The following is a 144179-nucleotide window of genomic DNA, read 5'->3' on the forward strand; positions in this document are numbered from 1 at the left end:
TGGGAGGATGTGTGGATCCAGAATTGGCCTCCACAGTCACTTATGGACTCACTGTTAAGACCGTGTTTCTGGAAGATAATCTTACTCGGCTATGAGTGATCGCCAAAGAAGAAGACCCCATACACCCCTTGTATTATGATGAGATTACTACATAATCTTAGAAGGGGTGTGGCTGTGAGGGGGATCCTGCACTTCTGAATTTGCCGCCACACTCCTGCTCCCATCATCCTTAGCAAACTTAGCCAATGGTCAGGGATGACGGGAGCTGTAACCTGACAACTTGTTGGGGATCCATCATTGAAGAATATTGCTGTATGCCATGCTCTTCTTCCATCTACATCCCTGACGCCCATCTCCCTCCATTTCCAGTATTGCCTTTCCTGCTTCCTATTTTAGATTAGAAGACCCTTGGGGAAGAGACCATTCTTATACTTTGTAAAACGCCATGCACATCTGGTGTGATATGAATGAATAATAATAAGGTGGCAGAAGTCAGGAAAAGATACTTTGATCTGAGGAACAGAAAGCCTCCTCTGATCCAAAACAACGTATTGGGGAGAGAGAGAGAGAGAGAGAGAGAGAGAGAGAGAGAGAAGGGCTGCAATGGTGCAGCTTTTTAAAGGAAGGGGGAAGGACAGCCTGAATGAAAGGAATGGAGGGATGCACGGCCAACACAGCGAAAGCCAAGCACAAATTGGTGCAGTTCCTGTTTATTTCGATGGCAACTGCAGCAGAGTGCAGCAGAAAAGATTTTAAATGAGTATGAAAGAGAATGGTAATGAGAGAGGGTGGGGAAAATTGACGGGGTTAGGTTAGGACAGTGACTATGAGACATCAGAGAGAGACACGCAGGAGTAAAAGGCATAATTAAATGATTGGGGAAAAGAGGGGGGGTTGAAAAGCTGAAAACCCTGTAATAACGATGTTTTTCACACAGCTCTTCCAGCTCTTTTCTGTGAATAGCTGGAAATGTTCCAGTTGTTATGAGGAGGGATATTACATATCTGCTGCAATCACAAAGAGCCTGTTAAGATAAGTGTTGGCTGATACAAGCAGTAGCTTTTTTTCCAGGGTCTACCAGCTGGGATAACACTCCCATTGTTTGCTTGATCCTTTGCCTTCTTATGTTCCTAAAAGGGGACAAATCCCACAGTAGCTCTTTCTCCTTCGCAGTGGTTCCCTCATGCTCCCTCCCAGGTCCTTCTAGGGATAGGCTGTCTGCAAGGTTTTTTTTCCCTCCAAAGCCTTCGGAGTTGTGCGTACAGCAGCTTCATTGAGCAGCAGAACAGGATTTGAAAGAGTAGAAACCATTCAGTTTGGCGAGGAGAGCATCTTTTTGCAGGTATTCCTTGCAAAAAGAGACACCTCAGAACTACGTGAACATTTATGAAGCAACCAGAGACCCAGTGTGATGTGGCGGGGAAAGTATTGGACTATGACCTCTGAGACCAAGGTTTGAGTCTCCACTCAGCCATGAAACTTACTAGTGACCTTGGTCTAGTCACTGTTTCTTAGCCTAACCTACACCACAAGGTTGTTGTGAGGACAAAATGGGAAGGAAGAGAACCTTGTAAACCTCCTTGAGCTCCTTGGAGAGAGAAAAAGGTGGGATATATATATATGTAATAAATAAATTAAAATAAACAATTATGAAGCAAGATTATGGTACGTTAGAAACAGAGGCTTCATCTTACGAAAGCCATGATCAGTATTTGTCCAAATTACTGCTCAAACACTTTATCCTCATCAGCACCAAAAATACTGAAGAGTTTTCTGGCACCTTGAAGAATAAGAAATTTGTCATGGCACAAATCTCTGTGGACTCATGTCCACTTCCAACTTCAATTAGTATGGAAAAGTAAAGTAGATTATATTATTATCCCCAACAGATATTAATCCTGGATATTATGGATTTTGGTAAGACAAATTCTTGGTTTTTTAATGACATGGCAACCTCTAGTATTACCAGTTGCCGCCACATTTTTTTTGGGGGGGGGCACATGAGGTCACTTCTGCTGCCCATATGGCACCTCTTCCTGCCACCTTGATGCTGCAGATGATTGGGGGGGGGCGGATTTTGTTCAGTTCACATTTAACAGTGAGTAAAGCTAAAGGGACCCCTGACCATTAGGTCCAGTCGTGGCCGACTCTGGGGTTGCGGCGCTCATCTCGCTTTATTGGCCAAGGGAGCCGGCATACAGCTTCTGGGTCATGTGGCCAGCATGACTAAGTCACTTCTGGCGAACCAGAGCAGCTCACGGAAACACTGTTTACCTTCCCACTGGAGCGGCACCTATTTATCTACTTGCACTTTGATGCGCTTTCGAACTGCTAGGTTGGCAGGAGCAGGGACTGAGCAACGGGAGCTCACCCTGTCGTAGGGATTCGAACCGCCAACCTTCTGATCAGCAAGTCCTAGGCTCTGTGGTTTAACGCACAGCACCACCTGCGTCCCCTTTAACAGTGAACCTACCTCCTAATTCATACTTCCCAAAACCATAAAGGAGCTGAAGCACAGTCTTCCTTCAAAAACTGCACTTCTTCCAGTTTTGAAATGCAGTTCTCCAGCTAGGTAATGTGTACAAAACAGCATGTACTTGTGTAAAGTGTGCGTTTAAAACTGCATATGTGAGTGAAAAATAATTGAACAGAAATGCATTGAATTGACAGTGCGGTGGGGAATATGCTTTGCAAAAATGTGTATATTGGGCAAAATTGCATACAAAATGTGTCATTAGGAGAGATTTGCACAAAAAATGCTGATGGATTTTTATGAGGACATTAGATTGGTGTGGAAATGTAGATAACTGAATTTAAGACTGGAAATAGGAGATACTGACAAGTCCACCCATTCCTAATCACAGGTCAGCGTATACAGAAGGGAAACCTAAAAAACCTCTGACTTGAGAGGTAATGATGGATCTGTAATGGCTGCTTTAGTTGAGATTGCTGCATTGCGTTGGGGTCCCTTCCAACTCCACAGATCTATGATTCTATCCTATGATGGCAGGGTCCCCGAACCATGCATGGTGTCTGTGCTCAGACAGAGCCAGGATCTATTCGGTTTGTGGCTTTGGAAACAAACTCTGCAATGCTGATTTTAATCCAGTCACCTCCAGGCAGCATATGCAGAGGACAGAGCTGGAGAAATATGGTCACAGTTGTCAAAATCAGTAAAGTAAACAACTCTGATGCCACGTTCTGCGCAAGCTGCAAGTGGCAGGAAAGCACTGCTGGAAGCTCACTGAAGAAGGGATTACAAGACGTAACAGTGATACTTGGCACCGGGGCTTTGAAGAAGCTTCTGATTATAAATATACAATTTGCAGAAAGGGACACACATTGCTCCTGCTTCCTACAGGGCCCTTGCAATATATCTGCAGAGGACCTCTTGTCAGGTCCAGGGCCATGTTTGGTTGGGACAGGGGGGAAAGGTCAGGGGGGGCACTACTCTGATGCTGCAGCCACACATTAGAGCGGCCTACCTAGGGCGGCTCCCATTGCCCACCCCTCCTGGCCTGCCTTCTGCTGCAGCACTCAGACCTTTTTATAAAGAATGGCCCCTTGGCCCTCAAAGGCTGGATATTATTATTGTAATTTACAGTCAAACCTCGGTTGTAGAAACGTTCGACAACCGAAAACTGAAAGCGGAAGCCTCAATACAACAGGGAAACTCAAAACGGAAGCTCGTTTTGCTTCTGAAAATTGTTACAGTTACTTCTGGGTTTTTGGCATTCGGGAGCTGAAAGGTTCCAAAACAGAAGAGGCATTTGGAAACCGAGGTCTGACTGTATTAAATTTCTATACTGCCCTTCATCTGAGTTTCACAGGGTGGTTTACAATACAAAAACACAAAAGTACATAACAAACAAACAAGCAAACAAATAAAATCCCGCCCCCTGCCTCCCGCCCATCATACAGTTTCAAAATCCATAGATTGTTTAATTAGCCCAAGGCCTGGGAAAATAGGAATGTTTTTTGCCAGGCGCTTGAAGAGATGTAACGAAGACACCAGGCAAGGCAAGCTTCCCCAGGAAGAGCATTTCACAAATGGGGAGCCACTGCAGAAAAGGCCACCCTCCGGGCCTTTTGTGGAGGAGGCACGTGAATAAGGGCCTCAGTGGATGATCGCTTGCCTGCCACAACAATTGGCAATCCTTACCATTTTCAATAAATGATTTTTTTTAATTGTGTTTTATCATGCCTCTTACTGCAGTTTTTAAAAATTGATGGTTGTGGTTGTTTTGTTTTGTTTTTAACCTGCTTTGATCTATTCGAGGAAAGGCTAGGTAAAAACATTTTAAATAAATAAATACATTTGGTCTCCTTCCAGCCACTTTTCTCCCAGTGAAGGTTGTTGCCAGCTGTCTTGTTCTCTGCCCTAAGACCTTGGTGGTTGATATTCCCACTTCCCCTTCATGTTTTGACCTCAGCATACGATCTATCTTGAGTAGGGGTAAGTCAAAAGGGAGACCTCTCTGACTGTCATTTTTGAAATGACCCTTGAAGGAGTAACGCAGTATGTTACGAATTGAGGAGAAATGTGTGTTCTTATGTATTTTACAACTGCATAGCATTCTTTCTCTTGTGCATTAGATCTAATTTTAGATTCATCGAAAATGCTTTATTTATGCATTAGATATTATTTAGCCTCCTTTGTCAGCTGCATTTCAAAGGCTTTGAATGAAGCAATGCAAAAGAACATGGAGGAAGGAGGATTACATAAGCAGACAAGTGGCTTAAGGACTCCGATTTATATGCTTTTGAAAACATAGAACAGGGGTGGCCAACACATAGTTAGGAGCTACATCGATCCCAACAAAGCAGTCTTTTTCTGGTAATTCAAGACCCATTTGACTTTGGTAGTGGAAGCAAAAATAAAAATAAATAAAGCAGACATAACACTGGGGTGGGGGAAGCACCCTGAAGGGTTCAAAAAACCCTCCTCTCCCATCGTCAGGCAACAAATCAGCTGAGGAGGGGAGGGTGTGTGTGTGTGTTGTGTGTGCATGCAGGAGTGTGTAGACAAATATGGGGTAGCCACACCCACTTTTGGCATGCGGCCACCAGAACATTGGCTATACATGAATTCTGAGACAGTGAGAAGGGGGACCATCAGAACCTGCTGAAGATAAAGGTAAAAAGGTAAAGGACCCCTGGACAGTTAAGTCCAGTCAAAGGCGACTATGGGGTTGCGGCACTCATCTTGCTTTTAGGCCGAGGGAGCTGGCGTTTGTCCACAGACAGCTTTCCAGGTCATGTGGCCAGCATGACTAAACCACTACTGGTGCAGAGAGGACTGTAATGAGTGCCAGAGCACACAGAAACGCCGTTTACCTTCCCGCCACAGTGGTACCTATTTATCTACTTGCACTGACATGCTTTTGAACTGCTAGGTTGGCAGGAGCTGGGACAGCAATGGGAGCTCACCCTGTCACGGGGATTTGAACTGCCGACCTTCCGAACAGCAAGCCCAAGAGGCTCAGTGGTTTAGACCACAGTGCCACCCGCGTCCCTAGAACCTGCTGAAGAGCCTGCTGGATCAGGCCCATAGCTCATCCTGTCCAGCATAGCTGTTTGCACAATGGACAACTGCACCCAAAGAGGGGAGTGTCAGTTCCAGACTATGACCTCACTTGTGAGCAAAGAGCGAAATGAAAGTGATAGGAGGAAGCTTGAGCCATGTTGCATATATTGACGGGAATCCCCCAAAGGTTGCCTAATTACAAGGGCTGACTCATGTAAATAGACATTTCCCCGCAGTGAATGACATCATGATTGTGTTCCCTTAATAAAAATCCCAGTCACAGCATCACATCCAGCACAAGCGATGCCTCTAATGCAGCCATTATTTGTCCTCTGCAAGTGATGGCCTCCCTCCAGCAAGCATAGTCTGCCCCAGTTTAAAAGAAAGTGCCCACTTTTGCACTTCCTCAGAAATCTAAGCTCAGCCTCTGCCAGGGACAGGAGACACCTCTTGAACATGACCTGAGGGGCTAAGGAATGCAGGTGACTCTGCTGCAGTGGGAGACAGTGGCTGTACTTGTGCCAATTCATTACCTGAGTCTGTTGTTCTTAATAACCCACCCCCAGACAGCAATAATATCCCCTTTCCCAGACAACAGTGAAAGACCCTTTGGCCCCCACCCTGCGTTCAGCTTTCACCTGTGGCTCTTAGAAGCTGTCAGCATGTGACAGCAGTCACACCCCGGGAACGGCTTCAACTAGCCAGCTAAACCAGGTGAGGGCAGCCCAATGGGCCCCAAGCCCTCAGTGAGTTAGGGACTTCCGCTGCATGTGAAGACAGGCTCTGGCAGATTGAGCCGATAGTGGTTCCAATGGTCAAGAAGGTGGTTTCTGCACATGCTGTAGAAGGAAGTGAGGGGCAGGTGTGGCTAGTCAGTCTGGGAAGGTAGCCCCTCTAGGAAAAGGAAAACTCATATTGAATATTTACAGACAAATTGTAAACAGATAAAAACATTGGCAGAATTACAGTGGTACCTCGGGTTAAGAACTTAATTCGTTCTGGAGGTCCGTTCTTAACCTGAAACTGTTCTTAACCTGAAGCACCACTAATGGGGCCTCCCGCTGCTTTTGCTGCCGCGCCACCACCACACGATTTCTGTTCTCATCCTGAAGCAAAGTTCTTAACCTGAGGTAATATTGCTGGGTTAGCGGACTCTGTAACCTGAAGCATATGTAACCCGAGGTACCACTGTATTGTACTAAACTGCAGTTTCATAAGAGTATGCAGTGGAACATTCTGGCGGCCTGTCCTTTAGGCAAAATGGGTCGCTGGTAGAAGCGCTGTTGTGCGCATGTGCAGACGGCGGCAGCTGCTTCTGTGCATGCGCAAATCGCAGCAAACCCGGTATTTACTTCTGGGTTTGCCGCAGTTGTGACTTGGGTCAGACCCAAGTAGAAGCGGTCGTAAGTAGAGGATTCTATTGTATATTTAAAGAAGATGAATAAATGAGTAAATTAAGTTAATTTGGATATGCAGAAGATATTAAAAATAAATTTAAGGGACTGTAGAAAGAGGGGGAAGGAAGTCAAGTTTTCAAATGTCAAAATGATAGTAAAATTAGTGAAATAAACTTGAAAAGTATACATATTTTTTTTATAAAAAAACACATGACATCAGCAACAACAAAAAAAGGAAAAGGAAAACCTCTGTTGCCTTGCGGGATAGTTTCAGGAGAAGAAAAGTTAAGGTGTAAACTCTACACAAATCCGGAGTGGAGGCCCTAAGATGGCACCTTGTATGCCTTGCACCTTGTCCGCCTCCTGGCAACTCCTGCAGCCAAGCTGGTACCAGATGGATTGCTCTGCTTTCCTTTCGACCACATCAGTCTTGTAATCTGGGCAGCCCAGGATCTCCACTCACACTGCCCAGGCTTGCACCTCGGAGAGGGCACTTCAGTGCTGCTAACACCGTGGCTTGACTTCACCTCCAGAGGCGCACTCCATTGCCTCATGGACAGACAGATGCCAACATGTTGCTGGCTATGCCACCCCACCTCTATCACTGCCTCCTGGTCCCTAAAGGCAATGGCAGCAAGGTCCTTTCCATCCATATTTCTGTGCTGTGCTGGCTGTAGTTTGGCCTAGTGAACCGCCACTGCTACTGACTGCCACTGGTCTTAACAGGAGCTAAGTGGTGCCAGTAGTGTGAGAGACTCTCTTCAAACCTCTTTTCTAATAAGCAATTCAAATAGCAAATCATTAATAATAATAATGCCAGTTCTGCTGGAATGATTCATTTTGTAGATGTTGATGGGACAGACTCACTCACATTTATCCATGACATAAGTTGATTTTTGTTACATTAATCATGGGAAGATAACATCCGGCCTGTACTTTGTTCCACAGTTTGGCAGAGGAAGAAAATGAGGAAGACATAAGGAACGGAAAGGGAAGTTTTGAAATGTTAACCTAATATATATGGCAAAGAAAGCAGATGAGCACATGAAACTCACCAAACAGTCTGGATGTGTTTGCTCAAATACTTTCGAAAAAACAAGCCACTAATTAATTGCATCTGTCAGACAAAACTAATGGTTATTTATTAATATTTATAAACTGACACAAGAATGCTGGGAGACACACGAAAATTTCAAGCAAGAACAAACTGCATATTAATTCCCATGAATTGTGTTTCCCCTCCTGAAAATCTATTTCACAGCAAAAGGCACACAATCTTTAGCAACTCACTGCTAAAAAACTATCCATTGGCAGAGTGGAGGTACAGCTTCTTGTTGTTTCTTAAATAGTGGGTGAAATCTAACCTCTCAAAGCTGTTTGAATCTAAAAAGGAAGTTCTTTTTTTGACCAAACAAAGTAGGAGGAACCCAGAACCCTTTTTTAGAATCAGATCAGGCTTCCAAAGGCACTTGTTAAGTCAGCCAAATTTAACAACAGAGTTAGAGGAGCGACTAAATTAAAATCAATAGTGCTTATAGCTTATGATGGGAAGATGCTATAGCTCAGTGGCAGCATGCACGCCTTGCATGCAGAAGGAAGCTGGCTCAGGCTTCCTTCCTGTCTCCAGTTATTAAACCAATCAGGTAACTGCTTGATGGCGAAGACCCCTGCCTGGGTCCCCACAGAGCTGCTGCCAATCAGACCAGACTGAAATGAAACGCCATGGTGCATCTGCAGCAGCACAACCAGACGCCTTCGTCTACCCCAGCTTCAACAAAACATGTCTCTCCTGCAGGCGCTGCAACTGTCCAACAGCTTGACTTCACCCCAAAAAGCACACTCCCCCATTGTCTCCCAAGGCAGACGGATGTCAGCCACCCTTTCTCCTTGAAGCTCAGGATGGCATACGCAATTCTGCTCCAATTTATGCACACAACAATTCTGTGAGATAGAACAGATGTGCGTAACAGGCCCAAGGTCACCCACTGAGCTACATGGCTATCAGGAAATTTGACTTTCATCCAGTTCCACACACTAATCGCTACACCATTGTTTGGATAAGAAAACGTACCTTGTATGCACTTGGTTTCACATGACTGGTACACCAAGTTTGTTTATGTACAGTCTGCATGTAAAGCACTTTGTCATATTCCCACAGGAAGCTGCCTAACCCCAGGCCAGGCCACTAGTTCAGTACTATGTTTGCCAGATGTAGGGGAATCTTTGCCCCTCCAGATGCTGCTGAACAACAACTCTCATCAGCCCCAGTCAGAATGGTCAGTGGTTGGGGATGATGGGAGCTGGCCTTCAGCAACATCTGGAGGGTCAAAGGTTCCCCACACCAGGCCTGACTGTCAGTGGCTCTCCATGGTTTGCAGACAGTGGCTCTCTGTCTGCCCTCCCTGGAGCTGTGGGCAATTGAAACTGGAAGCTTCTACACGAAAGGCAGATGTTCTATTACTCATCCATGGTTCTTTCCCAATAATCATCTCAGTGTGTGGATGTCTGTATGAATACTCCCCAAATGCTCTGTCTCCCAAGCCCTTTATTGTGCAACATGGTGATCATACACGTTCCATCACCACATGCTGCCATTTGTCCTGGGGGAATTTTCAGCATGTGGTTACAGTTCTAGGTGCTCATTCATTTGCAAAAGCCAACCTGAACTAAGTTCAGTATGCAACAGCAGGACACATGGTTGCCTGCCAAGGACTGACGTGGCTGTGTGTTGGGATGGGTTGTGACTTCCCCCCAGCAGCCAGAATGTGCTGGTGTCAAAAGAGGCCCTCTGTCATGAGAACTGCTTCGTAAAGCTCTTAGTCAGACCACACTTGGAATACTGTGTCCATTTCTGGGCACCACAATTTATGAAGGATGTTGACAAGCTGGAACGTGTGCAGAGGAGGGCAACCAAGATGATCAAGGGCCTGGAAACCAAGCCTTATGAGGAGCGCTTGAAGGAGCTGGGTATGCTTAGCCTGTAAAAGAGAAGACTGAGAAGAGATATGATAGCCATCTTCAAATATCTCATGGGCTGTCACACGGAGGAGGGAGCAGGCTTGTTTTCTCCTGCTCTGGAGGGTAGGACTCGAGCCACAGGCTTCAAGTTGCAAGAAAGGAGATTCTGACTAAACATTCGAAAAATCTTTCTGACAGTAAGAGCTGTTCGGCAGTGAAACAGACTCCCACAAGAGGTGGTGGACTCCCCTTCCGTGGAGGTTTTTAAACAGAGGTTGGATGATCATCTGTCATGGATGCTTTAGCTGAGATTCCTGCATTGCAGGGGGTTGGACTAGATGATTCTCAAGGTCCCTTCCAACTCTAAGATTCGATGATTCAAGGTCTAGTAACTCTTTAAAAGGCATTTACTTGTTTTGCCCACATGTGAGCGGGTTTGATTATTTCAGTGAACATTTAGAATACACGTACATCCCTTTGAAGCCCACTTTGGAATACGAATCAGTACATGCAAGCCTTTGAAACCAACACGGCCATGCACACACGTGACATCCATGTTTGCATGCACACCAGAGTTATGCCGGTGCTTCCTCATCCAGCAAGAAATTGGTATTATGAAGCCTTAGGAAGCCTTAAACATGTTGACCTTCATAGCTGGATCAGGGGCACCGATGCTGTAGGCGTGGATGAAGCAAAGTCAAATGGGTAATGGCGTCCCAAATACCACTCCTCAGATTAGGCCTTTAAAACTTGGATGTTTTCAACTTTGCAATCACAGGAGTCATACCTTGATTGTGGAGGACATGGCCCACTGCGGTCTTATTCTTCTGTTTCAGTGACTGTGTTTTAACCCAGACCAAGGGTTCTCAAAACTCATCATGAATTGAACAGCACCAAGTGGAGAGAGGTTGTGGGGGGTAAGGGGAGAGTGGAAGCAAGTTACTAAGGCAACCTAAAAACAACTCAGCAGGCAGCACTTGTGCACATAAGCAGAAATGTGAGAGAGACAAGGAATCATAAGGAATTTTCATAATTAATCTGCATTTGTCCAAACAAACATGACTAAGAATGCACATGACTCCAGGAAACACACTGCTCTGCCTTTATGTGCAAAAATAATAATAATATACAGCTTTTGAAAACTACAAAAACCATGCAGTTAATTTTATGCTCCAGTCAGGTCTAATTATAATTTATCACTATCACCAGTGGAAGGAAGCACAAAATAAAAAAGGAGACGGCGCAGCCTCCATAGCATGCTCTAAAAACAGCCTGAGAAAAGAAAGGAGGAAGGAAACAACTTGACCTGTAGTGACCTTCCCCAACCTGGTGCCCTGCAGATTTTTTGGACGATGACTCCCCTTAGCTCCAGCCAGCACACTTGGGATGGCTGGCCCACAGTACACTTGAAAGACCTCGAGAGAAGAAGAAGCTTGCAGAAAGGAAGACGTTGACCCACTAGCACTTCATCCAGCCATCAACACAAGTGAGAAGCCACCCAGGTAGCCTGGAATTGATGACATTGTCCAAGGTCAAGAAAGGTCAATATTGGGGTCTGCTGCCCCTATGAATCCTGCCACCTGTGGCGATCAATGCAGCTTGCCTCATGGGTGGGTCTGAGGAAAATATGGCAGGCAGTTTTTCTGGAAAGCTTTGAAAGTGGTTCGGGCTCCTCCTGTCTAAATCCACCAGTCAATCTACCCATTGGTAGCCCACCTACTACCTCAAAGTCATGTACAATAAAAAACATCCAAATGCATAATCATTTGCTGCTGCTCTGGTTTTTAAATCTGTAGCAAACAAAACAAAATCCTGTGCTGGTTTCCAGATGTTTTCGACTATGGCTCCCATTACACCTGACCATTGACTATGCTGGGCCAGACTGGTGGAAGCTGTGGCCCAGGAACATCTGGGGGAACCTGGTATAACCACACCTGCACATTGTACTGTGGTGTACATGCTGTGTCCTCTTGTACAGAAAATAACAGCTGCCCCTCTACTTTGCTATCTTACCTGCAATTTAGTATGCTGTATATTAAGTTTTAAAACAACAAGAACAAAAAACATAGAAGTTAGAGCCTAGAATAATAGGATCTAATATTTGCTGGTAAGGGAGCTCTATATTTTAGGTTTCCACACTTCTTTGGTGGGTATGTCAGATGACAGAAATGGCCCCTGGTTGCATTTTGTGATGTACCACATTATGAGGGGCTACTTCCATCTGTCCCCCATGTTGGAAATTATGCGTCTGGATTTTGGTGTGGGAGGAAGTGAGCAGAATGCTGTAGGAACCAGTGACCAGTGGAGCTTGTGGTTGTGGGCAACATACCAGCTCTCTCAACGGTTTGTTTCGTGGCAGTTCTGTGCCAATGTTCTGTTTTGGCACCATAGAAACTGTTGCCTTTTGCATACGGCATTTCCCCCTCGGAAGCTCATAAATTCTCATGAGTCTCCTCAATTCCTTAAGCTCGTAAATTCTCTTGGCTACCCAAGAAGGAACTCCTTGTTTCTTCTCTCTCACCTGTGAGCTCTTTCAAATCAGGGACAGTGTTATTTGAGTGTTTGGCAAACTTGATTTGAGTATATCCTGGGCTCCAGAAATAATAGCAGGTTGCTTTGATTTCCTGACAATGCGCTCATTGGCTGAGACATGCTGCTTGCGCAGAGGGGTGCATGCTGCCTCTTGCTCGCTCCAGCTGAGCACCTCTCTGTTTGCTAAAAGAGAGCGAGGTGGAGACAAAAACCACCGTCTCGTTTCATATTATGTGTGTGTTGGCATGGCAGAAGGGGGTGTTGTTGTTTCTTGTTGCGTGGGTCTGTGCAGATAACCTCGTCCAAAAAAAGAGAGAAAGAAAAAGTTGCAGGATGCCAAGGTCTCCGGAGAACACTGACTTGCTAAGGGCGGTATATACTGAGACACGGATCCATACAGTCACTTACAAGTACATGCATGACTAGAGACTGTTGTGTGGAGAAGAAACCAGCTGGGAGTGATTTCTGTAGGTGTAGTTGCCAACACTCATCAACAGAAAAACAAAGAGGTTTTAATCAGGAAATCTTCCCATAGCTGTACCTAGGCATGCACGAATTCTCTCACAACACACTCTTGACAGGCCCGACCCCTCCATCTGTCTCCTACTGGCGCTGTATCCATAGCATCAGAATGCCTCATAATCTTTAACAGAGTTATCCACTCAACATCACTCTATAAAGCTGGAAACTTCTATTTGCCTGGTTTATAAATGATGAAGAGTAAGTGGCGCAGAGGCACGGAGGCCATAATTGTGGCAGAGATAAGGGGCCGCATTTGAACATGGATAGGCCCCCATAGTAAGGGCTCCTTAAACACCTCCGCAAACTAACTCGATTTTATACCGTCAGCAGCACACAGTTTCTGTATAGATATAGCTGCACCACTCCTCACGCCTGCCCCACAACGCACACAGCTAAGATTCTCACAAGCAAGTGGGTCAGGACAGGAGTAGAACGACAGGCACTGGCAAGGCGGGCAAGAGCAGCATCCATAATTTAGGCACTTCTGGAGATGTTGCTGAGGGAAGAAATAAGCGAGGAACACTAAAATGCAGCTGCCTCCTTCAGCTAGGCATTAGCGAAGCAGGAAAGCTGGTAGCCGATGAGACCAGCAGGACACCAGTCGCTCAGACCTTTCTTGGGTGGAATCGTGTCCAATTAAAATCATCTCAGTGCATTGTGATCCGCTCAAGCTCTGCTCCTGACCTCCCAGACTCTTGCAACCATGCCAGCTGATAACAAATTACTTTGGTTCACTAGAATCTTAGGGCAGAAACAGAAGCATGCCTTTTAGACGAACACACACAGACTGCCAAGCACTGCAGGGGGAGGGATTGCTAAGAATAAAAGCCATGTACAAGAGGGACCCAGGAAGGCACTCAAATAGAAAAGACAGGCTTGCGGAGAGAAATGACAGGTCGGCAGGTTGGGGTCGTCCAATGAAGCTGGTTTGCAGCAGTTGCAGGACAGACAACGATAAAACATTTCCTCATACAATGCAGGGTTGGGAAACCTTTGGCACTTACAGCACCCCTGATGTTGCTGAACTACAGCTCCCATCCTCCCTGACTGTTGACTCTGCTGGATGGGACAGGTTGAAATTGTAGCCTGAGAACATCTGTAGGACCACAGATTCCCCATCCCTGACAGAATTGGCTTAATCCAATGTAATTCTGTACAGGAAGATGTGGCAATGTCCCCTATCTAAAGTGATTGGACTGTTCCACGGAGGAAGAGGGTAATCACTGGCTATTAGTCAAGATGGCTGCATGAAACTTCCATGTTCAGAGGCAGTCCATCAATGGATATCAGCTACTGGGAAGCAGCAGTGGAAGAAGGCCGTTGCCTTCATGCTATGCTTGTAGCCTTCTCAGGGGGTCATTTGCTTGGTCACTGCAGGAAGCAAGATGGTAGACTTGACTGATATTTGGCCTGAGCCAAGTAGGCCATCCATGGTGAAAATTGAAGACATTCTCCCATGCCTGAAATATTTTTTAAAAAAACAAACAGAATTGGTTTTGGAATTCACCTTATGAGGCTGCTGAAGTGTAGGTGGGTTCCCACAAGGCAAGACACAGAGAAAATAGCAAGAACCTTTATTGAACTAACAGAACTGGACAACAGGGGCAAAGCAACTGCTTATATACATTTCTGAAGGCCTGGGCCAATCCCACTCCCAGTGTGATTGGTTGTCTAAACTTCCAAGCTGCAAATCATGACTCAGAGTTTAAGGGCCAATGGCAGAGGCCCTAATCCTGAAATGTTCTGTGATTGGATATCATGTATTGAATCAGAACACAGGGGCTCAGAATCCTTAGTCCTGACTCAAGCTCAGGCAAACACAGACCACTGAATGCATAACAGCTGTGATCCTTTACTCTCTTTTCTGGAAATTTAGTCTCATTGACCTCAGTAGGATTTATTGTGGGGAATAGGATTGCTGTGAAGCTGCTATCTACCACTCCTCTCTTGTCATGGGAATCTACCTGCATGACTCAATCTTTTCCAGGTTTTCTTTTTAAGCCACAGGAGTTAGGTCCAGCTCGCTCATATCCTAATGCAATTCAGTTGGACCTGTTGCCAACTGTCAGTTGCTAGAATCTGTGAAATATCTGTCCAGCTGAAGGCTTGCCCTCAAGGATCTTTTGTGATATGAAGGCATTAAACAAGGTGAATCTTGATATCTTGACCATACTCTTGTCCACCTTTGCCCTACGGCCTTCACCAAGAAGCAGACAGTTCTACACAAGAGAAATTCCTATCACATAAGAAATATTTCAAAGGGGAAAACTATAAAATACGGTCTCATCCTTTACCATTGTGAAGCTATGGGCAGGTTGTTCTCTTCTTCAACAACAACAACCAAATCAATTACTGTACATGCCTAGCTCTGGGACTGCTTGATAAAATAGTGTTACACACCACCTGTAATCCTGGCAGCCTCCCCCTTTCTCACCTGATACCAAACATCTCACCTGGATACTGACTCTACTATTGCTTGTCTTTGTTCTTGAATGATACCTCTCTAAGCCCAGCTCCTCAGGAGGCTGGCTTGACTTCAAAGCCCACAATTTAATAACTTCAGAAATTATGGCAAGAACCTTGCACACAGGAATTTTAGGGGGTCCTTGCACCACAGAAAATCCACAACATTAATAACTACTGTTGTTGTTGTTGTTGTTGTTGTTGTATAAAGGGGATGATAATAAGAGTAACAACAGAAGTCAAGAATAAAATATAAATTGCCAGATATAAAATTATATTATGAATCCTCTTGCATCCTCTTGCATTTGCTGGATCCGGGATTGGATATTATAAAAAATAATAATACAGATTTACTAGATTTAGAAGGACATGCATGATAATAGATTTGGCTGGCATGTATCTATGGTATCAGAAAGCAAAAGTACATAAAAGCTTCCAGAATCATATAATAAGGAATGCAATTTTCAAAGTGTGGGGAAAATATAAGGATATGTTAGAACAAAAAAACACCATGGTGGTTTTCACCTTTGGAAGCAATATCAATGAAAAAATCAAATACAAAAACTGATTGAGCAACATATAGAGAATGTTAACAGAAACTGCTAATCAATTAAAATTGAAGGAATTTCATTTTTTTAAAATAAAATATTTATTAATTTTTTTTGAAATATAACAGTAAAAATGAAAAAGAAAAAAGAAAAATACAAAATAAAAACAGTTAAAAACATACATTTTTTTCTTTTACTTATTTTCTTTCAGCTTATTTCCCGGACCTCCTCATACCTACCTTTTTTGTATTCCACTTCAATTTATTGGTTCAGCAAATCCTTACCATTAGATTTTAACCCATTTATAACCATTTTTTCATATTCTCTTAAATCATTACAGCTGGAAACCCCTTAGTTGCTATCCAACATCATTCTATCATTCATTAATTTTACAATATTTCTGTAGATAGTCTTTAAATTTCTTCCAGTCTTCTTCCACCGACTCTTCTCCCTGGTCTCGGATTCTGCCAGTCATTTCTGCCAATTCCATATAGTCCATCACCTTCATCTGCCATTCTTCCAAAGTGGGTAGATCTTGTGTCTTCCAATACTTTGCAATAAGTATTCTTGCTGCTGTTGTGGCGTACATAAAGAGAGTTCTGTCCTTCTTTGGCACCAATTGGCCGACAATACCCAGAAGAAAGGCCTCTGGTTTCTTCAAGAAGGTATATTTAAATACCTTTTTCAATTAATTATATATCATTTCCCAGAAAGCCTTAATCCTTGGGCACGTCCACCAAAGGTGAAAGAATGTACCTTCCGTTTCTTTACATTTCCAGCATTTATTATCGGGCAAATGATAAATTTTTGCAAGCTTGACTGGGGTCATGTACCACCTGTATATCATTTTCATAATATTCTCTCTTAAGGCATTACATGCCGTAAACTTCATACCTGTGGTCCATAACTGTTCCCAGTCAGCAAACATAATATTATGTCCAACATCTTGTGCCCATTTAATCATAACAGATTTCACCGTTTCATCCTGAGTATTCCATTTCAACAGCAAGTTATACATTTTTGACAAATTCTTAGTTTTGGGTTCTAGCAGTTCTGTTTCTAGTTTTGATTTTTCCACCTGGAAGCCAATTTTCTTATCCAAATTATATGCCTCCATTATCTGATAATAATGAAACCAATCTCTCACTTTGTTTTTTAATTTCTCGAAACTCTGCAATTTCAATATGTCTCCTTCTTGTTCCAAAATTTCCCAATATTTCGGCCATTTGGCCTCCATATTGAGCTTTTTCTGCGCCTTCGCTTCCATCGGTGACAACCACCTTGGGGTTTTATTTTCAAGTAGGTCCTTATATCTTATCCAGACATTAAACAATGCTTTCCTGACAATATGGTTTTTAAATGCTTTATGTGCTTTGACCTTATCATACCATAAATATGCATGCCATCCAAATGTGTTGTTAAAACCTAAAATTGAAGGAATTTCAAGAAATAAGAGGGAAAGTAACAGATTGGCTACAATACTTCCAGTTAAAAGAGGTATTTAAAAATGATAAAAAAGATTTAATTATGAAATTTCAAACTTTCAGGGAAATTATAGAAAATGATAATAAAATAATATCAAAAATGTATAACATATTGAGGGAATGGGAAACCAAGCATGAAGAGTTTAAGTGGGCAATGGACGTGGGACAACATTATGATGGTAGACTGGGAAAGACTATGGGAAAATGATATAAAATTCACAGCATGTACCTCACTTAAAGAGAATCTTATGAAAATGATGTACTGGTAAAATTAGCAAAAATGTATAAAACAAAAGAAAATAAGTGTTGGAAATGTAAAGAAATAGAAGGCATATTTTATCATATGTGGTGGGAATGTAAGGTTATCAAAAAAATGGGAAATGATGTATAATGAATTGGAAAAAAATGTTAAAAACAACCTTTGTTTAAAAATCTGAAGCTTTTCTATTAGGAATTACAGGAACCGATTTAGCAAAAGAGTATAGAACTTTGTTTATGTACACTACAACGGCCACAAGAATATTGTTAGCCCAGCATTGGAAAGACGTCCCTGCAAAAGAAGATTGGCAAACTAAGTTAATGGAATACGCGGAAATGGCTAAATTAACTGGAAAACACTTAGAAGTCAAGATGATAACAAATATAAAAAGGAATGGGAAAGCTTTATTGCATAAAAGCAATGTAAACAAGTCAACACGCTAGCAGGGTTAAAAAAACAAAACACTTGTAATATTATGGACAATGTTTAAACTAGGAGGTAATTAGAGATAAAGATTTGTTTCTGACATGCAAAAATGAAAATAATACAAAAGAACCAGAGGAGGGAGTGGAGGGAAATCAGGGGATTCAAGGAATCCCAAAATATGGAATTGACATTCAGAATGTATTTAGAAGTTGTTTGTTTGTTTGTTTTTTGTTTTTCTTTGTTCTTTTTAAGTTCTTTTCTTCTTTTTCTGTTTTCAATGAAATGATTGTTATTGTAAAAATTAATTTAAAAAATTATTTTAAAAAGATAATAAGAGATAATAAGAGAATTTGCTGCCAAGGAGTGTGGTGGAGTCTCCTACTTTGGAGGTCTTTAAGCAGAGGCTTGACAACCATATGTCAGGAGTGCTCTGATGGTGTTTCCTGCTTGGCAGGGGGTTGGACTCGATGGCCCTTGTGGTCTCTTCCAACTCTATGATTCTATGATTCTATGATTCTAACAACAACAATTCCCTTAAAGCAGGGATAGCCTGTGGTCCTCCACTGAACAATTTGTAACATCCGATCTAACTTGGGCTGATGATGGAAGACCCAGAGGTTAGATACCCTTGTTTTAATAATAATAATAATAATAATAATAATAATAATAATAATAATAATAATAATAATAATAATAATTTATTTATACCCTGCCTATCAGGCCTTGATAACAATCTGTATTCATGGTTTGTTTATTATTGCATTTCTATCTCACCTTTTATATCCTCCATGAAGCGGAAGGTGGCATACAGGGTATGTCTCCTCCTGATTTTATCTTCACAAAAACCCTGTGAGGTAGGTTAGGCTGAGTGACAGTGCCCCCCCCCCCATCACCCAGTAAGCTTTAGGGCTGAGTGGGGATTCAAACCCTGCTCTCCCAGATCCTAGTCCAGCACTCTAACCACTACACTACACAGGGAAGCAGCTCCACCCTTTGACATTTCTAGCTTTTATTGAATTCTGAAGGCTTCCCCACCAACATGTAAAGAAAGTGATAGGTTATCTCACACACCCGGTGAAGGAGGATTCCCTGCCTGCTTGTCTGTCTGCCTGCCTGCGTTATCTCTTCTCCCTTACCTCTCTTCCTATTTTACCATCTAATTTCTTCAGGAGCTGGGAGGGAGATGTACTATGGAGCCAGGCTTATGCTTGGCTCTCCGTTTCCTATTTAAGAAGCAGCACGTGGCCTTTATTAGCCTGCCTTAGCTGCACAGAAAAGCCAGGCTTTGTCGACTTCTTCCATTTGACACATTAAAAAAACCCAGAAGTTTCCTAACAAGTGACTACTTTTACTTTTGCTGGGAACAGAAAATAAAACCACAACGTAGGAGCTAGGGCTGCAGCCTGAGGAAAAAATCAGCGTAGAAAGAGAAAGGCCTCCTTTCCTCCTAATTCTGAATCCTGCTCCAGTGTGTGGAGAAAATGAACTGCAAAAGTGAGCAGCATGGTTTTAACAGCAAAATGCCTGCCTTCTTTGGAGGTCTTTAAGCAGAGGCTTGACAACCATATGTCAGGAGTGCTCTGAGGGTGTTTCCTGCTTGGCAGGGGGTTGGACTCGATGGCCCTTGTGGTCTCTTCCAACTCTATGATTCTATGATTCTGTATGTCCTAAGGTGATTTAGAATCAGAGAACCAGAGGGTTGGGACACTCAGAATCATCTGGTCCAACCCCCTGCAGCACAGGAATTACTACTGAAGAATCACATTCCATTGTCAGACAGCTTGAACTGTCAGAAATGGGTATCGTAATATTTAGTCAGAATCTCCTTTCTTGCAAGTTGAATCCATTGGTTCAGGTCCTACTCTCTGGAGCAGCAGAAAAGAAGCTCGCTCCATCTTCCATGCGACAGCCCTTCAGATATCAAAAGTCAGCTATCCTATCACCTCTCAGCCTTCTCTTCTCCAGGCTAAACATACCAAATTCCCTCAAACATCCCTCAGAGTAATGGCTTCCAGACCCCTTTTTTCACCACCCAGGTCCCTTGAGAGCCAGTGTGGTGTAGTGGTTAAGTGCGGTGGATTCGTAATCTGGTGAACCGGGTTCGTGTCTCCGCTCCTCCACATGCAGCTGCTGGGTGACCTTGGGCCAGTCACACTTCTCTGAAGTCTCTCAGCCCCACTCACCTCACAGAGTGTTTGTTGTGGGGGAGGAAAGGAAAGGAGATTGTTAGCCGCTTTGAGACTCCTTAATGGAAGTGAAAGGCAGGATATCAAGTCCAAACTCCTCCGCCGCTTCCGCTTCTGCCTCCGCCTCCGCCTCCTCCTCCTCCTCCTTCTCCTTCTTTTCCCTGCACACCTTCCAGCTTGTCAATGTCCTTCTTAAGCTGTGATGCCCAGGCGTATCATTAAAAACAGCTAAAATAATGTGGCACATCACCCCCATCTCTGAGCAAGGGTCATGTTTCCTTTCAGACTGAGGGGCAGCGGAGACTGTGGTGACTTTATGATATATGGTTTATTTAGACATATATGAGCCTGTGATGGAGAATTTCACAGCATTAACATGCCAAATGGGCCTTGTTTTAAAAAGATATATTGATATTCCACTCACCCAAGGTTCTTCAAGGCAGCTAATACTGAAATAACATGAGCAATTAGGAAAAATAAAAAAGTAATTTTGTATGCAAATCTACATCGTTTTAACTGATTCATTCAACTGATTAATTGGCTAAGAAAGCTTTAATTGGACAGCAGCCCTACATTAATTACTTCATTAACTGGAACAAAATAGTATCATCTTAACGCTTGAGGGTCAAGCTAGACAACTTGTAAAATGGGTGGGTGCTTTTTGTGCATGTTTTGGTGGCAATAACAGGTAGTCAGGGAGAGAATTTTACTAAGTCAATGATGTGAAAGAAAAGGGTTAAATTTCTCCTCCCCAAATTTCATTGTTCCAGTCCTGATTCCTCCCCTCCCACCTCAGTGGAGACTTAAGTTTTTTAAAAAATCATTCATGTGAAATGCATTCATTTATTTCGGAAATCAGCTAGTGTGGATCTGAATCCTAATAACTATATAGCAAAATTAGCCTAAATTGAGAAGAAGTTCTAAACGTAATCTCTGAGGGCGTCAAGCCAGGCTTTTTTCTTATTAAGTGCTGTGTTTAATATTTCTCCTGTGCTCCTCCCACCCCATTCTCCATCAATTAATGAGAAAAGAAATTGCATTCAAAAATTATCAATGCAAAGAAAATTTCTGTGAAATTCTCATGGGTCAGGTTCAGGGGTTTTACTTGTGCTTACGCTACTTTTGAGGTGGTCAGGGGTATCTGTGAGTATCCTTTCTTCATTGCCGAAATCGTCTTACTGATGGTCTGCTCTCTGCAGCCTTCCCAGGTGCCTGGGCTTCAATTAAAGCCCAGGGGAAATGTCCTGAGACAACTCTTCCCATGGGGATTTATCCAGAAAACGGAGGTCAGGTAGCCAGGGAGGCTGCAGAGTGCCAGACAAATATTTACTGGGAAGAAACACCTTTGGCCAACTTGCCACAATAAGCAGCTCTCAAACTCCTCACACCCAGCAAAAGGGTAACAAAATACTAAGGAAGTTCTAAAGTGCCCTGTGAATTGAGAAAAAAAGAGTTTGGCACAGCACTTACATTTCAAACATTGTGCTGAACTGAAACAGGAAGATAGGCCAATAATGGGTTACCAAAAAGTGGAAGCATACTCATAAACCATGCAAATTATCACCGTATATTACGGGCAACCAGAGTTACTTTATTAAAAGAAGTTCTTGTTGTTGTTGGAGTTTAGAGTTACAAACAAGTCCAACTGCTAGCTTTGTCTTCCAGGCTTATCCATATGGACCAACAAAGAGAAACTCCTCCTAAACATATGGCTTGCTGTTTATCAATATTCTTAATGAGAGTGCCAAAAACCTGTAAACCCATTAATCTTGACATAACCTTTTAAATGGGGGTAGTGAACCTCTGGCCTGTGCACTACACCCAGCCTGCAAGCCTGCTGTCAGCTCCCTGGCAATTCCTCTCCCCCCCCCCCTATTTTATTGTGAATTTCACCTGACCAAGCTGTCACTGTTGAGAGAGCTCAGCAAAGCACTCTGGAAACAGGACTTTAATCTGTTCCAGTTGTGAAACAGACGGGAATGCCTTTCCTTCCTGTATGTACTCATTTTCACAACCTTAAGATATCAATGACTTCCCTTCTTCTCTTTCCACGGTTCATTTTACATATCACAAATCCCTGCATATTTTACAAAAACTATACCATTCAGTCTCCCATTATAGCATCCATCAAAACTTATTTACACTGTTGAATTCATCTTAATGCTGCCAGCATTTTCAACCATACACAATTACTTCCCGTATATTCAATAAACGTTTTCCAATCTTCTCTAAACGTATATTCTTCTTGTTCTCTTATTCTGTATGTTAAGTCTGCAAGCTGCGCATATTCTGTCAACTTAAGTTGCCGTTCTTCTTTGGTTAGGACCTTGCTCGTTTTCTATTTTGGGTCTAACAAAACATGGGCCGCAGTAGTGGCATACTTAAATAACCTTTTTTGACACCTGGGAATTTCAGTCTGAATTATCCTCAACAGAAAGGACTCTGGTTTTGGGGGGGGGAAGTACTTTTAAACATTCCCCCCCCCCAATTCATTATGGATCATTTCCCAATAATCTTTTACCCTCTTACAAGTCCACTACATATGAAAGAACGTTCCCTCCACCTCTTTGCATCTCCAGCACTTATCTGATTCATTCCTATGCATCTTAGCAAGCCTACCCAGAGTTAAATGCCATCTGTAAATCATTTTCAAGTAGTTATTCAAATAATAGCATGCTGTAAACTTCAAGTCACTTTTCTAGAGTTTCCCCCAGATGTTAAAATCTATATTGTGACCTATACCTATTGCACAGTGAGAGATGGTAGAATCTGTCAGTTTGTTCTCTGATTCTTATTTTTCCAGTCACAAATTCAGTTCTCCACAGTTCTTCAACCATTTGTGGTTGCCTTAAAAAAAATCCTTGTGAAATCTCTTCAGCATTTCAGTGTGGATTTCTCTGGATAAACAAATCTGTGTACTCAGTTTGGAGAAACTGAAGCAGTCTTTCACAATATGATGCATTTTTGTATGTTATTTTTGCTAATATGTTTATTTTTAATGCACTCTTTCCCCTAAAATGTGCATCTTGGTAAACATTCTTTGTTTGGAGAACTGCATCACAAAATGCAGAGGTGTGCGATTTCGGTCTCATTTCAGAGGGTGCAGATTTCATAGATTCAATTTTAAATGCAAACTGAATCAACAACAACAACAAATCCGTTTATTGTGAGGACCATGCCTGTACACAAACATCAACACAACATTAGTTAAAAATATTAAAATTCATTAAATACTATGCCGACAGATGCCTTCATCCCACAAAATAGAAAGAGAGGGAAAACAAGCAACGAGTTAAACAGACGGTGAAGGGATCTTTACATTGTCATCCATAAATCTTTCCCTGGCTTTTATGGCCTTCATCACAAAAACCGCTACCACATGGGTAATACGTGGGTTTGCATCAACTAACAAGAATTTTACTCTATCTTCAGGATTGGTTATAGAGTTGGGTATAATTTGCAGCAATGCGTCTCTAAAGCCCGAGTAAATGGGGCAATAGAGGAGGTAATGTGTAAGATCCTCTTTAGTTTTCATAAGGCAAGGACATAAACGATGTTCTGCTGGGGTTTTTGTGAATCTACCGGTCAGATATGCAGTTGGCAATGTTTGAAACCATGCCATAGTGAAAGCTCTCCGAAGGGTGGGACCAGTGATCTCCACCAGGTAGTTGGCACAGATTTTGACTGCTTTTACTCGGGGAAGCCAGTACGAAAACCCCGAGTTTTTTATCTTTGTGGAGTCCAAAAAGGCGTCTTTTTCAAAGATCCATTCCCGAACTTTATCAGGGCTCCACAATTTGAGAGTATTAAACTCAGGTAGATTGTATCTGGATAGGATATCTAGTATTATTTTGTAATGATACAAAGGCTTGTTTAGCCAATAAGGTGTTTGGGGCATCTGTGAGGTTGGTGAAAAAACGCAGGAATCTTAAGTGGGCCCTGGCAGACACAGAAGGTAATCCTACTTCCACTCTTAGGAGAGCTGCCGGAGTACTCTGAGGGAGGCCTAGAATTCTTCTGAGATAAAAATTTTGGAAGATTTCAAGCCGTTCTAACAGCATCTGATTCCATCCCCAGAGTTCCACTCCATATAACATCTGGGGAATCACTTTTCCAACAAATGCTTTTAGTGCCGGGATCACCAGTTGCCCTCCCCTCGAGTAAAAAAAGCTGAGCAGAGCACCGATTGTCCAAGTGTTAGAAGGGCTACAGTCTTGAAGTGGGCAAGCCAGCTAGATGTAGCTTGGAAAGTGATACCAAGATATTTAAACAAACGACACTGTTCAATTTTGTGTTCATCTAAAGACCATCTAAATGTGTGGCGAGCTCTAGTAAATACCACAATTTTGGTTTTGTCATAATTTATCTTTAGAGAGTTTTGGGAACAATAAGCTGCGAGCCCCTCCAGCATGCTGTGTAGGCCCCTTCGAGTGAGTGCCATGACCGCTGAAACTGAATCATATCTCCCTCCCTTCAAACCCGAAGGTCCTGTATATGTTGTGAATTTGTATTCTTTGTGTTGGGGTGTGTGTGTGAGCATGTGGTATGTTTATGCACTAGAGGAAATGCAAGGTTAGCTGCAGGTCTCTAATTGCCACATTCTGCCCTTTTCAAGAAGCTTAGGAGTTGGTTTACCTGTTCCTCTAGTTTAAACACCTGCTCATTGAACTGGAGACCTGCCAGCACTATATCTGGGTCCTTTGAGTAACCCTGGAAAGGAAGATTCAAAAGCACACACAGGATTATACTACTTAGATAGATAGATAAGAATCTTTATTTGCGTCAGCCATCGGCCATAGCAATAAAACAACAATACAACACACAAAGAATAAAACTAAAAAGTCAATTATATAAAATACATTTTAGGGGACAAAATAATAGTAGCAAAACATAACGATAATAATAGTAAAATCCTAGGAGAGGAATCTGGGCGACGACGCTAATGTCACTCAGGTAGCAGCTCTCAATCTCATTGCTCTCTCGACAAATTTGGCAACCTTCTCTGTTGTCGAACCGTTCTGGTCGGCCAGGAGTGAGAACAGCTTGGCTTCACAAGAGTGGCCCGGGATGGCAGACAGGAGTGGCGCGATGGTCTCGTCCCTGAGATCTTTATATAGGGAGCAAGACAAGAGGACGTGTGACACAGTCTCCACGCAGCCAGCTCCACAGGGGCAGAGCCGGTTCTCAAATGAAGTTCCTTGATATCTACCCTCAAGAACAGCCGAGGGTAACATATTTAGTCTGGCCAGTGTGAAGGCCCGTCTGAGTTTTGGAATGGTTAAGGTAGACAAATAAGGTGCCCGAAAATCAAAGTGGGAGGGAGGCAGATAAGCGTACCAAGCACTAAATTTCTTAATATAGGCCAGATTATTTTGCTGCTCAATATCCTTCATGCGCTGATCAATAATACTTTTTGCCTTGGGGAGACCCATTTTCAGGAGATGCTGTGCTTGGAGGCCACATATAAGTAGTTTTTGATGTACTACTTTGGACCACCGACTTCTATGTGCATCTCGTGCTACTAGAGGTAGTAGTCCGGATGGGTTTAAATTTAAGCGAAGCCAATAGTTAAATGTTCTTAGCCAGGTTCGGGTTTCGACGGAGAGGAGGCCAGTCTCCAGCCGTAGGGCCGCATTTGGTGCGCATGGTGGAACGGCTAGAATCTGTCTTAAGAATTTAGACTGGACCGTTTCAAGTGTGCGGCAATGATTTCCTGTCCAGATTTGGGCCCCGTAGAGTAATTGCGCCAAGGGTTTTGCTTGAAAGACCTCCAGAGCTGCTGGGATATGTCTGCCCCCTTTCGTAAAGTAAAAGCGAGACAGTATTTTGGCACTTTGAGATGCTTTTTCCCTAGCATATTTATGATGGGCCTCCCAGGCCCCTGTTGACTGGAAAACCACTCCTAGGTATTTGAAAATTTTGACCTGTTCTATTGGCTGATTGTCCATCTCCCATCTATGATGTCTGTGTCTCCTAGCGAAGACCATGACTTTGGTTTTTTGGTGATTAACCACCAATTGATCTCTCCTGCAATAGGCTGAGAATTCTCTTAGTAGCCTTTTGAGGCCTACTTTAGTTCGTGATAAGAGAACCGCGTCGTCCGCATAGAGGAGTACTGAAATTGGTTTTTCGGCCAGTTTGGGGGCATGAAACTCCGGGGATGTTAGGTTTTTGACCATGTCATTTATATATAAGTTGAATAAGGCCGGGGCTAAAATACAGCCCTGCTTGACTCCTTTGGTGGCTGGTACAGGGCCAATTAGTTGCCCATTTACTGAGGTTCTTACATATAACTTGGAGTCTTTATATAGGCTTTTTATCAAGAATAGTAATCTTTTATCAATGTTGGTAACATTGAGTTTAGCCCAAAGTTTGACTCGTGAGATCGAGTCAAAGGCCGCCTTCAGGTCAATAAATGCTGCGTATAGAGTCCCACGTGTTTTATTGGCGTATTTATCAATGAGATGTGCTAAAACGAAACAATGGTCTATTGTTGTTCTGCCCTGTCTGAAGCCGGCTTGCTCCTCTGCCAGAACTGCCTCCGTTTCCATCCAGTCAATTAGTTTGATGTGGAGGTGTTTGGCATACAATTTGCTGGGGATAGTAAGGAGGCTAATGGGTCTATAGCTCGCTGGATCTGCCATAGGACCCTTTTTGTAGATTGGGATGATTACTGCCTCTGTCCAGCAGCCAGGGATTATGCCTGTTGCATCGATGTATGTGAATATTGACGCCATTAAAGGAGCCCACCAACTGATATTGTTCTTCATGAGCTCTGCTGGAATGTGGTCTATGCCCGGGGCTTTATTGTTTTTCAGTTGGGCAATTAGGTTCCCCACCTCCTCTATGGAGACAGGAGGCCAATATGGTAAGTTCTCAGAGTAGGCACTTGGATCATTGTTCTGAGCTTTGTCGTCGAAGAAGAGGGTTTGGAAATATTTCATCCACTCCTGGGGTTCTACAGTACATGTGGGACCAATCTGCTCTTGGCCCAGGAGCCCCCTAATGGTGCGCCAGAAGGAGGTTGAATCTTTCTCATTCGAGGCCTTCACTAAGTTACACCAGGCCAATCTCTCAGCTTTTTGTTTTTTTGCCTTTAATAGCTGTTTATAGTTTCGTCTTAAATCGATGTAAGCCATAAATAGCAAGGGTGCTCCGGTGTTTCTGTAGTTCCGGTAGGTTGATCTCAGACGTTTCCTTGCTTGTCTACACTCCAAGTCAAACCATCTCTCTTGATCCTTTGCCCGCTTTGTAACAGAATTAAGTATCTCAGTTGTTAGAAAGGTCTTTAGTCTTGCTAATAACTCGTTGAACGAGTCCATGGCCTTTCCCCCGGTATTAGCTGATACAATGGCTGTGTAGATGGTCTTCACGTCTTCCGAATGGAGGAGATGAGTTAGCTCTGTATTGAGCATAGGGGTCCATTTAATTCTTCTGGGGGCCAGTGATCCCAGATTAACGATGGGGGTGTAGTAAAGGTTAGCCGTGGGTTTGTTAAACGATGGGCCATTGAGTGCTAGAATTAGTGGGAGATGGTCACTTTCGGTGTTATGTCCCACTTGAAACTTTGAGACAGAGTTATAGGCGAATCTTGATATCAGAATATAGTCTATCACACTTCCTCCCATCTTTGAAAAATGGGTATACTCCCCTGGGCGATCCTCTTCCTTACTACCGTTTATTATCATCAGCTCCCTTCTTTTTGCGACCTGGGCTAGACATAGCCCTGAGAAGTTGCATTTATTGTCTTTAGAAAGTCGTGAAACGCCTGCTTCGGTTGGACTTTCAGGGTCCTGAATCTGATTATATTGGCTATAAAGATTGTTGTCATCAATTCCCATACGGGCGTTGAAATCCCCCCCAATTATAATCGGTGTAGAAGGGTGGGAAGATTCTATGGACTCTAGGAATGCCTCTAACTCTGCCCAGTTAGCTTTCACTATAGATTTTTTTTGGCAGGGGGGCAGATAGACATTGACCACTACCAGTGCATTTCTCTTAAATTTGAGTAGGACTGCCGTGGCGAGTGAATTGCAGTTTGGGAGGGCTTTTAAGGAATGTTCAAGCTCTGTGGAGATAAGGCTAGCTAAACCTCCACTAGGCCTACCTCCCCTCACAGATGGAGTAGCAAATAGGGAGTGACAAGAGTACCCATTGAACAGAATGGGGTCGCTGTGCCAGGTCTCCTGCAAGAGGATGATATCGAATCGCTTAAGGAACATTGCAAGCTGTTGATTGTTTTTCTTTGCGCGCCATCCTGCAATGTTCCAGGACAGCAGCTTTAATTCTCTGTCCCTCCATGGTGTAGATTTGTTGGGTCCACGGTGTCCAGTGACCCCTTTACATCTAAAAAAACACTCCCATTAAGTTTGTCGATAGGCATCTGCTGCATAAGGGAATGATTATCCATAGCTCTTGGGGACTTAAGGGGGTAGTTTGGACTTGGCGGAGTTGCTAATTCATTTGGGGAGAGTTTTAGATAGTTGAACCAGGTACTCGGGGATGTGACAGTCTGTTTGGGTTTTGCCTTACCATACACCAGCGGGGGCTGCGATTGGACTTCCGAATCTACACATTTAAAGGCACCTCCTACCGTCCTCTTGTCCACTAGGCACTTGGGGGATATAGGTTGTATGTGTGAGCCTTCCGTAGTCTCAACATGGACCTCCTTTTTGGTCAGTCTGCTTCTCAGGATGTCCAGTCTGACCAAGATTTCCTTTTGGGCTGACATCTGCAGTGACCAGAACCAATTTATTAGGGCATGTTCTTCTATGGAAAGGGAGTCCTCTCTGTCGTTCAGATGAAGTTGAGTCTCAGTAGGAGCTATGTTTTCCTGCTGGTGCACTAGGCTCTGGTTTTGCTGGTTTTGTTGCATGTGCACTCTATCATTTTGTACCTCTGTTCCTGGTCTCCCTACCCCCTTGGCCGCCAGTAGGGAGGTTAGCGGGGCTCTGTTTTCAAAGATTCTTAATAAATCTATTCCTTTCTTTAAAAATAGATTTCTTGTTCTAAAGATGAAGTTGACCAGATTATGATCTGTGAAAGTGATCAAGGCACGGACTGAATGTCCATCTTGATATAGGTAGTCAATACTGTCTATGTCAGTTGCTTTAACTGCCCCAGGTAGGATGTTGTTTATAATAGCCAGCAGGTGCCTCACGCGGTCTGTCCCTGTGCGAGGACCCAGTGGTTTTGGATAGTTCGTGAATACCATCTTTTCCGGGCTTAGGACCAGGATCCATTCTTTCTTTCTGTTGCGGGCTTGGAGTTCCCGCGGGTTCCCATCTATATTGGAGATCCCCGACTTACTTCTGTTTGCAGTTGCTACAGGGGTCCTGGGTGGATTCAAGACAGGAACATCCAGCTGTAGTTTGGTTGCTTTTGTCAGGCTGGGCGAACACAGGGGGAGAACAGCCGTGGGGGGGCTTATTTCTTTGAATGTACTTGGGGAATTATTTTCACATATGGGAAGGGGTTTGGTCTTTGGCGAGTCTCCCTTGTCGAACTCTTTGGTGCCTTGAGCTTTGATTTTTTTTGTGGATATAGGAGGTGATGATAATAAGTTGAAGAGTTTCTGCCACTGTTTTTTACTGATGTGTTGGGTTTTTTTGGACGGCTTAATTTTTTTGATGTTTTTAGTTTTCTTCATCTTGGGTTCCAGTTTTCTTTTGCGTGAGTTCTTTTTGGGTGGTATGTGGATTCTAGCCTCTGAGTCCAAGGACTGATCTGTGGCTCTTTTTACTTGTTTGAAATTCTCCACAAGCGTCAGGAGTAGGCCATTTGTTACTGCTAGGAAGTTTTTTATGTTGTAGAGGTCTGTGCGTATCTGATCTATTTGATCGTGTAACTGGTCACCCCTCTCTTCTATGCTGTTGGCAATCGCTGTGGGCTGAGGGTCTTGCTGGTTCCCCCTGAGATTCTGAGGGTCTTGCTGGTTTCCCCTGAGATTCTGAGGGTCTTGCTGGTTTTCCCTGAGATTCTGGGTTAATTTTTGGTGCTCGAGGTTATTGGCGTTGGGGGAATTGGTCATCAGGGCGTTCTCAGCTAGGTCCAGTTCCTGCGCCCAGCTCATGGAATAATTTGGTCTTTCAAGCTCAGTTTGTAAGTCTTTGCGTTGTAATGACCAATCCAGCACAGTAGGGGCAATTTCTTTTGGGGTGCTCTCTTGCTGTGGATTCTTACTCCCTTCTTTATGGGGGCACACAGGATTATAATAAGCATTATTCTAGGGATCTGTGGGCAACTTGGAGCTGATTTAATCCAATTGGATGATCAAGGGCCCTTAGCTTAGTAAATATGCAATCTCCCAGTTGCTTGCTGCCTGAGGTAACTAAAACTAGAGTAACAGGCACGTTGGTATATTAGGGGGTGGTGGAACAGACAGGGTATATGTGTGAACTACAGGTTCACTGGGGACGCGGGTGGCGCTGTGGGTAAAACCTCAGCGCCTAGGACTTGCCGATCGCATGGTCAGCGGTTCGAATCCCCGCGGCAGGGTGCGCTCCCGTCATTCAGTCCCAGCGCCTGCCAACCTAGCAGTTCGAAAGCACCCCCGGGTGCAAGTAGATAAATAGGGACCGCTTACCAGCGGGAAGGTAAACGGCGTTTCCGTGTGCTGCGCTGGCTCGCCAGATGCAGCTTGTCACGCTGGCCACGTGACCCGGAAGTGTCTGTGGACAGCGCAGGCTCCTGGCCTATAGAGTGAGATGAGCGCACAACCCTAGAGTCTGTCAAGACTGGCCCGTACAGGCAGGGGTTCCTTTACCTTTACCTTACAGGTTCACTAGGTATAGGCTGGAATTATCTTCGGCTGTGTTGCCTTTCACCTCAAGATGTATTTCCACCAATCATATACATCATTACCTCATTTCATGTTTAATACACATGCACAATAAGCATTGCTAACTAAGCTTTGATTCTCACCGTGATCAGTTACATTGCCTTAGTATGCATGTTGGGAACCTGTGTTACGTGTAGCCATTTCCACCATGTATCAACTTATGTTCTAGCTTATGAGCTGTATCTTTGTGATTTAAATACAGTCATACCTCGGGTTACAGACGCTGCAGGTTGCGTTTTTTCGGGTTACAGACGCACTGGAAGCTGGAAGTACTGGAACGGGTTACTTCCAGGTTTCAGCAGTCGCTCATGTGCAGAAGCGCTAAATTGCACTTTGCGCATGCGCAGAAGCACCGAATCACAACCCACACATGCACAAACGCGGCGCTGCGGGTTGCGAATGTGCCTCCCGCACGGATCACGTTCGCAACCCGGGTGTCCATTCTCCTTTCCCTTCCTCCCTCACAACAAACACTCTGTGAGGTGAGTGAGGCTGAGAGACTTCAGAGAAATGTGACTGGCCCAAGGTCACCCAGCAGCTGCATGTGGAGGAGTGGAGACGTGAACCGGGTTCACCAGATTACGTGTCTACTCCTCTAAGGGAAATTCCCTTATTCCAAATAGGATTCCTCGCAAGAAAAGGGAAAGGTTGACAGCTATGCAACCCTATGAGGTAGGCTAAGAGGCACAGCAAGATGGCTGTGCGGGGATCTGACCCTGGAACGCCCCTGCTATCGTGCAAATAACTTCAACTGCTATCTCGCTACTGTTGTGATGTTGCAAATAAGTGCTAATGCTGCTAATTTCCTCACAGAGCTACAGCTGTTAGTTAATAGTCCCCGTCCCCGCGTTGATGAGCACATTTGTTGCACAGCTGCTTTGCTGAGTGGCAAACCCTTCGGAGAGGCACGACCAGCAACTGGTTGTGTGTACGTGCCGCCGCTCGTCGCCGAGCGTGGGTGTGCTAGGCAGCCGGGAGTGGGTGGGCTCTGAGAGCCTGCCTTGGCAGCAGGGAGATGAGTGGGTGTGCTGTTGCAGCTGCAGCTATCTGGACCCGGCAGTACACCAAGCTTTGCACAGTCATCTCATCACAGACAGACCGTGCACTGTGTGTGACTGAGTGCAAGCCCAGCGCTGCCACACACAGAGACACACAAACCCAGCTTCCTTCTACTGTCTATTCACTCATTATCTCGGGAGCTGAATTGAGACTCCTCGCCCCCCCCCCCCCAAATCCTTGTCTCCTTGGCTTCTTCTCAGCTGGGCTCCATTTCTGCTGGCTACAAATGAGCGCCTTTTGACTCCCACTGCCGAGAGGAGGCTGGCTGGGTCTAGGCATCAGCTTCCTCCCCGCCCGCTCCCCGCTTCGCAAGCTCTCCCCTTCCCATCGCATGGCCTTTTTACAGCCAGCTGGGCTGAATCGCTTTAGGGGACCCTGATCGCAGAGAGGGAGAGATCTCCGAGTGCTTCATGACTTTTCAGGCAGAAAACATAATTAATTTGGGGTCAGGGGGCAAAGAAGCCTCCATCGAGGATGGGAGCAGGGAAGCAAGAACCCCCCCACCTCCCACATGCCCTAGATCACAAACTACAGAATTATACATTTTGTTGCTTGTATACACTGAATAAGGCTGCTAGCAGGGTTTAATCTGAGCTAGTCTCAGTCCTGAAACCAGTTTCTTATTGCCAAAAATAAACCTTGGCAGTGGAATGCAAGAGAACTTTGGAGCATGTGCAGTGAGCATTTTTTCTCTCATAACACAAAAACCAAGCCCCATCCCTTAGGACCTGCAGCTTCTAGGCAGGCTGCGGTTCCTGATATCTTTTGTTTTTACAAATTAACAACTGTACTTCTATTACAGCTTTGTACAATTGGTTTTCCTTTGTTCAAATTGTATTTTCTGCAGTCTATTTATACTTATAAGGTTTTGGCTGTGATCCTAGGCATAGCTGAATGAGAGAAAGGCCCATTCAACAGATTGGAATTGTCTTCTTGAGGAAAAATGCATTGTGTTGTGCTCTTTGCCAGCTTATTTTACAAAGGTGCCAGCAGAATGCAAATGCTGAAACCATATCTCTCCACTTAACCTATATACGGGCACAGTTATCCTCTGCAGAATGGAGTGAACAATATGTCTTGCATAATTTTATTCAATTTATATCCCACCCTTCCTCCCAAAGGAGCCCAGGGCGGCAAACATTCACAATAGAACAGATTTCAAAACATTCTGAAATCAGTTTAAAACATTTCAAAAACAATAATCTCAGAGTTGCCAGGAACAGTATCTTTCAGCCATCAAGTGCATGAGTAAACAGGAATGTTTTAAAATATTCATTTATACCTCACCTTTTAGCCCCTGCCACAAAACACATCGCTCGTCCATTTCTTCCTAGCCTAGTGTCAATTCTACAGTTTAGGGGTACAACTTGCTCCTTGGAGATGGACGCACAACCCTAGAGTCGGACACGACTGGCCCGTGCGGGCAGGGGTACCTTTACCTTTAATACAAGTTGCACACCTGTTCAGACCACCTTCTAGAGCTTCATTCTATTATTTCAGTCAGTAGCTGTCAGGCAAACACCCATATTCCGATATCTATATATTCTACAAAACATTTAATAGTAATATTTCTTACCTGCCTGTCACCATGAGATCCCAGGGACCATTACAACAATCTAACAATACAATATTAAATATTACAATTAAGATAATACGGTTCGCTGTAAATTTTTTATGAACGTGCCAGAAACATTCCCTCTGTGGGGAGGGAATTCCAGTTTAGGGGTTACCATAAAGAATGCACTCTCTCCGGGCCATCAACCCCCAAACTTATGAGGGGGGTGGGTGGTAAAAGTACCAAGCCCCCCCCCCCCCGATCATTTTAACACTTGAGAGGGCCTGTAGGCTAGGAGGCAGTCTTTCAGATATTTGGGGCCTATGTCAATCAAGCCTTTAAACATTTTGAATTGGGCCTGGAAGCAAACTGGAAACCAGTACAACTGTTTTAAAACAGGGGTTATGTGAGTTCTAAATGGAAGCCTGGCCAGTGTATTTTCATAGAATCATGGAATTGGAAGTGACCACAGGGGTGATCTAGTACATGGGTAGGCAAACTAAGGCCCCGGGGCTGGATCTGGCCCAATCGCCTTCTAAATCTGGCCCGTGGACAGTCCAGGAATCAGCGTGTTTTTACATGAGTAAAATACATTTATTTAAAATGCATCTCTGGGTTATTTGCGGGGCCTGCCCGGTGTTTTTACATGAGTAGAATGTGTGCTTTTATTTAAAACGCATCTCTGGGTTATTTGTGGGGCATAGGAATTCATTCATATATTTTTTTCAAAATATAGTCCGGCCCCCCACAAGGTCTGAGGGACAGTAGACCGGCCCCTCGCTGAAAAAGTTTGCTGACCCCTGATCTAGTCCAACCCCCCTGCAATGCAGTAATCTTTTGCCCAATGTGGGCCTGAACCCATAATCCTGAGATTGCGAGTCTCATGCTCCACAGACTGAACTATCATGCGCTTTGGACCAGTTGAAGATTCCAAGCCATCTTCAAGGGCAGCCCCATGTAGGGTGCACTGCAGCAATCCAGTCTGGTTTTTAACCTCCCTTTCTATTTGAAAGATCACCAAAGCTTACAGTAGTGATGATGATGATCATGATGATAGGTTATGAAACATGATAAAACTACCAACAAACCAAACAACCAATAGAGACCAAAGCACAGTAGCAGATTGCCTAGTAAAACAGCAGCAGAAATATTGGTCTATAAATATGGCATTCCACAACTGTGGCACTGTGACTAAAAAGGCTGTCTTGGAAAATGATACACCACTGGTATTTAACTCCTAAGTTAGCAAAAATGTATAGGACAAGTTCAAATACTTGCTGGAAATGTAAAGAAAAAGAAGGTATTTTTGATCATATGTGGTGCACTTGTAAGGTAATAAAAGCCTTCTGGGAAAGGATATATAATGAAATGAAAAAGAAAGCTTAAAATAACTTTTGTTATGAAACCAGAAGCCTTTTTTTATTAGGAATTACATGAAGCGACATACCAAAGGACCAGAAGAGACTTTTTATGTACGGAACAACAGCCACATGGATGCTACTAGCCCAGAGATGGAAAGAAGACAAAAGTCCCTACCAAAGCAGATTGGCAAACTAAGCTGATGGACTATGCCAAAATGGCAAAACTGATTGGAAAAGTCAGAAAACAAGAGAACAATTTTTTTATATTAAAGAATGGGAGGGGATATAAGTTACAGTACTTAAGTGACCATTGTAAGCAGATGGAAACAAGAGCAGGATTTTGATTCACTTGTAGTGTAAAAATTATTATGGACAATATGCTTTGATAGAAATTCTGGAGTAGGGATGAATATGCAGTTGTAGATGTTTAAATTGAGACTCCATGGGGGGAAGTCCTGAGATTCAGAGAATCTCTTTATTTAGATATGTATTATTTTGTTTATTTACATGTTGTATTTGTAAAACCAATAAAAACAATTTCACAGGGGGGGGGAATTAAAAGGCTGTCTTGGACCCACCTACTATACCTTGGGGCAGGGGGGCAGGATGGGACATGGGACAAAGCTTCTGATGTCAATCTGAGTTTTGGGGAAAGTGCGTATTGGAAAAGGCAATCCTTATCATGACTGTTTCAGGCTTTAAACGCCCAAACCAATGCATGGAATGGACTCCAAAACAAACTGAATCTAATGAAGGTTGAACAATATTGGGTGTACGTCAGTGAGGATAGGGAAGCTGTGGCCCTCCAAATTTTGTATGTACTATGGGTTGCCCTCTCCCTGATCCCCAGCTGGGGCTGATGGGAGTTGGAGTACCACAATGTCCAGATGACTGCACTAGATGACTGCAATGTCTAGATGCCCTTCCTATTCCTGGTATGCAGGGAACTCCTGTTTGTATTCTGGCAGTTACATTCTGAACCGGTAGAAGTTTCTGAGCACTCTTCCGAGTGAGCCCCATGTGGAACATAATGCAGTAGTCTTTTTTAAGATGTCACCGTGACATGAATTACAGTGGCCAGCTTCGTCTTCTCAAGGAGGGGCGAGGCAGGAATACCAACTCTCCGGGAAGAGGGATTGAAAACTCTGAAAACTGTAGCTCTCTGAAGGGAATAGGGGTCTCCTGACAACTCTAACCCTTAAGCAGACTGCCGTTCCCAGGATTCATTCAGTTCCCAGGACACATGGATGTCTCCAGTGATATAAAAGTTGCGTTAAATGATGCACTTTGATGCGGATGTTGCAAGAACGAGCTGGGTATACCTGCCCTGGCATTGCCCACCCCTTGACGCACCCCGTTTTTGCCCTTTCCACCGGAATAACTTCCATTAGTTATGCTTGAAAGGGCAGCCAGAGTATTCCTGGCTGGAAGGGTTGAGGAAAAAGATAGCTTAGCAATGACTATATCGTGCAGTGTAATTAGATTTGTCTCTGTGTACTTAATTTACATTTTATGTTATGGCTGCAAAATGTCATTTGTGCGCTTTTGTAAAATACCCTGGAATTATATGGTTCCCCACCCCCACTTGTTACGAGAACGGGGCTTAAATGTTAGAACGGCCTGAAACTTGTGCCGTGCAGCAGATGACCAACAGTCTCCACGTGGCTGAGTAGCATCTAAATGAGCCCTAATTCAGCCTTGTAAATGAATGCACAGAAGTTACAAGCCTGCTTGGGGGGGGGGGCGGATAGAGGAGCAGGAGACAGCACTGCCCCTCCTTCAGCAGTCTGCCGCATGTCCAGGCTGAGCAAAGAGGATTCCCTCCTCTAGCAGCCAAATAGGTTTCTGTGGCAGAGCATAGATGGAATTTGCCCTTCGCGCACCAGTCCTCCCATCTGCCTATCTGCAGTTCCATGTTCTCCCCTTCCTACCTACCAAGGCTACTAAGTAAGTGCCTAAATGCAAGGCTGCCTTAATGGACTGAAAATGGTGTGCTTGTGTTATATGACAGTAACAATGTATCTAGGGAAAGGGACAATAAAGAACACAAATATCCCCATTATTTTGGTTCTGATGTTCCCCAGCACAACCTGGTTGTTTTCAATAGGGGGAAAAAGTATTTGTCAACGGGCGTAATAATTCCCCACATTTAACTTCAAACGTTTCAAAAGCGTTGGTTTAATTAAACTTTATTGATGATGATGGAGTCACAAGGCAGCAGGCAAAGCAAAGGTAGGCGAATTGGATGCGAGATTTAAAAGCTCTCATATTCAATCTTAATTTCCCAGGGAATGATACAGAGCGTTATTAGGATCGGGCCACTGAAGGTCCAGAAGACGGGAAAACCTTTTATCAGCATATAGGCTTCACGCAACTCCCCCCCCCCCCCAGTGTTGAAAACGCTCGGCAGTCCTTCCCGCGCAGGCAAGGCAAGAGGCAGCGCCTCGACCAAGGCGATCTCCGCAAGCTGCGCGGAACAGCGCCCGTTCCCATCTCGCCCCAGGCTGCATCCACAGAAGACGGGCGAGGCGGTATCCTTGACGGCGCCCGCCTCGCGCAAGTTTCCGTGTGACTCAGAATTCCTCCTCGGTTCCTCGCCAGTTGCTCGGCGTTGACTCCGAAGCTGGCGCGCGGCTCGGCGCGCTAGAACCGCCCAGGACTCCGCCAACCGCCGGCTGGGAGACTCGGGAGAGCGGTCGTTAGCAGCGTCGGCTCCGAGGCGGACCCACCGGACTCACCCCCACCCCAAAAATCAACCCCGTCTGGGCAGCAGGTCCCGCTCGCCCTACTCGTTTCCGAACCGAAAGGAAGAAGGAATTTGGGGAGGAGCGCGCGGCGGCGGCGAGGAGCACCGGGCTCGGCTTCGCCTCTGTGGGGCCGCGGGCGCGGAGGGCTTCCGCTCTCCCCCGCCTCCGCCTTCCCCTCCCGCGGCGGAGAGCGAAAGCAAAAGCCGCGTGTGGCCCCGCCCCGCGCGCTGCGGCTGGAGGGAGCAGCGGAAGCTCGTCAGGCTGCGGGTTGGGCGACTCCGGGTCCCCGCTCCGGCTCCTCCGGCGCCCCCGCCCGCTCCCTCCTTCGGCTCGCCAGGAAGAATCAGTGCGGCGGAGAGAGCGGCGGCGGCTTGCCCACCCCGAGGCTGGACATGTGGGCGCTGAGCGTGTGTTGGGTGCTGCTGGGCACTCTGGGCGCCGGTGAGTTGCCTTGGCTCCTTCTCTCTCACCTCCCCCCCCCTCTCCGCCCTCCCGCCAACCCTCCGCGGGGCGTTTAACCGCCCGGACGACTTTCGCCCCTCGCGTCAGAACGCGGGAGCTTCGCCCTGCGCTTTTTGCGCTTCGCAGGTGGAGCAGGTTCGGAGTAGTGGCGGCGGCGCAGTTCTCTCTCTCTCTCTCTCTCTCTCTCTCTCTCTCTCTCTCTCTCTGTCCCCCGCCCTCAGGCCCCAGGGCGGGCATGGGGTTGGGAGGGGGTGGGGGGGTCGAGGAGGGACCACCCAGGTGCGCGGCTGGCTGTTCTTGGCAGGTGGGAGCCCGCGCCGTCCTTGGCGAGGGAGCCGCTGCTGGTCCCACCAAAGTGCGCAATGACGGGCAGGGCTTCGCTTTGCGCCACGTCCCCTCCCTTCGAGCGAGCCCGCTGTTTAGGCGGGCGCTGGGGTTGATGCGCGCTGGGATTGGCTTCCCCCCTTCCCGACGCCTGACGCTTTCCATAAGCTCCGCTTCAGGATTCCTGCTGCTCGGAGCGTGCGGGGAAGCGGAGCCGACAGCAGGCTCTCGTATGTGCGTGTGTGAATGGGACTACGAGGTGGGAACTGGGGCGCTGGCAAGCCTGGCACTTGCCGTGCCTGGAACCAGGCGGGAGACGTGGAGGGAATGTCCCTTTCCCCTCTCCCCTCCCTCCGCCTGCTTGTTTCCGAGAAGCGGTGCTTGCGTGGCTGCTCTTAGGAGGGCCGGGCTCCCGCTCGTGTTTTCGCACCTCATCAACATCGGCGATGGCTGCTGCCCTTGAAAGTACCCACCTAAACTGCTGTGGCAGCGGGTAATCCGTCTCCCTCTGTGTGGCTGCTGTTCCCTAAAAACTTCGGAGGACATGTGCACAGCAGTTACACACAGCTGTCGAACTGGAACGGGGATCCCGTGTGGAGAGAGGGGGATGGAGTGGGATATGGGGGGAGAGCATTCCTTCCCCCTGGGCTGCTTCCTTCTCAACATGCAGAAGTAATCTGCAGAATAATCCATGCTGGGCCTTTGTCGCAGCCGGTTAATGGGGTGGGGTTAACCACATGCCTTGTCAAGCAGCACACAAAAGTTGCCAGCCTGCAAGAAGAAACATCTTTTTTTACTAGCTTATTGGGGGCTAGCAGAAGAGGGGCACAGAGAGCTATCTCTTTAGCACCATCCCACTGCATTTCTGTTCTGGGCGCAGAAGAGGGCCTGGCCTGCTCACTCACCAAATGGTATTCTGTGCACGGTACTTGACTGTAAAGCAGTTCCTTATTGCCTGTGGTTTCCTCCTCGTATCCTGTGGTTTCCACGCTGCTAGAGTTTGTGAGCCTGCCTCCAATCTCCTGTCCGTGAATTCCAGAGGTCACAGGCATCAGGTGAAGGAAACTCTGCTGTTGAGCCTATAGCTTTGGTGACCCTTCAGAGGACCCACATCTGTTGGTCTGCAAGCTTTCCAAGTTGCTGGGTTACGCAGGCAGTGCAAGTGCTCAAGTTACACAACATGTGCCGCTGTCAGCCACCTACAGGTTTAATAAATTATATGCATCAACCTTTCGGCTCAAGCACGTAAGCGGTCTGTAGTGTGTGAGAGAGTTAAAGTGGGAGTTTTGAAGAGGAACAGAAAAGGCTAAGCTGGGTTGCATAGAAGATGGGGACTAGGCTAGTTCGACATAAAGACCTAAAAGTTAATGATATCAAAATTGAAATCTGTAAACAACTAGTGGACCTGCTTTTCAGACAGCAGGTCGGACACCTTCAAATCATGTCAGCTTTCTGTGGGCAAAAAATTCCTACTCTGTTACAGGATGTAGCAGTGCCCACCAACTTGGATGACTTTTAAAGGATTAGGCAAATTCATGGAGGATAAGGGTTTATGTTCTGCTTTCACTGCTGGAGGTAGTATTCCTCTATATACCAGCTGCTGAGAATCATCGGTGTGAAGAGTGTTCTTGCTTTTGAGTCATGTAGGCTTCCCACTGGCATCTGGTTGGCCACTGTGACAATAGGATGTTGGACTAGATAGGCCTTCGGTCTGATCCAGCAGGCTCTCATGTTCTGACCAAGTGGTCTTGTCAAGGTTCAATACAAGAAAAGAAAATTAACAGAGCAACTTTGTCTATGCAGCTATGCCAAGAGACCCTTGCACTGGTGTATTTCCTGCATGAATTAAACTGCATCCTAATGGGTCCTGCCTGCAAGGGGGGGGGGCAGCCCTTTCATTGACTCATGTGGGGTCAATTTTAGTTGCACTTGAAGGTTTGGTGGTGTAAATTACACTAAGCTTTGTGCGTGGGACTAGGGAATTTGGATGCAGAGTAACTTTGCTAATTCATTTCTTTGCCCTGACATGTTCATTGCATACATTGGACATACCCCTTCTTTGCCCTTTTCACCAGCAACAACTTCCAGCACGGTTTTCTCTTAGCCAGTGCTAATAGTTATGTTTGGATAAATCATAAATGCTGCTTTAAGGTCAGCTCAGCCAGGAGTGGGAGGTATTCCACAACCCAACCTTGCTCAGGAAGAATGATTAGAGATTAGAAGTGCACCACCTGAGTATTTTTTGTGAGTATTCCCAATGTCTTTCTTCCAATGACCAAGGAATGGTGCTTTTAAGAGTTTTCAAATGCTGGCAGTTGAAGGGAAATCTCAAAATAATGCTTTTAATCTAGTCCAAGATTCTTACTATCTGTAAAGAAGGGGTTTAGGCTGCAGCCCTGTCTACTCAGAAGTAAATCCACTTGAGTTTGATTAGCGTTGTTGTTGTTGCTGCTGCTGTTGAGTCATTTAGTCATGTCCGACTCTTCGTGACCCCATGGACCAGAGCACTCCAGGCACTCCTGTCCTCCACTGCCTCCCACAGTTTGGTCAAACTCATGCTGGTAGCTTCAAGAACACTGTCCAACCATCTCGTCCTCTGTCGTCCCCGTCTCCTTGTGCCATCAACCTTTCCCAACATCAGGGGCTTTTCCAGGAAGTCTTCTCTTCTCATGAGGTGGCCAAAGTATTGGAGCCTCAGCTTCAGGATCTGTCCTTCCAGTGAGCACTCAGGGCTGATTTCCTTAAGAAGGGATACGTTTGATCTTCTTGCAGTCCATGGGACTCTCAAGAGTCTCCTCCAGCACCATAATTCAAAAGCATCAATTCTTTGGTGATCAGCCTTCTTTATGGTCCAGCTCTCACTTCCATACATCACTACTTTACTCCTGGGGTAAATGGGGTTAGGACTGCAGACTTACTTTCAAAACAACTCTCTTCTGGCGAATTAGAATTATTTGAAACCAGGTGAGGCCTGTGACAGTACTATAGCCTTGGGGGTCTCAATAGTTTAAAAACCATTGTAAGCCACAAGATGATGCTCAGGCCTATGAAGTGCCAATAAGTCTTTGAGTAGCTAATAAATTTACACATAGAATTGTAAATCTCTGAAGTGTAGAAGCTTTGTGAAACTATAGGACAGCAAACTTATATTGTCTGATATTGGTAAAACAGAGATGTTCCTAAGCTGAATATTTTAGAAACTCTTGCCTGTTTAGACCCCACCTTCTCTCTGATATGATTAAGATGGCTTGACAACAGTACTGGCACAAAGCAATCACAACAAATAATTGGGAGTGTGTGGGGGGATTATCCCAAACATTGGAATATCAAATAATGCAGAGGAAAAACTGATAGCTGGCTTGTTTTCCCTTTCTGTGCTGCTGTTACCTGATGTTCTTCTGAGGCAGCATTAGTGATGGAGTAATTAACAAAAGTTTCCACAATTTTGGCTAATAGTGGCACAGTACATCCAGAACTGTTCTTAAGTGGCACTCATTCTATGAGTTTGTACGGGGGTAGTCCTCAGCAGAATGTACCTTCTGAAAGTTATCAACACTAGCATGGACTTAATTCTTTCTGTTCAAATAAGTAACAGTTGTTTTTCCTTCTTGCAGGTTCTGCCCAGTTGATGTTTAAGAAGATTCACAATGTTTCCTTTGATGTCTGTAATACAACCGAAATTATCATACCGTGCATAGTTACTAATCTACAAAGGTTCAAGAGAGATGAAATGTTTTTGAATTGGAAAATAGATGGGAAAGAGTTTTTTACGTATGATGGCTATGAGAACAGGTATTTCAAAAACAATACTTTTTTGAGTGTAGATCTACTGGATATATTGAACCTAACTGCTGGTGTTGCATCAATCAAGATGTCTCTAAAGGAAGCCGTTCCTGGAAACTACACGTGTATAGTAGTAGAAAGAAACAGAGAAGGAGAGCATGTAATTGAACTTCGATATGGTACACGTAAGTTATTTGTCTTGTTTTTCTCTGTTATGTATCAAGACTGGTGCTTTTAAAGGCCCATGTATAATTTATCTGGATTCTTGGGTGAATGACAAAGTAGCCAGGGGTCCACACATTTTAGTTTAGTAGCCAGCTAGAATTGGTGCTGACAATGGAGTCTTTCCCTCCCCTGAGACTTCTGTGGCTGCTAGAGGAGGGCAGGGTGGGGTGGGGCTCTCTGTTGAGCTTTACAATGGGCAGTGTGCCCAGTGTGGCTTCTCATGCTGTGTCTTGCAGACAGAAGTCTCGTATTGCACTGAGTTTTGGTGAATGTGTTTCGGCTTGCTCAGCACAGCACAAGAAACGTTCCACCAAATCCTCTATGACTTGGGAAGAGCTTTGCTGGAGGTTGGAGAATCTGTTTCTTGGTGTTCTGCTTCCTAGAGGGCCAGGATCATTTGTAGCTGGCAAGCAAGTTTGTTGGGGTGCAAGAAGCCATGTTGGCAGGTAGGTGACAGCGGATTTATGGTAATGTTTCAGGCATGCTTGAAGGAGCTCCAAAAGGGTCTCCTCAAACTCTCGATGAATGGGCAATGGAATGGAAAATTACAGTGGTAATAAAGTACCATATTTTTCCGTCTATAAGATGCCCCCATGTATAAGATGCCCCCTATTTTGGGGGGCTCAGATTTAAGAAAATGGGGGGAGATGGCTCCATGTATAAGACACCCCCTAATTTTTGACATTATTTTTAAGGGAAAAAACCTAGTCTTATACACGGAAAAATACGGTAAGTGATTTTAATTTTATTTTTTGTCTGTGGCACAATGCCATTACAAAACATGGGATTAATGCAAGTACCTACAACCACAGATTGGTAGCAAATCTGAAGCCGTGCTAGGACAAACACCAGGGAAGCAGGCGTAAAGCAAAGCACTAATAATATATAACACTAATAATCATCAGTACAAACTGAGGTTAGGAGCAACATCAGAATACCATTGTCACTGGTCCTCTTTGCCACTTATCAGGAGGGGCAAGAATGTAGTGATGTCAGGGCTGTGCAGTCACACCAGTGGAGCTAATCCAGTGCTCCTGCTGCTATGTCAATTCAGGCCTGACCTTGCCTTCACTTTACCTCTCCCCATTCATGTAAACTAGTGATGACCCTGCCAGGAAACTGTTTCCTCTTCCCGGCCAGGGGAGCCACTCCTGCTTGCATCTTGATTTTAGACAGTTTTCTTTTATCCTTGTGAATTGCACAGTGTATTTAAAGTACCTGCACCCTTCATTTTGTTACCAAAATCCAATGCGGCTCATAAAATGCAGCTAGTCTGAAAATCACAAAACCAAACAGTGCAGCAGGTTAAGGTGGCTGCAATAAAATATCATAAACCTTTTCTCCACAAGAAGGCAACATGAACTGGGTTGCAGAGTCCCAATGTTCCCATATGAGGTTTGTAAACAGCACAGTGGATGGCTAAATAAGGAAGGGACAATATGTATCTCCATGTAAAGTTGGGCTGGATGGAGGAGAGGTTTCAACCCCTACCCCTCCCCGGTGCCATGATTAAGATGAGCATTGTCCCTCCATCATTCATTGGATGATCAGTGTGGTAAGTGGAGGAGGGGCAAGCAAGCAAGCCATAGGCAAGGTGGTAGTGCCCACTTTTGGCAATGCTTGCTTCTGGTGGTGATACATCATTCAGGCTGAAGAGGCTTAGGCTGCTGGTTTGCATTCATGGTGGCTAGAATGGTATTTTCTCCCACACCGGGCTACCCCTTCCCTATACAATATAGTAGGTGAATCTTAAGAGGTATCCAGAGCAGTGTCTGGTTCTTTTTGTTGGATGAGCTTCAGCTGGTATGTCTCAAGGATGTGGGAAAGGTGCTTGGATCAATGCAGGTGGCTACATGTGTCCTGGACCCTTCACATTGGCAGTTGTGGGATATGCTAGGTTAGCGAGAGCCAATAAAGTGAAGCTCAATCCGGGTAAGACCGAAGCACTGTTAGCGGGTGGTTCCTTTGACTGGGTAGGTGGGATTTAAGCTGTTCTAGATGAAGTTGCGGGGGACGCGGGTGGCACTGTGGGTTAAACCACAGAGCCTAGGACTTGCCGATCAGAAGGTCGGCAGTTCGAATCCCTGTGGCAGGGTGAACTCCCGTTGCTTGGTCCCTGCTTCTGCCAACCTAGCAATTTGAAAGCACATCAAAGTGCAAGTAGATAAATAGGTACTGCTCCGGCGGGAAGGTAAACGGCGTTTCCGTGCACTGCTCTGGTTCGCCAGGAGCAGCTTAGTCATGCTGGCCACATGACCCGGAAGGTGTACGCTGGCTCCCTCGGCCAATAAAGCGAGATGAGCGCTGGAACCCCAGAGTCGGCCACAACTGGACCTAATGGTCAGGGGTCTGTTTACCTTTTAGATGAAGTTGCAGTCCCTACACCACAGTAGGTGCTCAGTTTGGGGCTACTTCTGGATCCACTACCATCACTAGAGGCACAAATTGTGCAGAGTGCCTTCATCATCTTTAGTTGGTGGCCCATCTGCGACCCTGTCTGGACTGGGATCGCCTAGCTTCTGTTGTCTATGCTCTGGTAATCTCTAGGTTAGGTTACTGCAATGCATGATATGTGGGTCTTCCTTGAAGACAGTTTGGAAACAGCAGCTAGTGGAGAGCAACTGGATTGTTGACTGGAAGTAGGTTTGATTGTATAACTGTACTGGCTGCCAGTTTATTTCCAGGTTTGATTCAAAGTGCTATTTTTGTTCAGCTCAGGACCTAAACATCTTAGGCACTGGTTTGCCCCATGTAAACCTACCTGAACCCTATGTTCATCATCTGTGTATCCCTTCCAGTGGAGGTGTGGAGGGTTGCAGCATGAGATGGGGCCTTCTTGGTTGTGGCTCCCTGACTGGAATGTTGCTTTTAGAGAGATGTGCCTAGCACTATCACTATCAATTTTCTGTGCCAGGTGAAGATGTTCCTATTCACTCAGACATTTTGCTCTTAGTTGGTGCTTATCTTCTAGTTTTTAATGACAAATAAAATGAATAAAATAATCCTTACCATCTGTTTCCAGAGGCAGAATTTTAATGAATTTAGTTAGGTACCCAGTTTGAGACAAGCCATAGATATGCGGGGTGGGGGGGAATCCTCTTAAGCAGGGATGGAGGGCCTTGTTCTGTCCATTTGTTTACCTGGCAAACTGACCTAATTTTTAGCTCCTGTACAAGGTTTGGAATATACCGGTAATTATTTTTCAGATTATCCACTTCTCTGAATTGTGCAGTACAATTTTTGCCTCAAAAATGTACACAAATCCATTATAAAATGTATATTTTAGAATAAAATATGTTTAGAAATGTGTATGTTGAGATAAAAGTTGTATTTAAATGTTTTTAAATGCAAACTTTCATACAGTTTTGTGGCGTTCTAAATAGAAAAGTCATAGGTTTATGTGGAAACTGGACAGAATGGATTTTTGAATGAATGGGTGTGAAATTGTCAGAGACTGGAAGTAGATTAATCACTACTTCTTAGGAGACTATGTAACTTTGCTAAATCAACAAGGCAAACTAATAGCATCCAGTATGAAGTAGAGTGAGGCAGAATATGGACAGTCTTTCTTCCTCTGGGAAACACAACTCAAATAATGATGAAAGAGGCTTTCATAGGCTATTCTGTGAGGAACAGCCTTGCTGTACCAGGTGTGGGCAGGATGTCCTCCCAAATCAAAGTAGAACAAAGGCTTATGTTAAGTCTAATTTCATTTTTGTTGGAGTTGGAGATCAACCTGCTTAGGGATGTACTGTAGCAATGTCCCTTGACACCCTGAGTTGGGCAGCCACATTTGGACAAGAATACAATAGTCTGATGAAGAGCCTTTGTGCTGAGAGTGGAATTAGCAGAGGTAGAAATGTCAGACACCCAGGAAGCAGCCTTACAAAACACCTTCAACAGGTGCAATTGAGTCCAAACTCTTTGATACTGGAAAAGGGCCTCTCTGAGTGAGACCACATCCATCAGCCTCAGCCAGCATGGTCAGGGGTTATGAGAGCCATATTCCAACAAAATTTGGAGGCCTTCATGTTGGCTACCCCTGAAATACACAGGACTTGGCTAGTTGAATCAGTGGCCTCACTCGGTATAAGGCAGTTTGATTATGCCCTTATGCTTATTCATTTCATATAATTTATGTACTGCTTGATTTTTAAAAAAACAGCAATCTCAATGCAGTTTGCAAAACAACAGCAACAACCCAACAACAATAAAATTACCAGGAGAAGACTATTGAAAATAGCTAACTAAATCATAAATCAGATTAAAGCACACATAAACATTCTGCATGTCTGGGTAGCCTTGTATAAACAAAAATGTTTATCAGGTGCCGAAAGGAGTGCACTGGGTGCATCTGCCAGATGTGAGTAGGCAGGGAGTTCCAAATTGTGGGTACTGCCACACTAAAAGGCTGATTTCTTACAAATGCGGAGTGAGCCTTATGGGGCACCTTATCAGTGCCAGTTCTGCAGATCTAAGCAGTTGAGTGGACATAATAAATAGGGTGTGGCATTCTCGCAGATAAACTTATCCTAAGTTGTGAAGGGTGTTCTATACTACTACTAATAATGCCTTGAACTTGGCTCAAGAACAAATTGGGGACCAGTGCAGGTCTCTGAATGCAGGTGTTATATTCTGGCAGCGTCAGTCTCACTGCCATCAGCAACCATCCTGCAGCCTTCTGTGCTAACTGTAGCTTACAGGTCGAGGACAAGGGAAAGCCCCTCATCAATACAGACTGAAACATGTAGAGTGTTGGGTCCTTTCAGTGGGGGGGAAAAATGCTCAGACAACACAGAAACTAGACATATCCTAAAATAGATTTTTTTTAAAAAAGAGCCAAGGACCATACAAGATGGAATGCCATGATAGGCCATGTATTGGGAGAGAAGTTTCATCAGATTTCTTACCCACCTTTAGCCATAAGGTCCTTGGGTGCCCCTGGTGGGATACAGTGGTTTTTAACAAAAATGCTTGTTTGTTATTAAATTTCTATACTGTCCTTTATCCGAGGATTCCACAGGGCATCTTGCAATATAGAAACTCAAAAATGCAAGACATAGTGACAGATGAAACAATGACACCCACACAATTATAAAACCATTCCCACTATAAAACAAGTTAAGTTGTTCCAACTGAAACAGAGCATTATAAATCCAATAAGAGAGGTGGGTACCATAAAACAAAATACTTCAGTCATCAAAGGCCAATATAAAGCGCATGGTGAAAGTTGTTTGATGAAAATACTAGACATGCATGCCTCTGTGGAAAGCGAGTCCCACAATTTAGGGGCCACCGCAGAAAAGGCCCTCTTGGGTTGTCATTCCTCACACTTCTGAGGGTAGTGAGGTACAATGTATCTTGTCTGTATTGAGCTAATGCAGCAGCAGGAGCTTTACTCCTATGTATATGTACATCTTTCTTGTCCATGGATATTGCTGTTTTGGCTACAGGTGCAATGCAACTTGAACTGGAATTAAAATACAGGTTGATTGTTCTTTTGGCTCTTGAGTTTTAAAATGTGTTTATCATTCAGTTCTAACGGAATTAATCAGGCAGAATTATGCACATTTGTAGAACTATGGGATTTGAGATTATCGCTTGTGGTAAATGTCTTGATGAGCGTTGAAATTGATGTAGAAATGTATATTCCTTTTCCCCACCCCCCTTTGTTTAATTTTCTTTATTGTTGAAACGTTTCCACTTCCAGTTCTTGACAACAAAATTGTCCTTATTCTCAGAAGTGATTTTCCTGAATCTTAAACAAAACGTACCTTTAAAATGTAATTGTAAAAGCTGCCCAAGCTCACAAAGGAAGCGCGATGCCACCTTCTGGTTAGAAAGGAAATGGCAATGATGCACGGGGGCATTCCTGAAAGCATGCTACACCAAGAATTTCAAGTATGCTCAAGTAATGGCAACTCAGAATTCTAATACTTTTGTAATCAATTCTGGAAATTGAATTGACTCTAAAAGTCAATTTACATTTGGCCTGCAGCTTGTTTATAACTATTAGTTGAATTTTGGGATTTTGTTATTCAAGAATTCTGTGTAAGAAATGGTTAGATCAAATTATCCTACTCTGAACACACAGCGTTATTTCATTCCGAGATGGTCTGTAATTGCCTGCATTTGTATAATGTAGCTATATGAAGTGCAGAAGGATAAGCAATTTTAGCTGACTAACATGATAGCTCAATTTACCTTTAACAATTGACAGTGTTGTGTCACTGTATGTTTCGAGAGGAAACTGGAGCCACGATTCAGTTCTGACACCTATTTGGGGGCAGAGAAAGACCCTTCAGTGCTCCTTAACTGCAGAGTAACTAGCCATGAGCACTGAAGCATTTTTATACTAGTGGGGTCCTAGATGCCTGTAACAGTGACTCATACCTGGCCATTGGGCATGATGGCTGGGGCTGGTGGGAGCTGGAGTCCATCAATATCTGAATGGCCACAGGTTCCCCACCACTGCTGTAGATTCTCCTGGACTCTGTGGTTTATTTTTATTTATTATGAGTGTTTATTAAATTTGCATGCTGCCCTTCATCCGAAAATCACAGGTCGGTTTGCGACATGAAAATACAAAATGAGAACACAAAACACATAATAATAAAAACAACAACAAACCAATAACGCCCCCCCTTCCACAAACAAATCAGCCAAGAGAGACATTTCCCCTGCAGTAGCAGTGCCTCAAGTGCCATTTCTTCTGCTACTATTCCTAATGAATTCTGTACAGTGGGTTTTTTAAAGAAAACCAAATGGAAGCAGCAACACTGCTACCACCAGTAAATATTTTAGTGGGTTGCCCAGCCACTCAAAGCCTTTACAGGCTGGTTCTGGGTCCCAGGCAGCTTCTTCCCCATCTGTATTCTGAACTGCTAATTTGGATGGAATTGCTAATTCTTCTTTCAAATGTTTTTTGATGTAGCCTAGTGCAACTAAATTGCCAGCATGAACTGATAAGAATGAAGAACTGTGTTTTCAGCTGGGTCTTCTTAATTTTGAAAAAAATATGTAGCTAGATTTCTTTTAATAAAGTAAACTCAAGGTGGCTTCCAAAAAAGTTCATTAAAGACCTAAAGCACAGTAGGAGCAGTTCAATTACCAGAATGAGTTGCATTCAGTAAAAAACCCCAAGGGGAATCCAACATAAAAACAAGGAGATTTAAATTTAAAACTCATATTAAAAACTTGCCAAAATCAAAAGGTCTTGACAGCTTGCCTTGAGCTTCAGAGATAGGGAACAAACCAAGTCTTTTTAAAGAGGGAGTTCCACAAGTTGCTGGATGCTAAAGTAGAATAGGCCATGTCTCACACTCAAGCCAGTTCTACTTCTGAATGTGGTGGGATGCATTGTTTGACCTTGAATGTTGAATGCAGTGGGCAGACAGGATCGTATGGCAGGATGCCAGGGATGCCTTGGTCTCAGATCTGCAGAGGCAGATTCTTTTGGAGGTAGCTCTATGTAGCGTGTGCTACAGTAATCCAGTCTGGGCGTGGCCAAGGCATGTATGTCACTGGCTAATCTGCTTTATCCAGGAAGGGACATAAGCGATACACCCCCTGCCATAGTACTCCTAGCAATAGCTGCTACCTTAGCGTTGAGGAACAAGGCTGGGTCCACAAGCTCTCCCAGCCTTGTGACCTTATCATTCCAAGGGATGCAAGAAGACGACAAATCTCTATTCCCAGATCATGCAGATGTGTAGAACAGACTTCTCTACAGATGTGTTACAGACCTTTCCATATTCTCCACTTCATGTATTGTTGATAAAGGCCTCTGCAAGAACATTCATTTTGCGGCCCTTAATGAGCTGTAGACCTTTTGTCTGTATGATTACACTCTTTCCACCAGTTCCTTTGCATAATTTTGGATGTTTCATGTTCCCTCTTTTCCATGTTTGTTTACTCTTGCAACTTGCAAGTGCTAGTTCAGTTCTGTTGTGGCCTTTAAAGTAGATGGAATCATAGAACTGTAGAGTTGAAAGGAATCCCGAGGATCATCTAGTCCAACCCTCTGCAACGCTGGAATCTTTTGCCCAATGTGGGGTTCAAACCCATGACCCCGAGGTTAAGAGTCATGCTCTACTGACTGAGCTAGCTTAGATGTTGCTCTCTCTCTTTTTTTGTCACTGCCGGTTCTTCAGTTTAGATAGATAGATGGATGGATGGATGGATTTAGCCTTTGAATTGAGCTTAATGGCTTTGCTGTGGGACCTGGCTTGTACTAAGAATTTAATGCCACAAATAGCACTGTTCATAACTAGTGAGTAGCTGACAAGCTGCTGAAGTGTACAAGCTGAATCTGCTCCTGGGCATGATCAGTTTGTTCCATTCAAGAAGTTTGATTCTTTCCTGCTTACTTGCATGGCCAGATTTATTCCATTTGAAGGAAGCAGTCATCACAATCTGGCAATAGCAGTTGTAGAAGTTAGGTCATGTTGCGCTCCTTCAATCGTCATTGTGTTTCTGCTCAGTATTCTTGCGTTTCAAGGAATGGCCTGATCAGAAGTAATTTTTTTTTTTTAAGCAAGCATGCCAAAGGCTAAAATCCATTGCAGTGTTTTTTATCTAGGGTTTTGCTTTTCTTAGCCAAATAGCTTTACTTGGCTTTGCAGAGGAAATGTGATATTATTTTTAGATTATGAAGTTCTGTGTAAACTACCATGGTAGTATAGATTCTGTAAGTATTTGGGATGGATAAGAAGCCACTGTGGTACAACTTGTTCTGAGTCTCAATTTGTTAGTATATTGATCCAGATTTAGGCATGAATTAATTGACTTTGTGGTAGACATGAGATCAAAGAAGAATAAAAGTAACAAGTTCCTGATAACTTTTTAATAGCATCTTAAACTTTTTTCAATTTCCTTTGATAATAGCATACTTGAAGGCAATCAACAATTAAACATTCATATTTTTAATGTGTGTGCACATATTTAATAACTTTACTCAGTTGTACTAGTGGATGGCATATAAAGATTTTTGATGTAATCTATCAATAGTCTGTTCCATGTCAAGGACTTTTGGAATGTCAAAATGAAACTAGAGAATAGTTTTCTAATGTTAAGGCCTGTCCCCCTGGAAATGAGCCAATCTGTTGAGATGGAGAAGCTGTTACACTTAAGATACTGGGTGTAGGGGGGGGTGCCCAAGGGAGAACAGTAAAAATACACAATTCTATCATTTTATGAAAATGAAACTTAGAAAAATGACAGTTTGGACTGTGAGTATTTGGTTCCTCCTGTGGTCTCCAAAGTAAACCCCAGAGCTAATGTCGGGTCAGTATATTAATTAATACAGTAAGACTTGCTTGTTTTGTGTTGCTAAATCAAACTAAAATTTGTATTTTTTACTATATTTCTCTTATAGCATTTTGGTTTCCACCAGTGGAAAGTTTCTTAGTCATTGGTGCAGCCATATTGGCGGTAGCATTGTTTTTGCTACAGGTTGGCTATGTTGGTAAGTACTAAATTCTTTATTCCTTACCAATGCTGAATAGTATTTTATCGTAAAATGCTTTGCATGTGCCCAACAATGGAGTAAAAAAAAGTAGTAGTTAATGCATTATGTTAAAAAAAGTGTAAGATTTCATAGTATGAGCAGTTTAAGTAGCTTCTAACATTTTTCATTCTTGGAAAATTACCAGGAATAAAAGATTCCATTGTAATTAATTTCAAGTCTGATGCCCTTTAATATGTGAGTTCCGTTGATGGTGATCAGTACCTTTTTCTGATGATCTGCTGTAGAAAGGAAACTTGTGGTTGAACTGCTTGTTCAACATCTTAGCAGTACAGTGAACACAGAACACATTTTGCTTCTTTCTAGAAGGATTATTATTTTGTAAAAAAAGAAAGCTAGCTCCGAGTCTGGGGGTCCTACCACCTGTTGACCCAATACCCCAGTCTCAGTGGGCCTGGCTAGACTTGGAACGTTGGAATGGCTTTAGCTTGAGGAGCTGGTTTGGCAACCTTTCTGTCCCACCTCCACTCTTCATTGGGGTATTGGCTCTGTGAGCAAGAAATAGGTGACTGCTCCTCCCTTTCTTGATGTTCCTCAACTTGGCCATTTAATTTTGGGGGAGTTATTTCCTATGTCTGCCTACAAATCAGTCCTACTGTGAACAACTGGATTGAAAAATAATCTGAAAATAGGTACTTGCACAGCTCATATCCCAACTGCATCTTGCTAGGAGACTTCCTAGACTGGTGTCTCGTTCATCACTACAGGAAACAGGATGCAGTACTTGATAGGCCTTTGATCTGACCTAGCAGGGCTCCTGTTGTATTCTTAGTGCTTGAACTGTACAGCTGCGGATAACATTTCAATAAAGGCTTAAGCAGCACTAGCAAAATGCAGGGTGTAACATGGAGGTGCCGGGAGATTTGGGATCTTTCAGACATGTTGAGGGGAGTCAGGGGAACAGAAAATTCATAGCAACTATGTGCTAGACATCTAACCTCAGAACTTAGCATTTCATGTTATTGAAATATAAATATAACAGGATTAGTCCAGTGACAAATATGAGCCAGAACAGTGTTGTTGTTGTTTAATTGAATCCCAAGAGAAGTGCGGAAGCAACAGTAGATACGGTGTCGCTGATTGCATACAGCCACAAATTCTGGTTTTGTAATCCTTGCAAGTGACACTACCCAACAAAATGCCCTATGCAAGTAACGGTCAGCTAGGTGGAGATACAGAAGGCTGACAACAAACGCCCACGCGCCACTTCATGCACCACTCGCCCTAAAACAAATAGTAACACAGTGATGCCTCAGAGTGGTATCATTGCGTAAGTTCGCCTGGAGGTTTGAGGTAGAATATTCTCAACATGTGGGTGACACCCAGCTCTGTTTCTACTCCACATCTAGTTTAGGTGAAGCAGAGGAAATGCTTAAATCCAGTGCCTCACTGTGCTAGTGGGCTGGATAAGGGCCAACAAATTGAAGCTCAGTCCAGAAAAGACTGAGGTGTTCATCTTGTGGTTGACTGGGTTGCACTCTGCTGAAGGATTATGTTTGCAGTCAGTTGTTTGTCATTGATTCATCACTGTCAAGCACTAGTTGTTTGGTGCTACAGAATGCTTAGACCAGTGTTGTCTAGACAGAGATAGCCTTGCTCTGGTGATTTCCTGGTTAAACAACTGTAGTACTTGGCACTGCTTTTGAAGATACTGCTGCTAGCTTACTAACTGGGACTGGGTACCATGATCACATCATGCCCTTGCTGCTTTAGTTGCACTGACTGGGGCTGTGCTGTGCTGAAATCTGTCTTCCATTCTTCAAAAACAACCACCACCACCCCCCCCGCAAAACCAACCCCTACCACTGTGAAATAGGCTTCTAGGGTGGTTACTTTTTTGCTGCATTTCTGGGGTGATTTAGAGCTTCTTAATAATTTTGGTGGGAATAGGGATGAGTGTACCTTATTGTTGTGAGTTGCTTTTTTAGGAAGTGCAGTCACCTGGTGAGGTTGCAGAATGCAGACCACTGGGGAGACTTGTAGGATGAAAGTAAGCATGCTCACAAACCTCAGCAGCCACCGTGAAAATAAGGAAAGTGCAACAGAACTCTTGTACCATGCCTATTTCCCCCCTTTGATTTTTGAATGCAATTTATTTTCTTATTAATTGCTATAGAATGGGTTTGGTTTTTAGTTTGGATTTCTTAAAGGAGGAGATATTTTCATCACTCGACTAATCTCTACCTCCAACTAAAAGGACAAAACCAGCAATTAGATGAAAACCTTTCTTTCTGCATGGGATAATTGAAGCATGGCCTGCCTCTGCATACACCTTCCTATGCCTTGCAACCAAAGGGCTTCTGTGGGTGCCCTGCCATCAGAGGCAAGGGGGATAGCTACCAGGAACAGGGCTTTCTCAGTGGTGGCTCCCAGTTATGAAAAATTTTCACAAGAGAAGCTTCCTTGACATTGACTTCATTATCATTTGGGTACCAATCAAAGCCTTTTAATCCTTTGTGGGCTCCATTACTGTTTTTCTTCTGTTTATTGGTGTAAAATTAGAGCAACCTCTTTAGTAAGTAAATAATCAAAGTTTATCGCTCAGGGCTTGTGCAGACACACATACATGGTAGGCTAGTTACAAGATTGCCCTCACAAAATCACAGCAGTATAGATTAACGCGTGATCTCCAGAGATCGTCAATCACTTTTGCTTCCCCATGGGCTATTTTTAAAAACTGGCAGTCCTGTATGACATTGACATTTAAAAATCTGTAGCATCCAATAAAAATGGAGTGATGCTTAAAGGGGTGTTACTTCTTTCCTAGCAAGCATTCTTGCTGAATATGGCAGACTGTCTCTGATTGAACAAAGGCCTTAGAAGTAGATCTGGTTACTCCACCATTCTAGGCAGTAATTTATGCTGTACTGATTACTGTACTGAGATGTCCGAATAAACCCACACCAATGCTCCATATAGCATCTGGGGAAATAATTTACCCTTGTAGAGCTCTATTAAAGGACAAGAAGAAGCTCTTTGATATAAAGCTTCAAAGTTGCTGTAAAGAGAAGGTTACAGGATGGGGGGAGAGAGATTTAACTGAAAGAACTGAATTAAAGACGTAGATAGAGTTGCAGCTTTAATAGTTTTTTCCCCTCAGTTATTCAAACTTACTTTAGCTAAATTGTATTTTTACACTGAGTCCTATTTTAAACTGCTGTGAGATTTTTAATGAATACCCATACTAAATAATAGATTAGTATTATTCGGTGTCCAGTAAAGTAACTTTTGGCATGGGGAGACAGCCAAGGCCGATCATCATTCCCAGATGGTGGAATACATTTTCCGTGAAGTGAAAACTTACTGAACAGCCATATAATAAGGCTCTCTTTCTGTATCTGACCTGCTTGGCAGGGGGTTGGACTCGATGGCCCTTGTGGACCTTCTGTATCTGTATCTGCTTGGCAGGGGGTTGGACTCGATGGCCCTTGTGGTCTATTCCAACTCTATGATTCTATGACCTTACGAGCTCATTTTATGATGTCCATTAATATGTTTCTCTGAATGAGCCAACATTCCCCCACAGGCATTTAGTATGGAATTGCCATGCTTCATTCACTCAGTGTTACAGAGCATCCACACAGCACCATCATTCATTCATTGTCATCCTGGATTTTCCTTGGGTTCATACGGAGTACTTGAATGGAAGGAGTACTTGAAACTTCACAGATGTATTTACCTTTAATGCACTCTTCAGTCTTTTCTAAAGGGTGCAGTTTTTCCATGACAGACAGGATAACTGACCCATGCACACCTTGGCACACCATTATTATAACATTTGTGTTGAGCACCATTTTTGACGTCATTTTTAAAACCCACCTTAAAAAAAAAAGTGAAAGAGAAATATTCCTATCACCCCATACTGCTGTGGAATTATTGCAGGAGAGTGCTGCAGCACTATAGCTGTATTATAGCTAATAAATTAGCATTACAGTGGTACCTCGCAAGACGAATGCCTCGCAAGACGAAAAACGTGCAAGACGAAAGAGTTTTCCGTTTTTTGAGTCGTTCTGCAAGACGAATTTCCCTATGGGCTTGCTTCGCAAGACGAAACGTCTTGCGAGTTCTTGCGAGTTTGTTTCCTTTTTCTTCAAGCCCCTAAGCCGCTAAGCCGTTAATAGCCACTAAGCCGTAAATAGCCGCTAAGCCATAAATAGCCGCTAAGCCGCTAAAAGCCGCTAAGCCGCTAAGCTGCTAATAGCCGTGCTTCGCAAGACGAAGAGACTCGCGGAACGGATTAATTTTGTCTTGCGAGGCACCACTGTATAGCATTATGGTGCTTATAATGCTATACCTCTTTTTCATTAAAATATTTATGTATGAGTGTATGCATTCATGTATATGGGTTTGTGATCATTAAATGATCAGTTTTAAGAAATAAATGGGAGTCATATAATGGCATCCAACACAATGGTTAAACTAAATGAGTGCTGAAGTCCCCACACATAGCAACTGGGTCATGCCCACTGGTGCACAAAGAACATAGCAGGATGAACATAGGAAGAAAAGAAAAAGGCATAGTTGCAGGAACCCAAGTAACAAGAAAATAGATGTGATTACTGAAACATAAGCATGTGCAAGTGTGTGTGTGTGTGTGTGTGTGTGTGTGTATCAGATACAAAATATGAGTTATCCAATCAATGCCTGCTACATAAACAGCAGTGAAGTTGTTGTTTTGTAGTTGTTAATTCAGTTTATATACTGCTCTTTATCAAAAGATACCAGGCCAGTGCACAACATTAAGAACACATTACGGAGCAGCAATAATAAAAGTATAATAAAAAGCATAACAAAAAGTATAAAAAATGATAATAACAGCAACCTCCCCAACCCTGCTTTAACAGGCCATAGATTATTTAATGTCTAAAGGCCTGGGTAAAGAGGAATGTTTTTGCCTGTTGCCTAAAGACATGTGGTGATGGCACCAGGCAAACCTTTCTGGGGAGAGCATTCCACAGCCAGGGAGCCACTACAGAAAAGGCCCATTCTCATGTTGCCACCCTCTGGACCAATCAGGGAGGTGAGACATAGAGAAGGACCTCCAATAACAAGTACAGGGTCCAGGTCAATTTTTATGGGGAGAGGTGATCCTCAAGGCGTTGAAGTCCTGAGCCTGAGCCATGCAAGGCTTTATAGGCTTTGCAGGGCCAGGAAACTAATTAGAAGCCAGTGCAGTTGGAGCAGGGTTGGTGTTATATGTATGCTCAAACTGTCTTGTTCTGTTGAGCATTCTGCTCATTGAATTTTGCACCAGCTGAAGTTTCCGAACCTTCTTCAGAGGCATAGCTGTCAACTGTTCCCTTTTCTTGGAAGGGAAACGTTGACAGCTATGGTCAGAGGCAGCCCCATGTATATTGCATTGCAGTAATCCATCCTAGAGGTTACCAGAGCGTAGGCCACAGAAGTTAGGCTATTCAGATAGGAGTGTAGCTGGGCCACCAGCTGACAGAAGGCACTCTGTGCCACCAAGGCCACCTGGGCCTCAAAATGACAGTATTGGATCCACAAGCACCCCAAGCTACTTAAGGATAAAATGGAGTATAACCCCTTCAAGAGCAGGCAGCCTTCTACCTATCCAGTCTAGCGAACCACCCACTAACAGTGCCTCAGTCTTATCTGAATTGAACTTCAGTTTATTGGCTCTCATCCAGTCCATTATCAAGGGAAGACCAAAAAATTCAGAATTTTCTCTTGTTTTGTGCTTCTTCAGAAACCAGTTGAAGAATTATATTTGTGGATGGCAGCCATTTATCCTCTTATTCTTTCTTTCCAGACCCCCCCCCCCCCGGACATACTTTATTCCTATACATTGAGATTCTGCTACATGCATTTGAATCAATCCTAGAGGGTTGTTACTCCAAGAATGAAGAGCCCAAGTGAAGGGTTTTCAGTTCATAGGCAATGCATGGTCTGCTGCTGCTACTGCTGCTTATCTGGGGAACCCCTCCTTTTTTGCTATGCACATAGAAAAAAATGCAACTCCTAATAATGTGGAAAGTCGATTGTAATTCTTTTTGTGGCTTACAAAAGAAGAGCAATGATTGGGTAGTGCTAGTATCCATCTGTTTGTCAGTTGCCTGTCTCTTTTATTTGCAGGATTTAATAGGTAATATTTTCATTCAGTTTGCTTCTGAAAATTCCACATGCCCTTGGTACATATGTCGAAGCACTTGAGAGAACGCAAATTGTTATTTATAATACTGTGTAATTTAAAATGTCATTCATAGGCCAGTGCCTGTTGCAGTGGGCATTGTGAACATTGAGGGAGTTTGCAATGCTAGATGTGGATCTTCAAAGCTTACTAATCACTTTGGATACAGTATATATTATTAAGCTAAAAACAGTCCCATTGTGCTGGAGAGTACTTACATCTGTGTGATGTAATGTTTCTTGGGGATGCTAACCCAATGCCTGTAGGCATTATTTCATGGCACGCTGATTAAGTAAACATTCGACAGAGTAGCAAAACAGAGCATTTCCAATTTATTGCTGTGCTGCAGAGGTAAACTGTAAGACAGCTACTGCTTTAATGTATCAGAAAACATGAGTATAGTGAGAGGTGATTACTGATAGCTGTTCAGCTTTTAAATGCTGCTCTTTAGAATTCTACTTGCAATGTTTCTTTCTCTCACACACATACTTTTTAAAACACGGAAATCATGCTGTGCCTTTTTTTTTACCACGTGCAACATCTACAAAGATGATTCTGGAACAGAGAAACGTACCTGGCAGTTTGTTAACAGTGCCTAGGGCAGAAGAGAGCACAGCTGGTGTTACTGAGTGTACAATTTTTCTAACTTCTTTTCTTTGGAAGGCTCCCAAAGTGCTGTATAAACCTATGAACCATCAGTCTTTGAAGCAAACCACTTCTGTAACTTCACTAATTTAACTGGGTGTCTTAAAAAAAAAGAAAAGGAAGAAGACTGGCATGTTCTGTTGAATAGGAAGGAAGAATTTAGGATCTGATCTGTCTCACACATGAAACTAACAGCAGATGAATTGAACTCTATGCAGAGCACTTCTAATTTGAAATAGAATCTCGGAGAATACAGCAGCATGTAGACAGAGCTGTAGATTTTACTTGTGGCCAGTATTGTATGGTACAGGTGGAGTGTTTACTGCTGGGAGGAAGAGGAGTGCAGGAACGCAGCATCTCTGAAGTGGCCTCCTATTAACATGACAGAAAGTAGTAATGGGGGCAGGAAATCTTGGAGCGCATAGTTGCAGTTGTCCCTTTGATATTGCCAGTTTGAGTCGCTCAGAGTTTTACAGGTTGTGTAGATGATTGTTACTGATTTCACACAGCCGATCCTGAATCTGCTATTGTGTGAACCTTGAGTAGAGGAGTTGGAATTTTTGTTTCAGCTACAAGTGAATAATGTGTGCCAGTAGTAGAAAGGGGCAGGCAAACCATTTGAAATTAACACAGAGGCATCTAAAGCAAATGAGAATGTTCATAGCAGGACATAAATGTATGGCGGCAGCATGGAGGGGAGTAGTGTTCACATGGAGGCAGCTATTCTTTTCAACATATTCTCATAGAGCGATGGAAAGCCATCGCCCCACTTGCATGTGTGTTCAAAGCGTGTAGCAACAAAGAGACCAGGCTTTAAGGAATCCAACTATCCCTAATTGGATGCAATAACAGAAGCCAACATTTCTGTCAGGGGACTGCTATCGGAACAGGGAAGGGAGGCAGAGGGGCAGTTGGGATACAGGGAACCTCCAAAAATCTTGCAAAGCAGTTCCTCTTCCTGCGGTGGGGAAAGCCACACCTCCAGTGGAGAAGAGGGGAAGGGACCAGAGGATGCTGCTGGGAGCCCCAGCGCCACACCCCATCAGTCTGAGGGTGGGAAAGGCCACACCTCCAGGGTAAAGGAGGGGAAAGGGCTAGAGGATGCTGCTGGGAGCCTCAGCACTGCTCCTTGCCAAGCCGGCCAGGAGGGAAGCCCACCTTGCGCAGAGGTGTGAAACGCAAAGAAGGAAGGAAAAGGCTGGGGATGACTAAGCTCTTATGCTGGGGGAAGACCCGGAAACAACCACTCCCGGATTCTGCTAGCGACTGAGGCAGACATGAACTTGTGGTTCTGCACTGTAAATAGTTTTGCACCAAAATAAAACCTGTAAAAGACAGGTCAGAGTCCTGACTGCTTACTCACGAGCAACCACCATTGCCATACGACAATTTCCACAAGCCTAAAAATACATTTTACAAACTCTTAGAATTGCAGATACCATTTCCGCAATCCTCGTCTCCCGCTTCCGGTCTTGTCTCTTTAAAAGCCTTTGGTGGAATGCAACCAGTTTGCACTAGGCGCATCATTCCCATTTGGCAAATATGTGGATGCATAAGTGTACAAATAAGCACCGTAGTAAATTCTGAAGTGCAGATGCTCTTTATGACAACTCCCACAGCCCGCCTCTTATAAGACTATTTTACAAAGCTGAACTTTTTGCTGATGCAGACATTGTGGTTTCCGTAATAAGGCATTTCCCCTCCCCTCATACCCCTTTGAGCCTTTTCCTGAATTCCACCCTGATGAAGAGTTCTGGTGCACCCAAAAGCTTGCTCATTATTTTCTGGGAAATTGATTGGTCATAAAAAGGGTCTTTTTCAGAACAATGGTGGTATTTCGCCCTTAGTCATGCAAGCTAGTGTAACTTACCTTTCTTCTGATTAGCTTACTTGGTGGGTTTCTCTTTGGGAGAAGCTGATTTATTTGGCATGCAGAAGATTGGCAGATAGCACCCCAGAAGATAATCACCTCTGTTGTGAAGTAGGCGGTAGTGCCTCATCCTTGCCTGTCCCTGCTTCACTGCACCTTGTAAGTGTGGTATGGAATGAATACAGCAGCATAAACATGTTTATGTAGTTTTATTTATAATCACCGCTGTCCAAAATCACTTGCGGAAACGTTCAGCATTTATATTCTGTTGATGCTTTTTATTCCAGTAGATCATAGAATCAGATGAAATGTAAAAGCAGCATATTTGTGTTTAAGTACGTTAGTGTTTAAATTCTCATCCCCTTTTCATTTTTACTTAAAGCTGTGAAGTTTGAGATGAGTCTCCTTAAGAAGATCAGCTTTGGTCTTGTAGCACTAATAGTCATGATTATTGTTGTGCCTGGTGCTGCTCTTTTTGTCAAAGGTAAGTGTCAAAAATTAATATCATTACTACTTTCCATCCTTCAGTCTGAAGGTTCCAAGGGTGGTACATGATTAAATATCACAGAACCATAAAACAATAATACAGTGGTACCTTGGTTCTCGAACTCAATCCGTTCTGGAAGTCTGTTCGACTTCCAAAACGTCTGCAAACCAAGGCGCGGCTTCTGATTGGTCAAAAATTAAAAATTAAAATTCGGCTTTGTAATTCGGAATTTATGTGATATGATTTAATTTGATGTGATTGGCCAGTTAATAAAAATTATTATTTTTAAAAAAACACGTTTGCAAACCAAGGTGCGGCTTCTGATTGGTCCCAGAAACAATGCCAACAGCCGAAACAGACGTTCGGCTTCCAAAAAGCGTTTGCAAATCAGAACACTTACTTCTGGGTTTGCAGCATATGGGAGTTGATTTATTTGGGAGCCAAGTTGTTCAGGAACCAGGGTACCGCTGTATAGTCCAAACAGTAAAAAACAAAAATCAGAAATGGCAAGCAATCATGCATCCAGGACCTCTCAGCCTGCAACTTAGGCCTGGGGAGACAAGTATGTCTTCAGATGACATTTAGGGGACAAACAAACCTCTGTGGGGAGGGAATTCCACATCCGTAGTGTGCCACATTACTCTGCCATGATCTATGGATATCAGTGGTACCATGAGCAAGTCATGCAGATCTTAAAGCATGGGCTGACCAGTAACAAGGGAGCTGGTCCTTCAGATAGATGGTTATTAAGTAGAGCTAGAGCTTTGTCTACCAGTGGGTGCACCTCAGATTGGTTCCAGTAGCAGGCAGATAGCCAGTGCAGATTCTGGAGGACAGGTACAGGGTGAGTCCTTTAAAAGAGGCCCCGTGGATACAGAGTACACATGTTCCACGGGGCCTCTTTTAAAAGACTCATGATGCCACTTTGCAACATCTGTCAGTATCCTGGCTGCCATGCTGTATACCACCTGCAACTTCTGGACCACTTTTAAGGGCAGCACCACATGGGGCATGTTGCAGTAGTCTATTGGAGAGGTTGCCACAGCTGGTGAACCAGCCAGATCTGGACATAACCACTGAAGCTACTTGGGCATCAGTAGAGCTCCTTCAAGCTTTGCAGAAGGTTTTATATGGGAGATGAGAAACCTGTTCAAATAAAGGAAAAGGGGAAGTTATTACCTTCTGCACAGGGAAAGGAAAGGAAGCTTGTAGGCCTCAGATGCACACTTAATCTTCTTCTTCTTCTTCTTCTTCTTATTATTATTATTATTATTATTATTATTATTTAATTAATTAATTTATACCCCGCCTATCTTGCTGGGTTTCCCCAGCCACTCTGGGTGGCTTCCAACTGAATATTAAAAACACTATACAGCATCAAACATTAAAAAACTTCCCTAAACAGATGTCTTTTAAAAGTAAGATAGTTGCTTATTGCCTTGACATCTGCTGGGAGGGCGTTCCACAGGGTGGGCGCCACTACCAAGAAGGCCCTCTGCCTGGTTCCCTGTAACCTCGCAGCCAGGGAACTGCCAGAAGGCCCTCGGCGCTGGACCTCAGTGTCCGGGCTGAATAATGGCACACAATCCTACCCCTCCTCCAGATTTTGTTAATGCTAGGAAATAGTTCTCTCCAATTCACAGCTCATACCAATTCATACCAAGTAGAAGTGAGAGAGACAGTTTAACCTAATAGCACCTAGATTTGTATGCACAGGGCCAGTAACACTGGTTCATTTTCTGGTGCTCTACTTGGATCTGATTTAACTTGTTTGTTTGACTTTTATTTACTAAATTAAAGGGGGGGGGACTTACTAATTGTATGCGCTGTATAAATATTTTTTTCTAGTAGCCAAATATTTAAATCAAAGTATTCGGTTAGCTAAAAAAAGTTAATAAAGCATACTTATTGTAGTTTAAATGCTACTTTCAAACAAGCCCAAAGCTTCATTTTGTTTTATTTAACACATGACAGTTCAATAGCATGCTCTTAATAAAAGTAAAACATAAATGCATTGAAAATTGCTAACAGACTAATTTTAGCATGCCCAAAGAGCTGTGAATTGGAGAGAACAAAATCGGGGGGAGGGGCAGAATTGTGTGACAGTCTCAAACTTGAACAATCTGTGACTATACCAGATTGTGAACCGTGAGCCTAATTCTCTAAGTGATGCTTTTCTGCAACCCCTTTTAATTTCCGTGGGAGATTTCAAGGACAGGCTTTTTATTGTTTGCATGCACTCACCTTCTTCCTATTGTTAATCCTTTTCTTGTTCAGTATAAATTAGTCATGTCAGAAATAGCTAGGTGTGGTAAGATGACTGAGTACGGTGGCCTTAGTTTGTTTCTGCTTTGATTTCAGATGTGGGGGATATTTGGCCATCTAAATGTTGCTGAACTACAGCTCTCATCGTCCCCGGGCACTGGACATAACTTGCTTTGAACGATGAGAGTTATAATTTAGCAACACCTGGAGAACAAAAAGGTTCCCCACACCTGCTGTATTTCTTTTGCTGTGCAAGCACTGTGTGTAAAAGAATATGAGTTAAGTTAAGAGGCTGAGAGGGGGCATCACATGTTCCAAGAAAGGCCTGCAATCTCCATTGACAAACTTGGTAACAGTTAGAATCTTAATCTGAATGTTAGCTTTTCAAGTAAAAGAGCACCTTCTTTCTTATTTAGTAGTCTTGATATGAATACTTTTGTTATGTGAATAGCTTGGGTGGTTCTGGAGTGCTGTTTATTACATCCTGTTATGGAAACAGTTCTAGTTTCCTCTTGCAGAGGGCATTTAAGTAGGTCACCTTCATAATTTTCTGCCTCGTTTAGGATATGGTAAACACTGTTACTTTAAAGGGGTAAGACTCTTGTGATTGTATCACTTAATTTTTATTTTCCTTGAGGCTGTCCGGTACTGTTCCTTTCTCAAGAACTAGTAATAAATGGTGTATTCCAAGAATACAATGGGTAAAATAATATATATTTATTCGGGGCACAAATGTGTTGGGGTGTTCTTTTCGTCTAAACCAATAGCTTTATGGGTTGCAGGATTTAAGAGCAAGGGGTAACGTAGAGTCTAGATCAAATAACACTTGTCTTGCTTTCCCTGAATAGTAACTGTTCTTTTCTTTTTTTATTTCATTTGGCTTCTTGCAGAGGGCTTTACATTAGCATCTCAATTTGGTCTTGGCTTAGTTGTACTCCCTACTATCCTTTTGGTGCCACCTCTCTTCTTTGTGTTTCAATCAGGTGAGAATCTGTTACTTTACTAACTCATGAACTTGTTTTCATAATCCATTGTGGTGTGGGGAGAGGAAGCAGAAAGGGAAGAACCCCTTAGATTTGTAGGGTTGTAGATCTTTTTAACAATGCTAGCTCCAGCCCTGTATTGGAGAACCTCTGGGAGAAATTTTAGCATTACAGTCGTACCTCGGAATTCAAACGGAATCTGTTCCAGAAGTCCGTTTGACTTCGTTCGGAAACAAAGGTGCGGCTTCCGATTGGCTGCGGGAGCCAAAATGTTCGAGTCACAAGGTGTTCCTCAACCAAGGTACGCCTGTATTGAGGTGTAGCGTGTGTCTGCGTTGTGGCATTTCACTGCAGATGCTGGAGAGAGCGAACTTTTGTTTCCTCCTTTGCCATTCACAGAAGTGTGGTGTTACTTGAAGCCAGTAGATAAGTTGGCCTCATCTGCCAATGTTCCCTGACAGAGACAAGAAGCTAAGCTGCAAAGATTGTTTAACTTGGTAAAGATAAGTGGATGAATCCAATACTCTGATTAGCTCTGATATAAACATGTGTGCACCTAAGTGCGGAAAGTTAGCTGGATCGAGGAATGCAGCCACTTGTCTTTGGTATATCATTTCTGTTTCAATATACAGCGTTGTATGTACTGTGATGTAATAAGATACATGTAGCACACGTTTACACTGGTTTCAGTTGCATTTCAGAAGGTGTTTACTTTGTTCCATTTTTCACTTATGTATCTTTTTGGTTTTGCCATTCTTTTCTCAATAACGTATGATTATTTCCCCAGTTTTCGAGAAGCCACCGCTCTTTGCAATTATTCTGATAATTCTGAAAGCGCTTGGATATTTAATTGCTGTGGCAGGTTTGGCTACAAGTTTGCCAGGTGAGCAATGTATTTTATTTTATTAAAATTCTTTACATTTTTTGTTCCCTAGAAATTATTTACCCTTTATACTATCAAGGGGAATCAGTTTGCTAGCACACTTAACAAATATCCCACAAAGCAGCTTGTCTCCATTATGAAATGCACAAAGGGTTTGTGAAATCCACACAGGATTTTATAGAACAGGGATCTATGAGGACTTCGAACTACTATTTTATCTCTTGAACAAACAATTGCCTGAAGGTGGTGTTACCTTCTAATTAGAATGGCTATGCCATGTACTGCTGCATTTTGTAAGTAGGATCTAAAGGGTTTGCATTAAATTGTTAACTTTGTAATACTGCATATCCTAAAGATTCACTCAGAGCTACTGCTGACCTTTTTGTAATTATTTTAATTTGTGCCCACAATCTTAGTGTGTGTGTGTGTGTGTGTGTGGTGTGTTTGTGCACCCGCCTGCGCGCGCACGCACACACACACAGTTTTCACTTACTGCAGCAGAGAAAATTGTGAAGATAAATCTTTTCACATTTAGATGCATTTCTTTCTTTTTTTAAAAAAAATAATATTTATTACTTTTATAGATTGCAAAAAAAGAAAAAAGCAAGCAAGAAAGAAAAACAAAAGAAAAAACAAAGGAGAAAAACAAAAAGAATAAACAATACAATACAATATATAAACAATACAAAACACAACCTAAACTCAAAACTAAACACCTTAAACTAGGCTAAACAAACCCCACTCCCTATCCTTAACCCTGAATAGAACAAAACAAAAACAATTTAAAAACATACATTGTCTCTTTTCCATACTCTATTTTTCATTCCCTTGTTTCCTCGACCTCCTCACACCTCCCTTTTTGTGTTCCACTTCTATAAATTGTTTCAGCAAATCCTTTCCATCTTTCTCCATTTTCTGTGATATTGTAAATAACGTATTTTTTTTAACCTTATTTTCCATTAAAACTAAGATACTTATATGTACTTAACTCCTTATAACATTTCTGTTAAGCCCATAAAAAATAAGGGGAAAAAATCATTCCACCATTTTTCTATCACTCATTAGTTTTACGATAAGTCTATATATAAACTTTAAATTTTCCAATCTTCTTCCACCATCTCCTCTCCCAGGTTTCGGATTCTGCCAGTCCTTTCCATCAATTCCATAAAGTCCATCAACCTGGCGATCTTATGTCCGAGGCTCTTAACTCTTTTCTAAGTCCCTTCTGCAGATCTTCTTCATTTGCTTTAATGCTAAAGAGCAAATCTCGGGGAAACTCCAGCCTGTCCAACCTTTTCTTCCTTCTGAACAGATCAACTAAATTTCCATAGTTAAAGCTACAGTCCATGAAGTATTTCCGGGTATATTTCAAAATTCCTCCAATTCCAAAGGCCCCCAAAACTTCAATCTCCTCCAGGCCTAAGTCCATGTCCCAAAAGTCAGTTAATCCCTGCATAAAAGGCTCTTTCCAACTTTCCTTCTTTAATCCAAGCCGGGATCCATTCCTCAGAGTCTGACTTTTCCTAGATTCAATCATAGAAGGCCTCAACTTATAATCCTCAAATTGCTTCTGAAAAACCACAGATCTCACTTGTATTATTTTATGTTCAACAACAGCAGCATTCTCCTTCTCCTTCTCCTCCTTCTCCTCCACCATTTGTCCTGCCAAAATGGGTTCCTGTACCAAGTCCTGAATTATTTCTATATTAGTGTTCGCTTTTTGACTCAAGTTGATCACTTTCTGTTCCAAATTATCAACTTTGAAAGTCATGTCATCCATCTTCTTATGAAGCTGTCCCAGCGAACCGCTTATCTTGCATAAAACAGTCACAATGGCCTCTCCTGTCAACATTTTTAAATAGTCCAAGGTCGCTCTCTGGTTCTCAGACTCCTTATCTGCCACTGGAAATCCCCCAGTTATATCCTGTAACAGTTTCAAAAGCTCCCTCTAGAGGGAAACAGTCTCCACTTGTATCAGTTCTTTCAAGCGCAACTCAGGCATTAAAGATAAATTTTCAGTTACTTTTCCTCTTCTTTAAACGCAGAAGGGGACAATGGAAACAGTATCTTACTCTTATTTAGCTAGCTGTCAAATCCATTCTGTCAAAAGCACTCTCTCCAAACGTCATCTGGCAGCCCGTTCCCAGGTTCAGAGCAGTGGTAATTTAATTTCTTCACTCTCTCCTGCAGGCTCACTAGATCCAAAATTTCCCCCTCTTCTCCTGCTTCCAAGGGGGTTTTTGTATTTTAAAACCGGTGGAAATTTTATCCTTTACCAAAAGCTTTCAAAGGCTTTAACTTGTAACATCTTTGCTTCAGTCTATTTACAAAAACGGGAGGCGGACTTCCTGTTTATAACCTTCCCGTTTCAGTGCCGAATTAAAGTATTTAAGAATCCAATTTTCCGTTTTACTCACGAGTAGTTGTTTAAGGTCCAATTGTCCACAGGAAAAAATCAGCGCTCTCCGGCAACAGCAATGCGGCTTCACTCCGTGAAAGAAGCAGTCGATTCAAAGCACCGCGCCACTCACCCCACGTCGCTCCGGATCCCCAAAACAGGGTTTCCCCGTGAGTAGGGGAGGCGCAAAAGGTGCCAGCCAAATCCCACTTCCACAGGCTCCTCCCGCCTGTGGTTTTTAATGGGTCTCTGCCTCGCCGTGGCGGTTCAGACCCTGTTTTCCACGGAGCAGATTCCTCCCGATCGGAGGAAATCCGCCATTGCCAGAGGCGCCAACCCAGAAGTTTAGATCACATTTAGATGCATTTCTTTACTCTTAACAGCATTAAACATCAGCAAGATGACAGAATGTGTGAAATGACTGAGTTTCAAATATTTAAAGGTTGTCTTTCTAAGGGTGGCCAGCCAGAAATAATAATAGCATACTAGACATCTAAATTTGCGGTGCTCTTTTGGTGGGGGCGTGGAGATTGTGCTTAGATTTGAGTTTAGAAAAAGCTGCCTCTGTGAAATTACATTTATTGCAGCCTTTAAAAAAAGAAAGCAATAGAGCTGCTTTTTTGTGTGTGTGTGTCCTAAAACCTTGTTTGAATAAATTATCTTTAACTGCAGGCATCCAGTCTGCAGCCCTTGCCACTGCTCTAAAGCAATATTCAATGTTTGGCAAATAAAGCGGCAGTAGCTCTGTTCTAATGGCTCTGTATGCTCGCCTCTTATCTTTCTTATTAGATAAAGGCTAGTTCAGGGTTGCAGTGACTCCTGTGGATTGCAGATACTCATTTGAGATCACAAAATATCTGAAAGGAGTTTGATTTTGCTATGCAGTTTCTAGTCTTTTCCTTTGGCATTAGTGAGAGGTCCACCACCACACCACACCAGCACACAAAATTTGGGGTCTCTGATTAAGGAAGAGGAAATTGATTGTATGCATTCTTAAATTTCAGCAAGATTACTAAGCTTTGTGTAACTGTGTGTCAAAGTCATTGCATAGAATTTTGCAGAATATTTTTTTTTAGGCTCACGGTGACTCATTTTAACACAAGCCTATTCAACAAGTCTTCTGCAAGTGTATGAGTTGTTCTTTGGCATCCAGCATCTAAATATTTCCTCCACACTCACCATTTTGAGTTTAGAAATAATTGTGTTTGTATTGGGGGGGGGGTTCCCCCTGTCCTAGATAGAAGTAACATCTGTTCTTCAGTCTCCTGTCAATAACTTCATTGTTAGTGAATAATATTTTAATTTCACTAAACTGCATATTATCAAAGAACATGTTTGTGATCCAGGTTTTAGCATAAAACCATTGAAATTATGAGTCTTAGAGACCAATGCTTGCAGAAAATTAAAATACAGCCAAGTGTATTTGTTTGCTGTTGGTTTTTGACCCACAGTTCCTTGATATTTTTCTGCATATTCCTTATGGTGGTTGATGCATGTAAAAGATACAGCAAAACCTGACACTTTCTGACACTTTCTGACAACTAATGTGACAATGTGCACATTGCTGCAAGATGTTATGGCTGTAGATATTTTCCTAAGTGTTGTAGTTACACTGCCAGACAAACTCAGAAAATAGAAACAAAAATGCTAACCTAAATACTCCATTTTCTCTCTCTCAACAGAATGCCCACCAAAACAAACTTCTGTTGTGATTGCAGGCTTAGGAATTATTGATATTGTAGCAGCAATTGCTTTCATTTATATGGTTGTTATTGGTAAGTACTATTTACTTAGAGTATACATGAAATGCTTTATCTTAAAACCAAATGAATATTCAAACAAAGTTCTTGTTTAGTGCCATTTCGGAGAGGATTGACCAGAAGATCACAAATGCAGGTTGCCTTGTGTATGAGCAAGGGGAACCCTCACATCCAGGGGCCAAATGCAGCCTTGCCCGTGCTTCTTTCCAGCCCTGAGGACTCTCCCCAGGTCACACTGCTCACAGATCCTGTTCTGTACCCTCATTGAGGGCTCTTGACTGGCTGAGATGTGTCCTTGAGCTATGATAATGCCCCTTGCTTGCTTGCCTGGATGGAGGATGTGTATGTGGGGGCATGTAGATAGAAACCAGTGACTTCCATGTAGCTTGAATGTAGCCTCCTGTACAAAGGGAAGAGTTGCATTCTTTGTTCCACCTCTGGCTCCATCTACTTTTTGCCTTGGGTCTCGCCCACCACTGGCATACAGCCCCCAGAAGGGACAGTGGCCCTCAGACTGAGAAAGGTTCTCCGTACATGGGGTGATATCATGCAAAAAAGTTCCTTTACCACATGAGTAGATTTGGGGATGGCACGTGGGGAGATTAGAGGGAGGTGAAGTACCATTGTGAAGACAGAAATCCTTGGGCTAATGGAACTACTTTGCTGGATATTGCACCTAGCCTATCAGATAAATATTTGGGGCACTATGTAGCATTGTTTTGAGGAAGGGATGGAAGTTGACAGTGGATCTCACTGATTTGTCTCTGTTTGCAAGGGTTATATTGGGCTGTTTTTAAGTCCTGTGCCATGAGTACAATGAGCTGCCTTCCATGGAGTGGTGTGGAGCCCATAATTCTCCTTTCTTTCAGAAAAACCTTTTACGAGAAATAGAAGGTGCTGATGTTGTTCAGTAGGGGCACATATCCAGCAACTGAGTTCTATAAGGCATCTTCTGATGCATTCTAATGCAGATCAATATTTTTGGTCTGGGGGATCTATTGATAAAAGGAAAGCAATCAGCAATCAAACTTGGGGGCACATAATCAGGTCCCAGGCTTACTTGAAGTAGAACTTTATTCCTACCTTGGGCCCCTGATGTTGTTAGCCTACAACCCCCTTCATACCTGACCATTCAGCTGGGGATAATGGCAGTTGTACTCCAAAATCATTTTGGAGACTCAAGACTGAAGAAGCAGTATGCCTGCATTGTAAATGAAGGGAAGGTGAGTTTGCTGATTGGAGAGAAAATGGAGTTGGGTTGTGTAGGCAGTTGTTGACTATGTATACCTGAAAATATTTGGTCTGGATTTTCTATATGCAAGTTATGTGGATGAAGAATGTGAGGGTTGCTCTGGCACAAATGCTGCTTAATAGGTATTTGAAAAATAAACACAGTCTTGCTGAAAGGAAAGTTTGCAAGCTAGACAGTAATAATACAGCTGTGTGTATCTTGCACATAGGCCTTGAAGTCTTTGAGCTGAAATAATAGATATCACATGGTTAAAACTATCCAGAGAAGCATGTAACTTGGCCCATGGATATAACGGGGCTTTCTGATTCTTAGCCCCCACCCCATGCACAGTAGCATCTCTCTTTGAAACTATACCTTGGAGGCTGCTGTTCAGAGGAAAAGGTTAAGCCCTTTAAAGTTTTTCTAAGCTTTCCGAGTGCTTCAGAAGGAAGGAACGCTTCTGCAGTTCTTTCACAAACTTATTGAGGAGGTAAACATGAAGAGATTGGAACTGCATTCACACAATCTATTCCAAAAGTGTTTTGTGTACGTAGCTTTTTGTTCTATGTATCCATGTCCCACAGGTGCTTCTGATACAGGTGTGAAGGGAGAGGACTAGTACTGTGTAATTGTGATCTTCTCGGCTAGGTCATGATTGACCCAAAGCTGAATTATGTGCTGAATTGCACTATGACCATGATTCCATTTTTTTTCTATGTTTGTGTGTGAGAGCGCATCTTTTTTTTTAATTTTTAGTAAACTTATGTCCTGCCTTTCCACCTGAAGACTTCCAAAGGTGGCTAACAACATAACATTTTAAAAAATCAATTATCTGCTGATAGTGATAGATACAAGAGCTGAGCAGACTTCTGCTTTTTGGAACCACTTTGTGTTTTGTACTGGAACTCCAGCCTATATGTCCACCTCTAGTTAGTGTTAAAGGACCATGGTTCAATTTATGTCTAAGAAATTGTTCTCAGTGACAGAATTGATGAGGTCTCACTCCTTCAACACAAGTGCACTCCTGGTTCCTTGTTAGCTTTCTTCATTTCAGCAGCCTAATTTAGTTGCGGGAAGTTGTTGCTACTGTAAAAATAAAAATCGAGCACCAGAAACCCTTGCCAATCTAATGTCAATTGCCCATGAATCTACTAGTACATTGTGCTCTAACTTCTAACCATCACTGCTTTAAAACAGGTAAAGTGGGCAGCAGCAGGTTTGTTTTTTATTTTACTTTTAAGCCCACAGCAGCAGCCAAATAAATTAAGAAATGGCAGTTGGAATAAATAAGTCTTTAAGAAGTGGTGAAAGACCGTTAGCGGTAAAGAAACAGCCAGGGACAGGAAGGAAGGAAGGGAGAGGAGGATAGAAGAAGAGACAAATATAGTCACACATTGTAAGATAAAAGCCAAAGTGAGTCTCCCATGGCAGGTGTGTGTTCTGCATCTGTAAAAGCTGAAGGCTACTGCTGTGGAATCCATCCATGCATGGCTATGAACTCTGCTTCTTGGCTTTGGGTCGTAGAGGTGGAAAGTCCTGCATGTGTACCATTTTCATCCTGTATACTGCATTCCAATAGCAAACATGAAAAGGGAAGGAGGGACATGTGGTTTTAACCAAAGATATAAATATTGAAGAAACATTCCACACAATTTGTGCTTTGAACATGCACTCCTGGAAAGCTTGCAAGAATGCAGGTCTGGGCCAAGAAAGGAACTTTGCACGAGCAACCAGAAGAAAAGCTTTGCTTCTGTCACACTCCTACAATGTTTAAAAGATAAGCATGGGAAAAGCGAGGAGGATGAGACTGAGACACAAGTTAAGAAGTAGAAAGGAAAAGAGAACATATTAGACAATGGCCTCATTGCAGGTAATGCTAAAACCATGAATTGTCACATGCTTCCTTCTTGCCTCTCCTCCCGTGTGATTGGAAGGAGTTTGCTAGCCTTTACTTTCTGTTTCACAGCATCTTTCAACAAACATCACATACCAGTAGGAGGCGCTGGCTTAAACAAGCTGTGCTTCATGTGCAACAACTGAAAGTAAATGCTAGTAGCCATGTAGGAAAATGGCAGGAAGGGGACAGAGCATGAGTCCAAGGCTTTGGCTGAAATTCTTTCTTGGTCGTCTTATGTCCCTGCATAGTGGTGATTAGATTTGTGTGCTTTGAGTATCCAGTAAGAAATTGTGCTATATTTTTACTTGTAACCATAGGTACCAGATTCAAAGATCATCAGCCTCCAAAGGTAAGCTTAAAATTAATGCATACGGGGTTGCTGGATGACTCAGGTGATACATAATGTGATTCTGAATCTTTCACAATTGGTTTGATCAGATTGGTAGCAAGTAGAATCACGGCAATGAGAATTCTTGCCATTTTAATAGGTTATGTAGACATGTAACCCTGGCTTTGCCTCATTATTCATTCAACTCTTGATTCATTCAACATCTTTTCCCATCTCCTTCATTATACAACGACTACAGAGTGGAGACTTGAATTGCAGCTTTACCACTCATACATTGGAATCGTTAAGAATGGGAGAAGTAACCTTTTTTAAAATAATAAAAAAGCTAGAAAAATTTGAAACATTTGAAAAATAAAATCAAGGCAAGGCATTTCAGGTAACTTGTATACTACAGCTTTGAACGGTGAAATGGTAGTAGATTAAAGCCTAAAGATTAAGCTCAGGCCCCAGTTCAGCACTTCAGAGAGTAGTGCAATTTGACTCTTGATTCCTTCAGAGGCTGCTCAGTTCACCTCAGGTCCCAGTTTCCATTTGGTGAAACCAAAGCTTTCCTGGGTTCATTTTCCTGCAAGGACAGCTTTTACAGTTTTGGAGTGGTTAAAAAAGAATGAATCCAATCTCCTCTACTTTGTTGTGGTAAATTTGTTAGGGGATACTGTGTCTCTTCAAGAGATATGTGCTTCCCTAAAGGTGAAAACCTGCCAAATTTCAGAAACATAAATGCGGGGGGGGGGGTTGTGCTAGGTGCCTTTTAAAGGGATTTGCTTTCCTCCTTGTGGTTTTTGGGGAAGTTATTTTTGTATGAAAATGGCATACTTTCCTAGGAACACCTCAACAGTGTAACATGCAGAATTTCAGAATGATGGATGCTTGGGCTAGGGGAATAAGAGGAATGAGGTGTGTGGGGGGGGGGGAGCCCTGCTTCAGGCTTATGCTCTGCTCAGTTGGCCCCAGAAAGTCTCAGAATCGAAGTACAAAGCTGTGTGTGCACGCGCCAGAGGCCAGCAGCACTAGAAGAACTAACAAGAACAAGGATATTTATTTCTTCGGCATTCCAACCCCAAAACACTGCAGTTAGAGTCCACTGGTAAAGGACCATTCCCTCCAATTAAAACCCAACCTTGTCAGTCACAAAGATATTCTCCCCAGCTCCCTCCTTTCTTACTCTGATTTTTTAATTTTCTTATCAGCTTGGGGGGAGAAATATGCTGGAGGCCCATTAAACTGCTCAAGGTTATTCAGAGGGGCTCACTTGAGCTCAGCTAAGTTTCTAATCTTTCCAAATTGTTCTGATTTGGATCAGGATTTGTGAATATGCACAATGCTAATTAGCCCTCCTCCCTATTCTTTTTTTTGGGGGGGGGTGCTTCACCACTCCTGCAAGCTCCTTATCAACTGCGACACTAGTGTTGGCTACTTTCTAATATAGAAAGATCAGCCCAGAGAGGGATTGGCAGGAGGCAGCGTGGCTCTCTTACCCTTCATCCCTGCTTCCTTATATAGACGCACTGTCACTCAAATATGACTGGAAGGCAAAAAGATGCTGCGCTTGAAGTTTGTTGTTAGACTGTTTCTCATGAGCAGCGGATTGGTTGGTAAAGCTGTTTATTCACTGTGCCACTTTAGACTGCAGATGGGGCTAATATGATTGAATGCTCTTCTGTCAACAACAACAACAACAAGAGCCCTGCACAAATAAAAATTAATGAGAATCATTCTAAACTAATCTTTTCCCTGACATGTGAGTTCTTTTGGCTGATGGTTGGGGGTAGCAGGTGGGGAGGAGGAACATGGAAAAGCGTTCAGTTTGGTTAGCTGCTTGAAGTGGTACAATATATAAATGGATTTACCACCGCTTTTGCTATGTTTGACATCTAGGCCTGCTTTTTTTTTTAACTCTGGTGTATACCAATGGAACTGGGATATATATATATATATATCTCCTGAAAGCACACTTGAAAGGTAAAGTGAAACGGCAGGTGCTTCTAATATTTCTTCATCTGTCAGACCTGAGCCCTTTCTTGAAGTTTCATTTTCTCCCCCTCTGGCAGTAGGAGAAATTGATAGCCATACAGCTACTGTTAAAAGGAGGAGATCCAGTCCTTTCCCCTGCAAATTGTAAAATCCGTCTGTGCAGGACGGCCTTTGATCTATCATGTAAGCTGCCTGGGTTGCACTTCACACTGTTCTGGATATGTCAGGTTGCAAATAAGACACCTGCCCTATGCCCTAGTGCAGACCTAACATTTATGCCAATGGGTAGGAGATCAAGAATGTACCTTAAGCTTCCACACATCCTCTTTCCCTGTCCCATTAGGCCCTAACCACACTTCTTTTACAATGGGAGTTTTCAGACTGGCTGCAAGGCAATCATGTTAACCATGGTTTGTTTATTGATTTCTTTTTTAAAAAAAATGTACAGACACTCTCTCCCCGCCCCATGCGTGTCCTACTCATGCGCGGCCGCTTTTACATGGGTTGCTGTGAAATAAAGAAGTAAAATGATTGAAATGGCACGCCTTCCCTCTCTTGGAGCTGCTGCCTGCAAGCTGCTCAGGTGCTACTGCCTGGGTCACCTTCCCTTGCTTGGTACTGCTGCCTGGAAGTCACTCTCAGCTGCTCACTCGCTGCGATGGGAGGAATTGGAGGGAAGGCTGGGAGCAGCAGCCCCAAGCAAGAGAAGGCACACTGGGCAGTGGCCCCAAGCAACTACCAGGCAGCAGTTCCAGCAGTGCACGCGAGTCTCTCCCTCCCCACCCCATGTGCCCTCCCTATTAAAGTTGGGTGCTCCTCCCTTTTTGCAATTTCAGTTATGTGCACGGGGGCCCGGAACATAACACCCCACATAAGTGGTGGGATGCCTGTATACACAACCCTTTGGTTAAAATCATTTGAGGTGCATAACTCTCAATAAAAAACAGTAATAACAAACCCCATAAACAATTAAAAGGCGCTGGGAAATGCAGCTTTTAATATAGCCAGCCGAGAGAGAAACATGTATGCAGTGAGTAGTTACAATCCTGGCCTTAATTTTTCCTTGTATCCACTGCAGATAATACACTTTGACTACTTTGATTGGTCTTTTATCAACTCCTTGCCAAATTTAGTACACTTCAAATGTATTTTCCAAGTCTGACGAAGTTTTCCTGAAACCCTGGGGTTCTTTTTTTCTTCTCCATACCAGGCAAAACTTATTAGTATTTTTTTGCCAGTTAGTGGTTATTTCAGAAGATACTGGCAGTGGTATATTCAAAAAATAAAAACTGTCTTCGAGACTACTGTAATTTCTGGGGCAGACCTTTTCCTCATGCAAAATACGTTTAAACATCATGCATAAGTTTTTCATGATTAACTTTAGTTAGCTTTTCCAGACTTTGCATAAATACTTAATAGGGAAATCTCTCCATTAAATCAGATATTTTGTTAATTTTTTGTTTGTTGTCTTATCTAAGTTAAAACAACCCACCCAGTTTGTAAAATTAATTTTGTAACAGAAATCACATTAAATTCCTTAATTGGGTTCAGTAGCTTCTCGAAAGAGTTATTTGAATAATATATAAATAATGCCACAGCATCTGCTTATGAATTAATTTAAATATCCTACTATCCCATCTTAATGGTACTTACTGCCTGCTTAGACCCTGACACTTTGGCTCAAGGCTCAATAGTTAGGGGGAAATGAATTTAAAAATAGATAGGGTAAACTGAACGTACACAACTAACTGAGACAGAAGTATATGAGTTAGTATATATCTTCAATATTCCTGTAGAAAATTTCCCTTCCAGATCAGCATTTTCCAGAATCAGGTACAAATAGCTCTATTCTAAATAGTCAAAAGCTTTTCCCATATATATATATATATATATATATATATATATATATATATATATATATATATATATATATAAACCCCTCTATGGTTTTTTGACTTAGTAATCACATGAATTATATTCAAAAGATTCCTTATATTCATTTCTAATTTATGTTTTTCTTAAATAAAACTTAACTGATCTTCTGCAGTATACTTCCCAATGATTGTGTTGCCCAGATTTTAAACTCTTGTTTTAAAAGGGTGATGGGTTGGTAAGATTTGACTCCAGAAGCATCTTTATCCTTTCTTAAGGATAAAGAAGCCTATGTTTTTGGAAAGGTTTGTTCTTGCATATCTGCATTTAATGCCCCCAGAAGAAGATATGACAATGCATTTCAAGAAAATATTATGATATTTAGTACCAAAACCATCTGTTCTTGTTTTAGTATTATTTTAATTCAACAACAGCTGTATAGAGCTCAATAACTGTAACTGGCCTTTGAGGATTTTCAATATCTGTTTTTGTTAAACAGGACCGTTTAATGTTTTCTAAATAGGAACTTATTTTCTTTCAAGAGGGAGAATCTGAGGGCCACATAACATTTCCTTAATTCATATGCAGTGTCCTTTGGCTTTGTATCAGCCCTGCCCCTGTTCTTCAATTGCTGAACCATGTTATTAGATTATTTTACATACATAGATGAAAGTAATCTGTTTGGCTGGTAGCCTTCTTGAAAAAATGCCTTGAAGAGTTTTGGGTGCAATTGATTAGGCCAATTTGCTTTCTTGGGACTTCTAACTTGCCTAATTTTGTCTTAAACAAAGGCATATTCTCCTGCCCCTAATTGTTGAATTTGATTGATAAGATCCTTCAATCCCTTCCCCTTTTGTTATTAAATAGGCCACACTATGTTATCAAGAAACTCATCACTGATTTTGAGGCCTTCCAACCAGTGACTATAGTAGTCTCAGAAGAATTATTAATTCAGAAATATTTCTGCATCTTAGCAGTCACAATCTGATATTGTAGTAATAAATTCTTGACTTGCCAACAGCTATTTCCTGATTGGGTCTTATCACATGTCTGCTCTGTTGTAATGAGAGCATATCTTCATATGTGTAAGTTCATAGGTACAGATGATCAGAAGAAGTTGAGAATGGAAGGATGAGTAGATAACACAGCATTGTATAAATACTGGGAGAAGGAATGCTTAATATTCAGAAGCCTTGGAAAAAAAAAGCCTACTTTTAAGGCTGGGGTCTCATAAAACATCCTCTTTGCTCCAGTAGGCTCCAAATGGAGGATTACGTGTACACTCATAATTACACTGGGATCTACACTCCATGTATTCTTTCTCTCTTGTCCAAATCAGCTCCTCTGGGAGCTAAGGGACTAGCAATCTTGCAGTTTTGGAGAGGGGGGATGAGGCTGTGAGCCAACCTGTGGGACACATTTTCTCTCTGCTCTTGACTACATGTTGTCATTACTGGCCCTAGAGCTAACAGCCTGCCATTAACCTAATTAATGTTCTGCTGTTTCTTGTATTTGTTTTGTAGAATCATTATTTATTGTATATGTCAATTAGAGTCATTTAATTTGGGAGATCCAAGCTAGACATGAAGACATTTATATATATATATATATATATATACACATATATATTTTAAATATTTTACAGAAAGCTGTCGAAGAACCACTTAATGGTAGGTAGTAATTGAAATTTTGATTTATATTCAGGGACTTGGTTTTTGTTCCAGTCCAAAAATTAGCTTTTGGGGCTGTATAAAAAATGTATACAAGATAATGAAAAAATATTCCTGACCTTAAATTGTTGGTTTTTCATAGATCTCTTATGGGTATTAGAAAATAGTTTATGGCTCTGTAATTCTTGGTTTATCTGGACCTTTTCAAAGTTCAGATGGCTTTTTTTTTTTAGGATAAATACCACTTTGATCTTATAAATTCATTTGCCAAAAGGAATTAGTTTCTTAATGAAAGATTTGTTCCTTCTGAAAAGTAGATATGAGTTATCTTTTGCATGGGGTTCACAAGTTTCTAGGGTAGTGCTTAGCAAAACTTGGCATGTTGTTTTTTTTTTTTGTTTTTTTTTTTTTTTGCCTTTTGGTCTCTGATTTCCTCATTTGATCCAACTGGTATGGGGGGAAATCCCACTGAATGCTGATGTAGAATCAAGAGAAAGGCTGGTTGCGTATCAGACCCTCTAATTTCTTTTCCATTACATGGAACTCTTGCATGTCTTAAATTACAATATATTTTAACACTGTTTCTACTAAACTGCTGTTTACTCCTTGCTTCTCTAACTACTAACGTTTTGCTTGGTTTTGCAAAGATGCGAAAGGAGTGATGTTAGAATGATGGTAAGTTTTGCCTGTATTTATTAGCTTTGCTTTTCAGTAGGGCTATGGGATTTTTCCTTTGTTTTGATTTTTTCCCTTTTTCATGAAACAGGAGGCACACTTCAAAGCATTAGTATTTCTAGTTATTAGTTTTTCTAGTAAGACACAATCCTTGAATATTTCATCAGAAATAGTCCCTGAGGTCCATTTTTTCTAGCTATGAAATAAGGTGTGTGTGGGTGTCTCCAAATAGTGGCGGTTTATAGTCACTTTAAAGCCATTGGCAAACTTCCTTATTTCCAGCATCTTTACAGATTTTAGTTTTGCAGCTGTGGCTCCATAAATCCATTTGCTGCATCAAATGGCCCTGGTCCCTTATTAAATCAGGCAGGGGGCTTTGCAGTCCACAGATTGCCCTCCCAAAATTTCAGTCAACTGCTGAGCCCCAGAATGCAATGCAACAGAGAACAGTGATAGAAAGGAGCTTCTTTCTTCTCCAAAGCCAATAACAATATGAAGCAAATCTCCTACATCTTCCCCAGCCCTTTTGGCAAATGCGGATGACTAGGGAAGGAGTCAGCAGCGAGCACAAATATAGGCTGGTTACTGAGCCAGGGTAAAACTTGTAGATGTGCGTTTGCCTCCCTTGAGAGGCTCACAGCCTTGTAGCAAAGAATGCAGTTCACAAATAGAACATATACTAATGGTAAACATATTATCTGAGTGTGGAGCTTGTGGAGCCAAAATTACGACACCCTCACACAAGAGGGAGGTTATTAGCAGTCCCATGGTTAGAGAGAGAGAGAGAGAGAGAGAGAGAGAACCTGAAAAGGGAGAAGAGGGGAATGAGACAGAAACAGTCCAATGAGTACACAACATGCTAAATGGCTAAAGTATATTGAGTGGAGGAATTGGATTGGAACATCTTGAAAGAAGGTAGGACTGACTGGAAAACTGAATGAGAGCCTTCTACTGTGCAAGGTTTGCTGCAGATTCCACTTGGCTGTGAAAGGCCTACAAGCAAAGTTGCCAGGCACACACAGGGTCAGGGGGAAGAGTTTCCTGCAACATTGCTTAGCTGGTGGTCAGGAACCCTGACCATGAACACCCCTCCACACTGCAACATTTTGAATTGTCACTTTATTCCTGTTTTTTAAATTACTTTCCTTCCTTTATAAATAAAGGCAAAATAGTATTGGTGGTGGATGTGATCAGACAAAATGGTATTGGTAGTGGATGTGATCAGTCTGTTAGACTAATGCTTACTAAAAATACTGATTTTCCTAATTTTATTATTAATCCACAGGGAATTGAGCAGGGTGGGAAATAAGTGTTCATGTTTACATACTTCATTAATCTCTGGCTTGCTATTTAGTTCAGTGGCTTCTGTATTAATCTTGATTTCATGGGAATCAAGATTAATTAATCTAGGACTGCAACTGAACTTGCAAGTAATTAGGTTTTAGTCATTCAAGCAATTCATCAGTGAGATAATCATGAGTGTTTAATCTGTTTGTTCCAACTGTTTGTGCATCTTCTTAACACTAGATTCAATGAGAAAGTAAGTAAAATTCATTAAACCCCACTTGTACTGTGTTAAAGAGTCAATGGGGATACTTGAAGTGTAAAATAAGAGGACATTATTATTCAATTTATATCCTACCTTTTTTGCAAGGAGCTCAAGGGTTCCCCCCTCCCCGTTTTTTTCTTCACAGCAACCCTTTGATGTAGGCTAGGCTGAAATACTCAGTCTGGACTTGACAGTCCTCTTCATACTCTCTCATCAGTACTTTGTCTTTATAATCCCTTCAGTCAGAAAACAGTTCAACTACACAAAAATTATGCTCTGTCACCCCAATGTCTTGTTGATTTTTAACTAAGAATGAGCGAGTCCAAATGGAATGTCCACTGAAGATCTGCCACAGTTTGACCTTTTTGGTTCCACTATCCTGCCTTAAGAAGCTGGTCTCCAATGTCAACTGACATCATGGAAAGTCTTGCAAGGCATATAGATACCCCTTTTATTAATTGTTTTTAGCATAACTCTTTCTTGTTACGCTAACTGAGGAACACCTTTTATGCTCCAGGTCTCTTTTAGAAGTAAACTGCCAATCTTTTTGTCTCATTCAGAACTATCTACAAATCAAACCCTTTTTATAACAGAACATCATTCATTCACGTAACCTGGTCATGTCACTGTTTCTCCACATGGACATACAAACCTGCCTTGTACTGACATCTCATTTGCACATAACAGTAAGCCATGGTTAAGTAAACTACGGTTTATTAAACCGTAGTTTGACCATCCAAACCCACCACCTTAACTATTGTTTGTTTGGTATCAGCAAACCACATCCTCAAGCCATGATTTATTGTTGGCTTGTGAAACTTGGTTTGTGTTAAGGAAGGCTTGTGAGTACACCAATCCATAATTAACTCTGGTTTGTTTAGCCACCCCACCCAAGATGTTTGCCAAGCTACAAAGGAATAGCTAGAAAACACTAGATCTTTACATGACACCCTGGAGAGCCACTGGCAGTCAGAGCCAGATGGACCAAACACATCATGCTAAGCCATGATTTGTTTGGCTCTCCAGGGTGTGCTGTAAAGATCTTTTGCATCACATGACAATTTAACTGGAGATGCTAAGGGTGGAACTTGGGACCTTCTGCATTCAGTCTTACACTTCAAATACATTTGCACATCCTCGAATAGGTTTGTGGAACTGAAAATAGCTGCAAAAACCAATTGATGCTGATCTTTCATAATGTATATAATGAATGGCTATTATTCCTATCTCAAGCCACCTACCTTAAGTTCTGAAGGCACTCGCTCGATTTATCAGATTTAACTGTTTGTTTTTAAAGTGTCCCAAATTTCAGATAATAATTTTGTGGTTTATTTTTCCCTTCCCAGCAAGGTAAAGCAATCTGGCAATGGACATGGAAACAAGTGGAGAAAGACTTTTGTTGATACACCGTGGCCTTGATGATGCACTACTCAAAGAAAAAGAAAATCAGGAAATTAGTTGTTTTGCATGTGTGGAAAAGTGCTGTAATGACTTATGAGGTAACTTTATAGTCACAGGAGTTGTGGTATTGTTTAAAAGAGAAATGAGTGTATGCACGTGAGTTCATTTTTATTTCTCTCCTTTTTGGTTAGATGAGGGAAAGACTACAAAGGACTCTCTCTCTCTCTCTTTTTTTTACCCACCGTTTTGTGTCTCTTTAGTGCTGCACTGTTGAACTGCCACTTTTCATAAAGACCAGACTTCATGAAAGGACTACTTTCCAACATAACAGTGTTTGGCACATTAGCGCCTTTCTGTCCTGGGCCAATTTCTGTGATGCTATACAGCAGCTACTTCTTACATGAAGTAGCACTCCTAGCCTCAAAACTGGGGAGCAGTGTTGAAGGAAGGGAAGCAGAAGAGTTGCTCATGAGTCCGCAGTTCTCACTCTTCTTTTTTTACTTTTTAAAAAACTTTTTGTACATATAACTGTTCAGTGCTAATGTATTTGCTTGACCTTTCCCAACCTAGTTGTCCCTCAAGTGTGTTGAACTACAACTCCCCCTCAGCACAAGCCACACAGCCATGCTGGATGTCGCTGATAGGAGTCACATTCCAAAACATCTGGAGGGGTCCTGGGTTGGTGAAGGCTGATTTATATTACAAAACAAATGGTTTTTCTCCTGGTAGCCTGCAACATGGCCAGTACCAGCCCTATATTTAGAAGAGGTTAAGCTTAAGCTAGCATTGGTATGACTGAAAGTTATTGCAGGGTCACAGAAGATAAATCAATGGGACCACTTACACAAATCTTTGTACTGCATGATAAACGATGCTATTTTTTCCATCTTGCTATTACACACTGACCTGGTTCACATTACACAAAACAGTGGCCAAGTGCAATGACCTGGGTATGCAGGCTCCCAAACTAAGCAAGTTTGGCACAATGTGCAAAAACAGCCTAATTCCAATCTTACCTTTTTGACATTTTCTATGACAAATACAGAAACCATATTCAAATGAGAAAACTATCTATATTAAGCACTGCTCATACCCTATGTGGTGTGAATGTGAGTGGATACATTACAAGATGAACAGATATTGTTTGTATTATAATATTTTTGAAAAACGATCATCATTAGTCTTTTCTAAATAAGAGCCTGGTTTCCAACTCTCTCAGATGATCACAAAAGTCCCATCCACGCACTTCCTGTTAGTATTCCTGCTGTATATACTGTAATTCTTTGTGTGCTTTGGTGATCAGTATTGTAGTCAAAGTAACTTTCTCTTTTTTCCTATTCTTTAATTAAAATGCTCTTTAAAATTAAGGACCGAGTTCAGCTTTCGTGGCACAAATCCCAATTTCTACACTGCTGAATGTAGTAGTCCTTTAATGTTCATGAGGCTGAGAATCATCCCATAACACTTATGCTAATTAAATCCTATTTCTTTTCCATCTCCTGCAGTTGCCAGAAACTTATGCGCAGAAACAGGAATTGTTCTTTTTTGGTCTATAGATTGCCAGCATTCCAAATTAAGCTGCAATTTTTTTTGAAACTATGATTTCTGTGATCTCGTCTTTCAGTTATTTACATATACAGGATTTATTATTTATTTTTATTAAATTTTGTATACTGCCTACATCCATAGATCTCAGGGCAGTTCACAGTATATAATTACAATATAAAAACACACAAAATGCATAATCAAAAAGGACAGAAACAAACCAATAATCCCCTCTTCATTCAAGAGGATTTAAGGAACTGTATTCCTGTATCCATCCCACTAAAATATTCTGTGTAGACTCCATTCAAGAAATTGCATTAAAAAAACATTGTGTGCTCTTCTGCACCTTCCCATTAAGAATCTATCCACTTTAAATATACTGCAAGATTAATTGTATTGAAACATAGCGTTCTGAGCCCCTAAATTGTGGAGTCTCCCTTTTGTAAGTTCAGGTCAATTTCGTGAAATGCTCTTTCTTAAAATGTTCAGTGGGACTTTTGCTCAGTCTCCTGATAGCCCTCTGCCCTCAAATAAACTGTGTTTCACATCTACATAGCTAAAATGTTTTGTTTTAATCTAGTTAGCTAATTGTTACTACCTGAACAACCACCATCACAATGAAGGCTGAGAGCATAGACTTCTTGAGTAGCTGAAGGCCTGATGATGCTAAAGGCAAGTTCCCCACACCCGCACTCATTGCCCCATTCAGTACAGCAGTTAATGAGCAAAACATTTGCCTGAATAAAGGGGCTTATTAGAGAGCTCTGATGCACTTTGGTTCTCATTTTTTAAATGGCTGTGCTCCCTGGGAGCAGGAATATCATAGATTGCCTCTGATTTTGAATATTTGCTTTGCTTTTATTATTATTACTCTGGTAGCGTTGTTCAATGCTCATATTCCTGCATTGGTTTCCAAAATTTATTCTTAGATTTCTGGGTACTATTGTTTGATCCTCTGATAACTACCGAACTGGGTAAAAGGGCTACATTCTCATGTCTGCCCCTAACTGAGGTAGGTATTTGAAGATCGTAAATATTCATGTAAAGATGGCAGGATTAGGTGGTAAGCTTGTACATTGGCTTTAATTCTTAAGGTTTGGGATCTTGGATCTCTCTTTCTAAAAATTAAGATACTATTGTGCATGTGTTTGAGGTCCGCCATCCTGAATGCAAAACAAAATTCAATATATCCCATTAGTTGGTGATCGGTCCACGTGTTCCGTAGCATCGTAGTAAGTTGATTCATTGCTGATGCATCTCATTTCTGGAGCATGCAGAAAATGAGAATTCTGCAAATTCATTCCATGCTATATTTGAATTTGAAGTCTAATCCTGCTGTTTGCCTTGCAAGACTATATGATTTTGTTTGAAAAAGCACTAAAGACAACTTATGTAGCCCACAAACGGGTAAAGCCAAATTCTTTCCTATAAATAAATATTCCTTCGTCTTACAGAAAGACTTTGATTCTGATTATGCCCTTTTGAGAACGTCATAACATGTACAAGAGGGTCCTGTGCTTTAAATTTCATACGGCCGTCATTCAGAAGAGAAAGTTTTCCTAAACTAGTCCTTTATTTCCCCCCGATGTTTAAGAAACCAAAGTGGTTATGCCTGTTTTAATACTTGTGATTGGGGTTTTCTTTTTCTTTTTGTATAAATATAAAGCCAAATCTTTGTTGTTTGACCATTTGGAAAAATCTTCAGTCTTTTAAACATAACAGTGTGTTTTTATTTATTGAACATAGCTTTGTAAATCAACTATATAATTAAAATAAAAGTGTTTTAATTTTTTGAGGGTCTTTCTCCTTGCGTTCTCGAAGTTACTAACAATTATTTTTAGGCCTGCTAGGCTACTTTTCTTTCAAATTAACCCTGAAAAGTTTGTTGCAAATTGTTACTAATTCAGTTTTTCACAGTATGCTTAACCATGCCCCTTTTTCCCATTGAAAATATATTAACATTAAAACAGAAATGTCAGTGACACACTTTTCAGCCAGTGAGTTCAATGCTATGTTCTAAATTAGCATATTAGCACTAAATGTTGACATTTCTTTAAAACCATGCAAAGAAAAAAAAGCTGAAATAATTAAATTTCTGGGAGCTAGTGTAAATATAATGGAAATAACTTAGCAAAATGTAAAATGCTCTCTTCTATGCTGTGGAGAAATCATGGTGAGATGCATTTTAAGACATTGAAGTTGGTAATGTATATTAATCATTCAAGGCATGTTATAGCCTTATGGGGGGGGGGGAGTTGGCTAACTTTTTAATTACTTGACCTGAGAAACGTCAGCAAGACATATGAAGGAAAAATTATTTTCAGATCAGATGCTTGTCAGATTCATACTTTTTAGCAGTTACTTTTATGGCACATCCCTTCTCAGGTTAAAAATTATCCAGAAGCGCTTCCATAAAAAGCAAATATTTTATTATGCCTGGGATATCTTGGTGTTTTTGTAGGTAAGGTTTGAGGAGTTCATATAGTGACAAGAAGGTCTGTTTGGGCGGGGCATAATTTATTGGTAGGAAAATGGAGAAGGCAAAGGAGATTTCAAAGATAGAATGTCTGATGCTAACAGCTGCAGATCCATTAGCATTCCAGTTTTAAATAAAATTTAGAGTCTGATTCACCTCATGCTTCAGAATATATTGTTTGAGACTGAACAATTTATATGTTTTTCAAGGGAAAATATAAGCTATGTGAAGTGTAGGTGACCTTGTAACCGAAGCAACACAGAAAACACAGGTGAATGTTTCCTGAACTTCTCCATCCTCTTGGCATTTGTAGTACAAAAGCTTCCTTAGAATTCTAGATTTAAAAAACAACACCACAAAAATCCTTTGCTGCCAAGAGCAACAAAATAATAAAGAACATATTGATGTGTTTTATTCATAAAAGTTCAGCCCAAACTGTTTCTAACCTTCTGCTGATGTTTCCCTTTCTCCCACTCCCTCCATTTTTGTTTTAAACTTGACTGTCTTATATTGCAACTTTCTGAATTCCCACTTCACATGCTTACATTTTCTGCCTTTACTTTCCTGTCAGGCATGCAGCATTAGCTTTCCGATATTACCATAAGCATACATTGGGCTTCATTAATCCAATAAATTATTTATTTCATATATTTATATGTCATTTAATAACAGAACAGTTTCCAAGTAGTTTACACCCCCACCCCCAATTAATAATGAAACTATAAATAATTATTATTTCTCCAGCCACTCTGGGTGGCTTACAGCATATCTGAAAACATAAAACATCAAGAGTTAAAAACCTCCCAAATAAAACAGTAAAATTCCCAAAAAGCATAAACTTGACAGCACATTTTTAATACATCTTGAGAGTCAGGGAAGTGACTAACTAGCTTGACTACAAGTCACCCCTTTTTCCGAATGCTGCTGCTTTCATGCTAGACCTTGCTATGGCCATTGTTGGCTGCCATATTCAAGGCTGGGTAGGAGTTTTTCCACTTGACAAATTGGCACCAGCCACTTAGTTTTTGCCCACCTCTTAGAAGTCATCACTACTTTGTGAGGTTAGGCATTGGGTAAGCCTTAGTCTTGGCTGGAGGGGAGGTTGTAGCCTCTGCTTGCCCTCCTTGGTTAAGGGTATCCCATTAAAGGGATCTGCGAGGAGTTCCTTCTGTTTGACACCCAGATGGGAGCTAGGGCCACAGAACTCCAGCAGGGACCCCTCAGGGGGTACCCCTATTTGATGTAGCTCATAGTGTTGCGAAGGTTACCTGGATACATGTTCAAGGTTTGCTCAAAGACTACAGACATAGCAATTGGAGAAATAGTAAAATTTATTGCTGACAGCAATAGGTCCATTGGAGGTCTCTCCCAAGGACTGGAACCCTGATCATTTGTGCTCTGGGCTTATATACCTTTTTCCAGATAGCGTTAGGCATTACATATTCATAAACTGCAGCAAAATTAAACCAATAAGCTTGAACACCACCCTTCCTATATCCTCCTATGTCCATATAAAGATTACTTTTGCTTTCTATATAATTGCTCATTATTTTAGTAATTACTCATATACTGTTATCAGCAAGCAAAGCAAAAATCCTCAATGGGCAGACAAAGCCCCAAAACCGCCTCCGGTTATCAGACATTCTGTCTACTATGTGGAAAGCACCCAACTTGGACATCCTGTTTCACTGAACATTGGGTTATGATGACCGTCCCATGGCTATGATGGATGTCTTCCTTACAAACTGCAAGCACAGCTAAATGCATATATGTTTGCTGCTAACATAGCAATAAGGCTAAGAGAAAGGCACAGCACTTGGCTTTTTAGAATTAGGCACTTTTGGCACTATAAGGTAAAGTGAGGCACAACAATATATATAAGGCACAATAATATAACTATGCTTTCTTTAGGGGGCCTTGCCACAATAGCTCCTCGCCCATGATGTGGTTGACCCTTAGGCAGACTCCCAACAGACAGGCTGGAGTTAAATAAATGGCTTCACCCAACGCCTACGCCAAACCACATCTGTAACCAACAAAGTTGTACCGTATTTGAACCCCCCTAACACTATATGCTGCTGTCTGGTCTGCTTATTTCACTACACAGGGAGCAACTGGGTCTCTGGGCCTTGGCATGCAATTAATTTTGTTTTCCCAACGTTTCCTTATCTGTTAATTTCTGTATTGTATTTGACTTCTGTGCAATGCAAAAGCCGCTGCTGGGAATATAGCCAAATATGGCACAAGTTTAGTACTCATTTCCATGTTACTTGTTTCCAGGAAAAAAAAATCCTCTTGTAAATAACATGGAAATGAGCACTAAACTTGCACTATATATTTACTCAAGTGGCTTTTATGTTGTGTGAAAACTCAATACAGAAATGAACAGGGAAACTTCAGGAAAACCAAATAAGCTGCCACATGAATACAACCTCTGTGATCTTCAGCCTTGAAAGGCTCTTAGCACGTTTTTTACAATGATACGACATACACACTATACCAGGTATAGGAAGGTACAACTAAATATCCTTCTGTGAAGGGAACAGGCATTTCTTGCCTCCCTTTAACCTTTTCCTTTGCAGTCCCGTGTCCCCCAAAATCTGTTGCTGGGGTTCAAGTGCCCCTTGTGAATGGTGATGGGCAAGATACTTGATGGAAATCACTTCCCCTTCTGTAAACAGAGGGGCAGCATAGGATGCAAGCCAGGCTTCCTCAACCTCGGCCCTCCAGATGTTTTGAGACTACAATCCCATCATCCCTGACCACTGGCCCTGCTAGCTAGGGATCATGGGAGTTGTAGGCCAAAAACATCTGGAGGGCTGAGTTTGAGGAAGCCTGATCCGAGCACATATATTTAAAAGGAACAAAATACAGGCAACAATTTTAAAAATCAAACCTGCCCAGCATTGGTCAAATCAGATACTAGCTGTAGTTAGAAAAACGGAGGCAAATTATGGAGTTTCATTTTTAGAGGTATTACATAAGTGATCAAATAGACTTTTGAGTAAACAAGGAAAGTGATTTCGTTTTTTTAAAAAGCCCATTTCGATAGAGATAACTTGGGAACCATGTTTTGCAAGATGTACACTTCATTTATTCTTAATGAAAGAAATTAGAGAGTGTTCATAGTTTAAATGTCTGCCTCATCAGAACTCGCGTGTGCCTCAGCAGGTAATGTTCAAATCCAGTTGGAATTCTGCTGTTCTTCTTCATTTCCCCAAAGGGAAAAAAAAAATCTTATACTTGAAGATTATGCTAAAAGCATGAAAGCTTTCTTTCTGGAGGTGTCAGTTTCAAAACCGTAATATATTAAACTGGTATTGACTTTGTGTGTAACCACCATTCTCACATGGCCCACCCAACGTTGCTGTAAGGGATCATTGAGGTCACATCTCTTGGTACTCAATTAAGCACAATTTTATTACATGCAGTGATATATCAAAACTGTGGAAAAGCAGAGAACATTTTCATCAGTATTGTTACTAAAATAAACCAAGTTTGAATTTTGAAAGCACTGAATCTTCCATAGAAACTGCATCTGTAAGACAGCAGAACTCCCCCCCCCCCCTTTGTTGAGCATGCTGAATAGCTTTTTCATGTTTATGTGAATGCAGAAAGTTGTTAGCTGCATTTGCAGGAGAGGTTTGGCATATGTCAGTGTCGCACACTACATCAGTAACAGTAAATCAATGCTTTAGAGACCTGTAAATTCGTATGCCAATGCACAGTGTCATCCTGTGGATAATAGAGTGACCTGAGGTTGAAGTCAAAGCTTGAATGTCTAATGATGTTTTGCCATTCTCTGCTGTTCAGCAAAACGTCAGGAGGAGAAGCTGTTAACCAGAACAGTAGATACATAAACTTCCAGATCTGGCCTAAAAAGTGTACCCCATTTCTAATGGGGTGATGCCAACATCTTCCTTGTCTTCTAAAGCGCCTCTCTGGTAACAGTGCTGGTGGGAAGTTGGTTCATGAAAAAGCTGTGATGATGGCTGCAGAGTGTACCCTTATTTTAGCTGATGTGAGCAATTTATCTAGATTGATGGAGCCAGTGAGCCAAAGCTTCACTGGCTGACTACCTCCTTTCCTCTTAAATGAGAGCATCCCTAGAGTGAAGTTCAGCTCACGGGAAGTCCACATCCAACCCACATTTTCCCCTTCACTGAGTACTGAATGTGTGATATGCACAGCCTTCCACCAGAAAGATGTATTGCTGCTTTTGTCCATTTTATCTCCATACCGATTGTATATAGTGTGTATAGTCTTGTTTGTTCGGAGCTTGCCTTGTCTTCCCTGTTTCTCAAAGGGAAAGATTTGTGTAAGCCGCAGTAAGAACTCCAAGGGGGAGGGACAGAGAGACTCTGTTGTTTGGGGTGGGTGGCTGTTTCCATCATGCCCCATCCTCCTCCTAGGAGCCTTCATAAAGGAGGAGGAGCAGCAGCTAGAAGAAATGTGAGCTGGATTCTGATCTTTTGAGGTGCAGAGAATGTTGACGAAACAGCAGCCTCTGTTCGGGAAGTGATAAAAGTCCACTGACTGAGGGAAGAAAGAAAAAAAAAAGACAGGGCCTAGGGACAGAAAGAGTTGCAGCACACACCAGAGGAAACCTGAGGTTTGAGAGGGAACAAGAATGGCAAAATGTCACATGCAAATGGGCTACATGGAGTTGGCGGAAATGACTGGCAGAATCCGAGACCAGGGAGAAGAGTCGGTGGAAGAAGATTGGAAAAAAATTAAAGTTTATTTACAGAAATATTGTAAAATTAATGAATGTTAGAAGGATGCTGGAATGAAGTTATATGGCTTTAGCAGAAATGTTATAAAGAATTAAGTAAAGATAGATTGTTAATGGGTCAAAGTGGAAATTGAAGGTTAGATGGTGTTAAGATAAATTATAGAACAAAAAGTAAGAAAGATGGAAAGGATTTGCTGAAATAGTTAATTGAACTAGAATACAAAAAAGGGAGGTGTGAGGAGGTCGACGATACAAGTAAATGAAAGGTAGAGATAGAAATATTGGATGTGTTTTTTAAATGTTTTTGCTTTTCTTGTTGTTTTGCTGTATTTTTTGTTTTTCTTTTTGATGTATTGTGAACTTTTTATTGTTTCTTTTTTCTGTAACTATTAAACTTTTAATAAATATCTTTTAAAAAAAATAAAATGTCACATGCAAAAAGGTGGCTAAAGGCCCAAGAGGCTCTAGATTTGAGAGAAGAGTGAAGGAGGCTCCGAGTTGAGAAACTCACACAGACCTTACAAGATGAGCTGTGCATTGCAGGAGTGAAAAGGCAATTAAGCTCTGGAGTAGAAGTTTTGGGATGAGCAGCCAAGGGGTGGAGCCAGGGGTCTAGTACTCACATTCAGTTTGAACTAACAATCCAAATATTTGGCAGTGGCTTCCCAATTTATTATACCATTGCCATAGTAACACCTTGAATTACAGGCCTAAATTAGGTCCCCAGATGGCTTGCTACAAACGCGTAATGAAACATATTTATATTAATTTTAAACAGAGAGCAATTAGTATAAAGGGAGAGAATGGAAACTCAAAGTTGAGTGTTATTAATTTAATATTAATAGGAATAGGAATACTAGCATTGAGAGCACAGCACTATATCCATGAATGGCTTCTAATGACATGTGAAAGGGTGATCAGCACAGCAGCAGTGAAATGCCTATAAAGATGAACGATATCTCAGTGTCTTACTATATATATATATATATATGCAGGTTTTGGTGTCTTCGGGTGTCTTCCCGTGTAAGAGTTGGGGTGTCTAGGCGACGTTTCGACGAGGTCTCACTCGTCATCTTCAGGCTGGTGCTTTCGGCTTCTTGTTACTGGAACAGAGCAGGATCTCAGTGTTTGAGTTCCTATAAATACTGTTGAGGGGGTGTGGTGTATAGCCTCCAACGTTCTGGGCAGAGAGGAAGTTTCCAGGTTAGTGTGCCTTTTCTTCTTTTGTTCATTAATTACTTGAGGGATATCTTGAGTGATAATCTTGACTCAGATTATCACTCAAGAAATCACTCAAGATATCCCTCAAGTAATTAATGAACAAAAGAAGAAAAGGCACACTAACCAGGAAACTTCCTCTCTGCCCAGAACGTTGGAGGCTATACACCACACCCCCTCAACAGTATTTATAGGAACTCAAACACTGAGATCCTGCTCTGTTCCAGTAACAAGAAGCCGAAAGCACCAGCCTGAAGATGACGAGTGAGACCTCGTCGAAACGTCGCCTAGACACCCCAACTCTTACACGGGAAGACACCCGAAGACACCAAAACCTGCATTCCTGTACCCGTGAAAATCTACGAAAGCAAATATATATATATATATATATATATATATATATATAACCGGAAGCTTAAGGTTGTAGTGGTGGCAGCATATAGCCTGGGGAAGGCAGGAAAGGTCTTGGGCTGGAGTGAGAAAGGAAAGTGGGAAGGGGCAGCTGGAGGGGAAGGAAGGCAACCTGCAGGAAACAAGTTGTGTTTTAAGAAAGAACCCAATGGGTTGCCTTCCTCACAGAACTTTTCCACCTATGCCCACAGCCTAATATCTACTCAATGCTGCAAGTTGTCTCCTTGGCTGGAGTGGGGCAGGGTATCTCCAGGGTATCTCAAGGAGTGTTAGAAACCGAGATATGAAAGCTAGAAGCTAAATGGCACCTTAAGCCTAGGTTATGGGCACAATAATGGACTGTCTAGGCACACTTTTTTATAACAAGAATACAAAGCTGAAAATGAATGAACTGCAGCTAAAGTCTTATATTCTTTTTTCACATGGTCTAGTGAAGACTTCAAAAAACAAAGCCATGCTTCCCCTGGCTGCCCCCCTAATATTCTTAAGCGTGTCTCTTCTCCAGTCTTCAGAGAGTGGCTGGAAGGGGGGAGGCAGAAAAAGGTCCTCCTTTCCTTCCCCGCTGCAGTTTTATTCTGAAATCTTAGGCACAGGACTGTGCCCAGAGTTCAGAAACTGCTCACGTTAATGAAATTTCCTGTCGCAAAAGGTGTCCGGAACAATGGGAGTTTCAAACGCTGATCTCGAGAGACCAAGAAATGGCCAAAGCTCAACATAAGGTGTGAAGATGGGCAGCCCTTACTTAATACAGTGGTACCTCGGGTTACAGACACTTTAGGTTACAGACTCCGCTAACCCAGAAATAGTACCTCGGGTTAAGAACTTTGCTTCAGGATGAGAACAGAAATCGCGTGGTGGCAGCGGGAGGCCCCATTAGCTAAAGTGGTACCTCAGGTTAAGAAAGGTTTCAGGTTAAGAACGGACCTCCAGAACGAATTAAGTACCTAACCCAAGGTACCACTGTATTTGCTATTTAAACCAAAGTTTATACCTAAAGTCTTTAATTATTTCTGTCATTCAGTTGCCTTTCCTCTTATACTGCCTAATATTTTTTTGTCAAACTGGCATCCCTTATTCCTTTCTTTCCCACCCCACCCCAATATAAAATGCATAGGTTTTAATAGAAGGGGAGAATCTATAATAAATGCAAAAATACCCACAAGCAAATACATTTTTAAAATCCTATGCTTTCTGGTGGAACAGAAATAGTGATTTATTAGTGTGTATCAAAAGATCAACATTCCCTAAAATTAAATTAGGCCTGTATAATAAACACAGTGACCAGAATCCAATGAGTTGTGTGCGTGTATCCGGGGGTGGGATTTTGATCCCTGCGCTCCTGCCCTCCTATGCCCCATCCTCACTTTGAACAGATCTCTCATATTATACATTGCCTTTGAAAGTCACTTCAGTTTCAAAAGAGGCTTGTCCAGTACATGCCATAAAAAGCTGCTGAGAGAGAAACACAGGCTCAAAGCTCTTTCGGGTGCAAGGCACTAATGGTATGATTTTTAAAACCTGTAACTATTCTCTCCATTCAAAATTGATAGCCTTGAACCGTGCCACCCACAGCCTAATGAGCAGCATTAGAGGAAGGGAGCCAAGCTGCTTTCCTTAAAGCATCATGTGTTTGTCTGTGGAGGGAAGCTCTGCATTTTACAAAGTGATTAGTACCATCTATGAAGAACAAGCTCTCCTGGTGAATGCTCCACTGATCCATCTTCTTTTATAAAAATCACAAGAGATGTTGATTTCCTAGCCCCACTTGCATCAATACTAACAGTGCTGCAGAAAATACTTACCGTATTAAACTTCTCTTTATTAAATTGACTCAAATATGCTATAATTTGAGGAGGTTTAATAATTCAGGAGCCATTTATCAATATTTCAAAAGCTGTTCTCTGTAGGCAACGATGAACATGATTTGGTGACTCTGAGCCAAGCACAAATATTTGAAGAGTAAGTTCTTCAGCTGGAGAGGAGTGGAATTATTTACCACTGTATGACAAGGAACTGAATGGATGTTAACAAATAAGTGAAGGGTGAATATCAAGACTAATCCACCTGATGCTGACTGACGCACTGGGATTGGACATTCCTTGTTTTCAAATAGCATCTAATATAAAGACCTTTGTTGCATCAAGGCTCTCTGCTGTTCCTCCAACAACAGAAGTGGTTGCATTAACTTCTGCTCCGATAAATGATTTTCTTTTCAACGTTGCTTCAACAAAAATGTTAACCCTCTATTAAATGCTGGGATAGACAATTGCCTAGTGTTGCCTTCTGGTCAGGCAAAGTAATGTGTGACACGTATGTTGAAGTGTTTATTGCTCCAGCTTCTTTTCATTTTTTAATATTAGTATCTCTGGAAGAAATAAATGGCATGGGTCCCCCCCCCCCGGCTCCACAAAACCATTAAGCTGGATTAGGCTCAAGGTTTCATTACTCCTCTTTCTCTGTTTCTTGTGTGTTAAGTGTTGACATTTTACCAGCATTGCAGCTTAAAAGTTTTCATTATAAAAAAAGAAAAACAAGCTAAAAAAACCCCAAGATATAAAAGGAAGCTAAAATCGACCAGATTCCAACAAAAAGCCACAGGCTGCACAGAACTACCTGCCCAGCAGACTGTCAGCTGTTGCTCTATCTTTTAAATCCTGAGCTGAAAATCTGTATTAATAAAATAATAATTTAAAAACTTGCTAACTCTTACTGTTAATGAGGTTTGTTATTATTTTATTACTACAGTGAAGTGAAGGCCCAAGACAGGTGTTCATCATCATGTGAGCTGCGCACAGGTGGTCTGAAGCGAGCTACTGCCATTCCTGTGGAGCCTCCTTTTATTGAGACAAATATGCAAGCCAGGCAAATACATTTTGGGCTGTGACCTTTACACATATTCCGCCCTGAGATCGTGGGGTGGTACAAAGTTATTTTGGCACCTGTTCCACAGCGTCATTTTCCCCTTCCACGGTGTATGACGAAGGAGACAAAAGGTCTCAGGGACAAAAGGTTACAGACAGGGTACCGCAGACTACTGAGACCGCAAAAGGTCAGACATAGGGAACGATGTTCCAGACAGCTGTGGCTTGTCTGAGGGGGAGTTTTTCCTGCACCCCAGGGTCACGCGTGCAGGCAGACTGTGGCTGCCTGCTGGTGGAGAGTGTGCTCCCTCCGGAGCTCACTGTCCACGTTATCCCTACAATACAGAAAGTGATTGGCTAGTTGTGTGGTGCAACTATCTATCTATCTATCTATCTATCTATCTATCTATCATCTATCTATCTATCTATCTTTATATACGCATGCACATTTTTAATGTTTTCTGTCTCCTGTTATTTTACCTTCTCCAACCACACAATTTATTTCCATCTTCTTGGGGCTGTCTATGCTAAGCATGAGTGATGCCCTGAGTAATAAGCAGTGCTGTTTTTCTAGCAAATGGCAATAGCGCCCAACTGAGAGGTGCCGGAACAGTTCTGGCAAGTTCTGGCTGAAAAAATGCCCCGGTGATAAGGGCCACAAAGCGCAACTCAGTTTCAGAGCCTTTCTGTTGTTGGAGGGCCAACACCCATTGCATGGTACAGAAACGGGGCAAGTGGAGGCAGGGTGGCAGCAGGATAGAGCAGACAAAGTTTGAATGTACACCTATTATATTGGCTGCCATGTACTGGAGTGTGTGGACCAGATTCCATTCTTACTCTCAGGCAATTAGAAAACAAGATGTAGTCTGGCACTGGAAGCTACAGAAGAAGGTACATTATTCATCACCCTAGGTAGCACCTGCTGTTTCCTGGTCTAGAATATTAAGGACACACAATTGACCATGGAAGAAGTCTGCCCTTTCACAAAGCCTGTCAGTTCCCTTGCAAATAACAGAAGTTCATGCACAGCCAGCAGTTCCATGTCTGCAATGTTGTTTTGGAGTGAACAAAAAAAGAAAACGGCATCACATTATTTTGTAAACTCAACAGCAACAATAAAAGATTGGGACTGCTGGTGTTGTATTGATTGCACACAGATAGAGGCCTGAGATCTTGAATGCTAATTGTCCTTATTCAATGCTGAGTGTGCTACTTTAAAATGAACAGTTGTACTGTTCAATTACTTGCATTTGAGTGTATTTAAGCTGATTTTGGAGCAGCTAAATTACATGAACAGCACCATGAATGATAAACTGACTTGCATCACACAGCTTCATTTTACTGGTTTATAGAGGTAACTGTAGCGATTCAACTGTCAGCCCATAATAATTAGCTGTTTAGTAACTTTAGCATGGAGATGGAGAAGTGACACAATTATTGCACATTCTTGACTTTTCTTGACTCTCCATTATTATTTTTAAATGGGCAGTTCTTATTTAAATTGATGGATCATTCCTCTGAGCTTGTATCAAAATGGCAATAGAACATCAAGGATCATAAAGTTTATGTCCTTCATAGTTTACGTTGGTTTTAATTTTGATCTAAAATAAATACTTTGGTCCATGAAATAATAAGGTAATGTTCCTACTACATCACTGGTTTAATATGAATACTGAGCTGTTAGGTATCAGTAACAGCAAATTATGGTTTCCACTAGTGCACTATTATCACTGCCATGCTGAGCATTTAACAGGCCACTCACTGAACTCTTCTGAGAGTTTGCCATATCTTGTGCATCATATGCCTTCTGCCAGAAGATGATTTGCAACAACTGAGTTTGAGCTAGTTGCAGTGCTTTTTTGCAGCCTATAATACTCCTACTTCATTCCCTTTTTTCTGGTAGACTCGATCCCCTTTAGCTGATGCACAGACTAGAATCAAAGAAACACATCTATATAAGGCTTAAGAACACCGGAGGAGCTCAGCTGGATCACATCAAGAGCTCATCTGGTCCAACATCCTGTTCCTCAAAGTGGCCGACCAGAGGCTTATGGGAAATCCACAGGAAGGACATGAGGGCAAAAGCCCTCTTGTTGTTCCTAAGTATTCTGGGATAAGATGTCTCAGATCGTTAAATACCATGTCCTGTGTCTTTATTTCCCAAGGGGGGAGGGGGACTTGCCACGCAAGATGTCTCAGATCGTTGAGGGAATATATAGTCATCATGATATCCATCATTTATTTAATCGCATTCTATTTGTATGCCACCCATTTTAAAGCCTTCTGCATTCATGGACCTCATATTGTAACAGTGCTGCATGAAGGAGGTATTTATTTTGTGTCTCTGAACATCCCATCATTCCACTTAATTGGGTTCTAGTATTAAGAGTATCATTTTATACTCTTTTTATCCATCATTTTATAGACCTCTATCATTCCTCCTACTAACTTTTTTCTACACTGAAAAGCCACCCCCCCCTCTATTTATATCCCACCTTTTCTTCCACCACGGAATCCAAGGTGACGTAGATCTTGTTCCCAAGTGGTCACACATCCGTTCACTGACCAGATTGCCAGCCTCCTTAGCTTCAGAAGTGTCTGCCTTCAGACTGAGACCTTTCCTTTCCTTTCCCTAGAGAGAAGTTGCTCAAACACCCTGATCATTTTTGTTTGCCCTTTTCTGCACCTTTCCCAGCAGTACATTGTCCCTTTAAGAGCTGCAGCAACTAGCAATGTACACAGAATTGCAGTTATGGCCGCATCGTCTAATTTGATAAAGACATTAAAATCTTGGCAGCTTTCTTGGTAATCCCTTTCTTAATTATCCCCAGTATGGAATTTACCTTGTTCACAGCCTTCACACACTGGGTTGACATTTTCATTGAGCTGTCCATCATGATGCTAGCTACCTCCAACATAGATTCCATCAGCGTATACATGGCTAGGAGTTTTTGCCCCAAAGCACATCACTTTGCACTTGTGTACATTGAATCACATTTTCCATTTTATTGCCTGTTCACCCAGTTTGGAGAGATCCTTTGGAATCTCTTAGCAAACCACACCTCTCCCAAATAATTCGATGTTGCCCACAATGTTGGCCACCTTAACAGAATATAGACTTAGTTAAGAACCACAGTTTCATTTCAGACTTGGGGAACCCTGCTACTTACATTCATCCCTTGCGAGAATACATAATCAACTCTGCTTATTGTTGCTGTTTGTTTATCTATTTCAAAACTTTAGATACAGCTTCATAATGACAGTTGCTAAGCAGTTAGCTAAACAACAAATGCAATACAGTGGTACCTCAGGTTAAGTACTTAATTCATTCCGGAGGTCCGTTCTTAACCTGAAACTGTTCTTAACCTGAAGCACCACTTTAGCTAATGGGGCCTGCTGCTGCCACCGAAGCACAATTTCTGTTCTCATCCTGAAGCAAAGTTCTTAACCTGAAGCACTATTTCTGGGTTAGTGGAGTCTGTAACCTGAAGCGTATGTAACCTGAAGCATATGTAACCCAAGGTACCACTGTACTGATATATTTATCTAAGTGGAAGTTGCTGGGAACCATAGAAAGAGAGAGTGTTCATTTCAGTCCTGCTTATGGGTTATGTATATGTAAACCGAGGTACCACTGTATGTATATATAACAAACAAGGAAACAGAGCAACTACAATATAATACAAAACTACAAGGCAAGGCAACATAAAGCAAACAAAATCCACTCAAAACAAAACCATAGCAGCATATTTTGAAAGCATCTTAAGAGTCAGGGTTCTCTTCCTTCTTCAGCCTCTCTCTTGCCAGGGCTCATAATATAAAACAGTCACCCCACTAACACATACACATCACACCCAAAATCTATCTTACATCCACACAAATCATACAATGCTACCCATTCAATATCGCTCACCCCAGTCTACTTGCAACACTTCACACTCATGCACCCAATCACTCCAGCATCCTTCCACTCAACTAAAAATCTATGGCAAAAACACCAGGATCCAGCCAAACTGTTCACTGTCAAAATTGCATCAAAAACAAAACGAACTGCCACCCTTCAATCAGAAAGATGTAGGGTTCCCAACATTAATTTGGCTCTCATCCTGGTTGCTGTCTCCTACCACAAGATTCCATGGTACCATCAGACATTTAAGCAAACACAAGAAGCACTAAAGAAACACTTCAAAGAGGGAACCCTCGTTGCAATCCCAAGTTCCCTTCGCCTCAGCACTGCTGTTTTTGTAGCAGTCTAACTGGATGGCAACCGTCCACAACAGCTTCTACTCACTTCGCAACATGGTTCTGTTCCAACATGACAACACTGAGGGTCAGTGGGACTACCAGGGAGCAAAGACAACAGGTGTTCTTACCTCTCTCCCCTGCCCTTGCTCCCTTCCACCCAGTCTAGACATTTTACAGTATTAACACTAACCGTTTGTGCTATTTTGTGCTGGTGCTTCAGAGAAATATGCCAAGGGAATGCTGATGTCTTGGTTGCTTTTCCTAATTAACTAATTAATTAGAAAAGGCCTATGCCATCTTTCTGCCAATCAATCCTCAAGGCGGTTAACACCAATAATTATAGACTGTTCATTTGTACATGGACAGGAGCAGAGGTGTACAGCACACAAACATGGGTTTAAGGGTTGAGATGAGGGACCCACAGTCTGCCAAATATTGTTGGATGACAACTCCTATCAGCCCTTTGCCAACACTGCCAGAGGTAAAGGTTGATGGGAGTTGCAGTCCTGAAGCATCTATAGGGACACAAGTTCCCCAGCTCTGATACAGAGCAAGTCAGCTCCTATTTAGCAACTCTGGCAAATAAATTTCCATGCAAAGCTATACAGAGAGCAGAGGGGGAAAGACACACACATGACAAGGCAAATAAGCAGCCCCAAAATAACACAAAACAGCACTCCCACCCAAGCTGGTAGCCAAAATGGCCTGAATGAGTTTTGTGTCACTGCCCCACCCCCCACTATTACGATGATCAGTCAAATGCTGGATTTAAATCCAAACAACACAAGCCTCTCATAGAGAAGAACCTCTGGGTTCAATAAAGGTATTGTTCTGCTTCAGAAGAGATTTGCACAGCAACATAAATGCACTGTGTCCAAATATCACCCCAGCTTTCAGCGCACAGTACATCCATCCAGTTTGCAGCACAGTTAATCAGTGCTGCTATTTGTCTCCAGAGTTACAACTGAATCTTCCGTTATACTGCCCTAAATATATCTCCCTTTTGCCACTCTAAAATTAAGACAGATGCCATCTCTGCCTTTTGCTCAAGGTCTAGTTTGATTTACCACTGAGAAAACAACATTTAGTTAAAATGCTGGGTAGATTTTCAACTGGCTGGAAAAGGAGGAATTGAACAAGGTGGTTTGTTTGTTCGATATAAAGCATGATAGACGTGCAAACTCCTCACACCGCTTTGCGCTGTTTAACATGGGAATCATGAATTCCAAAAAGGGTGAAAGACTGCATTGTTCCTCGGTGAGTAGGGCACACACTTTGCCTGTATATGTCCCAGGTTTGATCTCTGGCAGGGTTGTGTGAATGACCCCCCATCTAAAACATTGGAGAGCCACTGACTGTATAGGCAACACTGACCAATGCTTTGACAATGCCCCTGGTCCTGTGAGAGCTATCCATAGACAATCCTTCCCCTCTCCTACATCAGTCAACAGGTCCTGGCTCCTGCTTTAAATTGACAACTGGTGTACTTTTTTGTAAGTAAAGAAGTGGATATTTATTAGAGCAGACTCATGGTACAAACTCAAATTAGGTTGTCCTAATGAGTTTCCCTGCCTACCTGCCAAGCAGAGGCGGCGAATGCCCAGTTACTGATGAGAATCCCTTTCTCTGCAGAAATTCTTGGTCTGAATACAGGTGTTCTGCCTAAGAGGAGCAAGCTGCCTCTTTCTTTCACTGTGCTGCCTCTCCCTCAGCCAACCTTCCACTCTGAATCTTCCCACTCTGACACAGCAGAGTCTTCCTCACCCTCTGGCAGGGATATGGCCTCCCCAGTCTCCAATGGATTCCTGTTCTTCACAGGTGAAGGAGAGGCAGCCTCTGGAACACCTGCCTCATCAGCAGATCCTGGTTCATTGGGGGGGGGGGCTGTCAAAAGGTTTTGCACTGCTGTCTCATCCCCTCCCTTTCCCATTCAGAGTCCATTTCCTCAAGTGTCTCCCACGCCTGGTCTGAATCAGACTTTCATGACACAAAGGCTACTGGTGTTTCTGTCATAGTCTTGTTGCTGAGCAGCAGCATGCAGAACTCAGGCGAAGTGAGAGGCCAGCCAACCAGAAGTGTCTCTGAGATGTACTTGCCTGGAGGCAGAGGCAGCATCCAAAGCCAGGCCCGGTCCTAGGGTCAGGTGAACAGCAATCCACGAGGTCAGGCAGTCCAGGGGTCAGGGAATCTGATGATCATGGGGTTCAGGGTCAAGATGAGCAAGCAGCAAGGTGGAGCCAGGACCTACAAGTGTTGCTTCCAGCAGTTGAATGCTGCTGGAAGCTCTGCTTAAGAAGGCTGAAGCCAGTTGGGTCTCATCAGGGCCTTCTCCTCTGTGTCCTTGAAGGGTGATCAGCTGCAGGTGGATTCACTCCCCCTTCAGGCTGCTGTTCAGCAGGAGAAGCTGACTCCTGGCCCATGACAGTTTCATGTGCTCATAGAATCACCAAAAAAGGCCCATTGTGAGTATGAAATAGTTGGTAAAATCCTACCCATAATCTGTCAAATATACCTTTAGCTAACTATCTTTTAATATTAATATGTCTTGGGGGGGTTGACTGAGGGACTCAGACAACTGTGTATTGCTCTAAAGTTAGCAGTGGTGGGGATTGTCCCATTTGACAACCTAATTAGGACCAACATTGGTTCTAATATGGCCAGTGAAGCAGTTTTCTCCCAGCCATGCCAATTTGCCCCACATCTGACATCATATGTGACATCAGGTATGATGCAAAGAAACAATCAGGTGCCTTAAAGTGTACTCTCCATTGTTCTTTGGCAGGTAGGCTTGTATTTGGCATATTTTACATTAGGCACCCAATGCAAGACCTGGTCAGATTGGTTCCATTTGGGAGCTCCAGGTAAGAGTTCCTGAGTGCAGCCAACCCTTCCCTAGCAAAGCAGAACTCACTCGATTGATGATACCAGCATAGTTCCAGCCAGGCTGAAAAGGAAGAAAGGTGATTGGCAAGTGGGCAACCCTACCCACATGTCAAAGTGGCACATGGGGTGTTGGGGGACCCAGCCTTCCAATCAGATCCTACTCCCCACACCGATGATCAGTCAAATCAGTTAAACAAAGCGTGTTCTCCTTCATGGAGAGCACGTGTTGCGGTGGGGGCCGCCAGGACACTCCAAAGTTGGGGGCGGGCTAACTGATCGTTGGCCACTGATGCGATTGGGGCTTCCCTTGTTGTTGGGAAGAAGTTAATGTTGCCAATTATTGATTGACAGCCAGAAATGCTAAAACTCCTTGCACGAGGCTAGGGCTTCCTCTTTTTGCCCGTGCATCAGATTGCCCGTCCCTCCCTCCCTAGAATAGGGTTGTTCGCTTTGACCTTGCTATGCCTGTCATGGGGTCGTCTGCTTTGGAGCGGGGGCCTGGTAGGAATTTTGTCCATCTGGCTGATTGGCTGGGGCCATTTGGTTTTTGCCTACTGCGTAGCAAATCGTCACAACTTGTAAGGTTCGCGGTTAGGCATTGGTTTATGGTTTGGTTGGTTGAGGGGCATGGATTGGCTGTGCCTGCCCCTCTAATGCTGCTGCTGCAAGGGATTCCGTTAAAGGAATTGGGGGCTAACTATTGCTTGTCCACTCTGTCAAGGGGGCTCGGGCCATAGCAATGAGCTCCTGGTTGCATTTGGGGTGAGGGCAGATTCCCTGCTCCGCGTAACCCCCAAGTGTATTCCCCCATTCTGACTTTCGCATCGTGCGGAATGTCAGTCTGTCCCCCATGGTGGGGGCAGATAGTCGCAACCAATGCCTAAGCAACCACTCACAAATTTGTATTTTAATAAAGTTGTGGCCAAAATTATGCCAAAAACCTTAAACAAAAAATTCTGTGTGATGTGTGAGTTATTGGGGTGGACCTGGGGACCTCGACACGCAACTCCTAACCCACAATAATACTACAACCAGACTTAACACGGACACTGGCACCAGAGCCTGCAATAAACCCAGATGCCAACTTTGCTGCCACATACACCCAGACAACACCATTACTGGCCCCAACAACATCACACATACCATCTCGGGACTATTTAATTGCTCATCGTCTAACATTGTGTATGCCATCAAATGCCAACAGTGTCCTTCAGCTCTCTATATTGGACAAACAGGCCAAACCTTACGCCAAAGAATAAACGGACATAAATCTGACATCAAGAATCACAAAACAGAGAAACCAGTAGGAGAACACTTCAATCTCCCAGGACATTCTATACAAGATCTCAAAGTAGCTGTTTTACTACAAAGGAATTTCAGAAATAGACTGGAAAGAGAAGCTGCTGAATTGCAACTCATTACCAAACTTAAAACCATGGAGAGACCTGGTCTGAACAAAGACATTGGATTCTTATCTCATTATACATGACTAAGCCATTTCTCACCTTCTCACCCCTTGCCTTTTCCTGTAAGACCTATTACAGTCGTTAAGAGTCGTCAACAGGCTCATCTCAGCTATCTGCCAATCTCCCATTCCCACCACCCTTCTGAGTAATACCCCTCCCCACCTTCTCACTATATAGAAGGATCTGGCAACTTCTGTTTCAGTGTATCTGAAGTGTGCATGCACACGAAAGCTCATACCAAGAACTAACTTAGTTGGTCTTTAAGGTGCTACTGGAAGGAATTTTTTTATTTTATCCCCACACCGAGTTAGCATTTCCGTACTAAACTGTAAGGATTTCTCACAAAACCATTTTGGGAAGGATCGTAATGCAACTTCAGTTTTGCAAAATGTCAGCTTGTGGTCATCACTGCCCATGAGGTTGGCTGGGAGCTGGGATGGAATGAAGGTCCAGGCCTGTAGGGACTAAGTGCTTGATGTGCACCAAATGCCTCTTTCCTCAAAACTGTTTTGTGGGCGCATCATAGAGATTACAAGAGAGAGAGATTGCAAAATAGATTTGTCCCACCTGCAAAATAACTGGAAATAAGCATTCCTTGCATCCCCTCTGGTGCCTTGATTCTTTACAAAGAGAACATTATTGCACATGTTTATTTTTACTCTTTACTTCTGATGAGGATGATCAAACTCTTACGTTAATGTCAGGGCAGCAGAAGGCACCCACAACAAGTGTAATATGCTCTCACAGCCTTTGGAACAATAATGTTTGGTGGTACGTGTGTCGGCTGAATTGTTAATACTAGTTGTGACAGGGGATGCAGACAGTGGCACCCCTAATATAAAGCAGGCTTAAGCTACTATGCTCCAGGCCTCAAGACTCTGGGGGTCTTATTAAGACATCCCTCAAAGTTGAGTACTTGAAAAATGGCAACATGCCCTGGCAGATGTTTCTCCAGAGATGCTGCTGTTGCTGGCTCTCACTGCTAGTCTTCTTCATACCTTGAAGGGACAGTGGGTCAGGTGGCTCTTAAAGGAGAGATGACCTTGACAGCTCCATTCACCAATCCTCCTCTCTGCCTTTTGTGGGACTGATGAAACTCACTGAAGGAGCCTGGGTGTAAGGCTTTGCAGCAGAAGGGACAAAATCCAAGTGAATAAGCAGAAAGCAGCAACAGGAGAGGCAGGCAAGCAGTGTGTGTGCAGGGAGGGGTCTCAAAGGTGAGGCAGGAAGCCATGTTGGAAGTAAGCAATGATAAACAGAACATAGGTTCAGAAGCAGTTCACGGTGACAGAACAGCAGCACAGCCGGAGGTTGCTGGAAATAAGATAAAGTTGCCTAGTGACTACTGCAAGAATAACACAGAAAAGAAAGGAGCACAGTCAGGAGTTGGGGAGACTAGTCAGGCCTACTGCAGGCGTGTGGGAGCAGCTCTTATGTACAATCCCAGGGAAGACCCAGGTTCAAAAGGGCAGGGAGAACTCTGACAGGTGTACATGAGAATTATCCATCCCTGGGATAGCTCAGTTGGCAGAGCGTGAGACTCAATCTCAAGGCTGTGGGTTTGAGCCCCATGTTGGGCAACCCTCCTGGAGGGTTTTGCCTGGTTGGACTGTGCCCTTGAACTCTGATCATGCAGCTTGCTTCGCTGGACAAGGAAGGCAGAGAGAGGTGTGTGAGTAGGATCTAGCCTACTGCACAGGTAGGTAAAGTAAAATCCACATTCATTTCTCTGCCAGCTTTTGCCTCTGGGGCTACCTACCACTGTCAGTTGGCCCCCAGAAGGTCATCCAGAAAGGAATGTGGGCCTCTGGCTATAAAAGGGTTCCTGCTCTAGGGTTAGGGCATCAACACTGTTTCACTGATACATGATACACATGTAACCTATGCTAATGCAGGAATATTAGGATTTTGCCCTCCAGGGATGCATACATGCTTTTGGAGGGATGTTTTAACTATAATCAGATCTATCAGCCATCTTGGTGGTGCTGCCTGGTTGATGTTGACAAAGGATGGGGCCTTTTTGGCAGCAGTTCACCAATTGTAGGCTGCCCTCCATGGTGAGGAGCATGTCTCCATCATTATTGACTATCACAAGGACTTTAAAAACATTCCTGCTTATCCTGGCAATGTTGAAATCACTGGCTGAGATACAATTTTAAACTATTTGCGCGCATATATATATATATATATATATATATATATATATATATGCACATGCATTTACCAGTGGGATATAAATAAATAACAACGTATGGACTTAGTAATAGTGATTTTAATTTACAATAAAACTATGTGCATATACATTTTTTAGTTATGAGCATTTGGGAAAGCATGATCTGTGCTGCAGTTATGGCTGTTTATTGCTCAGAGAGGAAACTGAACAAACAAGTAAATAAAATTAAAACTCCCTTGATCAGCATCACCACCACCCCACAGTTCAGGATACAATTTTTTTCCATTGTGGCTTATATCAAGATGCATGAAGGAATTCATAATAAACAATGTCAAATTACAAGTTGTCAGGATCCTTCCCACAGGGCAGTTGGCCGTGCAGGGTAGAGAGAAAGGATGGGTCATCTGGGCACAACCAGTATGGCAAAGTGTGTTGGATTTCTATTTAAACTGCAGTTAGTATTTCTAAATTTGCATCTTGTACATATAAATTAGCCTATGTATTCTTTATGCTAAACTCTATTATCTCCCCACCCCACCCCCACTGTACTCTTTATTGGCATTTCATAAGTGGCCACTTTTAGCTGCCAGCTCCTCAGGGTGGCCAACTGTCCCACTTTAATAAAAACTAATTAAAAATAAAAAAGATGTACTTGTGCTACAGATAAACGGGGGAAAGTACATTTTTCGTCTCCACTTTCAATTCATAGAGTCTTTTTCACAGTTCATTTACATGTAGTGAGAGACATTTTTGTCATAGGCATCTTGCAACTGGGGGGAAAGGGGGGAGGGGAGGAGGGAGAGAGAGAGAGAGAGAGAGAGAGAGAGAGAGAGAGAGAGAGAGAGAGAGATGGGGAGTGTTGTTATTTCGTTCTGATGCATAGTGTTAGTGTAGGGTTTGTGTCAGCATCACATGGATAGCAGGGGTGTGGGTGTGCATTTTCATGCGCTCTGGTTTCCGTCACAGTGTTCCGTTGCACCAGAAGCGGTTTAGTCATGCTGCCCATGACCTGGGAAGCTGTCTGTGGACAAACGGCCGGCTCCCTCAGCCTGAAAAGCGAGATGAGCGCCGCAACCCCACAGTCGCATTTAACTGGACCTAACTGTCCAGTGGTCCTTTACCTTTATTTACATTACAATGGTACCTCAGGTTACATACGCTCCAGGTTACAGACACTTCAGGTTACAGACTCCGCTAACCCAGAAATAGTGCTTCAGGTTAAGAACTTTGCTTCAGGATAAGAACAGAAATCGGGCTCCGGCGGCGCAGCGGCAGCAGGAGGCCCCATTAGCTAAAGTGGTGCTTCAGGTTAAGAACAGTTTCAGGTTAAAAACGGACCTCCGGAACGAATTAAGTACTTAACCCGAGGTACCACTGTTACAGAGGTTAAGGGGTCCCAAGATCAGTTGGTTGTGTTCAGTTGCTTGCAGTATGGCTTGTTTGTTTGTTTGTTTGTTTGTTTGTTTGTTTGTTTGTTTGTGTGGGGTAGGTTATTGGGTCAGGTTAGTCATATTGATTTGCATGCTGTTGGGGGAGGAAAGGTCATTATCCTTTTGCGCAGTGTATGTGATAAAGAGGAACCAAACCGGGGGGAAGGTGTCCTCCTTTGCTTGTCCCTGTGCTAGTTTAAGAAAAGTTAACCAACAAACTGTCCCAACTTTATGAAGGATGGTCCTCTATTTGAGCACTTTCTTGTCAAACCAGGTTGAAAGATAAGGAATCATAAAAAGAGGTTTAGCAGACAATTACCTAATATATTAGGACATGGGTGGCACTTTGGTCTAAACCACTGAGCCTTGGGCTTGCCGATCAGAAGATCGGCGGTTCGAATTCCCGCGACGGAGTGAGCTCCCGTTGCTTGGTCCCTGCTCCTGCCAACCTAGCAGTTCAAAAGCACGTCAAAGTGTAAGTAGATAAATAGGTACCACTCCAGCGGGAAGGTAAACACTGTTTCTGTGCACTGCTCTGGTTTCGCCAGAAGTAGCTTAGGCATGCTGGCCACATGATCCGGAAAAACTGTCTGCGGACAAACGTCAGCTCCCTCAGCCAGTAAAGCGAGATGAGTGCCAAAACCCCAGAGTCGTTTGTGACTGGACAACTGTCAGGGGTCCTTTACCTCTTCTACCTAATATATATTGTTATTGTTTTAATTAGTCTTTTACGTCTGTATGAAAGTATTGCCACATGCACATAGGATGCAGATTGGGGCCCACTTTTGTCCACTGTTTGCCTAACCGCCCCCCTTGCTGCTCCTGCCACTGTTAAGGCTATTTGTGAGGAGGGAAAGTGATGTTAGACAGAGCCCATCAGGGGGCACTTTTCCTGACTGCCTCAGTCAGAGGTTCAGCTGGTCATGGTGATGTTAAGAGTCTCTGCTGAGTTACAGCCAGATACGTTGTGTTGGCCCTGTGAGCAGAAAGCTACCTTCTGACACTATGACCCTCCATGCTTCTATGCCCCTTCATGCTTCTTTGCTGATATGACAGAAACACAGGAAGCTGCCTTATACCGAGTCACACCACTGGTCCATGTAGCTTAGTATTCACCCACTGACTGGCAGCAGCCCTCTGGGATTTCAGACAGGGTTCTCTCCCAGCCCTCCCTGGAGATGCCTTCGGCCTTCTGCCTACCAGATAGATGCTCTGTCCCTGAGTGATGGCTCTTTCCCGAGTCTTCTGGAGCTGGCCATCAAAATAATGTGATTTTGAATATTTTTGTTCCTGCTTATTTTTCACTTATCACTATTTTATTCTGCTCACTCTGCTTGCTTCTCTAAATACTCCTGGGGACATCACTAGCAAAAAGAGAGAAAAGGGATGGTGGATTTTTAATGATGAAATGAAAGCCTGGAAGTTTCTGTAGCTTTCAAAGTGAGACATTTTATTTGCTGTTCCTGGTATATAAAGTTGAGTTTGTATCAACCCTTTCCAAAGTTTTTTGTTGTTGTTTTTTTAAAGCACCCAATAGGAATAGAAAAGTGAATTAAAATATATTATCTACCAATGTATTTATTATATTTCTTACCTGCCTTTCACCATGGAGGTCCCAAGGCAGGTTAAAACCATTTAAAAGCACAGTTTTGAAAACCATTAAAACACATTATAATCAAGCAAATAGAGTGGGTTCTAAAATTATATTTCTCAGGTATCAAAGGCCAGTGTATTATGATTGTCATTATCATTCTATAAATATATTTATTTACCCCCCAATGCTTTTCCCCCTGACTGGGACTCAAGGCAGCTTACAAGTAAGAACCACTAAAATATACCTTGATAGAATTAAAACTAGATACATATATTAAATACATTAAAATCATACAAACCATTACAATAGAAACAAGCACAGCACCAGCCCTTTCGTTAACAGCAGTCAGTCCCCAAAAGCCTGCTGGAAGAAGAAAGTCTTTATATTTTGCTGGTAGGAGAAGGAGGGAGCAAGTCTAGCTTTTCTAGGGAGGGAATTCCAAATCTGGAAGCAGCCACCAAGGAGCTGTATCTTCAGCATATGATGGAGCCTATATAACAATGATGACACCTTTTGTGAGGAGGTAGTTCTACAATTCAGGGGCTGCCACAGAGAAAGCCCTCTCCTGGGCTGCCACCCACTGAACAACTTAGGATGGTGGAACTATCAAAAGCCCCCCCCCCCCTCATTGATCTTAACCCCAAGAGGCTCTGAAGGGAAGGAGCTGCTATTTCAGATACTTGGACCCTGAGTCATTTAGGGCTTTAAATGCTCATGTGAGCACCTTTATGAGCCCAGAATGAGCAAGAACCAGTCCCTGGCTATGTCATCACCCCATCCTATTGACACTGCTGAATGAACAGGGGCTCTCTGTGGCTCTCACACACACAAGGAGCAGCCCTCTCACCTCCATGAAAGCATCAGCTTCAGAGGAGAGATTTGCCAGAGGACTGAAGCAGTTCATGCCTGCCGTGATCCCAATAACCATCAGCACTGCCGTCACCCCTCAAACACGCAAATTGATGCTATTTGCGCTTTAAAAACCAAATAATCTGCATGTTAAATGCAAAGACATTTTTAACACCAATAGCATTATATCTACTTGGCCTTGATTTATTTGGCTCCTAAAACCAAAGGGGGTCTTTCCATGGTTAGAAAGTCCCTGTGCAATAGATCTGCCAACTGCCGTTTAGGCTTGTCTCTCAACCTCAATGCTTCTGGTACAAATATCTTCCAAACGGTATAAATGTGTGATTGCTGATACTGCACACACATGCATATGAGAGCCAGTGTGGTGTAGTGGTTAAACTGGATGCAGGTGGTCTAAAGCACTGAGTCTCTTGGGCTTGCTGATCAGAAGGTCAGCGGTTCGAATCCCCATGATGTGGTGAGCTCCCATTGCTCTGCCCCAGCTCCTGCCGACCTAGCAATTTGAAAGCACGCTAGTGGAGGAGATAAATAGGTATTGCTGTGGCAGGAAGGGAAACAGTATTTTGGTGCGCTCTGGCTTACATCACGGTGTCCTGTTGTGCCAGATGCGGTTTAGTCATGCTGGCCACATGACCCGGAAAGCTGTCTGTGGACAAACACCTGATCCCTCGGCCTGAAAGTGAGATGAGTGCCGCAACCCCATAGTCACCTTTGACTGGACTTAATTGCCCAGGGGACCTTTACCTTTTACTGGTTAGAGTGTTGGACCAGGACCTGGGAGACTAGGGTTCAAATCCCCACTCACCCATGCACCTCACTGTCTAACCAGTCGCTGTCTCTCAGCCTAAGCTCCCTCACAGGGCTGATAAAATGGCGGGGTGAACCATGTATACCACCTTGAGCTCCTTGGAGGAAAAGGTGGTATATAAATGAAATAAACGCAAGATGTTTGACTTGCCCTGCAGCCTGTCGCTTGGGCCATTTGCTTTCCATCACCTGACATGTTTTGTTCTGCCCGCACTCCATTCATTCTTGCCTTCTGCTGGGGATGAACCTGCAGTCTGCATTGTGTTGAGTTTAGCTTTGGGACTGCCTGATGGGACTGCTACTTACTTGGCAACAGGGAACACCGAGAATAGATGAACAGGAAGCCTTTGCTCCTGCCCCTGCTCCCAACACAGTCCATCCACAAAGCTCTGGTGCTGGCCCCTATCCAGGATCAGCAGTTTTGAATTCAAAAATACCAGACATAAGTGCCAGCACTGCAGGAGCTGCTGAGGTCAGATGGGAAGGGGGGGGAAAGGGGGAGAAAGAGAGAGAGACAGGCATACTAGAATTCACAGCTGCCAAAAGAACTAAAATAAAACCCCCAGAATAACTAACCCGTTTCCTAATTATTGTTTAGGCAAAAAAACCCACACGATTTTATTAAAATACCACCCTGCATTTCGAAGGAGGGGGGCTCTTCCTGCTCCTATTTTGAGATGGAATGAAAAGTAGAATGTCTAAATATGATGTTTATGTAGATAAAGATCTATGCAACCCAGCAAGAAAGAGATGCTCACTGCCCACCTGTGCGTGGTGCTGATGCAGGTGTGGGTCTGGATGTAATGAGGATGATAATAATAATTTAATAATAGTGATTTTATTCATTATACCCTGCCCATCTGGCTGGGTTGCCCCAGCCACTCGGGGGGGGGGGTGCTTCCAACACATATAAAAACATAATAAAATGTCAAACATTAAAAACTTCCCTGCGTGCATCCCCATCTGTATGTTGGGAAACGCCAAGGCCCATGCCTCTCCCCCAACACAGCGCTGCCCGAGATGATTCATCACTCCCGTGCCCCATTGCGCTGGTGTGACCCATATCCAAGGACATGAGCACACATTAGCAGGGAAACAACACCAGCAGAAGCTGAGCTCGGGTGTGGGCACTAAGCTACTTTATATACAAAATCAGGACAAAGGAAAACATGGCTCCTCTCCTTCTTGCTCTCAGAGAGAAGGGAAAACAAAAGCAATACAGAAGGGAGCTTCCGTTCACAAGATTCCTTCAGTGCTGGAATGTAAAACACAGACATGCGATTAAAACAATCCCACACATCTGCACAGCGAGGGAATGGAATACCGACACTGTATTGCTAGGCTCACCTGATTCCTGCTGAACTGTCTGGGTGCATCTTTTGATGCAAATGGGGAGGTGCATTCACACCTGGGTTGCTTGTGTGTGGCAGAAGGGTCCTGTCATTTGACAGAGTGATGTAGCTGCCCAAGGTGACGGAGGTGTTGGAGGGCCGAGCAATGTGTATATGCTGGCTGGGCCACTCAGTGCCCTCCCTGCAAGCCAGCCTGCTGCCTTCAGGTGTAGTGAAGGACACTGTCCTGTTGCCAGTGTTGATAGAAGATTCAGTCAGGTCTCTTTATGTACACTGAGGAAGAGGAGCCGGGCTCTGCCTTCCCATGATCACTGCTTATTTACTTGTCCTCTCATTCTAGGCCTAGTCGGCACCATTGCCAGATACAGCTGGCAAGGTCAGTGGAGGCTGTTCTTCCTCCTAGATTTGGAGAAGGAACTTAGGAAACTGCCTTATATGGAGTCAGACCGCTGGTCTGTTTTGCTCAATGTTGTCTACACTTAGTGGCAGCAGCTATCCAGGGCTCCAGGCAGGAGACATTCCCAGCCTTATGCTCAGAGGATGACCTTCAAACCTCTTTCTCCCGATTGTAGTGCAGAGTGTTTGAGGACCGGAACATTCACAAGGAAGCCAAAATGCTTGTTTGCAAAGCTATTGTACTACCAACCTTTCTGTATGCTTGTGAAACATGGACCACTTATAAACACCATCTCCAACTCCTCGAAAGATTCCATCAATGATGTCTCCGAAAATAATTACACATCACTTGGGAAGACAGGCAAACTAATACCAGTGTACTGTAAGAAGCAAAGATCACCAGTGTTGAAGCAATGATTCTTCAACATCAACTTCGTTGGACTGGTCATGTTGTGTGGATGCTTGATTATAATCTTCCAAAGCAACTACTCTATTCCGAACTTTAAAATGGAAAGTGTAATGCTAGTGGTCAACCAAAGAGGTGTAAAGACTGTCTCAAGGCAAATTTTTAAAAATGTAGTATAAACACCAACAACTGGCAAACACTTGCTGAGAGTGCTCCAGTTGGAGAACAGCCTTTACCAAAGGTGTCATGGGCTTTGAAGACACTCGAACTCAGGACACAAGGGAGAAAGGTGCTAAGAGGAAGGCACGCTTGGCAAATCCACACCATGATCAGCTCCCGCCCAGAAACCAATGTCCCCACTGTGGAAGGACATGTGGATCCAGAATTGACCTCCACAGTCACTTATGGACTCATTGTTAAAACCGTGTTTATGGAAGACAATCTTACTCGACTACAAGTGGTTGCCAAAGAAGAAGAAGATTCCCAGCCTTGCCTGGACATACCAGCGATTGAACCTGGAACTTTCTACATGCAGAGCAGACGTTCTTCAGATGCAGGTGAGAAAGTAGCAACAGCAAGAAAGAGCAGCAGGTTCAGGGAGCTGTGAGCATCAGCAGCAGGGGCTGCAATGTTGGGGGCTTCAGATGGTGCCCTCCACTGGTGCTCAACAATGATTATTTCTCCTCCTCCTCCCTATTAATCTATGTGCCAAAATGGCTTCTAAGTGGTTTACAGCTATAAAATCAATACGTAATTAAATGACAAAGCCAATCCCCTGATGCCAGCTCTGACTGCAGCCTGATCAGGGTTAGATTATTTATATTCTAATCAATAATTTGATGGATCTGGTGGACATAACAGAAGTGTCAAATATGTTGTTAACAAAATATAAATACTTCCAGGCCTTCAGTGTGAGCAGTAAACTTGGTTAACTCTAATTTTGTAATCTTGAGTGAGGGACAGTTCCTTGATTCTCTCCCTTCACCTTTTCTGGACAATTTTTATTTTTTTTATATATTCCATCCAGAATGTTGCCTTTTAACTGAGATACTCATTTGGGCAAAACTCACATTGAACCCACATACATTAAATATGATGTGAGCCAAGGAGTGTTACTATAAAAGTGACAGCAAGAAATATGCTAAAATATTCACTGCGAAACAGATAAAACCCACATGCAAAATAAACCTTTCCTTTCAACCTGTCATAGGAAAGAAAAAATATTCACCATACAACAGAGAAAACCCTTTTTGTTCCAGCAGCCCTCCTGAAATAACCTTTCTGGCAGCTGCATCCCTTGAAACATGCTTTAACAGGCCATCATTCAAGTGGTGCAGCTTTTTCTAGCAGGGATGGGGGGAAGCCACCCTCCTTGGGTCTCTGCCTGTCATCCAGCTTTTGAAGGCACACTGGCCTCTGTCAGACTAAGAGGCTACACCCCTTCACGCATTACAAGATAATCATAGCTGACGTCCCAGTTGCCCAGTTTTCTCCAGGGATATTGACCTCAGCCACACTTTTCACAAGGCTACTGGCACCCTGGCTCTTGATCTGCAAGTTAAATCGCTACCCTTGCTATGCTACTACAATCCTCCCAGCTGTGCTCATTTCTCCTGTTTGGGCTTCACCTCATGAGAACATTTAGATAATAAATTGTGACAGCTGCTTTCTTCCCAGCCAGGTCCTATGGTTTACTTTTGTTCAGTTTCGCCATTGTGGAAATTATTTATTATTATTATTATTATTATTAGCAGTAGCAGCAGCTGCTGCTGCTCCTCTTTCCTGATATCCCACCCACCCACCCAAGGTTCTGTTCAGGGTCCCTAGCAATTCTCTCTCTACACACACTTTGTTGGTGTTCTGATGAAACAAGCTCACTTTCCAACATGTTTTAGCAAATGGAGAGGTAGAGCTCCATCAGCTTAGCTGAGAGAGTCCAGCCACTTTTGGCTCCTCCTCTCATTGACCCCTCCCCCATTACGCCTGATCATTACAAGAATTCTGTATCTAAGAACTACTGCTTGAGTTTGATTTCCCCCTTCTCTCCCCGCAATCACTTTTCCATTTGTGTCATGACTTTTGAATTGTCTTATTGCTGATTTAATAAGCTGCTCTGGGAGCTTTTTCTTCCAGCTGAGGAGCGCAAGTAAAATGGCTTAAACAAACAAATAAAACACATATACAGTGATAATCCTCTCCTATCTCTCCCAATCTTAGGTTTTTCTCATGTGCTCAGTGAATATGTGAGAGGGGAATGGGATTGCTCCACCCCACCCCTCAGTGCTCACACCCCCAACATTGATATGCCTTCTGGACATGCCCTGGGGCAGCCACATTGGTACTAATCTGAAAGGGTGCCTACATGTGTCCAGACTAAAGATGGTGGAGAAATTTGGAGTCATCAAACTTTAACATGACCCGTACTTTGTTTGCTCATTCACCAACAGTGCAAGCCAATTGGCTTTCATGCAAGCAGTAGCTTTAGTTAACAATATGCTGTCATGAGTTTGGGGTGTTAAAATGTGTGCCAGACTCCTTTAATCCCTGGATCCAGCAAGTGTTAGAATTTAATCAAGGCTTCTAATTTTTGGGATTAGAGGCAAGGTGATAGCCCAGGTGATGAGCCATTAAAGGGCTCGGTGTGAGATGGCCATTGGATGCAGGCCCTTCCCTCAATAGATAAAGCCAGAGTTTAGAATAGAGAGTTTGGGGGCAGTGATGTGACCTGGAAGAAAAGCAGAGATAGAGAGAGAGAGAGAGAGAGAGAGAGAGAGAGAGAGAGAGAGAGAGCGAGCGCGCGCAACGCTTGATAGCAACTTTTGATTTCTGCTTGTATCCAAGATGGCGACTATGGGAGAAACAAGACTCTTTTGGAGTGTTGATGCTGCGAACCCCTCCAACACAGGCTCAGGTTGCATATATATCATGCCTCATTCCTAGTGGAATCTCACACTACTTGGAAATTAGGGTGGCAGACAACATCAACAGTGCTTTATAACCCAATTCATTATACTAACAGACTCTGCTCATGTTCATTGTTTCAAAGTTACTATCTGATCTGATGCGCCAAAATGTGTATTCCCTTGAACTTTCTTTTACTGAGGCCATGATGGGAGCCATTAACATTCATTCTTATGCTTCTTACCTTATCATAAAGCTCTCCATTTACATGACTGGCAGGGGGTGGGGGTAGAGTAAGATAGAAATACTTAGAGGTACTAGTAGCTTTATAAATACATAGGCAAATAAATTGTACGAGAACAATTCTCTGAGCTTCTCCCAGAGGAATTTCTATCAATGAAATGGGTCAATAATTTGTGCAAAAATGTTGCTTAGAAGTCTGTGCCCTGAGGCTAAATGAACAGGCTGAGGGGAGGGGAATGGAGTGGGGTTGTGGAAACTAAACTATTACTTATACCATTTTTTTTCTACACTGGGTGGTAGATCGAGCATTATCAATTTTGAGTTGGATCACTGCAACTGCAAGATCAAGAGAGGAGTACACAAACTGAAAAGGCTTATAGTAGAACTTTAAGACATGAGACATTTCTCAGCATCACCCCAAAAATATAAGTAAGAATAAATAAAACAGGGCCAGCAACACAACTGAGGATTGAGTTAAAATAAATAGCAAAATAGTAAAGCAAAGTATTTTGTTCAGTCACATGTGCAAATCTCATCATAGGAACCAACTCTTAGGGGCCAAGGCCTCTTTTGCCCCCCAATAAAATATTTGATGGGACCAGGCACCCCCAAAGTTGTTGGGAATTGCCATTTAAATGGGGGGGGGGTCACATCTTTTGATCAATGATATGGGGTTGGGCTTACCTACCCCACAATATTTTATTCAAGTTGGCACCCCTGAACCTCATTACAATTCTTTTTCAAATGTAGACTGAGGCAAAGAGCATGTCATACTTAATGTGGCACCACAAGACAGATGCATTACAATACCCCTGGAAACATACAAATGGCTACTTGATGGTGGGCCATGAATAACTGTAAATAGCAATATCCATTTTGTAAACTAGGCTCACAACATTATTCAGAGGATGAAAAGCAATCATTCTATTTTTGCAAACCACTAGAGTGGGCCAAGATCATGTATGTTTAACAAAATGTGAACCACGACAGATGAGTTTGAGTTATGATAGTGTGATCAAAAGCTGAATGAGTACAGAATAGCAAACCCAAATCCCGGTACAGACATGCACCAGTCGGGTCTTGAATTTCAGTGGCATCCTGTGCAACGCTAAACCCCCCCACTTCTCGCATTCCATTCTAAATAATAGTTGCAGTTTTCCTTGTGGCATCCCTGAGGCTCAATGCCCAGTGTGACCAGACTGGTTGCGCTCCCCTAAATACGCCTCTGCATGAACATGAAGGATGACTCTATGTGAGTGAGAGTGCTGGCCAGTCAGGACTCCTGGTGGTGTTAAGCAGATGCACACATGCATCTGTAGGTCCCTTTCAGACAAACACCATGGATGCAATCCTGCTTCCCCCTCCTATGCCCACTGAATGTGAACGCATGACGCCTTCTGTCTGAACTGCCCATGAGGCCTCGCCTTTGGAGATGCAAGAGCAGGTGAAGAAAATAGTCTGGGATAGAGACCTTTTGTCAGAACAGCCTTCCAACAATATTCCTGTTTGGATGTTCCCTCTCAAATTCAGAATATCCAAGCAAAAATTCTCATACATTCAACTCAGTTTCCCTCTCCTTTACTCCTTTAATGCACAATCAAGTCATTTGCTTTTGCTTTTAAGAACCCACCCATTCTTCCTCAACCAAAACCCTGGCCCAGATGCTAGCCATCTCTGCCCTTTATTCACTGCAGCTTTGTTCTCTAGCTTCTCCTTTGCCATGACACAGTTTCCCTGCTTCTGTCCAGAAACTCTGCTGCAAAAAAATATTGTCATCTTCTACCATTATTTAGACTGTGTTACTTTTACACACACACACACACACACACACACACACACACACACACACACACACACACCCTTCCTCAAAGCCCTACTTTGGCTTCCAATCACCTACTACATCCAGCACAACCCCTTTGCCCTTTCTTTTTAATGAGATGTCCTAGGTTTTCCAGGACACTTGCGGGGTATGCCATGGGCCTTGCTTGGGCTTATATGCTTGGACCACACTTCAGCCATGCCAAAGACCCATGCCCACTTAGGAGTACGCCACCAATTCTCCCTTGTTGCCCAGCTGCTAAATGTAAACATAAAGAAATCCATGAGTGTGGCAGACACCATTAAAACCAGGGGGCAGTCTTCCAGAAACCGGAGGCCCCAAATCAATATGTAAGCCAGACTTGGTGTTGTAGTCTCATGCTGAGCAAAAACAAGCAGAGCTCAGTGGACTGGGAAGCCAGCCAACCAGAAGAGTCTTGGAGGTATACTTGCCTGGAGGCAGGGTCTGTATCTAAAGTCAGGTCCAGTCGCAGGGTTGGGCGAACAGAAATCCACATGGTCAGATGAATCCGATGGTCAGGATCAAGATGAACAGGAAGCAGCAAGGCAGCACAAGGAACTACTAGTGTTGTTACCAGCAATTGACTGCTGTTGGAAGCTCTGCTTAGGAAGGCTGAAGCCAGCTGATTCTCATCAGGGCCTTCTCCTCTGTGTCCTTGAAGGCTGATCAGCTGCAGGTGGACTCACTCTGCCTTCTCCCCCTTCAGGCTGCTGTTCAGCAGGTGAAGCTGATTGCTGGCCCAGACACTTAGGCAAAGTTGTTGGACTACAGCTTCCATTATCCCCATGCTGGCTGGAGTTGATGGCAGTTAGAGTCCAACTGTAGGTTCCCTGTGCCCTTAAAATATATACTGAGAGTTCATTTCAGGGCTTGGCAGTCTGGAGTTTGTGTCAGGGCATAAGGAGCTGCTGTTGGAATCTAAGGGAAATATCTAACTCCCAGGTTGAGAAAAGCTGCTCTACAGACTGTCTGGTGCTTTAGCACAGAAGTGGAAATTAAGGAAGCATTCTCCACAAAAGTACTTGGTGCATGAGCTGAGGGTGGGTGGGATGTGAGAACTTGCATAACCTTTTATCAGAAATTAATAGAAAATAAGAACTGTTCAAGCCTGATGGGGTACCGTTGTGCAAATATGAATTGCGGTGTAAACAAGCCATCGGAATGCAGTCACTTTGAGTGAAGCTTGTATTATTATTCTGTCTAACATTGAGATCCACAAGTGTACATGCTTATTAAATATCCCTCCCCTCTCAAAGCACACAAATCAAATTATGTCTATTTATTTTTGCCTCCCTTCATCTGCTCAAAACGCCAGTTTTTGTATTTTGTACGATGCTCCCCACCCCCAGTGGCCTCAAAAAGATGGCTTGTTCCCAAACAAGACCCCCATTGAAGGGTCCTTCAGACAGACGAGTATTGTGCTGGCCAAGATAGTGAACTTCACTAAGACCTTTTGTGACCAAAGTAGAAACGGACAACTGTTAGCACAGATGCTTTTGTCCTCTGCCTATACTCTGCTACAAGCTGACACAGGTTATTGATTTCAGTTACTTAAATATCAGCTGGCACAAACAGAGCTTTCTGAGTTCCACCACCAGTGCTTAATTCTTTTTAAAAGAGAAATCCTGGGGCTCAAGACTTCCTTCAATCCATGCCATCTGCTAGGTGCATTTGTTCCCTAATCCTAACTGTGTGGTGGTGACAGGTTGCAGATATTCAGTGGTGAAGTGAAAGGCACAGTGAACATAATTCTTATCCTGTCACACACCCGCAAAAATAAACCAGAACATTCGTGGCATAAGAAGTTACTGGATTTCAGCAGGAAGTTATGGAAACAAAACAGTGTGTCCACCCCAAAGCTTCTGCAGTTGCAAACTCAATTAAAAGTAGGATTGTGTTTAAATGCCCTGATACCATCATGAGCACAAATCATCCCAAATGTACAATAATTATAATACAATGGTACCTTGGTAGTCGAACAGCTTGGCTCCTGAACAAATCGGCTCCAGAACACCGCAAACCTGGAACTGAGTGTTCCGGTTTGTGAACATTTTTCGGAAGCCAAACATCCAACACGGCTTCTGCGGCTTCCAATTGAGTGCAGGAAGCTTCTTCAGCCAATCGGAAGTCACGCCTTGGTTTTCAAACCATTTTGGGAGTTAAACGGACTCCCGGAATGGATTAAGTTCAGGAACCAAGGTACCACTGTATTTGAAGGGCTCTTGAAATTCGACAACATCTAGAGGGCCACAGGTTCCTACCTCTGCTTTGGAACATTTTATTTCATTTCCTGGAGAGGAGCAACTTAGAGTATTTCTCCAGATGATACTAAATGCACTTTCAAGATTTTTCTTCTTCTTGCAATTTTTATATATGTGTGAATGCTGTTAATGTGGGATGAAATGTAGAAAACAGTTAAAAAAAACCCCAACAGCCTCAGTTTAAAAAACAAACAAAAAACCCTTCAAACCTCATCCAATGTATATTCTAGCTCTTGTACGTTTTACAACCACAATGTGGAAATGCAAACAGCATTTTGGTGTCATGTGAATGCCCTCAGGTGACAGTCTTGGTTAAGTGGAGAGACAGAAATGGCCGTGAGGCTGAGAGCCATATGCTGTAAGCAAGTACTGTAAACATACAGTTTAATTATTTAATGTTGTATCTAATGGAGGGCAGAGATTTCTTCAGTGTCAGTTCTCCATCTATTCATAGGCCAAGGTGGGTGATTTTCTTGCCTTTTTTTTTTTTTTGGTTGCTATTGGTTCATCTCCCACATGACTGTGCCCTAAGGTCTTGTGGGTGACTGGTCTACAAACAGGAATTAAATCAAGACACCTAGACCCAAAAAAGAAAACCGCCCTGGATTTGGGCTTATAGAAATTCTCAGGTTGTGCAAACTAAGCACATAATAATTACTTTACTGGATCAGAGCAAGGAGCAACTAGTTCAGCTTTCTGTGCCCATCCAGAATGAATGAGATAAGTGCTCGTAAGCAGTACACCAAGTGGTCTTCCCTTATTATTGTCCCTAGCATCTCCTCCTGCTTCTCAACATCAAATTTCCATTTAGCTGTTACTGGTAGACCTGTTCTCTGTGAAATTCTCTAATCCAATTTTTGTCAACCAACCTGTTGCCTTCTGTCAGGGAACTGACATCGGAGCGAGAGGCGAAGGGGAGGCTCCCAGATGATGCTGGCGAGGGACCCAGCAGCAGGGGGAGAAACAGTTCAGTAGAGGGGGAAGCCAATCAGCACAACACCAGGGATAAAGGGGGGCAGACGGGGGAATTGGAGAGAGGGCTCCAGGACTCTTCACTGGACATCAGTGAGGAGAGCCCAGGTCCTCTGCTACCCACGCCTTCCCTGCGCAGAAGACTCCCGCGCAGTGAGAGGAGGAGGAGACTGGGTGTCAAACAACTTTTATGCTGGAAGAGGTTCAAGAAACGCCCACTGACGGATTCTGCCAGTGACTGAGGCAGCTACGATGAGAAGGGGCTGTGCAGTCAGAAAGGTTTAACAAGGCAAATTAACCGAGAAAGGCACCAGTTTACGCACGAGTAACTCATACCTATTACACCCTCCAAATGTTTTAAACTAAAACTCCCATCAGCCCCCGCCAGCATGGCTGGGTTGAATGGAGAGCTGTTTCCCAAAACATCTAGAGGGCACCAAGTTGGTTAAGGCTGATCTGTTTTTGAAGACATCTGAGCAAGAAACTGTGCAAATGCACTACATGTGTGTACTTATAGCAATATATAGTGTTCAAATGGTGTTCTTTTTTGTGAAATGTTAATAAAGTGTTTCATCTAATCTCCTATATACCTTCTGCTATGGGCTGATATGCTAAGGTTATCTTAAACTCTGGACACTTAAAATATTTTATGGAAGCTTTTGCTTCAGCTGAAAGGATGAGTAATACGTATTTGGAAAATGCAATTCACATAGGCATGGATATCTCCACTTAGGGCACCTAAATGTTTATGAAACCTTTTCTTCCTGTTGTAAGGATGAATAATATGTATTTGGAAATTGTAACACAGAGAGAGGGGGAGGGAGAGAGAAGAGGAGGAGGAGGCCTAGCTGACAAAAAGATTGAAGGCTCTGCTGAAAACTGAACACAAAGTCAGATCTGCTGCTTTTGAATAGCAATTGTGCCAAAGATGAGACCTGACCAGCCCACGTACATTGGACTGGTGAAAAATTACTATCATTTTTAAACTCAAGCACTATATTTATACTCCAGATGTTATCTTAATGCAGCTTTCTGGGAACAAAACAAAAACAAAAAATAGCATTCTTGATTACAGCTTAAGAAAGCAACGCAATTTCAGGTCTACCATTGTGCGTACCTGATACCACCCGCCCACCCGCCTATAAAGTGTGTGTGTGTGAGAGAGAGAAAGAGAGAGTATTCACACACACTTAGGCTGCAATCTTACACACACATACTTGAGAGTCAGTCTCGTTGGCACTAATGGACTTCTGCCAGAGCCAGACGTGCCAGCAAATGCAGCCTTAATGTTTAAAATGAAAGGCAGTGGATATTGCTACTGCTGCAATCAAGCACAGAAATATAGACAGAAATATAGACACAACACGTAGGCTAATAACTGTTAAATCATATATTATAGAATAATGATATCATTCAAAAGGTAGAAATAAATCTATTAGAGTTCATATATACAATGTAACAGACTAGTGGTGCAGAAGTCATGTGCTCAAGATAGGCGTCAAAGGTCAGTCTCACAATGGTTATTCAAAGGTTTCAACAAAAGACGTCTCAAAAGTCTCAAAAGTAAAGTTTTCTCAATAGTTTTTCAAAAGTTTCAACGGAAGACGTCCCAAAAGTCTCTTGTGAAAAATATTGGGTACGTACCTTTCTTTATACATTTTGTTTTGTATCTTCTGTTTTATTATACAATGTGTATGCGGGTAGCTCAATTTTGTTATCATTCATTGGCTGTATGCTTTGTATTGTATTTTCAGCTGATTAAGACTATCACGAAACAGTAGTATCATTCCGGAAACACTGTCCTTGAGACTTTTGGGACATCTTCCGTTGAAACTTTTGAAAAACTATTGAGAAAACTTTACTTTTTAGACTTTTGAGATGTCTTTTGTTGAAACCTTTGAATAACCATTGTGAGACTTATCTTTGATGCCTATCTTGAACACATGGCTTGACGTTCTGTGCCACTAGTCTGTTACATTGTATATATGAACTCTGATAGATTTATTTCTACCTTTTGAATGATATCATTATTTTATTATATATGATTTAACAGTTATTAGCCTATGTGTTGTGTCTATATTTCTGTGATTGGTTCTCATTGCAACACAGGGGTTTGTTTTTGACTGCTGCAATCAAGGGCAGGTGAAGAAAGAGGCAGTAAAATATTTAGATGCCTTCTTTTTTGCCATATCACCTTAAATTCAAAACCGTTTGGCTATATGGGATACAGATGTCTTCATCTCACTTGCTGAGAGCAGGGTGAGGGCAGGAGAACCACACTTCCAAGAGCGCTAATCATAAATTATTATTGTTGCTAGCACAGGACATGCACACCGTACATGACTTACAGCTGTTTAAATTGTGCAGCCTTCTTCCAAAGAAGTCTGGGAACTGGAGTTTAATCAGGATGACTTGAATTTTCTGTAAGAATTCTCATTTATGGTTTTGTGAATTCTGACCTTCCAGAAATGAGCTCAGAGAAATTAGCTGAACTGTAGATTTCTGATTCTGTGGCAAGCATTGTGTGAAAACCTTCTTTGTAGCAGAATGTTCCAGAGGTGTGAGAACCAGCATGAATGTGCTGCCAGGAGCGTCTGTAATAGGAATATGGGAGGGCTGGAAGAGAAAATATTTGTCTTATTATTTACATTCTGCTATACCAGAACATTCAGTTCAGCAAGATTTAAATATAAAGGATAATTTTGTAAAACTTGGAAATAAGCCTTACTTCATTCAGGGGAACTTCCTTTCATTTCAGCACTGCAGTCTTAAAATGCAGGATCGCATCCTTAAAATGATACCTCATAGAGCTGTTGTTCTGCAGATAAAAAGGGAAAACATGTTCTGAGCTCCTTTGGAGGAGAAATATCTATGACAGATCTATTTCTTGATCCATTTCTTGCTCTGTGGCAGGGCTTCCCAAACTTGGGTCTCCAGCTGTTTTTAGACTACAACTCCCATCATCCCTTGCCAGCAGGACCAGTGGTCAATGATGGGAATTGCAATCCAAAAACAACTGAAGACCCAATTTTTTTTGAAACCCTGCTCTGGGGTAAGCATAGATAACTCTGCCTCAGGACTTACAGTAGGCAGACAAGGAGGAAGGGAATTCTGGAAGAAAGAACACCAGTCTACATGTCCACATAAGCAAGGAAGTTAGTCTGAAATAAACCTGCTACCTAGTAAGCATCATCCAAGTCCCGGTTCTTCACTTCTAAAAATCCCAGGCTTCTGAACACAAGAGGAGAGAGAGGAGAGAATTGTTGGAAAATCCTGAAAGCCAGGACCAAGGCTGGGGGCAGCTACTCTAACAGAGATTTAACATGGCAAGACATGCAGCAAAGGAAGGCATAGACATATAGGCTGTGAAACCTTTAAAATGTGCTCTTTGTGGTGAATTCCAAATTATCCCACTTTTAAATTTCCTTCCAACGTTTCCCCTTCCCCAGCACACAGATAGACCGCACATTTGGTAAGTTATAAAAATGGTTTATTTAGAAACTCGCCGAAGGTCATGTTCGTGTGCTTTTCCATACAGCAGTCAGAAAGAGTTGCAGAGGCAATAAAAGGTTGCTTGGTTACAAAATGGTAAAAGTTGCTATAGGATAACACTAGTTTCAGATTCCATTCTTGTCTGAAACAAAAAGCCTGGCTAAAACCTTGTGGCTGGAGGAAGCAGCTCAGCACTCCTCACACACCAAAGTTCACATGTAGACTGAGGGAAGAAAAGCTTGGTCATTTCCTCCCAAGGTGAGGGGACGTGACCTAGGCTAAGCCTGGCAGGACAGCTTACTCTATGGCAGTAACCCCTTCATGCATTCAGTAGACTCAAGCATGCTGCTTATATGAGGCTGGTTTAGCCTACAAGAATAACACTTGGCACATACCAACACAGAGCATTCATTACAGACAGTAGTCTTGGTTTTGTATTGAAAAGGCCTCAAGCCCAATCCAGGTCCACCAGGAATGGCCGAGGAAACCCCTTCTGAAACCCTGTAGAGCTACCATGACCAATGGTCTGATTCACCATAACAAGAGTGAGGAACCTCAGGCCCAGAGGCTGAAGTCCTCAGGCCTCTCTACCCAACCCTCAGGTCTCTCTTCAACCAAGGTGTCTTTCCCTAGGCCACACCTCCTTTTTCTCAGGTCCTATCCTTCTCGGGCTCTGTCCTGCGTCCTCCTTGAGTGCTTTTGCCAGGCTGGGATGCATACTTAAACTGTGACAATGCCTCTTTGCTTACCTAGATGGACAAATGTGAACAAACAGAGACCTCTCCACCTTTTGCAGGCATCCCTCATCTGGAGACAAAAGTCCTTCTCTACAACATCACATCCTTTCCCCCCACCCCACCTGGGAGATAATGCAAACTCCCTGTCTCGTGAAGGCAGACAGGCTCCCACTGTCTTGGCTGCTTATTGCTTGAAAGCGTCTACCAAGAAATATTCAGTCATTTAAGAAGAAGAAAAGCTTTATTCAAGGTTCACAAAAATTACACCTAAGCTCTGGTCCCATTTTCTCAATAGTATATACACTCGGTTGATTCCACAGACTTAGCTATGTTTAGGGAAGACTCACTGAAATGAAACCATGACTATTTTAAGTCACGTTGATTTACACGGGTCTGTTCTAAACATGGCTTATGCTGTGTCCCTAACTCCACGTACCACAGAGTAAGCCTCACTGAATTCAGCAGAAGATATGTCTGGGCAGACATGCTCAGGACTACACCGTTAGTCTGATTCAACCCTCAAGTGTTACCTGTATATTGGCATATGGATGGCCAATTTGCAAACCAAAGGCTTTCTTTTAGTAGTGGAGAAAACATTTATTTCCCCATACACTTCCTTATTTTATTAAATTTCAACTGAACCAGGACAGAAAAGATTGTTCTTGCCTGCACAGGAAGATGACCAGCTTCTATGCACTGCATTCTAGTGAGCCCTTGAACACCATTCAGGTTCAGATAAATGTGGATAAGAAAAGGTTTTATTAATAACAAGACCCATATTGTAGCCTTGGACCAATAATACGCAAAGAAGGTATCTTTAAAATGAAAGACGACAATGTGGACATCTGCAACAAAGCTTTTTCTCTTTTTCTTTTAAAGAAAGTGGTGAGGTATTTACTAGTGTGGCATTCATAAAAGCAAGTAAATATAGAATTATTTCAGCTGCCAGTGCTTATTGTGGGAAGGCACTCAGCAAACTTTATAAAGTAATTGTAAGCTGCATCGCACAGGAAAGGTCTTTATACCAGCTAATGAAATGCAGCCACCTCTTCATTAAAATCTGTGAGATGTTTCATGGCAATTCTCTACGTTGTAACCATGGAAATAGGATAATATATAGCATCAGAATGAAGTGATATGTAGAAATAAAACACTCTTAGTCACATTGGAAGTTTTCCAGAACACCTTTTTTTTAAAAAATAATCGCATAGCTTGATGGCTATTTCATAAACCCAAGGAGCTGGGATTGTATTTCTATGCCCACTTACCTGGGAGTAAACCCCATCAACACACTGAGACTTCATTCTGAGTAGAAAGGTATAAGATTGCACTGTTAGTCCCACCGAGATGGGAATACTGAATACTGAAGCAGCACACACACACACACACACACACACACACACACACACACACACACCACAAACTGGTCAGAATCATCTCCCCAGTATAGTTCTGATAGGAAAATGAGAAGAGCCTGCTGGATCAGGTCATCCTGTTCTTACAGTGGCCTGTGGGAAACCCATAAGCAGGACTGAAATGAGCACTCTCTCTTTCTGTGGTTCCCAGCAACTTCCACTTAGATAAATATATCAGTACAGTCGTACCTTGGATCTCGAATACCTTGACACTTGTACGTTTGGCTCCCAAATGCAGAAAACCCGGAAGTAAGTGTTCCAGTTTTCAAACTTTCTTTGGAACCCAAACATCCGACGTGGCTTCCATAGTTTCTGATTGAGTACAGGAAGCTCCTGCAGCCAATCAGAAGCCACGCCTTGGTTTTCGAATGTTTTCGGAAGTCGAACGGACTTCCAGAATGGTTTGTGTTTGGGAACCAAGGTATGACTGTATTATTATCTTCTTCTTCTTCTTCTTCTTCTTCTTCTTCTTCTTCTTCTTCTTCTTCTTCTTCTTCTTCTTTGTCAATCACTCGTAGCTGAGTAAGATTGTCTTCCATAAACACGGTTTTAACAATGAGTCCATGTGGAGGCCAGTTCTGGATCCACATGCCCTTCCACATTGGGGACATTGGTTTCTGGTCAGGAGTTGATCACAGTGTGGATTTGCCAAGCATGCCTTCCCCTTAGCACGTTATTGCCTTGCGTCCTGAGTTCGAGTGTCTTCAAAGCCCATGACACCTTTGGTAAAGGCTGTTCTCCAACTGGAGTGCTCACAGGCCAGTGTTTCTCTGTATTATGTATTAATTACATAATACATAATATGACTGTATTATGACATAATAACAATAATAATAGTTTTAAAGAACAAATACATTGGATACATAAAATATATCCCTATACACATCAGAATAAGCTCTGCAAGTTACTTCAGCAGACTTTTCAAAACATTCCTGAAAAATGCATATGGATGTCCATTTCTGTGCAGTTTGTTTCACCAATACATGGCAACAACACTCTGTTTTTCAGCAAAAAGATTGGCACCTTTAAATGAAAAAAATCTCTGGCTTTTCCCTCCGTACTGACAATGGCTGCTCACACACCATATATTTAAACTCGTTATCTCCCACAAAGTATCAACAGAAATCTAGTTTACCCCCTCACAGAGCTATACCTTCCAGCACCCTTAACAAACTATGGTTCCCAGGATTGTTTGCATGGGTGTGGTGTCATCCGCTTCAAATGTGCTTCAATTGTATGTTGTGAATGCTCCCAGGTATGAATCCTATCAACGCTTCCATATGAAAGAGTCTCACTATCTGAAAACCTTTGCTTATTTACGGCCTATTTTTAGGTTCAGGCAGCAACACAGAATTGAGAATTCTGGTCAAGGATCATATTTTCCACTCCTCCCCCCCCTCCAACTTCTTTTTTGCTTTTAATCCCACTCCTTGTTAACAGCTGCTGGTTTCAGTATTATGGGGAACAGAAGTGTGTGTGTCCCTGCACGTCTCAGCACAGTGGAAGACAACATTCTGCCTGTCTTCTTTCAGAGCCCACGTACTGCCTTTGACACTCGCTCAGAAAGCAGACTTTGGCTAATGATCAAGCAGCGTACAGGCTGTGGTGCAGTCATCATCCTGGATTTGTTGTAGGTGCTGCTGCATCGCTCCTTCTCTCTAGCTGCAAAGCTCTCTGATGTGGCACTGCATCCAGAAAAAAATAATGGGTAAATAACAGAGGGCTTCACTCCCAGTATGTTTTAAACGTGTAAAAATGTCACTTACAAATGTTGAACTGATTACTCGCTAATTATAACTGACATTTTAACAAATTGAAACTCTGCTTCCTTGCAACACTTCTGGGCTTATGGTGATGCCTGTGCTGTTATGTTCGGCCACAAGGGGAAGTGTGAGCATGTCTTCGTGGCACAGCAATTTTTATACACATAGGTTCAGCCAGGGCAAGCCCAAGATATTCTGATGTCTGAGGTGGAGCAGCAAAAAAATAGCCCTTTCTACAAATTAATGGTTCCTAATGGTATTCTGCCACCCAAGGCAGAAAGCCCCCCAAGTGCTCCTCCATCTCCCTGGCAGAAGAAATACAATAATAATAAACAGTCTGTGGCCCTTTCGTAACATCCATACCAACTCCCTCACTCTGTCTAATGATGGGGCTGGTTTGTTGGACTACAGTCATACCTTGGTTCCCGAACGGCTTAGTTGACGAACAAATCGGCTCCCGAACGCCGAAAACCCAGAAGTAAGTGTTCCGGTTTCGGAAGCCGAACATCCAGCACAGCTTCTGCTTGAGTGCAGGAAGCTCCTGCAGCCAATCAGAAGCCGCGCCTTGGTTTTCGAATGGTTTCAGAAGTCAAATGGGCTTCCAGAATGGATTAAATTCGAGAACCAAGGTATGACTATATATGGAGCTTTGTCCAAATTGTTGTGATGTTTTTAAGATCATGGTATTAAACTGTGCGAGAGAATGAAGTAAGACATTGAAAAGAGGGTGGCTGCTGGGCATCCTCTTTGCTCAGTTTCTCAGTGGCTTCTGCAAACCTTGGGTTTCCCCTGAGAATGCTGGTATCTCCCTCTTGTTCCTCAGTGGCTGTGTGTTGCTTACAATCATGTTGGCACTCATTGGGTGAGTTTGCTATTAGAAGGTGTGATGACTTACCCCAGATCTGTATGTTTTCTTTTCTTCTCGCCTTTCTAGTCTCCACACCAACTGCAGCTTTTCCTCATTTTGTCATTAGCGGCAGAGTTAAATTGATGTGATTCCAGAGAGTGAGCACAGACTAATAATAATATATTGTTCTCATGTAGAATCATGCCTCATAAATTCCTAACCAGACTCCTTGAGATGCAAACAATTGAGAAGAGAACCCATATTTAAATTGACCAGCCAGAGGCTAATAAATAGCATACCAAAGATAGGAGACTTCAGCACTGATGATTTGTCATTAACATCTATTTACACAAATATATGCACTGCATGAAACATAGGAATAAATTGGTATGGAGTCAGCCATGTTTAGAATAGACCTAATGAAATGAATGAGACTAATTTAAGACTATTTGATTTCAAGGAGTCTAAAAGCATGATTAAGTCTGGACTCAACTTGTAGTTGGTAATTAGCAGTGCAGATAAAAATATTGTGTTGGCAAATGAAGATAATATTTTAAACAAAGTCTAAAGCAGGGATGGGGAATGAGTTGCCCTCCAGAGTTGCAGTAACATCTGGAGGGCCAAAGGCTCCCCATCCTTTCTTTAGACTTTGGATATTTATTTGTTCATGCAAGATTGCTATCTGCACTGCTACATCATATATTCCCAAACAGATTCATACCCACATATGGAATTAAATACATATTGTAATGAATGTGAACGTACTTGAGTTGCAAAATGTGGGAGTTGGTCCAGAGACTACAAGTGAAATTTTGCAATACAGAAATGGTGAGTTTTGCTTGTCATGAATGATGTACTACCTTTCTCAAAGCACTCAGGCTTGATTGTAACCAAGGGAAAACAATCCAGATTCTGTGTTCCTAAGGCAATTGAAACAATAATGGAGTTGTTCATTTGTTTGCTTGTTGCATTTATAGCTCACCTTTCCCACCAAGAAGCTTTACCTCCCAGGAGCTCAAAGTGGCACACATGGTTCTTGCCTTCCTCAATTAGCCTCACAAGAACCCTGTGAGGTAGGTTAGGCTGAGAGGTAGTGGCTGGCCTGAGGTCACCCAGTGATCTTCATAGCAGAGTGGGAATATGAGCCCTGATCTCCCAGGCCCTAATCCAACACTCCAACCATTGTACTACATTGGATCTCATTGTGGTCCTTGTGTTCTCCCAACACCACATTTCCAGAGAATGTACCTGATTCTTTGAAGCAGAAGGGTTGCGTACAGAGAGAAGTATACCTGGGCACCTTGGAGCCCTGAACAAAGGAACACCTGGGCAGATAGTGTACAGAAATAGGTTGGCAGGTTGGTATCTTTCAGCCACCTGCAGTGTTTATGAAGCCATTTGCAGAATTATGACAATGGCCCAAACCTCGCTGGCAGTGGCTGTTCAGGCACTCCTGCATTCATCTTTTCCACACTGTCACTGGCTCAGGCTTGAATGAAAGACCACAGAAATGTGAAGCATATACTTAGCTACAGAGCCCTGGGCATGTTCAGCAGAAGTTGCAGCTGCATCACCTTTGAAAACAAGGCCAGGTTACCAATTACTGTGTTTACAATGCTTAAAACAAAAGTGTTCCCCTATGCCTCCGAAAACCAAAGTTCATTAAGCAGTTTATTAAATGTAGCACTTCTCACATTGCTCACGGGACCGTACTTGAGCGATGTCCTCCATCACCCATCTAATTTGGCGTCACCTCTGCCTCCTTAAGAGGTGCATATCACTTTAATTATATACATTAAGGCAGTGTGACTCACATTGGTGGAGGTGGCAAATGCAGTTCCTTCTGGCCTTGGCTAAGAGAGCTGTTTTGGAAGACGATTCCCTCAGAGAATATTGTCAGCTAAGCTAACCTATCATCACCCCCTTCCTCATTATAATCCCGAAGGCAAATCTGTTTCTATGGTTTTAATTAATATCTTCATAGACCATCCTCTCTAACATACCTGCCAAAACCCAGGAGATTGTATTCTCTGCATTCTAAAAGCCAATCTGAAAGAGCAGAGGAGGTAACATAGGTCTGGACAGTTTTCAGCATAATGTTCAAGGCAGTAGGCTTTCCTGTCTCTAGTGTGAAAATTAGACAGGATTTTGTGCAGAAGCATATCACTGACTGTAAGAGAAGTGGAATGACGACACCATGAGACTTGCTTATGTTACTGGGACATGCCTTGCAGTAGTTTGTTACTGTCGGGCGTACAATTGTGATTTTGTAGCTGCCGTTGCTTTTTATCCAAGATAATAAAAATCCAATCTAATTTAAAACTTGCGTCATACTATGCATGTATTGAAATAATGCCGCCTTCTTCTTCTTCTTCTCTTTGATGGTCCCCAAGGAGTGGAATCCACAGCAAAGCAATTTATACGAAGGGTTTGGACACGTGATAGGCCATCACACATTCAGCAAGCCCAATTTGATTTAAGTTACAAAAGGCAGCATTAAGGGGTTTGAGAAAACACGGGTATGTGGGGGCCTTTTCTACATCTAGTTCTTTGTGGAGCTCAAGAATAGTCAGTATTTCATAGTTCTATTTTTGAAAGCTATTGTTATCCTAGTGCACTTCTAAACTTGTCCATTCTGAAGTCTAACAGAATTCCACAAGGTGGGCACAGCCATCCAAACCTAGGAACTCAGGAAGCCGTCTTAGGCTGATTCAGACCACTGACCCACGCAAACCAGTATTACCTATTCTGATGGGCAGCAGCTCTCCAGAGTTGCAAGCAGGGGTGTCTCTCTGCCCTGCCTGGAGATGCCAGGGTTTGAACCTGGGACCTTCTGCATGGGAAGCCAACATGGTATCACTGAGTCACAGTCCTTCTCCTGATCTTCTGTGTTCTAGGAGGTTTGGATGAGGTAGAGGTAGTCCTCTTCACAGGCCTGCCTGGCTCTATCAGCCTCTGCCATCAAGGCATCCCTCTCTCTCTGAGGTCCAAGGAGTCTCCTCACCCTTCCAGTGGCCATAGGAATTCTGGACCCATCCTTAACCATTCATCATTAACCTGGGATCAGGATGTGTTCTGATTAGATATGATGCAAGTGTGCAGAGCTAAGCAGGCTTGGTCTGGTCAGTGTCTAGACGGAAGACATACCTGAGTTGCATGATGGGAAAATGTTAGTGTGTGTTTATATGTGTATGTTGATGGATTATACCAAAATGGCAAAAAATGACTGGAAGACTCAGAAATCAGAAAGACCAAAATTTCAATAAGGAATGGGGGAAATTTATAATTTATCCTAAAAAACCATTGTAAACAGTTAAAATCGTTAGCAGGATTGGCATAACATTTGTAGTTTAATGGTGAATTTAGGATATGATGGAGATGTAAAAGATTTAGATTATAATAAAAGATGCAGGAGGAAATGACTAACAATAGGACACACAAATGAGGAGGAGAGAAGTCCAGAAGATTCTTTGGAATCTTGTTTTTATATGTTGTATGTTAGATATGTGATTGTAAAACTTTAATTGGGGGAAAAACAAATAAATTTATATTTGTGTGTGTGTGTGTGAATGTAGATCTCACACACACACAGCTCTAAAGTTTGTTGCACACTGGTGGAATGTAGCAATGCTACTGGGAAGAAGAGACTCAACACCTTGCATTGGACAAGCAAAAAACCAAGATTCCTTTTTTTGGGGGGAGGGAAATGAGCTGCAATAATTTACCCCCAGATTGTACTTTACAGAGAAGAGCCTGGAAGCCTCTAGAGAACAGCATGACCATGTGGAATGAAAACAGAGATAATACATCAAAGTCAACAATTAACATTGGCAATTCATAGAAAGAGTGCTTCCCCCTGCAGCTACCAGGTGCCACGAAAGAGGCCTATTGCATCAAAGGCTTCCTAAATGGGAGGTCTGGATGAACAAGGTTTTGCTGTAATCCTACTGGTAGTAGCCATCCTTTGCTGTTTGCCTCAACTTTTCATTTTAATAAGCATGTATTATTTATACGCCGTTGTAACGTGTGGTATGTTCTAGCTGTTGCTTTGCTATGGCGGCTTGTCAGGAAGACTCATTATATCTCTGGGTGTCAGAGGATGTAAAAAGATCTCTCTCCACCTTGTATTTGTGAAGGCATTAATAATTCATCCATTTGTCAGGACAAAGAACTTCTTTAGAGCCGTACGCGCGGCTTTGAAACCACAGAAACAGGAGGATCCCTCCCACTTTCTGACTAGATGCTCTTCTTTATCACAGCCAGATCAATCTTAAAGAAAATTTGGAGCCTTCAAAACATCAATCTGCGTAGCTGTGGGATGACCAGTGCTGAGATTCAAAGAGCCCAGGGTAGTGGTGTCATCTTGCTGTTGTCATTTTCAGTGACCAAACATGTCAAGATTGGGGAAGGGAAATCAAGAGTGTATCTCAAAGTGCATCTTTGCGTAGTTGCACACGGAAAGTTGTGGGAACAGACGGTTCCTTGGCCACAATCCTCTTGTTCAGCTCAGAAGCCAACTCTGAGGGAAAGGAGATATTACCTGGGGAGTCATCACACATACCCCTGCACCCAAGACCGAATGTGGCCTTCTCTAGCTCAGAGGACACCCTTCTGATTCATCCCTCAGCACCTTCATGCCACGGGAAACAAGGCTACACAATGGCAATGGTCCTTTAAAAGAACAGACAGTTCCTCAGAAGGGCGGGGGAGGCTAATAGGAAGTTCTGACCAACCAGTCTTCATAAGGCTCAAGAGGGCTTTAATGTGCTGCCGAGTCAACAGTTATCCCCAGTTGAGTCCTAACCAGCATGGGCTGCTGTGAGGTGCAACAGGGTAAGGCAAACTATTTTATACTGTTATGTCCTGGTTGTGATCTGTAAATTGGATGTTGTCCTTTAGAACTAGCTTTTTATTTTATTGCATAGGAGGGCTGGGGAACCTCTGGCTCAAGGGTCAAATTTGGCCCCCCAGGCCTCCCCTCCCCAGTTGTGGTGTGAGGCTATTCCCCCCTCAAAAAAACCATACCCTCTTGCCCCATACCTGATATCACAATTTATGTTAGGTGCAGCTAGAGTAGTGGCAGCCCTGCAGAAATCTGGATTGTGAGGAATTCATTCCTGTTGGGTTCAGGTGCACCTGAACCCTGCAGAAAGGAGGATTGAATTCCCTGCACATCAGCTGGTGCACAGCGGATTCAATCCTGCTTGGTTACTATCTCCTCCCCTGCATACCAGCTTTGGCAGGTTTGTGGGACAACCCACTTGTCAATCACTTGGTGTCATTGATGTTGGAGTGGTTGACTGTTTCTGAAATGGTTCTGAAGTTTGGGAGGAGATAAAGGTCAAGACCACCGAAAGCCAGCAAGGTTCCCCCCTCTTCTTGTATGGTGAGCTGTAGCCTGGACACCTTGGAAGGAAATGGCTATTTTAAATGTTTAATCATATTTGGGGGTTGGCCTCAGAGGCCCCTTCCAACTCTGCCTTTCTATTATTGTTGTTGATTTCGTGGATTTGTAATGTTTGCAGTTGTAAACTGCTTTGAGAGGCAGTTGCCTAAGTAGTGGTCTCAAAGCCTAAGATAAAGAAATGTATAATTAAATAAGCTAAGCTGACAAGACCTTTAGCTCATCTCATGGAATCACAGGTGGGCATTTTGAACCAATGTTCAGTACTGGCAAAATATTTTCCGACATGACCGCCTCTAGAATATCCCTTCCAAAGCATTCCTTCCTTACTCTAGAGCAGTTCTATTGGTTTGAACAATGCCATGCTGTGTCTCTTCCCTTTGTATTACAAACAAAAAATCAGCTCTGCACACATCTAAAAATAGCCCTTAATCTTCAACACTTCAACTGAAGATTAAAAACAATTCACACATGTTCTCAGTCATTCTTGCAATAGCGCTACGAGATGGGCCCCTCTTATCCCCATTCTGTAACTGGAGATAATGTGGGGCAAGGAGCTAAAGGTGAAACTGAGTTCAGGAGTCTCTGTACCCACAATTGCCGTCCACCCACAGGGACTTTTGCTGATGTTCCCTTCTTAATGAACACTCTGCAAAGCTGTGTCAGAACAGAAGGGAAGCCCTGGGACAGCCTCCAATAATCACAAGGAGTTAGGGATGGGACATCTGGAGAGCACGATAGCATTTAGGCATCTACATGAGGCACTTTGGATCCCCACCATATTCTTTTCCTATACATCTGTTCTCTTGGATGAGGACACCTTCTCTGAAGCTCCATTCCAATGTGAAGAAATGTGTATTTTTGGTTTCTGCCTTTAATCAAGAAACTGGCTTCTGAGCTGTAGAGCAGAGTGAAACTGGCACCCAGCACATAAATTAAAAGACTACGCAGAGAGGCTAAGAAAAAAATTCTTCTGTGGAACAACTGATGTGAAGAGCTCTTCAGATAATGGGTTGGTTGGGAAATGTTGCCTGTCTCTTTGGCAGGATGGAAATGGTTCTTTCTGAAGTGAGCGCAATGCCAGCTTTTCAAGCCGTACTTCCAGTCCTCAGCAGGAGATGTGAAAACAGATGACCAGCTTAGCATATGTGGAGAAGTTTCCTCGTTCCTTAAATGCATCCTAAAACATTGTGAAATGCACAGCCAAGGTTGGTTTGATACTTTTTGGTAATTGCTGCTCTGTCTCTTATTACTGAATCATTCTGTTTCAATGGAAGGAAGAGATTACCAATCTATGTGTTTTTCCATAGACACTCATTCTGTTCTCATTGTGTTAAAACTCATAGTGTTAATGGTGTTTCATCTGGTGAGAAAGCTGTGGTGCTTTTACTCAGTTTGCTACCTCGGGACCATTATGTCTTAGCAATGTCAACATTTAACAAACTCTAACAAAGTTCCCATGAAGCTGAAGAATCAACACGGCTTCTTCAAAGGCAAGTCCTGTTTTGCTAACATTTTAGAATTCACCAGAAGTTTCCATCTTGGACATGTGCATAAGGATTCTCCACTTCACTTAGATCTTGGACTTTTATAAAAAAAACAGTTTGACAAAACTTCTCAACAAAGTTTCCTGAACAAACGTAATAGTCATGGGTAAAAGGGCAGATCATCATTCAGATCAGTAACTGGCTAAAGAAAAGTGAGTAGGAATAAATGGACAGTTTTCACAATGGAGAGATTGTATCATTAAAGTGTTTAAACTACCTGAGGCCATCAAAGTGGTATATGAGTTATAAATAAAAGAAAATACAAAAAAACCCAAATATAAAAAAACAATTAAAGCATTTCCTACACACTCTATGAATGAAAAGTACAATTTCTACAAGTGCACTATTCATATTTTACAATAAAACTTATTTAGGAGGTACCTCATTGGGAATTTATATCCCACCCTGGGCTCCTTTGGAAGAAAGTTAGGAATATAAATTCAATAAACGAATAACAGGATGTGTATGTTTAATTCTGGTTGGTAATTGATTCCAGAGGGCTGAAGCTGCAACACTAAAAAGTCCAGTTTCTAGTACAAACTAAATGCACCTCTAAGGCATGTGGTACTTTCAGCAGTAGCCTTATCTGATATTATTATTATTTTATTTATCCAATTTATATATTGCCCTTTATCAAAAGTTCTCAAGGCGGTGTACAACATTAAGAACACATTTTATGGAACATAACAGACAGTGGAATAATAACAAAATCACAGTAACATCTCCCCACCACCCCCTCAGCTTTAACAAGAGAGAGGTGATTCTTTGGTTAACCTGATTCCAAGTTCTTGAGAAGTGTAAGTAGTGAGGTCTCCCAAAGATTTAGACTGGTGCTTTTTCAACTTGTTCATAAATGGCCTGGAGTTAGGGAAGAGCAATGAGGTAGCCAACTTTGTTGATGACCCAAATTATTCAGGGTGATAAGAACAAAAAGGGATCTGCAGAAAACTGCAAAAGGGACTCTCCCAAACAGGTGAATGATCAATAAAATTGCTAATGCAAGGTCAGTGTAAACAAACAGTTCAGCATAATTAAATGTAAAGAGATGCACACACATTGATGGGGGTCTGAGGATGCGATGGTTGAGTAGGAAATTGATCTTGGAGTCATGGTGGCTAGCTTAGGTGTGCTGTTGAGCCAGTGTGTAACAGCTGTGAGGGAGATGAATTCCATGGTAGGGCTCATTAGGAAAGGGATCGAAAAGAAAGCTGCCAGTATCATAATGTCATTATTCAAATCTATAGTGCGACTGCACTTGGATACTGTGTATAGTTCTGGTTGCTGCATCTCAAAAAAGATACCACAGAGCTGGGAATGGTGCCAAGAGAGGGCAGCTAAAATGAGCAGGGAGCTGCAGCAACTCCCTCATAAGGAAATGTTACAGCGTTTGATTTAGAAAAAAGAGGCAAATAATTGAGAACACGATAAAATTATGCATTGGCTGGAGAAAGTGCATAGAAAATTTCCCGTCAGCCATTAAAACTTGGAGATTCTGACTAAACATCAGGAATAACTTCCTGATGGTAAAGAGCTGTTTGACTGCCGAACAGATTCCCTCAGAAGGTGGTGGACTCTCCTTCCTATGAGGTTTCTAAGTGGAGGTTGATAGCCATCTGTCATGGGTGCTTTAGTTGACATTCCTGAATTGCAGGAGATCAGATTAGATTACCCTCAGAGTGCCTTCCAAGTACAGTACTTCTTCACCCAGCTCATAGTTAAACTTGTCACAACCAGATTTGATGAAGGCCATTAACTTAAGAGTGCTTTAAAGGGGGATTAGATACCTCCCTGGAGTATCCTATTTCATTGTGCACAGGTTGTGCAATGACAATAAAGGTATTATTATTATTATTATTATTATTATTATTATTATTATTATTACTACTACTACTATTACTACTATACTGGCTACTACTCATAAGAACTTAAGAAGAGTCTGCTGGATGAAGCCAATGGCCTATCTAGTCTAGCATCCTGCTCTCACAGTGACCAGCCAGGTGCCTGTAATAGTAATAGTAATTTATTATTTGTACCCCGCCCATCTGGCTGGGTTTCCCCAGCCACTCTGGGCGGCTTTCAACAAAGATTAAAAATACATTAAAGTGTCACACATTAAAAACTTCCCTGAACAGGGCTGCCTTCAGATGTCTTCTAAATGTCAGGTAGTTGTTTTTCTCTTTGACATCTGGTGGGAAGGAGTTCCACAGGGCGGGCGCCACTACCGAGAAGGCCCTCTGCTTGGTTCCCTGTAGCTTAGCTTCTCGCAGTGAGGGAACTGCCAGAAGGCCCTCGGCGCTGGACCTCAGCTGAATGAGGGGGTGGAGACGCTCCTTCAGGTATACTGGGCTGAGGCCATTTAGGGCTTTAAAGGTCAGCACCAACACTTTGAATTGTGCTCGGAAATGTACTGGGAGCCAATGTAGGTCTTTCAAGACCGGTGTTATGTGGTCTCGGTGGCCGCTCCCAGTCACCAGTCTAGCTGCCGCATTCTGGATTAGTTGTAGTTTCTGGGTCACCTTCAAAGGTAGCCCCACGTAGAGCGCATTGCAGTAGTCCAAGCGGGAGATAACTAGAGCATGTGGGAAATCTGGAAGCAGAACCTGAGCAGAAGAACACTCTGACCTCCTGTGGCGGCAGAGCATAGACATCATGGTTGGTAGCTATCAATAGCTTTCTCCTCCATTAATTTGTCCTCTTTTAAAGCCATCCAAGCTGGTGGCCATCACTTGCCTCCTGCAAGTGTGAGTTCCACAGTTTAACGGTGTGTGACATGAAGAAGTGCTTTCTTTTATCTGTCTTGAATCATCCACCATTCACCTCCATTGAATGTCCACAACTTCTAGTGTTATGACAAAGGGAGAAAAAACTATTCTGTATCCATATGTAATATTCTAAGCTTCTTTCTCACTTTTCCTCTAAAGTAAAAAATCCCATTTGTATAGCTGTCCCATAGCTGAAGTTATCTGGGTGGCTCACAAGCAACAACAGCAGAAATCATTAAAATGCAGTATAGACTAATAATAAAAATGTATCACATTAATTAAAAACAAACAAAGCCTGAACACACAGTTTTTGTCTTTATGTCCTAGTTAGCCACTGTGGGAGAAGGAATGCTGGACGGCGTGAGCCTTTGGTTTGATCCAGCAAGAATCAGCTTAGTTTCTTATCTCGAAGATGATTAGAAGACTGCAGCTGAATCCATGCAGCTTGATCCATCTCTTTGCTCCACATTCAAAGCTGCATTGCTCCCACAGAGCTCCTCTTCCACAACGGCATCCCGATTCATTTAAGTCACTAGTGCTCAAAGTTCTATCCCTCTATGGTGGTGAATGATGGCAGCATGAATGCCTGGAAACTAAAGCCTGGATTTGTGGTTTAGCATTTTATCCCCAAGTGACGGAGCACTGAAGAACTTAGTAGACAATTTGGCTTCAAAACACAAAATAGACTTTATTACCTGCTAATTAATCATAGCGAAGAGTAAACATTGTCGCGGAAGAGGCAAAGACAAGGAATACTGCATCACAATTCATTAGGTGATAACTCATACAGAATATAAATAAGGATTATTTTAAGGATTCTTTTCTTCTTTAAAAAAATGAGCCTTTATTTTGCTAATGGCATTATAGGGTTCAGTGACTGTAGCAAAACCTCTGTACAGTATTTCATATTGTACACAGCATTTATTCTTATAATAAACATAAATATATATATATATATATATATCAGGGACTCTGCAGAAAGCGATACAAATGAACTATATACACAGGCACCTTTTGTGGAGCAAAACAAATACAATCTAAGAGTAGATCTACAAAACCAAAGTGCACAATAATATAGTATTTGCTCAGAACATTATCAGCAGCCTTTCATAATGCAGGCTGGTGGATTTTGTACATCCACTTTAATATACAATTTTAAAAATAACGTGAACTACCTGTAGTTCCTACACTAATTTTCAAAGAGGCAGTGTACATTTTCTGAAGCTTTGCGCTTGCGCAGTTATATTAAAAACGGCATATAAATTTGTCCTCCCTGTCACCCAAGTCTCTGGTCTATTTCAGACACCTTTCTATGGCTATAGTTTGCCATCAACATCAGACCTGATGTTTCCAGGCTTTCTGTTTGATATTTATTTTGTCATAATTGCAATGGCTAAACTCCTTGCGCTTAATGGTATATATTGAAATGAAAACTGCAACGGGTTCTCAGGGTGCGATAGCATTTTGTTGGGAGACGTGGAATGTACAAAAACACAGAGTTGTGCTTGAATTGAAATATAGATTACTCACTCAGAGCTCTGCACTTCTGAAAAGCATCTCACCCTGGCATTTCTCAAATGGCTCTCTAGAGGAAATACGCTGCTAAAAGAGTGATTCATAGACCACGGCTTGACGTAGCAATATTGAAGTGTTGTGTGAATCACCTCTTATAAATTTTTCACACACTGAACTCTAAATAGCTTCTTGTGTGATGGCCCACACTTTTCCAGTGGAAGCCTTTCCTCTCCTATTGCGCTCTATTACAAAGTACCAAATTACGCTGACGCCACTCTGGTCTGATGGGCAGTTCATGCATAGCAATAATGGCAAGCGATGCAACACCAAAAATGCCTTCAGTTTCCTCTCTTAAAGCACCCGAGCTGTTGGGCAGATGACTTCAAAGGCATCATAGGGTGCAGTTGTGTATTGGCAGCCTTGTGCATTTTGCAGAAGCAGCTCTGGAGTTTTGTGGAGGTGTGTTGTGTTCGAACAGAATCGCTCTTGGACTTTTCATGACAAGGATAAGAATCATTTTCTACCGCTGAGAATAGCATGCGAGGCTGACTTCACTGTGAAGTTTCAAAGATGTGGCGACAGGCACAGTCCAAAGAATCATAGGGCCAACTTTCAGACCTTCTGCTGTCACAGTGGATCATGTTTTCCCCAACTCTAAATTACAATATTCACATGGACTGCCCATAATGAAGTGGTTGGGTGAGATTTCTGCCAGTGGTTTGGTAGGCCATCACCAATCTTCAAGAGGGTGGTTAAGATTCAAGACAGGACATGATAACTGCAATCTGATCTTGGGAAGGGTAAATCTCTCAATCTCGATTCCTCTCCATTTTTCGTTTTTTCCACTATTAAATTCAGTTCACATTTCCACATCTGTTTGGGTTTAACCACTCCCCCTAAAAAAGTCCTGAAAATGAACCAGCATTTCATTGCAAATTCCGATTAATAAGAACATTTTTGTATGCAAGCTTGCCTAATATACACATTTTTGCTTAATACAATGCCTTTTACATATGTTCTTTTCACTAAAATGTGCATTTTAGGCACACTTTGCCCTAGTATATGCATTTTTGTACACATTGCTTGGCTGGATGACTACATTGCAAAATTTGGAGCAGTGTGACTTTTGAAGAATGGCTTTATTCTGGAAAGTGTGCATTTGGGATGTTCTCCTTTAAACACAATCTGAACTGAATTTCTGATCTATTCCCAGATGGAGAAACACTGATCTGGATTAGATGGAGAAAGGAATCAAGCACAGGTGACATGTCCAAAGGAAGCACTCTTGTGTTGTGTTGAAATCCCTTTGATCGCATTAACGTGAAGCTAAAATATTCTAAATTGCACCCAGTACCTAAATGTATTTAGGTAATCTATTCCTTCTCTCCAAACGACTCCCAGTTTCTTGGAAGCAAAGTATTCATTTTCATTCATTGTGCTGACATTAACACGTTGACAGTCTATTGTGTTTCTGATAATTTCGACAGTCATTCGTTCTATCTTATATGATTCCAGCCATCCCAGATACATACATACGCTGAAAAATGTGTAGCACATGTTTAAAATCAGAGAACCTGTTCAGCTTTGATAATATGGGCAAAGCAATCCAGCAGCAAGAAGAAAATGATGATCCAGAAATGATGGAATTTCCCTTAATTATTTCTTTGAGTTGTTTGAAGTGTTGGGTTATATCATATCATTAACATTTAAAAATCCAGTATGTATCTAAGACTGCCTTGAATGTTTAACTGCACAGTATGAATAATGCCAAGAGCAAGCCTGACTGTACTGAAGTTAATGGGCCGGCTTTTGTTTAAGTACCCTGAAGAGATTATCACAAAGCAATTATTGGACTTAAGATGCATGCACGAATGTGGGAGAACTTCACCCTGTTTGTTTAAGTATGAGAGCTTTAGCATAGGGTGGAAGCTGGATATCTAACGGGTTTTAATACATAGAGGACAGAGAAATAGAGAAATTCATAGAGGAAAGAGCTATCAGGAGCTACTAGCCATGATGGCTGTGATCTGCTGCCAGTTGGAGGCATTAATGCTTCTGAATACCACTTGAAGACCACAAGAGGGGAGAGGGCTCTTGGACTCAAACTGTGCTTGCAGGTTTCCCCACAGGCATCTGGTTGGCCACTGTGAGAGCAGGATGCTAGACTAGATGGCCTGATCCAGCAGGCTGTTCTTATGTTTATAATTCTAATAGCCCGATCGCAAAATTTACTTGAGGAATAAAAGCTTCCGACGGATGTACATGGATTCACTGAAGGGTGGCCACTTGGCAAATCTTGTCTAAATCCAAGGGAACTTTTAAAGTAGTTTATGACGAGAAATGGGAACAAAGGAAGCTGTCTGACTCCAGGCCAGAATTTCATTTCTTCATACTGCTCATTATAGTCTATTTTGATTGAGTGTTACTCTCCAGTGTCTCAGACAGGAGTCTTCTCCTATAGTGTTCCTTTCGGTGATATAATATGAATAATTAGAATGTGCTCCAGTTGTTTCATCACTGGGCTCCTAAGAATGAGTGAAAATCCAGTTGCCCATTTTCAACCAGATATGTAGGAAGATGAGGAATCTAGTCCTGTGATAACTCAGTCGGTAGAGCCTGAGATTCTTAACCTCAGTGTTGTGAGTTTGAGCAAAAGATTGCAGGGGGTTTGACTAGAGGGTCCCTTCCAACTCTACAATTCTATGATTCTAAGTCAGAAAAAGATGAAAAGAGAAACACAAGGATTTGGTAAACTGGATCCTACCAGTGATGCCCCTGATTTTGTGTTATGTTCTTTGGATACTAGTTATGAGATGCCAACAGATTGTAGATTGATTTAATTTTGAAAGCACCCGAGTCCCAAAGCCTCATACTCTGAAATCAGTCCTGACTAAACTTACTTCTAGATAACCATGTGTAAACTAAATGTGATGGAAGCCTGCAAAGCAGAGATGCAATGGTGGCAAATAGGCTCCCACAACTGGTTAGGGTGAAGATGCCAAATGCTGGAAAGGGTTTAGATAGCACCACCAACACACATAACACTTTACAGGGAGCCCTGGACAAAACAGTATTCCATCAGTGGGACTTGGCAGGTGTATGTGCTGACTGTGGTGTGCCAGCTGGACCTGACTGCCCAGTGCTGCTTGGAGTACCATGTAAGGATTTGGGTGTGTGTTTTTTTGCAGGCTCAGGGCAGGCATCAGTTCTGGGCCTCTGGGGGTGCTGTGGCTCCAGCAGCTGCCCAAGGATGCCAGATGCAAACCAGAGGGAGGAATCATTTTTTGGCCACATTCCCCTTTCAGGAAACACTTTGGGCAGAGGGCATGCTAGTGGCAGGCAGAGCCAAAAGCAAAAATGGGCAGAAC

At 42.7% G+C, this 144179-nt stretch overlaps 1 protein-coding gene and 1 long non-coding RNA gene across 9 annotated transcripts; one reads left to right on the forward strand and one right to left on the reverse strand.

The window, feature by feature from the left end:
• Window positions 1-38089: 38089 nt before the first annotated feature.
• Window positions 38090-82395, forward strand: CD47 (CD47 molecule). 8 transcript variants are annotated; one of them, XM_081199055.1, is made up of 11 exons: window positions 38090-38305; window positions 42265-42618; window positions 52035-52124; window positions 61233-61334; window positions 64493-64585; window positions 65373-65468; window positions 69549-69641; window positions 73072-73103; window positions 78595-78619; window positions 79267-79307; window positions 82200-82395. In XM_081199055.1, exons 1-10 carry the CDS (start codon window positions 38257-38259, stop codon window positions 79290-79292), a joined length of 960 nt encoding a protein of 319 aa, XP_081055181.1. In that variant the 5' UTR covers window positions 38090-38256; the 3' UTR covers window positions 79293-79307; window positions 82200-82395. The 8 variants fall into 8 exon arrangements, with proteins under 8 accessions (XP_081055181.1, XP_081055183.1, XP_081055182.1 ...); XM_081199057.1 differs by having other exon boundaries at window positions 79267-79298; window positions 82190-82395; XM_081199056.1 differs by having other exon boundaries at window positions 79267-79294; window positions 82190-82395.
• Window positions 73840-78588, reverse strand: LOC308589713. The gene is made up of 2 exons (XR_014009452.1): window positions 77737-78588; window positions 73840-76488 (listed from the first exon to the last, which is right to left on the reverse strand). It is a non-coding gene; the product is annotated as an uncharacterized lncRNA (long non-coding RNA).
• Window positions 82396-144179: the final 61784 nt, after the last annotated feature.

This window comes from Podarcis bocagei (genome assembly GCF_964188305.1).
Source record: "Podarcis bocagei genome assembly, chromosome: 6".
NCBI classification, from domain to species: domain Eukaryota; kingdom Metazoa; phylum Chordata; class Lepidosauria; order Squamata; family Lacertidae; genus Podarcis; species Podarcis bocagei.

Excerpts from the sequence above, each read along its gene's own strand:
- CD47 (XM_081199053.1), top strand. The coding sequence starts at position 38,257 with ATGTGGGCGCTGAGCGTGTGTTGGGTGCTGCTGGGCACTCTGGGCGCC. Across the intron at positions 61,335-64,492 it reads TGCTGCTCTTTTTGTCAAAG|AGGGCTTTACATTAGCATCT; the intron begins GTAAGTGTCAAA and ends GGCTTCTTGCAG. Across the intron at positions 78,624-82,189 it reads GAAGAACCACTTAATGGTAG|CAAGGTAAAGCAATCTGGCA; the intron begins GTAGTAATTGAA and ends TTCCCTTCCCAG.